The following is a 144,179-nucleotide window of genomic DNA, read 5'->3' as shown; positions in this document are numbered from 1 at the left end:
AATGAAATGGGGCATTTAAATTTCTTTTTATCCTTTTCTATCCCCACAGGAAACCCAGCAAGTTTCCTCATAATCAGAAAAGATGCTTAGCTCTTAAAAAAAGCAGTCACATTTCAAATATACTGGCTGAAAATCACAGTAAATAAGTTAGAAATCAAGAGTTGCAAAATGAAACAAAAGAAATCAAAAGGTAATCACCTTAGATCATTAACTAAAAAGAAGAAAAAGTAATCTTATAAAATAGTATACAGTATCATTATATTTGGGCTAAAAACATACAACAAAGTATTCCATATTACAATAACTAGGGGATTTATCTCCAAGTAATAGGACTATGTTTTTATCTTAATTGTGTACCCCAAAAATGAAATATTAAAATCCTGACACATAGTACCCCAGATGTGACCTTATTTGGAAATAGGGTTGCTGTAGACCTAATCAGATAACATGAAGTCATACTGGAAGGGAATGGGCCTTAATTTAATGACTACTGACCTTATAAGAGGAGCAGGACATGGAGGGGAGATGGACATGAGAATACAGATGCACAGATGGCCATATGATGACACAGCAGAGACTGGAGTGGTGTCACTGTAAACCAAGAAACCTCAAGGATTGGTGAAAGCCCCATGAAAAGATATAAGGCAGAAAGGATTGTTCCCCTACAAGTTCAAGAGAGAAAACATGATGTCATCTTGATTTGGGACTTTGGGCCCTCAGACTGTGTGAAAATAAATATTTGTTGGTTTAAGCTACTGACTTCATGATACTTTGTCACAGCAACCCTAGGAAACTAATACAATAATATTTTTCAATCTGTTTAACTTTTTACTTTTAACAATGCATATATACTAATAGTATACATACTATATCTTAATATAATATATGTACTAATTTTGTGATTTTGAAAAGGTTGTTTTAATAAAAAACAAAGAAGGAGGGAAGGAAGAAAGGGAGGATGGAAGGAAGGCTGAAAGGAAGGAAGCAAGCAAGGAAGAAAGGAAGGAAAGGGAGAAGGAAGGAGAAGAAGGAGGGAGGGAGAGAGGGAAAGAGGAAGGGAATGGGAAGAAGGGAGGGGAAGAAAAGTTGATGAGACTGATTTTTTTTATTGTTACCCACTTTGGATGATACCATAGGGAATATTTAATAAAAAGAGTTCTAAATATCATAGCTGATAGCAGCACTGAAATGCCAGCAACACAGTTTTCGGGACGCGGGCGGTGGGGGGGGTCTCCCTATATAGCTGTTGGGAAGTCCATTCACTGATAGATAACTATGTTTGACCCTATGTTAATTTCCTTTAACTACTAGCGAAGGGTCTCCTGACTTTCTGCTCTCTATGCTCTCCTTCCATTAGCAACCTTTATCAATTCTCAGTCCCATTGCCCCAAAACCTTCTCTCAGTGTGACATCCGTTTATTTACCTTTTCATTAGTCACTTCCTGGGCACAACTGTGGGCTAGGTAATAGGCTGGTAATGTGAAAATAATTACGGACAGTTCTTGCCCACACAGGTTCACAGTGGAGCAGAAAAATGTGAAACAGAAACTTCATTAGAGTGTAGGAAGGGACTCCATAGGAATAGTCTTGCAGGGGCTGGGGCAGAGTGTACTATGAGAGCATGGAGCAAAATTCCTCTGTCAGACTTGAAGAGGTAGGGGATATGGAAGAAACCAAATTTTGAAACCCATGTAAGTGCAAGTCCAACCAAACCAGAGAAGGAATTTGCAAATAAAGGAAGAAGCAACATTTTGCAAATCCAGAAATGCAAGAGACCCATGGTAAATTTGGAGGAAACTTGAAATGCTACTTGAAATAATGAATGAAGCTACTGGAATAGGACCAGGACCCCACACCCATGGAGCGATGGAGAAGGGTCAGAGATGGTAGGATAAGAGCTCTGAACTTGACTCTCAGGGAGGGAAAGTATTAGATGATCAAAGTCATATTGCACAAAGATTACCCAGGGACCAGTGGGTGAGACTATCTGGAAATTCAAAGAATGAAGGCTGGTATCTCTGGAAAGCCAGGGAAGAGTGAGGCAGGCTGTACAACAATGGCAATGGAGAGGAGAGGATGGGTTGGAGCAGTTGCACACAGCAGAGGGTTGAGGAAGGGAATTCTCTCACATCCCAGATATGAATCCTAATTCTGCCATTTACTTTTTGGACAAAATTACTTACCTTTTTGCATCTCAGTTTTCTGTCTTCTAGAGAATAATTATAGGATTTATCTCATTAGGTTGGATGAAGATTAAATGAACTAATATGTGTCAAGTGCTCTGAAATAATCATGTGTATTATATATTTAAGGAAATTATTATGTATTATTATCATAATTTATACATACATATACACATTTATAGGTATATAAATCATCAGGCATTTATGAAGGGATCTGGAGAATAAGGGAAAGAGAAATACTAATGTAATTCTAAATTTTATCTGACCATTGGTTAACTACTTTCTCTATTTCTTTTTCTGTAGCTAACCTCTTGCAGTTTCTTCTTCAAAATCACTTCCTTTAAGAAGTTCCCCTTATCATTCAAGTTTAGGTTAATTAATTGCCCCATCATCATGCACTGCCCCATCACTGACCTCATGACCCTGTAATGATTCTTTCCCTATCCAAACCAAACTTGCCACTGGACTGCCAATCCCATGAAGACAGGACCAAGTCACTGTGATCACCATACTCCCAGTGCCTAGCTTGGTACTAATATTTAATATATTTGTGATAAATGCAAGAATGGGTGAATAATTTAATCAATTGATCCAGATGAAGGGAGAAAGATGGTCAGGTCAGGTTTGAACATATTCAGACTGACGTATCTGTAGAGTATTTAATTGTAATTACCTCATAGACAATCAATGACAGGTTTATGGAGCTGAAGAGAATATTTGGACTAGAAATAGTCGGCATTAGCACCCTCTACAAAGTAACAGAACAGTGAGAAAACCTAGGAAGAAGAAGTAGAAATACCAGAAGAAATTAAGCGAGAGACAGCAGGTTGGTCTGTTATCTTTGTCTTCTGAGCTGTGGTTGTAGCTGGAACTCTTGAAGCCCTCAAAAAACATCATATGGACAGCCATAGCTGTGCATATTTTAGTCAGTTTGGGTTGCTGTAACACCACCATAAACTGGGTAGCACTTATAAACAAAGAAATTCATTTCTCATAGTTCTAGAGGCTGGAAGTCCCAAAGCAAGGGAGTCAGCATGGTCAGTTTCTGGTGTGACCCTTCTTCCAGGTTTCAGACTTCATCTTATTGATGTATCCTCACATGGAAAAAAGAGGGCAAGAGAGCTCCCTCGGGTCTCTTTCATAGAGGCACTAATTCTATTTTTGAGGGTTCCACCCTCATGACCTAATTACTTTCCAAAGCCCCATCTCCTAATGCCATCACATTGAAGATTAGGATTTCAACATGTGAATGTGGTGGGGAGATAGGCACAAGCATTCTGTCCATACAGTTACCTCTCTGTAATAACTGATACTGATTGAGTGCCTACTACGCACCAGGTTCTATTCCAACTGCTTTACATTTATCATTTCACTTAATCCTCAAACAATATCGTGAGGCAGGTCTTACCATGATCCCAATTTCACAGATATAGAAATCAAGGCCCTGAGACACAGTTTATTGTGATTTCCTCTTAAACCCTATGATACCTCTCTAGATACATGAGAAAACAGAATTGTTCAGTTGCTAAAGCCAACCAGCCAGAGGGGATGGGGAAAACTCATCCAAGATGATGAGTTCCATGTGGTTTATCAGCAAGGTTTTGGGGGCTGCTATTCTTTAAGAGCAAAACCCCATTCCCCTTTAATAGAAATGCTCTTCTTGACTGTTCCCTGGCAATGATTCCCTGGCACCTATTCCTGGCAGCTGATTGAACACATTAAATCAGCCCACAGGAATAAGTCAAACTCTATTAGTCACTCTGTAAAAATGCTGTCTATTTATTTATTACGAGTTATTCATAAACACTGAGACCAGACTCTATAATTTAGTACCACCTGCAACGATTCCTGAAAGTGGCAATATTTTACCACTATGATCTGATTAATTGACCTGTTCAAACAGAGCTCCAAATCAAGCATAACTTCCCTTTGACAGAAGTGTATTCATCTTCAGCTCAAAGCTAGCTTTATCCACTCATCAGGGGAGAACAAAACAGCTCCTCTAAGGGAGTCAATTAAAATTGTCTGAAGTAATGTGGACATTCCACTAAAGAAATGCTGATAAGCCCTTAATTGTTCCTTTAAAAAAAAAAAACTAAACAAAGTAGTACAGGCTTTGCAATTTCAGTTAAATTTGTTCAAAAAACACTAAATATAATCCATAGTTTCAGAAGTCAGAACAATGGTTTTCCTTGATGGCAGAGGCTGAGGCACTCACTACCTGGGAAGGGGAAGGGGCAGGGCCTCTAAGGGACTGAACATGTTCTACGTACTGGTGTCATGGCTGTGTTTGTTTGGTGCAAATTCAACACATGCACTCTTTTCTTTACATATACTATACTTCAGTAAAAGTTTTACAAAAAAATAAGTGTAAAATAAAAAGGAATAATTCCTACTTGGGAAGTAACATCATTCAGTTTTAACTGAAAATGATGCTATCTCAACCCTTCTACTTCCTACATTCATTAGAATGCACAAGTTATGGTAAGTGAGCCTCAGGTTGCTCACTTATACAGAATAATATTTATCTCATGAACAGATTAAATATGTCTATATTAAAAAATATGTATAGATGGGTATCATGGTACATACCTGTAATCCCAGCACTTAGGGGATGGAGGAAGCAGTTTGCAAGTTCAAAACCAGCCTGGGCTACATAGTGAGACTCTGGTTCAAAAAAAGAAAGTGTGTGTGTGTGTGTGTGTGTGTGTGTGTGTTTACCACATATGTTCATATATAAATATATATCTATGCATATATGTGCAGATAAGTATATATACATATACTTCATGTCTTACTTAACAACAGGAATATTTTCTGAGAAATGTACTGTTAAGCAATTTCATTGTACAAACATAGAGTGTACTTATACAAATTTAGCTATGACAATCCTAGGCAATATAATCTTATGGGACCACCATCATATATGCAGCCCATCATTGACACATATCCACATCCCCATGATGTGCACATATTAGATAAATATGTTACATTTATTTATGTCTGTATATATATACATGCATGCTTGCATTCTGTCAGTTTATAACTTTCTATACAAGTTAAGAATTGTATAACTATTATTATAACAATTCCCATATAATTCTCACTTCCAACATTGGTACATACCACTCTTCTTGACAGAGACTGAACATAGAAGTTAAAATGTTGATTTAAAAGAATCCTGGAGGGGAGGATAAAAAAGAAGGGGGTGAATTCAAGCATGATATATTTGACATATTGTAAGAACTTTTATAAATGACACAATGTACGCCCACCCAGCACAATAAAAAATTTAATTAAAAAATTCCTATTCTAATCCATAATAGTCCATAATAATAAATAAGCTACACTAACTAGCGATCACAATTTTGCCATTCTCTATGAGTCTCAAAATTCCATTCTTCATGGAATTCTCAGGCAGGACCAGCCTCCTCCCACCCCTGCCTCATACTGGGCATCAAACCTAGGACCTCATGCCTAGTACATAAGCACCCTACCAAGCTACATGCCTATCCCCAAGGCCAGCCTTTTACTTGGATGAATTAACAGCCCTTTGTACAGGACTTATCTGAACCTTTTCCTCAAGCTCTGACCTAAAACTCAAACTTTTCTTTCATTGAGGATACAGAATGATACCATACACAATTTGGAAGACATAACTCAATAAACATTAACACATTTTCTAAAACTACTGAATCATCCAGTCATTCACCAGCAAAGTAGGATCCTGGGTAAAGGGAAATAAAAATGGAGGTTTATATCTTCAGAATATCAAATGCTCCTTCAATAATTTACTGGACATATGGGGCTGACATCTTGTTGTCCTTTAGTTCCTAAATCATTTCTACACTCAACTATGGGCGATCTATTATTAAGTCAAATAGTTTACATTCAGCAACCTTCATTTCACAATGATTATGAATATTTATCAGGTGCTGAAGGTACTGTTGAGGAAAACCAGGAAGCTGCCTGCTCTCACTGGATGTCCAGGTAAGAGGAGGCTGTGAAAGGGTGAGTGTGCAGATGGGGATGGCAAGCACTGTATACCAGGTCCTTTTAAAAGAAGTCACAGTACTTATTAGAGGTGAATGAACACTATCCTCTTTTCTCATCATTTCCTAATCTCATTGACTACTTTTATCATGTCACACCTGTTCACCAGTTAATTCTGACTCCCTGAGAAGTAGTGACACAGATTAAAACAGCTTCAAGTTCTCAGCTTCTCCAGGGAAGCAGCACAGGTTTTGACATCTTGGCCATGGAGGCCACACAGACACTCTAGGGTCAGAGACCCTCAAGGTCAAAGATAAGGAATAGAATAGAATAAAGAATAGTGCAGAAGAGAATATGGACAGAAGAAAGGAAGGAAGAAAGGATGAATAGAATAGAATAGAATAGAATAGAATAGAATAGAATAGAATAGAATAGAATAGAATAGAATAGAATAGAATAGAGTAGAATAGAATCAAAATAGATTTCCAAGAATTCAGGAGGAAAGAGAGTAGTAAAGCAGAATTGTCAGAAAGACTGAAGTAGAGGAATTGAGGCTTGCTCTGGAAAACTTGACTCTGTTTTCTGACAGTTTGCTCTCAAGCATGAAGTCTGGCTTCTGTTCTACTAAAACCTCTAATGTAGACAAACTGGGAACACAGTGGCTCCTCAAGGACATGCCCACCTCAGCCACCTGCACTGCAGCCTGGCCATGTCTTCCACTCAGGCTTGCTTAGAATGAATCAGAAACCTCAAGGAGGAGACCTTACAAAGGAGGAGGGTGTGTACAAACAAATGTCCCCTTTCTCCTGATTTCACCTAAAGTGGACCTAGTGGCAATGAAGGAGCCACTACAGTACTGAATTCCAAGAGCTATATCATTCCCACCACACTTCACATGCAGAAGATCATCTTGTCATCTTGGGCACCCAAGTATCCTGACAAGTCTCCTAAAAGATAAGAGCTATTCATTCACTGGGAAGTGGTATTTTCTTACTTGATAGCAATTCTAAGATCTCTCATTAATCTACCTAAGAGTTAACTATCTACCCAGTGTTCATGTAACTGGTTTGCAACCTACACGTGAAATCAACTCAATGAGTCTCAACTGCCATTTTCCTCTAAATGAGACAGAATGGAATGGGATGGATTAGAAAACATCAGAGGAGCAGATAAAAGAATAATTATTTTATGAAACATTTATTTATGCTTTCATATCTATTCATCTACATGTATAAACATATATATGCACACAGGATTATAATGACTTGAGCACATCACCAACTATTCAAAAATAAAAGCATACCTCATTTCTACACTTAAAAATAGCACATTCCTGCCTATGACTTGTTTAAAGATGTATTTTCAGTAACTCGCCATTGTCTTAAACAAAACAGCAATATTGACTTTTGCTGAGATCTATGCCAGACAGATAGGAAGCCTGAGGCAAAACCTGAAGGTGTTTAATTTTTGGCCTTGTAAATTTCCTCACTAAATATGACAGAAGGGAATATAACTGGAAACATTGTAAAGTCTTATTAAAGAAAGTATCTCTTAAATAGTTACTGCTTACAAAATAAACCATACAATCCCATTTTCTCCTTTATGATCTAATTTTCTTGTTGGCTGAGCTTAGATTCTTTTTTTCTTGAGAGGAAATAAAATTATTTCTGCCACAATGGTGACCTTACCCCCAACCAATGAGAACTGTTATAAATAATAACATAATCCTAAAGATTTCTAATTGCCTTTAAATTGTATAGCTTTGATTTGAGTCAGGGAAAATGTAACATTTTCAATTAAGCTGCCTACTGGCAAAAGTTGCCAAAGAAGAAGAGAAGAATGGGTAAAGGTTCATTTTTATTTCTTCTTCTTCTTCTTTAAATAATTTACAAAAAAATGTGCAAGGAACTTCAAGCTTACTTAAGTTGAACTCTAAACTGACAAAAAAAATTAAGCTCATGTTTCCAAAGATAAATTCTCTAAAACAATAACTGGCACATAGGAAAATGTGTGCTGACAGGTGTTTCAAAGATAAGAAATTTTATTTTATTTTATTTTGTTTTCCCCCCAAGGCAAATTTGTGAGCCATAATATTTCTTGAAAGATTTCTCTCTCCTGAGGTGTTCCACATATATACCATAATAATAAAATGGAACAAATGCAACTCAAAATGCACATAAGGGAGGATGAAGACAGAATAAGTTTGATTAAGATCCAAAGGTACTGGATTGAGTGATGGGAAGATTTTCCCCTAAGTGGCCAAGTCCATTGAGTTTATGTAATGACCAGAAGAAAAATTCTGCCCACCTCAGTGCCCATCCTCACTCTGGTTAGTGGGCAAACTGAGCAACTGGATTAATTAAAATGCCAGAATGACTTTGCATAAGTCTCTTTTTAGGCCCACACATAGCTCCAATAAAAGCAGCTTTTAACCAACATTTGTCATTCAAATATTTGCTTTTAATTTGGTCATTTGTTGCTAGATTCTCATTTTTCCATTAAAAAAAAAACAGTGTGTACCACTCATAACAATGGTAACAATAATAACAGCTAATATCTATGAAGTACTTTCCTGTGCCAGTCATGTTTTCTTATTGCTTCTCATGTTTTAACTCATTTGATTTCACAATAGGTGCATAAAGTACATTAAGGTAGTTCCAAGTTCCAAGCAGACAAAAACTTTTGTTTGTGGTTTAGAGGAAAGAGCCAGGGATAGTGGGAAAGGAGAGGTGATGGAGGGTGAATATGATCAAAGTATATCATATACATGTATGGAACTATCACAATGAAATCCCTTTGTGAAATTAATATATGCTAAAAAAATTTTGTTTTTCTTCCTGACTATATTTCCACCACTTAAGATAGTTTCTGGAGCCAGGCACAGGTTACTCACACCTGTAATCCTAGCTACGTGGGAGGCTGAGATCAAGGAGGATCACATTTTGCCTTGGCAAAAGGTTAGCAAAACCCCATCTCAACCAATAGCTGGGTACAGTGGCATCCACCTGTCATCCCAAGCTATGGTGGAAAGCTTAAAATAGGAATATTTGAGTCCAAGTTGGCCTGGACAAAAAGCAAGACCTTATTTCCATAAATAACCAGAGCAAAATGGACTAGAGGGTGTGGTGCAAGCTGTAGAGCACCTGCCTCACAAGTGTGAATTCAAACCCCAGTACTGACAAAAAAAAAGTGTTTACCCCATAATAGCCATTCAGTAAATGTCTACTGTTGAAATCTCTATTATACAAGGAGAAAGTTGAGGCATAGAAAGATCTCTTGTCTAAGGTCAAACAGATGGAAGATGATATAAGTCTACAAACCAGATCTAATGCCTTGTAGTGTTACTCAGTGGAGACTTGCTATGAGTTATTTCTAAATGCTATGATCTTCAGAACATTCATTTTAATTATATTTTTGGAGTTTCTAATTTTAAAATTCTCATAGAAAAATTTGAAGATTCAGGAAATAAGAAACTACCCTTCATCCCACTATTAAAAGATAATCACAATTAACATTTTAGAGTGTTTCAACATCTCTGATAAACCTTTATAAGTTTAGTTATTGAGTTAAAGAATATGCTCTCAAAAATATGCATTGTGAACTTGGAATCTATGTGATACCAGAGCATTCTGTCCACACTGAAAAGCAGGACTACCTCTTGGTTTTAACTTGAATTTCCCTGGTGGCTAATGAAATTCAGTGTTTTTTTCATAAATTTGTTACCCACAGAATTTCTTCTTATGAGGATTATCTATTCATATCCTTTGCCTATCTGTTAATTGGACATTTGGTTTTTGTTTGTTGTTGCTGTTACTGAGTTTTTTAGTTCCTTATACATCTTGGATACTAATCCTAGGTCAGATGAATGGCTTGAAAAAAAAAAAAACAACTTTTCCCATCCTCCAAATTTTCTCTTCACTCTGTGGATTATTTGCTTTACTGTTTGATATAAACCCATTTGTCTATTTTTGCCTTCATTCTTGTGCTTTAGAGATTTTAGCCAAAAAGTTCTTGCCTTTACCAGTATCTTCAAGTGTTTCTCTTATGTTTTCTTCTAGCATAGTTTCAGGTCTTACCTTTGGGAATGGAGGGAAATTGGAAAGTTAGTAAGAGGTATCCAAGGACAGATAGAAGTAGTAAGTTCAAGTGTCTACAAAAAAGTGAGCTGCCTATAGTCTACAAAAACCTATAGTATATTTTCTGCGTAACTAAAAGGGGAGCTTAAAAGACTCCAAATACAAAGTAATGATAAAGAGATGGAAAAGATAACTATTTGGATTTGTCAGTACATATCACATACATTTATGGGCGTATTACACTGTACCCCATAAATATGTACAAAGAGATGGAAGTATATATCTCTTTATATATGTATAAAGAGATGGAAATGTTAACTATTCTGATTTGGTTTTTAAATACTGTATAAATGTATTGCATCACCATATTATACTCCATAAATTTATATAATTAAAATAAAAATTAATTTTTAAAAGCAGGAAAAGTCTTGATTGGTGATAGTGAAGAAGGTGGACAGCTGCCAAAGCTTTGCTAAATGCTGACTTGCAAAAGCAAAGCTTCCTTTTATCAGTTTCGTCCTGTCATCAATTTAGTCTCTCTATTCATGTATAGGAGTCATTTTCAAATAGCTATTATTATTTATAATTTGTCTTTATTAACAAATTTAAATAATGTGGAATGCTTTTAAAGCCTAAAATGAGAACTAGGAAGACCACATATAACAAATAGATGCCCTAATGGATGAACTGATGCTAGAATACACTTTCCTGACTCCAGGTCCATGTCCTTCCTACTGTGTTGCTTCACACAAGTGCAGGGTTATTAGTGTACAGCACTAAAGGAATGGGGCCAGTGTGCATTTTGACAGGTATCAAAAAGTCAAAAATAAGTTCTAGAGCTTTGAGAAGTTTACTGGATGGCCCAATACATGGGTGAAGGCTTACGAAAAGCTAAAGTAAAGAGGAGAGAAGGAAGGAGTAGGAGAAATAATTTGCCCTGTTTCTAAATGCTGGGAAATGTTTGCATGCAAAACACCATTTTCCCCAGAACTATTTTTTTTAATATTTGTATGTTTTTCTTTATTGCTGTTTCTTTTCTCCACCCATCTCCCACCTTATTTTTAAGTTTTTGGTGGGTTTCATTGTGCCATCCTCATACATTGATGATGTACTTTAAATATTATTCATTCTCCATCATCATTCTCTTCCCCAAACAGTCCCACATTTGCACTCTTACAATGTGAGATCTTACATATGTGAGAAAACTTGTGATATTTGTTTCTACACAGATGTGATGTATTTCAACATTATTCATTCTCTGTCATGCTTTTCTTCTTTTTTCTCCTATTGCTTTGCTATTGTGAATAATGCAGCAATAAATATAGGTGTGCAAGAGTCTTTATTGTATTCTGACTTATATTCCTTCTGATAAATGCAAAGGAGTGCTATTGCTGGATCATATGGTAGATCTATATCTAGTTTCTTAAGGAGCCATCATACTGTCTTCCATGATGGTTGTACTAATTTACATTCCCACCAGCAGTGTATGAAGGTTCCTTTTTCCCCCACATTCTCTTCAACATTTGTTGTTGTTTGTGTTCAACATGATAGCCATTCTAACAAGAGTGATGCAGGATTTAATGTGGGTTTGATTTGCATTTCCTTTATGGCCAGGGATATGGAACATTTCTTCATGTGTTTTTTGGCCATTTGGACTTCTTCCTTTGAAAAATTCCTGTTCAGTTCATTTGCCCCATTTCTTCATTGGGTCATTGATTAACAACAAATTCTTGTTGTTAATCTCTTGTCAGATGTAAAGCTGGTTATTAACCCCTTGTCATATATATACCTGAGAAAGATTTTCTCCCATTCTTTGGGCTGCCTCTTCAATCTGGTGACCATTTCCTTTGCTCTGAAGAAGCTTTTTAGTTTGATGCAGTCCTATTTGTCCATCTTTTGTCTTAATTGTTGAGCCATTGGAGTTCTATTTAGGAAGTTATTGCCTATGCCCATATGTTCCAGTGTATTCTCTATACTTTCCTGAAGTAGTTTCAAAGTTTCAGGCCTTATATTAAGGTCTTGATCCACTCTGAGTTGATATTTACACAGGGTGGAAGACAGGATTTCACTTCAGTCTTCTAAATGCAGATGTCTAGTTTTCCCAACAACATTTGTTGAAGAGGCTGTCTTTTGTTCATCTTAAGTTTTGGGTATCTTTGTCAAAGATTAGGTGGCTGTACCTGTGTGAATTTATGGCCAGAATTATATTTTAATATGGAAGGAAAACAAGGGATGAATCCACGTTATGCAAAAAATAATGTAAATCCCCTAAAAAGACTCTTCCAAAGGAGAAGACAATAAAAAGTGAGAATGATATCCCATTGGTCAAAGTAACATATTTCAAGATATGGAAATTTTAAGATTATCAAATGCCCCAAAGTAATCATGAAACTTGACAATATCTGATTTGTTCTCTTCAAAGAGTAATGCTTGACTTGAAAGCATCACATTCCCTTTGCTCCCGATAACTTTCAAATTATATTTTTGTATGCTTCTTATATAATGCTAGAACATCCTATAATCAGAATCATTTTTCAGAAGAAACTGACAGCTATACAAGTATGTTAAGACTTTAAGATTCAAATGCTGAACTATTCATTCTGAATTCATTAATTTTCCTACTATAATCAGCTGTATTTTAGTTATAATGTTTAATACATTTGTATTTAAATGAAAGAAGTGTTAATATTCCTTCCCATACACCCATGGGAATACATTCCCATCCTTGAATACATTCACCCTCCTATTAGAAACCACTGATAAAATAACTGTCTGTTTTTCTTGTTTTGTTTTGTTTGCAGTGCTAGAGTTTGAACTCAGGCCTTTGTATTTGCTAGGCAGGTCCTCTACCAGTTGTGCCACACCTCTATCCCTTTTTGCTCTGGTTATTTTGAAAGTAAGTCTTACTTTTTGTCTACACTGGCCTTGACTGTGGTCTTCCTATTTTTGGCTTCCTGCCATAATTTGGGATTACAGATGGATACCACTGAGCTCAGCTATTGATTGGAATGGGGTCATGCTAACTTTTTGCCAAGGGTGGCCTCACACATGATCTTTCCCTTCTCATTACAGGCATGAGCCACCGGTGCTTGGCTGAAGTCTGTATTTGTGATTTCTGTGCCTGCTTCTTAATTCATACCATCTCTTGTCTTAAGTAGCCTTGGCTTTTTTGAGTGGGGAGTGGGTCTAAAGATTTGAACTCAGGAGTTTCGCACTGGGAAAGCAGGTGCTCTACCACATTTTTTTTTCTATTTACAATCTTGCCAATCTATATTTTTATCACACAAATGTCAATAAAAGAACAATAAAGCCCAACATACTGTGCTGGGTCATGGATCAGTCTCTCATGTCATTCCCTAAAGCCAGGAGAGACTAAGAACTCTCTTCAGTATTTCTTCTGTTACAAATCAAATGAATAAGTAATTAGCTGCTGGAATAAATAAGCAATTCAGGAGAGAGTGACAGTCAATCAGATCATGAAAAAAATAGCCCAAACAGTCTTGAAAAAGAGCAAAGTTGGAGGTCTCATACTTCTGAATTTCAAAACTTACTTTGAAGCTACAGTAATCAAGACAGTATGGCACTGGCATAAAATTGATGTAATATATGTATACATATGTGTGTGGGGTGGTGGTGGGGAGGTGTGTGTATGGAGTAGGAGCAAATGTCCAGAAGCAAACCTATACATTTATGATGAATTAATTGTTGACAAAGATGCTAAAACAACGCAATCAGGAAAGAACAACTTTTTCAAAACGTAGTCCTGAAACTAGTGTTCACATTCTGGAGAACAAAGTAGGACTGTCACTCATATCACATATGGAAAGTAACAAGCTTAGTTTGAAAGAAAAGGAACTCAGGTTTTTTTCTGTGGTGTACTGGGGTTTGAACTCAGGGCTCTACCACTTGAGTCACTCTACCAGCCCATGAAAAGGAACACTTACACACTTTTAATGGTCACATAAATTGATTTCTTCTAAAAGTACTTTGGCAACATGAATCAATGTTGGAATCTACATATATTTTGACTTAATAATTCCACTTGTAGAAATTTACCCTTTAAAAATATTGATAAAATGTATAGTTTTATATGCAAAGATACCCAACTAAATATTTCAAAGAAGAGTGGAAATTAGAAGTAAAATAACTCCATCAGTTAAGGTTTGGCTAAAACAGATATAGGATGGAATAATAATTAGATATTAAAATGCATATCAATATATTTTGTTGGCATAAAAAATCATTAAGTATTTGTTAATAAGTGAATAAACAGTAAAATTGTGTATTTAGTGTTGTGTCATTTTATTAAAAAGGCAAAAATCTATCTCAAAATGTTAAAAATGCTCATCTCTGAATGTCATAATAGAAGAGAATCTAGATTCTCTTCGTGTCCATATCTGAATTTTTTGCTTTATTCAATGAGCTTATATTGACTTTATTTAATATACACATATATATGGATGACATTTCAAAAATGAAATGTTTTCATTAATAGTTAGGTATAAAGTCCTACTAATTCTCATGTAGTTGGCCTCATTTCCAATTCTAAGAAGAGACTCCCACAACTCTACCCTTCCTATAACTAAGACTAGAATTTTTTTAACAAGACAAGACCCTTGAGTAAGATCTGACAATAAAATTCACTTTCCTATGAGAAGTACCATATAAGTCTTATTCCTAACAATCTCTCTTAGTCCTTTCCCTCCTACCTTCATCCACATCCCAAAACCAGTATATTTATTAATTAAGTATCTTTTTAAGGAATTAGCAAGCTCAGTTTAATATCTATAATCAGACAATTTTCTAAGAATATATTTTAGTAGGAAGATATGGACAGAGCATAAGGACACTGTTTTTCTAACACAAGGAAGAGAAGATACACAAAAGAATATGAAGCATTCATTACAATCAATAAATATATATATTACTGATATGAAAAGGTATCCTGAAATTTTAAGATAAAAAACCTAGAAACCCTTGCCCCAGATGTAGAATACAGGAAAGGAAAATTAACATTCAGTGGAAACATCTACCATACTCAAGTTGAACTTTGTCTCCCTCTCTCCTTTTTTGTACACTTACTCTAATATGCTACAGTTCAATTTCTCTCTCAGAAATATTTCCAAGAAATACATCAAGTATTCCAATCAACTTCCTGGCTGGAAACAATCCAAACATTGAGAACAACATTTACAGGCTAATGCAATAACTTCAGATTGACTGGTAGAGGTTGAAGAGCCTGGATGCCTCATTAGACAGCTTCTTCTTATTACTCTAGCCCGTGGCAAGAGGTTCTAATTTGTAGATAATTGGGATTGATGACCCTGAGTTATTGGATAATCCCAATGACTCTAAGTCCTTCAATGTAAAAGAAATAACAGCCAATATTCTCAGCCAACTGGTAGTAATCTTCTGTAGTATAAAACATGATCCTAAGAAATCCTTCCTTGTTCACTCTTATTTAGAACCTTCTGGAGAAAGGACCTTTCTCACTCAGAAAAGAGATGTATTTATTTCTCCAAACAAGTTCCCTGGGGACAAACATCTGTCAATATTACTAAAGCCTAACCTACCCCAAATGGAGCAAAAATCGATACCTTTGCTTCCTTTCTCCTTCATGAGAGTGCCTACAGCATTAAAACAGCCCATAAAAGATTAGAGATCAAATGTTTTATTATGTGTTGGCTGCTTGAGCTACATTTCATAATTATTTTGGTCACACTTCCAATAGTCACATAAAAAGGTTCCTAGACGTACTACATTATATCAGTGTCCAAGAAATCAGGCAGCTTGTAAAGCCTAAGAGTAAAAAAAGTATCATGGACCCAGTCGACTCTTTCAAATCTCCCCTTCCCTTCCTAGTCTCAGGCTAAAGTACACACTCATCAACTATCCATGTTACCCAGTCACAAACAGACTGTCATTCCAGAAAATCCATTGGGTATATATTTTAGTTTAGTTCTCAAATGCTCAATTAAATGTGTCTGCAAATTCTTAAAATTATTTTTTTAAATCTTAAGTAAAATGAATATTCCCAACAAGTTTTATGGATCCAAGTATCAGCTGTTCCCCAAGGTGGAAGATGGAGACAGCATCTCATATAATTCATATCATTCCAAACATCACCAATAAGAAAGGTTGAACTTTCCATTCTGTCCTGTGCGTGAGAAATCTGATGTTCCTGGGCCATTGCTATGCTAGCTCAATTATCTTCAAAGATTTACTGCATGATATTTTATCTTCTTCTATATTCTGCCCTTTCAAGTTCTTTTTGTCACCAGCTCTATTTTTGAAACCCTATGGGATGTAAGGTATGGATTTTTTAAAAAGAAGCTCTACTTAGCTGTCACAAGTAGGAAAGGGAGATATTTAATAGTATTGCAATGAAAGCACTTAAGTTCCCATATTCTCTCTAACAGTGTATCCATTTTCATCCCTAACTCTAATCAGAACGTTACTTTTTCCTGTTAACAGTGGAACTGGAGGTTACATTAAGGAAAGTACAAGAGCAGATAGCCAAAGCCTTGAGGACAAGTAGTATAGAGGATGAAAGATCTATAGGAACAAACAGCTAGTATCCTGATCTATTTATGCTAATAATTTTTCAGAGCCTGATAGAGGTAATAACTTCATTGGAATATGTATAAATACTGCAGGTAAAAGAATATCTGGGAGCTGAAGGTGTGGCTCAAATGATAGAATACCTGTCTACCAACCACAAAACCCTGAATTCAAACACAATACCCCAAAAGAAAAAAATAAACAAAATTTTGTTTCTTTATGAAAACAAAAAACAGTATTTTCTGCCAACTGGGGCCATGAGAGAAGAAAGTGAAATCTCTAGATAGAACAGTATAGGGTAGGAAAAAACATAAGAAATTCTTCATGGGATAGCCATACTATGTGTATATGTATATATATATATATTGTCAAAACTGGACAAGAATAGGGTTCCTCTTTACTTTCACTAATCATTTTGCTAGTGAGAAACAATTATAAGTTTCTTCAGAATCCTACTTTATCACCGTTAATTTGCTGTGCATAGAAAACCTGTGTAACTTTTATCCCAAAGTATGAATTCAGTTACTCTGAACTAATACATCTTCACAAATTTCTGAATTAAAAGTTGTGTCCAGGTAGCATGGAAGGGAGACATCAGAATATGATGGACCCAAAGACTATTGCAAAAGACTATTGCAATCAGGATTTTAGAGTCTAGAGGGGAAGCACCAACTGCATGACAAATATTACTCTAGAATGTCAGCCACCTCCTAATAGGCTGTCTTGGCAGGTTTTTACCTGTACAGGAGGACTCTGCTTTTAATTCAGTATTTACATGAGAAAGATGTGATCCTTGTTCTTCTTTCTAAGAAAAACCTTGAAAAGAATGCCTATGTTTTGAAGATCCTTATCTACTTATGTGAACAAACAAGTTTCCAGCAGAGCTGAGTTCTGTATACTGACCTAAGAAGTGACTCAGCTCACAAGCAGAGCCAGCTTCTGAGGATAACGACAGGCTGAGATGTATAGTCAAAGCTCTTTCAATGGAGTAACCATAGTTTTTCCCTCCCCCGCTCCTCTCCTCTCCATCTCCTTCTCTTCCTCCACTTCCTCTTGTTTCTTTAGTGCTTCCAGTGTTCACCATTATTAATATTCAAATATAGCTACCCTTTCTCAGCCAAATACTAATGTTTATTATCTGATACTTTAGATAATCCATGTTACTACTGTATTTGAGAAAAGAGATAAGAGGTCAGTGTCTCACCAGCTTTTTTAGGCTGTTTTGCTCAGATATCAATTTCCTGCATCTTTCTAAAAGTATCAATAATATATGATAGATTTCTCAATTACCAAATAAGGTCATGTAAAATACTATTAGGTGTTCATGACTGGGCACATGAAAATGAGAAAAACAAAGTCCCAGCCTGCCACAAAAATTTGGGGAAACAATCAAAAGCACAGTTTGTGCTAAAGAAAGAAAGAAATATAAGTAACCTAATGGAGTTCTGAACAAAAGTCATAAGACTCCAGAGAAGATGATGATCAGAAAAGCTCTTCCAATGTGGTTGACCAGATCTAGATAATACTTTGAGACCCAAGAAATATTTCTGTGCTGTAGCTCAGTGTTCTACAGGAATGTATCCACTTTCCCTAGTATGGCTTTATTACCAGAAAGGATTTTGTAGGCTCAATTCAAGCATAACACCACCATTATTATTCATCAGGCTGAAGGGTCATTTTTCAGAAATTCATCTTTGGGCATCTCTTCTGTTAATTCAATCTCTGTGAAGTCTTCAGTTTCATAGGAATGAGAAACAATAGACTTTTGTGTACATATATGTAGAGTTTTTGTATATATGTAATATGTAAGTGAATAGAAAGAAGTGGTTCCAGACTGCAGACATAGAAAAATTAGGATGAAATTAGAAAAAGATATGAGGAGGGTGGTCAAGATTATAAATTCAGAAATGTATTGATAATATGCCCACAACTATCTATCTGTGCAATTGGCTCTCAATCTATGTATTATATGCCATCTTAAAAATTGGACCACGAATCAACATTTGAGTTAAATTCTATTTCAAATGTACCCCAAGGCAATTTAAAGAAATAATTTAGAAATTTCCCTGTAAAGCAAGATTCTTTTGTAATGTGAATAATCACTTTATCATTTTAAGTCTCCTAAGTTGGGAGTTTTATCATGTTTGCTTAATGAAAGGCAAACTGCACCTTATAGTTCATGTTTAAAAAAATAAGTAGTATCAAGGAAACAGCAATATGCTGGCACCTTTTATATGCAGTTTAGTCATTGAGTTCAAGAGATCAGTACTTCTAGTTTTTAGTAACTTGTACCAGGTAAACTAGTACCACAGAAAATAGCCAGACTAGGAAAGGGCAAACTCTGCTCTAGAAAAGCCTAGTTTAAAAAATATGTATGCCACCTAAAGGAGCACTTCTCAAACTTTAGTGCATATATGAGTCACATGGATTTTGTTTAAATGCAAATTCTGGTTCAGGTGGTCTGATGTGAGGCACTGAGTTCTACATTTCAAGCAATTTCCTGGGTGATGATGCCAAAGCTCTGATCCATGGACCATATGTAATTTAGAATGTATCTAAGGTAAGTTGTTGAAATGGATGGTTAAAACCATGTGCTGTCCTGTACAGAATTTATCAGCAAGTTGAATGCCCAGGCAAAATATCTTTAAGGTTTCCAAACCTTATCAGTAAGGGGAAAGGACAGAGAAAAGGGGTTCTCACTGAGACAGTATCTGTTATTTTTCATGTTTTTTCTTATCACACACCCACACCCCCTCTCACTTTGCAGGGAAGGCTCTGTTTGGAGCAGGAAGTCAGCTTCCATACCATTTCTAGCAGAGTCTTCATATTTCATAACATCAATGAAAAATAGGGCATAAGGGAAATGGTCAAAGGTTTTTTGTTTTGATCTCATGCAATATCATTCCACTGAGCCACCTATGCTCACTCTCTCAACAAAATTAATGCAGTGCTCTGGCTCACTCCCTCTCTTGAGATGTCTCTGGAACAATTGTGAGGTGCTGGATATGTAAAATTTTCCTTTGAACTGAGGCAAAGGGAGTACATAAACCTCAGAATACCTTTGGGCTTTAAGCATTGTATCAACTTTGAAACTATAAGATATAGTTTTATATTTTTAGAAATACATGTTTTCTGTAAAACTATAGCTATGCTACTGCACCAATTTGACAATTAAAATCATAGCCCAAATAAAAGCACAAAATGAATTTCCCTTTATCTGGGCTTCGGTATAATTTCTATACCTTGGTTTTGTTTTCTCTATAGTCAAGGTGTAATCCATAATAAGTTGTACCACACAGAGGCACTATCAGGCTTCCACTTCCACAATCACAAATCAGCCATAACATTCACCAGGATCCAGCTTCTGATCAATAGAAATCAATCAGCAAAAAGGACAGTCAAAATCAAAATATTGCCAATTAGAAATTGCAGATAGCTATTCTCCCAGCTGGGGAAAAAAAAAACTTGAAGTGGAAAAAAATCAGCATATTGGAATTCTTATTGCAAAGATATATCAGATAAAAATAATACATGAGAACAAAAATGTTTACAGATTAATCCTATATTTGTTTCCTCTTAAAAATTTCTGTTTGTATGATAGATGTTTTATGTTTCAAAGGAAGACCAGGCTATACAAAACAATTTCTACTACTAAAAATATCCTTTCTGAATCCATAGAGCCACTTCAAGGGACAGTGTAAGTAGAACCCCTATAAGAACACATCAATTTGCCTAGGATAGATATCAGTATTGCATATATTAATATACTCTCAATGGCTTTAAATAATAAAGGTACACAGACAAAGACAACGGGATATAATTTTTCACTTATGTTTTTGCTAACATGGTCTTCTTTAGGTAAAACATAACCTACATATATTCTAACAGACATGACATATCTGCCCTCTGGTGGAAGGATGGGATTAGCATTTCAGGCTTGCTATTCTGCTTCCTCCTATAAAAATTTGCCTCCAACTAAAAGGGACATCTTCATTGAACTAGCAAGAATATGAGTTCATCCTGACTTGATGTTATGTTCTTGTTTGAAAAAGACACATCTTTTAGGCTTGTTAGGCAGGCTATCCAGAGATTAGAGATATGAGAGACAGGTGGAATAGAAGACCCTAGGGTTAGAGGTTACCCTACAGGAAGTCATTAGACCCATATACTTCGTCTCATGACAGTGTCCTAGAATTCAGTGGAAGGGATAATTTTGAGGACTGCAGACTCCATTCACTCAGACTATTCTCTGGCTCAAGGTCTAGTCTTAGGATCTTACAAAGCTGAGAGCTGCTTGTCTAAATGTTTTCATACAGGGCAATAGCTGCAGGGCTGTGTGCAGTTGGAACAGTGAAATTTAAGGGTGAAGAACAAATATTGGTCCAACAGCACCTCAGCCAACAATGGCACCAGAACCAACAGCAGCAAGGTGCCACCACAAGTCCCTGGCAGAATATGTCACACTGTGTTGTGAAAGAGAAGGAAAATGAGGATGCCTTGTAGAGGCTGACATGACTGCACATGACCAACCTGAGATTCTAAGAGCCCAACAAATAGCAGCTGTTGAAGGTCCTGAAATTGTACGATAAGAAAGAGCCAGGAAGAGTGATACTATTTTTGTAAGCAAGTTGGTGAGGACTGATAAAGGAAGTTACCTCAGTCGTGCCCATAATCTGGAACCTCTTCGTGACTCACCAAAATTCAACATCAATATTCTCACAGACAAAACAGCAATAGTTCTGAACTATGGAACTTCTGAATGAACAGAGATCAAAGAATAAAGGAAACAAAAGGAAGAAAGAAGTGAAATAGTTTGGTTAAGACTGGAACAAACTAAGCTCCATAGAGAATAAACCCAAGAGGATCTTCAATGGTCTAAACCTCAAACATACAGGGAACCTATGAGCATCACCAAAGCATTTACTTATTCCTGTCATGAGAACTCTAGTTTTGTGAATACATTTCATTTGGGCTTTTCATTCAGGCATCTGATCAGTCCCTTCTGTAAACTCCTATCATCATTCATGTGAAACTTGTCCCTCAGGTAACCTAGTGAATTTTTCCATACAAACTTTTCAAATGCAATTTTAGTTACAATATCTTGTGCAGAGCAAGGGGCCAGTAAGTTTTAAATAGGCATTTTTTTATGAGTGAAAATTTTTCCCAAACAGTTCATTTTTTAAATTCAAATAGAGAGAGGATTCCAATATGGCGGCTAGAGGGAGGAAGCAGAAAGTGAACCTCCTATAGTGAAATCTTGGAGAGACGCTGGAGACACACTTTGCAGGCATAATCACTGAGAAGAGGCATAACTTTGAACCCTCCACACCTCCAGCTGGTGCAGAGAATCTCCACTTCATGTTAAACAGAGAAACCAGGAGGGCCCCCGGGCTGCCAGTCGCCCACACCCACATGGCTTGGGAAGACGTGGACCAGGTGAGCTTCGCGGTACTGCAGTACTCCCACAGACAAGCCTGGGCCAGAGCAGCATAGCCCCCTGGACAGACTGACCTCCACCTGGGGAAAAAAGAGAAACTGACTAATAAGCAATAAGAACAATAAAGACACACGGGAAAGAGGGTGGGGTGCACTGAGCGCCAAAGTTTGGGGGAAGGGAATCCTTCCTGGGACTGTAAATAAACAAGCGGGGTGGCCAGAGAGGCTCTGGCGGGAGCGGGGGCACCCGCCCAGCAACCAGGAGCAGGAAAACTTGTGAGAGTGGCTGAGGAAGGAAAACTCCACAGGAGAGGAGGGAAGACCCACTTCTCACGTGAACTGTAAACAAACATGGTGGCTGGCAGGAGCAACAGCACCACCCAGAAATCAAGAGCAGGAAACCTTATGAAAGTGGCGGTGAGAGGAAAACTCCACAGGAGAGGGGGGACGACCCACCTCCCACATGAACTGTAAATAAACATGCAGGCCTGAGAAAGCAGGTGCAGTGTCACCTTTCCCAGTGTGCTTGGAAAGGGGAAAGCTTGTACCAAAGGCTCCTGCACAGGAGAACTCTGAGCAAACTAAGCCTGCGGGGCCAGGTGAGTGCTAAGCTCACCCCAGAGATCTGCATAAATAACACCGCCAGCAACAACAGGCTGACAGCAGTGGACAGACAAGCCACAGCCACAGATACCATTCTCAGAACTGTCTCCAGACTCTTTTTTTTTCTTTTTCTCCCTACCTTTGATGAGAGAACAACTGAATTACACCTGCATGCTGAAAAACTTACTGAAACTGTATTGCATTTGAACTTGGGACACTTGGTGGGGTTTGTGTGTGTGTGTGTGTGTGTATGTGTAGTTTTGTTCTACTTTATGCATCCCCTTTGATGAGACAACTACAGAACAACATCTGAGGCATCATCTCCAGGATTGGAGACTGAGACAGACACCCAAATTTTTAAGACTGAAACTTCATTGCATTTGAACTTGGAGGTTTTTTGGTTTTTTGGTTTTTTGGTTCTTTTTTTTTAATTTTCTATTTTTCATTTTATTTTAATTCATTTTTATATATAGATATTTCTTTCATTTACTTATTTTTTATTTTTATTCTTATCTTTTTTTTATTATTTTTGATTTTCAGTCCTCTCTCTGTCTCTCTAATGTCTGTTCAGCTTACTGTCGATTAGTACACTAATACTCTCTGTTTATACCTTTGAAACTTTCTTGTCTGATACCTTGTTCTGTTTTCTCTTTCTTGTCTGTGTATTTGTTTTTCCCTTTTCTTTAACTTCTTGCTTTCTATCTCAGCTCACCCTTCCATTCTAAATATTACCATTGTTATTATTACAAGCTAGAAAATATTTAATTGCACACAGTACAGGGACAGTAACAACACCAAAGACAATGATGGGAAGACAGAAAAAACAGGAAAACCAGTTTCCCCACAGCAAAAAATTAGTACAGGAACCAGAGGGGAATGAAGAAAACAGAAACTCAGATCCAGACTCCAACAAAAATGGAGATAAACTATGCCAAAGGACCCAATGAAGCCCACAAGAATAATTTAAAAGAAGACATACTACAGGTACTCAATGAGAATTTTATAGAGATGATACTGGATAGGGTCAACCAAGATGTATAGGAGAAACTCAAGAAATTCCCAGACAACAAAAATAGAGAATTTGAAAGAGCAAAAGAAGAAATAAAGGCAACCATAGAAGCACTGTATAAACACCAAAGTGAAACAGAGAACATGATGAATAAACAGATAAATGAACTCAGGACAAAAATAGACAACATTAAAGAGGAAACCACCCAGGATATGGAAAACCTCAGAAAAAGGAATGAAACAGAAGTGCAAAACAAAACAGAAGGCCAATCCAGCAGAATAGAACAAACAGAAGACAGAATCTCAGAACTTAAAGATGAAATGGTAATTAAAGGAAAAACCCAAGAACTATTAATTAAACAACTCAAGACCTGTGAAAAGAAAATGCAAGAACTCACCGACTCCATCAAAAGACCAAACTTGAGAATCATGGGCATCCAAGAAGGAGAAGAGGTACAAGTGAAGGGAATGCGTAATCTATTCAACAAAATAAGAATGGAAAATTTCCCAAATCTAGAGAAAGATATTCCCATACAGATGCAAGAGGCCTCCAGGACACCAAACAGACCAGATCAAAATAGAACTACCCCACGACATATCATCATTAAAACAACAAGTTCAGAAACTAAGGAAAGAATATTGAAGGCTGTAAGAGAGAAAAAAACAAGTAACATACAAAGGTAAACCCATCAAAATCATAGCAGACTTCTCAACAGAAACATTAAAAGCAAGAAGAGTGTGGGGTGAGATCTTCCGGGCATTGAATGAAAATAAATTCAACCCCAGGATATTCTACCCAGCAAAACTATCATTCAAAATAGGTGGAGCAATAAAAGTCTTCCATGATAAGCAGAAACCAAAACAATATGTGACCACAAAGCCACCACTACAAAATATTCTGCAATGGATTCTGCACACAGAAAGTGAAACACAACATAACCATGAAAAGACAGGCAGCACCAAACCACAGGGAAAAAAAAAAAGCAAGACAGTAGAGAGTAACCTCAACTTAGGTACACACTATCAAACCTTCAAACAACTAAGACAACTAAATGACAGGAATCACCACATACCTATCATTACTAACACTTAACATTAATGTACTTAATTCACCCATCAAAAGGCACCGCTTGACGAAATGGATTAAAAACGAAGATCCAACAATTTGTTGCTCAGCAAATATAAGAAAATAGAAATTATGCCATGCATACTATCTGATCACAATGCAGTAAAAGTAGAACTCAACAACAAAAGTAAAGACAAAAAACATGCAAACAGCTGGAAACTAAATAACTCATTACTTAATGAAGAATGGATCATCAATGAAATAAAAGAGGAAATTAAAAAGTTCCTGGAAGTCAATGAAAATGAAAACACAACCTCCTGGAACACAACTAAGGCAGTCCTGAGAGGAAAGCTTATAGCCATGAGTGCATATATTAAAAAGACTGAAAGATCCCAAATCAATGACCTAATGTTACAACTCAAACTCCTAGAAAAAAAAGAACAAGCAAATCCCAAAACAAATAGAAGGAGAAATATAATAAAAATAAGAGCTGAAATCAATGAAATAGAAACCAAAAAACCATACAAAGAATTAATGAAACAAAAAGTTAGTTCTTTGAAAAAATAAAGAAGATTGACAGACCCCTGGCAAACCTAACTAAAATGAGGAGAGTAGAATCAGGTATGCAAAAGGGGAGATAACAAACACCATGGAAGTCCAGGAAATCATCAGAGACTACTTCAAGAACCTATATTCAAAAATCTTAAAGAAATGGACACATTTCTAGATACATATGCTCATCCAAAACTGAACCAAGAGGATATTAATCACCTGAATAGATCTATAGCACAAATTGAAATTGAAGCAGCAATCAAGAGTCTCCCCAAAAAGAAAAGTCCAGGACCTGATGGATTCTCTGCTGAATTCTATCAGACCTTTAAAGAAGAACTCAAAGCCACCCTCCTTAAACTGTTCCACAAAATAGAAAGGGAAGGAAAACTGCTGAACACATTTTATGAAGCCAGTATTACTCTTATCCCAAAACCAGGCAAAGACACCTCCAAAAAGGAGAACTATAGGCCAATCTCCTTAATGAACATTGATGCAAAAATCCTCAACAAAATAATGGCAAACCGAATTCAACAACACATCAAAAAGATTATTCACCACAACCTAGTAGGCTTCATCCCAGGGATGCAGGGGTGGTTCAACATACGAAAATCAATAAATGTAATAAACCACATTAACCAAAGCAAAGACAAAAACCACTTGATCATCTCAATAGATGCAGAAAAAGCCTTTGATAAGATCCAACATCATTTCATGATAAAAGATCTAAGAAAACTAGGAATAGAAGGAAAGTACCTCAACATTATAAAAGCTATATATGACAAACCTACAGCCAGCATTATACCTAACGGAGAAAAACTGAAACCATTCCCTCTAAAATCAGGAAACAGACAAGGATGCCCACTAGTTCCACTCCTATTCAACATTGTACTGGAATTCTTAGCCAGAGCAATTAGGCAAGGAGAAAGAATAAAAGGAATACAAATAGGTAAAGAAACTGTCAAAATACCCCTATTTGCAGATGACATGATCCTATACCTTAAAGACCCAAAAAACTCTACTCAGAAGCTTCTAGACATCATCAATAGCTATAGCAAGGTAGCAGGATATAAAATCAACATAGAAAAATCATTAGCATTTCTATATACTAACAATGAGCAAACTGAAAAAGAATGTATGAAAACAATTCCATTTACAATAGCCTCAAAAAAAAATCAAATACCTAAGTGTAAACCTAACAAAACATGTGAAAGACCTCTACAAGGAAAACTATACACTTCTGAAGAAAGAGATTGAGGAAGACTATAGAAAGTGGAGAGATCTCCCATGCTCATGGATTGGTAGAATCAACATAGTAAAATGTCAATACTCCCAAAAGTAATCTACATGTTTAATGCAATTCCCATCAAAATTCCAATGACATTCATTAAAGAGATCAAAAAATCTACCATGAAATTTATATGGAAACACAAGAGGCCACGAATAGCCAAGGCAATACTCAGTCAAAAGAACAATGCAGGAGGTATCACAATACCTGACTTCAAACTATATTACAAAGCAATAACAATAAAAACAGCATGGTACTGGCACAAAAACAGACATGAAGTCCAGTGGAACAGAATAGAGGACCCAGATATGAAGCCACACAACTATAACCAACTTGTCTTTGACAAAGGAGCTAAAAATATACGATGGAGAAATAGCAGCCTCTTCAACAAAAACTGCTGGGAAAACTGGTTAGCAGTCTGCAAAAAACTGAAACTAGATCCATGTATATCAACCTATACCAATATTAACTCAAAATGGATCAAGGATCTTAATATCAGACCATAAACTCTAAAGTTGGTACAGGAAAGAGTAGGAAATACTCTGGAGTTAGTAGGTATAGGTAAGAACTTTCTCAATGAAACCCCAGCAGCACAGCAACTAAGAGATAGCATAGATAAATGGGACCTCATAAAGCTAAAAAGCTTCTGTTCATAAAAAGAAATGGTCTCTAAATTGAAGAGAACACCCACAGAGCGGGAGAAAATATTTGCCAGCTACACATCAGACAAAGGACTGATAACCAGAATATAAAGGGAACTGAAAAACCTAAATTCTCCCAAAACTAATGAACCAATAAAGAAATGGGCAAGTGAACTAACAGAACTTTCTCAAAAGAAGAAATTCAAATGGCCAAAAAACACATGAAAAAATGCTCATCATCTCTAGCAATAAAGGAAATGCAAATTAAAACCACACTAAGATTCCACCTCACCCCTGTTAGAATAGCCAACATCAGCAACACCACCAACAACAGGTGTTGGCGAGGATACGGGGAAAAAGGAACCCTCTTACACTGCTGGTGGGAATGTAAACTAGTACAACCACTCGGGAAAAAAATTTGGAGGCTACTTAAAAACTAGACATTGATCTACCATTTCATCCAGCAATACCACTCTTGGGGATATACCCAAAAGACTGTGACACAGGTTACTCCAGAGGCACCTGCACACCCATGTTTATTGCAGCACTATTCACAATAGCCAAGTTATGGAAACAGCCAAGATGCCCTACCACTGACGAATGGATTAAGAAAATGTGGTATCTATACACAATGGAATTTTATGCAGCCATGAAGAAGAACAAAATGTTATCATTCGCTGGTTAATGGATGGAATTGGAGAACATCATTCTGAGTGAGGTTAGCCTGGCCCAAAAGACCAAAAATCATATGTTCTCCCTCATATGTGGACATTAGATCAAGGGCAAACAGAACAATGGAATTGGAATTTGAGCACATGATAAAAGCGAGAGCACACAAGGGACAGGTGAGGATAGGTAAGACACCTAAAAAATTAGCTAGCATTTGTTGCCCTTCATGCAGAGAAACTAAAGCAGATACCTTACAAGCAACTGAGGCCAATAGGAAAAGGGGAACAGGAACTAGAGAAAAGGTGAGATCAAAAAGAATTAACCTAGAAGGTAACACACACGTACAGGAAATCAATGTGAGTCAATGCCCTGTATAGCTATCCTTATCTCAACCAGCAAAAACCCTTGTTCCTTCCTATTATGGCTTATACTCTCTCTACAACAAAATTAGAGATAAGGGCAAAATAGTTTCTGCTGGGTATTGAGGGGGTGGGGGGGAGGGAGGGGGCAGAGTGGATGGTAAGGGAGGGGGTGAGGGCAGGGGGACGAAATGACCCAAGCCTTGTATGCACATATGAATAATTAAATAAATAAATAAATAAATAAATTCAAATAGAAATCAAGCTTCATTTAATTCTCATTTTTATATCTGAGCCTTCAAAATCAATAAGACATCAGAAATATCCCAGTAACAAAATATATCAAATCATCAGATGCTAAAATTCTCATCTGTAATTCCTAGTTTTTAAAAATACTTATGCTTTACTTTTAACATCAAAAATCAAAAAATTTAAAAATGTGTATCCTCCCTGCTTAGTTTTTCTCACACCATTTCCACCTACATTTTTATTCTTTGTTCATAGCAGAGCCGCACCCTCCCAGTCACCCAGTGTCAAAACCTCGTACTTCTTTGTATTCTCCCTCTCTCTGTTGCTCACCTCCCACATGCAATCTCCAGATTTTGTCTAGTTTTTTCCCTTTTACAAAGTCTCTTACACCCTTCACCCCTTGCTCATCACCATCTTCTGTGAACCAAACCAGTCAATCTTTGCCCTCCAAACAAACTGTCTGATCTCCTACCATGGTATTTATGCCACTTCCTTTCCCACACTTCCATGTTCTCTCTCACCAAGAAAATCATCCTCTTCCTTCCATGCCTGAATCAAGTCAGAGTCTCTTTCTATGAACCTCCAACTTCATAGTGATTACTTTCTCAACATTTATAGTCCACATTACACCTTTGGCAATCTTCCTTAGTGGGACCATATGTCCCATTGTGGCATAATTCTGGTTTACACTTGGATGCCTAGTGAAATACTTAACAGCCCTTTCATACTCAAAAATGTCTCTGTTCAGATAGTGAAATGAGAAAATGAGATTATCTTACTGCATCAAATCCACCTCTACAAAAATCTCACCTCCTAGCTGGCTAGTAAGTGGCTGAATGAAAAGACTGAATCTCATTCTTCCACACTCCTTTGTACACAGTACCTTATTCTTTGCCCAGAGAGTTGATCAAACAGCACTTAAAAGTCAACTAGTCTACTATCTATGCTTGACTATGGGGCGTGTTCATTTTGCTTAAAATGGATAATTCTATCTGGGAAACTACCTACCTACTCCCCACCATCTTTTCACAAACACAAACATACAGCCTGATCACAGGAGTCCAAATTCCCGCAGATGCCATCTTATCCTGCTCCTCACCCCTGCTGAGCAGGACAGGGCGTGGGACTCCTTTGCACCTTGGAAAGCACAGAATTACACTTCCTGTTTCCAAAGTCCTTACTTGGAAGCAAAACTGTAACAAATAGTTAGTCATCAATGGTGCTCATTTCCTCTCTTGGCTGAGAGAGACAAACAATCAGTGTGCACACAATACATGCTGTTGACAAATATATCATAAGCTAAGAACACCAAGGACAAAGCACCTAATTTCCCTTTTGTGTGTGTGTGTGTGTGTGAGTGTGCATATGTGTGTGTGTGTGTAGTACTGGGGATTGAACACAAGGCCTCATATTCCTAGTCCCCTAATTTTGATTGGTCTACCTGATCAAGTTAGAGAACATTTCACAGAAGTGACATTCAACTCAGTGACTAAATAAAGAATTAGGAAGAAAAGGTACAGCAAACAAAATGGAAAAAAAAAAAAGTCCTGGAAACATCAGCTAATTGAACATGTCAGGCATATGAGCTAGAGAAGGGAGGTGTGGGGAATGGATAGTAAATATGGTCAGAAAGGCAGAATGGAGACAGGCAAAGTCTTGAGTAACATATAAGGGGTTTGGGCTTTCGATTATAGACAAAAAGAAAAAGGAAGACAGTAAAGATTTGTTAAGTTTGGGTAGTGTGAATAAATTTATGCTTTAGTTATCTTGCCCTTACAGAGAACTTCAAAATTCATATACAAATAGTTAAGGGCTGCTTTTCTGTAATGAGAGGTTCGCTAGGGAAGCTATGTTTGCAGAAAAAGTATACCATTACACATAGAGTGTATGGGAGTCTGGAAGGGAGTGGTGGTTTAATGGAGAAGATACTAAGTGATAGAGTAATAATGTCACCGTTTTGTGAATTGGCAGCAAAATGGCAGCCCTGCCTCTTAACAGAAATTCCTGCTTTCTAAGACAGCCCCACCCCTACCAAAGACTACCTCTAACTTCCTTAACCTCCCCCTTTTATAAAAGCCATGCATGGCCCAGAGTCTGTGCTGCGCCAACTTTCCCCAGCCAGTCTGGCGATTCGAGCCTGCCATTAAACTTTTCTCTTGGATGTGAGACTTTTCTCATGAGCTTTCTTTGTGAGCGGCATTTTTCCTAACATTTTGGTGCCGTGACTCGGATTAGGTGCACTCCCAGCACTGACCTTGCTCTCCCGGTCTCCCCCATTCCATCCTGCTTTTTCTCTCTCTCAACTCCCATTCCCTTCCTCTGGGATCTGAGCTGCTTTGCCAAAACCCCTGATCCTAGAAAGCGCCGCTCCCTCACTTGCTCACAGGGAATTTCCTCTGCCCCAGCATGCCTCCATTTGCCATCTACCACCGGCAAATCTTCCCTCAAGGTCCTCTCTTGGTGAGCCCTTCTTGCATGCAGAGCTGTGATCTCTCTCATTTCTTCGAAATCCTAGTGCTAGGTCTCAGTTCACTCCTGTCCCTGGGAACCGGGTTCCCCACTAGGGACTGTGGACCCCTGTAAGGAAGACATTCTTCCTGGGTGCTCCACAGCTACTCTCTCTCTCTCCTGAGGACCTGATATTTTGGGGATGCCTGCCATATCTCTCCTCAGGTAAGTCCTCACCATTCCTTCAGACTCCCCATTGGGATGTCTCCTGGCCAACCTTGTGCCCCTCCACCTAATGCCTGATCTTAAGCCATGAAAGCTCATTTTTTCTCTGTAATCAGGCATGGCCCCAATACCCATCAGACAATGTCTCCAAATGGCCCTTTCAATCCCAATATTTTAAGGGATTCATACAATTTCTGTGAGAGTGCTGGTAAATGGAAGGAACTTCCCTACATCCAATCCTTTTCCTATCTCTGCATCAAACCATCCCTCTGTGCTTCCTGTTCCCCTGTGCAGGTTCTATTAGCCTCTAAACCAGCTTCTAAATGAATCAAATCCTCTCCTGAACCTCCTCCTTCCCCATGTAAGCAGACTTTTTGCGCTGCTCACGCTGCTTGTCTCTTCCTATCTTCCTGAGGGACTTTCCTGTCATGGTGTCAAGCCACTCCTTGCCAACTCTGACTTCAGGGCAATTCCAGCTCTGGGAGAGCTCATGCTCCCTCCCTGTGGGCTGAGACCAAGCCTGGAGTTTATTCAGGTACACCTCATGCTACATTGGAGGAGTCCTGTTTGATTATGGCATCTGACAACTGCTTCTCTTTCCCACCCCCCACCCCCTGTCTAATGCCCCTTTTTTCTGAGACAGCAACCAGAGTGTGGCGGTTTTGTGTTGCTGAAAGTGTTCCAGTACCAGTCAATTGGAGCAACCTAGAGGCACAGATGATCACTAATCCCATAGGCGTGTGTCATGCCTCCAGCCTCTGCCTTCCCCTCCCTTACCTAAGATGTCAGGACACCTTTTCTGCTTCCTCCATGGTCTCACCACATGTCCTTTGTCTCTGTCTGCCTTCCCCTCAGACAGAGGGGACCCTGCCTCCCATGAAAAACTTGATATATACAAAATGAGCTAAAATTTTCTTTTATCCAAAGGTGTTACATTTAACCTAATGTAGGTGTGGCCTTAAAGGGACAGATTCACTCCCTGAGTCATGAGTGCATCAACTTAATCTTCCGTTTCCCTCTCCTCCATACCATAAGGCAGCTTAGAGCTTTCTTGTGAGTTACAGGATTTTGCAAAATCTGTATCCCTAGATATGCAGTCCTTTAGCAGACACCTTTTATGCTCCTTCTAATAAACTTGCCTCCAACAGACCCTGCTCTTCTGGCTGACTATCTACCTTATCATAACCTTCTCAGGGAACTTCTCAGAGAGCATGCAGACCAGATCCTACCCCACCTTGTAACAATTTCTGTTAAACAAAGGCATCTTGTTCTCCTAAAGGATCTTCTACCCTCTCCATTGGGACTTCAGTGGACCAGCCTTCATCTGGTCATTCTCACAACACCCACTGCTGTCAAGCTCAATGTGATCCCCCAGTGGTGACACCTCTCAAGAAACAGAAAAACAGAGAACGGAAGTGGAGGACTCTTGGAATCCTGTAGGGAACAGCATTTCACAGTGGTTCTCCTGGCCAACACCCATCCTAATGCCTATGTTCTTGCTCTCCTATTCTTAAGCTTCCTCCCTTGTATCATACTGCATGTCTGCTATTGCTAATCAAAAGTTTAACCAGTTGTACCTCCAGGGACACCAACCTCTCCAAAACCGTCCAGAGGACTGCTATGAGGCCCCCACCAGGACACAGGAGCCTGAGGATCCTGCCCCATACAATGCCCCCTGACAGCAGGAAGCAGCTAAAGAGACTGATGCTTTGCCCCAATTCCTGATCCTCAGCCCCTACCCTCATCATTATTAAAGAAAAAATGGGGGAATGATAGAGTAATAATGTTGTCATTTTGTGAATCAGTGGCAAAATGGCAGCCCCGTCCCTTAACAGAAATTCCCACACTCTAAGACAGCCCCACCCCTACCAGAGACTACCATGCATGCACTAACTTCCTTAACCTCCCCTTTCTATAAAAGCCACACCTGGCCCAGAGTCTGTGCTGCACCATCTTTCCCCAGCCAGCCTGGCGGTTTGAGCCTGCCATTAAACTTTGGTCTTGGATGTGACACTTTTCTCGTGATCTTTCTTTGTGAGTGGTGTTTTTCCTAACACTAAGCCTTCTCCACCAAGTAATTATCCACTTTGTTCATTTGACACCTATCATAAATGTCCCAGTATAGGTTAGATTTTGAGGGTAAAGAAGCAATGGTGATGGTACAAAAGAGGGAATGATTGAAAGAAAGGAAGAGAAACTTCTCACTATCATCAATGGACAATGCCATTGATAAAGTTGGAGAAAATAGGAGTCCCAGACTTAGGGTGCCTGATGATAAGCTTGGTTTTGGACATGCTAGGATAGACTTTTTTTTGTAGGAATTCCAGATGGAAAACCCAACTTATAGCACTATAAGTGTGTTAGAGATCAAGAGGAAGGTTTATCCTGGAGTTGGTAGTACTAATCAGACTGTGGAAAGGGATGATGTCTTCCAGGAAAAGGCTGAATATCAAAATGGAATCAATGAGAGTATGAGAAGTATAATGGAAATGAGGAATTACCCATCATGTCAACTTCAATCAATTGTTTTTGTCTGCTTGGAGCTCCCCAAGCAAGATTCCAGAACCATGATTCAGGATGCCAGGATGGAGTCACAAGGTTGCTAATAATGGAGGAGAAGGCTGGAAGTGATAAAATTTCAGATTTAGGAGGCTGACCAAGGACATGAGGCAGTGAGAGGAAACAATGCAAAAAATGACAAGAAAGTTCATCACAAAGACATGTTCTACAGGAGGCAATGCCTCAGGGAGATTATACAGGATTACAGACTGGAAAGATGATGATGGAATTGGGACATTTGTGATTTAATGAAGAGCTGTCTCAGTGACAGAGGGGGACATTACTGTGGGGGAGAGGGGGAAGTTGTTAAACAGTAAACAAAGAGGAGAAGTTGAAATGACCCCTATTAGGGGAAATAATACCCTCAAGATATTCCTGAGGATGCTCTCAAGAAATTCCTGAGGTCATATTTGCAAGGTTGAGGCAGAAGGATTGTGAGTTCAAGGACAGCCTGTCTCAAAAAAATTAAAAAAGAAAAAGTATAAACACCTTTAAGAAGAAAAAAAAGAAAGAAATTCCTGAGATGTGTCATGGCTCAAGGAACTCAACAGAATTCCCCATCCCTGCCTACTATTTTAGTATATCCTGTGGTTTTTTATCCTTCTTTCTCACAACCCCACACCATCCCTACCATGCCTAAAAAGTAAGTATTCTCTGATAACATAATGAAAGAATTTAGGAATTTTCAAATTTAAAAGACAAAGGCCAAAAGGGCATAATATTTACAAAAGGGTACATTCCCTCCCTCTCTCCCAAACCAAGGGCTTTTTCACTAAAAGAATTGAGGGTGCGGGGCAGTTAAAGAGAGGTGAAATGACAGCAGGCCTCTTCCTTCCCTAGGGTGAAGCTTTGAAAAGATAGTGGGAGGAGGCAACCTTCAAGATTCAAACAGAAAAGGTGAAAAGCGTCATATTTGAAAACAGCACTACCAGTCCTAAATTTCAAATTAGAGCTGCCTTTGATTGCAAATGTTTAAACTTATATTAAAGGAAAATGGCCATCAAGGGATTGCTTCTGAAGCCAGGCTCAGCATGAAGTAATAGGATGGCTCCCTCATTAGAATGAAATAGGGACAAAGCTGTGATTGAAACCTTAACGATCCAACTCCAGGCTGAGCATTGGCCATTCTTTACACTGCACTGACCCCTAGAGGTTCACACTTTCATTCACGATGTGCTATGCACTTGGCCCAGAGGAAGATAAATAAATAAAATAACTGATAATGTTGCTTCGCTTTCTTACAATCAAAAGGGGTATAAAGAGTAGGGAAATACGTTTTCACTGTCAAGTGCAACCAATTAAAGCAAACTTTGTGAATGTCTTATGTCCCAAGCACCAGCAGTTGTGCTTGCCACAATATTAGTCAGACAGATTGGAAACAAGTGCTTGCATTCTAAATGTGCATCTTAGATTTTCCTGCCCCATGTGAGACCCTAGACCAGCTGCCAATGCACCCTAAGCCCCTCTCAATGCAGGGAAGGCAGTGGGGAGTTGTGGGCCTTTCTGAAACCAGGTGGCCTAGATTGCCTCATCACCTGTCACCTTGCTTAATTTCTCACTCAGAGGAGAAGGTACAGTCAGTCCATAAAGTGCCTATGTGTCACATTAAGTTGAAACACAACACTGTGTGGAAAAGCAAGCAGTGTCCTTACTATAGACTGAGAGAAGAAAGTGTGTCATGTCAAGTTCTCACAAGAATCTTAATTGCACACTTGGACAATGAAAAGCTTGATTTTTAACTCACAGGCCACCCAGAAATGTGTCCCCATATAGACAAAGGAGGAAAACAGGCACAGGAAACAATTGGGGAGCTTGAATTCACAGTCTGCAAGTGAAACTTGGAGGCAGTTTTGAGGGCACATGTGTAGGGTTGCTGTAAGCATGAGGCTGCTTAGGGACAGACAGCCCAAAGCAATAGGTGGTCCTGGGATATATGCTATAAAATGCAAATCATTTCCATTTTTGGTCAGAGAATCTACTGTGTCCCTCATAGAAATGAAGGGAAAGTTTAAGGGCCATTGGAAAGAAAATACAGCTCATAAACAATAGCTCTGCTGCTCTCTGAAAATGATATATACACTTTTTTTTTTTTAATCTTTGAAGCAGTTTGAGCAGCCCTGCCCTTTCCAGGACATTATCTACAATTTTATGGGGGTTGTGTTTGCATCTGGCCCTGGGCTCGGGACTACCTAGCTGGAATTGGATGGACAGTGCTCCTAGAAAGGAGACCAAGTGCCTTGAAGAGTTCACTGGGATCAATGGGAGAAGCCACTGGGTGTCTGGACCCCTCATTCCTAGATTGTCTTTGTCTGAACATGCAAGCGCTCCATTGAGATCCCTAATCAATTTCCCTGTGGGTAGGTAGTAATGGTCTCCCCTGCAAGACAGCTACTCTAAAGCTCTTTCCTCAGCAGTGGTAATCGTTAGCATCTCAAACAAGGCCGGCCTCTGCAGAGCACGCACCGAGGAAGAGACTGAACTTATTGGAAATTGGTGAGCCTGAAAAATATAATCTCAGGTAAATCTCTTTATCCCTATGAACTCTGGAAGAACTGCTTTTAAGCCTGTAATACATGGGTGAATATTCTTCTTTTAAAAACAAATACCTACAAGGAGAAGGAGTTATATATAATGTAGCCATTTGATTTGACACCAAAAAAATAAAAACATGGAATATAATTAAACGACTCATGTCCTGTGACTGAGCCAGTTTCCTGTTTCATAAAATTTACAGTTGTGCCTTCACACTGGCCCAAGCACTATTTACTGGAATTTCAGGCCATCTTTACCACTGATGCCCTAGTCATTGATTGGTAAGTGATCTGATTTAATGGATGAGTTAGCTGAAATAATTGGAATGACAATTTCCATAGATGAGAAGTTCACTCATACACCATCTTTTGCCCATTAGGATGTCATGCACTACTCCAGTAGATTCAAAGAGCATCATAATTATTCACAAAATATTCCAATTCTAACTGCAGTTGTCACTCAGAAAATATGCCAAGGAGCTAAGCAAAGGAAATTCATAAATATGTAAGGCCTTATCAAATGATCCACCTCACTGTTGGCAACCTTCACTCTGAAGAGCTCCCATTTTCATTGACTTAAGGAATCCTAATATAGTTCCTAGGCTACAGCACTAGTTATTCCTTAAATTCAATATATATTCCTTAAATTCAATATATATTCTCCATATATATGTGTGTGTGTGTGTGTGTGTGTGTGTGTGTGTATACACACACATATACATACATGTGTACATATGTATATGTCTTTATATGTATATATAAGTACATGTGTGTATACATGTATATCTATATTGAGTTGCAAAAAAGAATTAGAACAAACACTGGTTGCAAAAGTATCATGCTTCATAGCTCCATCTATAATTTCTAAAAAAAAAAAAAGGTGGAAAATACAAATCTTTCAAAATTACAGAAGTATACTACTTATACTGACTTTTCATTGTGTTTTATTAGTTAAGCATCTTTTTCCCAAGGGAGTAATGAACCTCTTGTTCTCTCTGGTGTTGGAAGGTAAAAGTAAATACAGAGAAGACAACCAGGAAAGCAAGTGATGACTGGCTAAACCTTGTCCTCACCCCAGCCCATGGCAAGTGGAACTGTTCCTTTAGTCTTTTGACTTAGAAATGACAGAATGTTCTATTTAAAGAAGCTTAATGGCAATATAGTCATCCCTCATTCTCCCAGGAAAATAGACTCTAGGACTCCTGCAGATACCAAAGTCCAAGGATCCTCAGATCTCTTTTATAAAATGGCGTAGTATTTGCATATAGTCTCTGCACCTCCTCCCGTATTCTTAAATCATTTCAGTATCACTTATAAAATCTAGTACAATGTAAATGATTGTAACTATTTGTATGCTATATTGTTTAGGAAATAGTGACAAGAAACAAGTGTTTAGATCAGAGATAACTTTTTTCTGCATATTTTCAATCCAGGGTTGATTGAGTCCACAGAGGCAAAACCACAAATACAGAGAGACAACTGTTCTTCCAAAGCCTAGGGTAAAATAAAATTGTGTTGTGAATTTTTTTTATTCCCTTCATAATATTGGGTCAACATAAAATGGTTATGACATTGTAGAAAGCCTGATAAAGATTGTTATTTGTATTGTAAAAGTGATTAAAATTATTATTCAATTTAAAAGCAATTATCATTGTCCATATATTCCAGCCAAACAGAAGGGTTTAACTTACAAAAGGTTTTAGTGTAGAAACACACAAAATTATTGACTGAAAGGAGATAGAGGATGCTAAAATTCAGAGCAAAGGTGTCATGCATACACTTCAAAGGTTTTTATATGGCTTTTGAATATCTTCTCAATGTAAGTTTGGAAAGAAATATAAGTTATATCAACAACTGTGAACATCACTTATTCTATGGGTACACATAGCACATCTTGGGATTCTCATGTGTAAGATGAGAAAGGAGAACCTATAGAGGGTAATGGTTTATGCTCTAAACTAGACTAGTCAGATGTAAACCCACCATTTGCTAACTCTTAAGTAAGGTACTTAACCTTTGTGTGCCTCAGTTTCTGGATCTGTAAAAAGATCCTCATTGTGTCACTGTAATGATTAAATGAGTTTATATTTATGAAGCACTTAAAATAATGTATGTTCCATTGGAAACGTACATTACATATACATATGTGTGTTGAATACAGAGACAAACATTGGAGTGATTTTTTTATGGGAAGGGCATCATGAAGTGAACAAAAACAAAACCCTTTACATTAGTATAGAAATCCATTTTCTGTTATCATAATAAACTACCTTAGGCTGGGTACTTGTTCAAAAAGAGATTTACTTAGTTTGCAGTAGTGAAGGCTGAAAATCCAAGCAGCATGGCACTGGTGCAAGGACCCTGTGGTTGCTTCCCATCACAGGTGATGGTATCATGGCAGATGCATAAAGCCACCAATATTCAATCATCAGAGGGCTCTACCCTGATGGCCTTATGTAATGTGAATCACCTCCCAAAGATTCCATGTGTAAACACCATAGTTGGATTAAGTTCTCTTCTTAATACCTCACAATGGGAACTAAACTCCAACTGAGTTTCTGAAGGGACAAACCATATTGAAAACATAACAATCAGACATTGGATCCTACTCATTTTCGGCACTGCAAACCCTTTAAGACCGTAGTGGGAAAAGTGCTCATAATAAACAGTTTCAGTTGTTTACGGGTCCCAAGTGGCACCTGGGTGCTAACTTGACTGGATGTTGTGGTGCACACCTGTAATCAAAGCTACTCATGAGGCAGAGGCAGGGGGATCATGAGTTTGAAGCCAGCCCAGGCAAAATTAGTGAGACCCTATCTCAAGGACACAATAAAAATAAAAGGGCTGAGGGCATTGGTCAAGTGGTAGAACAAGGGTGTGAGGTCGTGGGTTCAATCCAGTCACACACACACACACAGTGTTAGAATCATGAAATCATGTGCACAGTGAAAATATGCTGACACAATGAAAGTTCATAAAAATTCTAATAAATGTCAGCATCTAAGATGTGGTGTCAATATTTAGGATGTTAAGAGTAGGATTGTGGTTCCTGAAAACTTTCATATGTTGATGAACATAAAGAAAATCTTTTACATTAGTATATTAGTTAATTTTCTGAAACAATAACAAAATTCCACATAAAAGTAATTACGGAAGTATTCAGAAGGTGATTATCTTTAGAGATAAGATCTTTAAAGAGGTAATTAAGTATCAATTGGGTCATTAGGATGGCTCTAATCTAATATGACTAGTGTCCTTAGAAGAGAAGATGAGGACACAGACAGGTACAGAGGAAGGGCCATGGGACAGCTCAAGGAGGAGGTCCCCATAAGCCATGACTTGCTGACACCTTGACCTTGCAATTCAAGTCTTCCAAACTGTGAATAAGTAAATTTCTGTTATTTAAGCCATCCTGTTGTACTTCCTGATGGCAGCTGAAGCCAACTAATACATAGTTTAAGAGAAACTGTGGGAGCAACAAAGTATACTACACCAAAGGGTTGACAGGGTGGCCAAAAAGAAGATGAATACTTTTTACATTTGTTACACTTTGATGTATAGCTAATGAAGAAAAAAAAAAGATGAAGTCAATGACTTCTACTGAAATTGCAACTATGAATTCTACTTGGGACCTTGTTTAAAATACTACATCCTTTGAAATTCTTAAAATATTACAATGTGATACTTATGAGATGTGGGGAGCAGATTATGAGAATCCCATGAGAACTTGACATAAACACAGCCATGTCAAATAATCTCCAGGCTGTTTGGCATGGCCTCAGCCACAGAAAGGGGCAAATGCAAAATGCAGTAAAGCTGCTTTTCCTAAGTTGTTTACATTCAGCGAGAGGGCAGGTTTCTCTTATTACAATGTCACACCCCTCCGGGGAACTGTTGCTCTACCTCCTTGTACACCACTGTATATAAAAGACCCGCTGAAGGAGGATGCAAGGGATTAGATTGATGGATTGTTGATTGATTGGTTGGCTGCTTGTGAGGGGTGGAAGCTACTGCTGGGGCAGTTTGTGAGGTGGGCTGCTTGAGAGAATGACACTGCTGTTGATGCTGGCTGTTTGTGTGTCTGCGAGTCTAAGGACCAAGACTTTAAGAGAGAACATGGGACAGTGTAAATCTGAAGGCCAAGAATTTAAGAGAGATTAAAGAAAACATGGGACAGTGAGAGTCTAAGGAAAGAGACTTTAAAGAATAGAAAAGAAACAAGGTTCTAAAGAATAGAAAAGAAGAAAGACTTTAGAAGTAAGGTTTTAAAGAATAGAGAAAAGAAGCAAAGCAAAAGAAGAGTTACTAGAGAAAAGAAGTAAGGAGGATTTTGTGCGTCTCCATCTGAGCACCCAGCACACCTGGCCCCAACTTTATGCAGCTTTGTCTTCTATCCTTTGTCCTTTCTGCATCTCCCATCACCCCCAGCTAGGTTGGTGGGAACAGAGCTCAAGTAGGCTCACAACAATGAGAGTGTCCAATGAGCCAGTAATAAATACAAAGCCTTTCATAGCCAGATAAATTCAACTATGATAGGAGGGAAAGATTGTGTAGGCAAGTTCTCATAAATGTGAAGGATATAGATGTAGGTACTGATGCTTGGGGGAGACTGTGGCTGTCCTTTGTCAAAACTACTAGCTGGGTTTGGCCAGAAAGCAGCAATTGTATTTCCCTGTACAATGTTTATGTTATCACTGTACATAATTGGAGGTAATGGTAGGGCTGTGCCTTTAGCCAGATAGGACATGAATGTTAACATCACATGTTGTTGGTTCAAGGAAAATAATAGCCAATTCTGCTGTGCTGATGGATGAGAGAGAAGAAAGAGGAGAAAAGGAAAGGAGAAGGAAAAAAGGAAGAGTCTTATCATGTAAGTAATGCCCTTTGTTCCAGCCTGGGAAATAACACATACCAGCTCTGGAAAAGAATCCAGACAAGCTGTCTAAAGTGTCTGAAGATTTAAACAGATCCTCAAAAGAGTTATTTTAGAAACTCAGTGGTGACTTTTTAATGCCTGCTTCAAGAAGCACATTTCATTTTGAAGCATTTCATGGACATTGATGAATGAACTTGCCAATGCTTATCTTGAATTTCCTTGAATAAAAACAATACAGAAACTAGCTTGCATGGGTTTTTTAAATTATTTTTTAGAAAAAATGCAGCATTCAGAGAAGATATTAAATTGATGACTTTTTCCAAGAGTAGAGAAAGTTTTCCATTTACCCTGCCTGGGTCATTACCTCAGCTTGGCCCATCTGAACCTGTGCTATGGGACAGTAAGTAAAAAAGTGAAGGTAATGAATGCTGCCTCTCTGACCAAAGGCTAGAAAAAGTGAAGAATTAAGACATAAAGTAGGCCTTTTAAATGAAGATGCAAAATGCAGAAAAGCAATATTTTCTAAATTACCTGCCTATGACTTCTTCTACTGTGGGACTATTATCCCAAACTTCTTTCAAACTTTGACACAAGTTTTTTGTTTACATTTTATCATTTCTGATTTTGTTTTGTTTTGTTTTTGTTTTAAATCATATTGCCTCAAGTCACATTTTCTTACCTTTCTCATTCTTTATTTCTAGTTGTCCTCCTCCTCTCAAACTCTTCATTTTCCATTATTTAGAGGTTATATTCTTTCTCTTTGTGGTTTTTACAAAAATACTGTCAAAGAGGTTAATCTCTCATTTAAACACAACCCACTCCTCTCTAGCACTGTGGTTGTTCCCCCATGTGATTATTTCCCTAAATATCCTAATCCAACCCATGCTAAGAGAACAGAGAGGTGACAATGGGTCCTGCCACCAGGATGAATGGGTTGAAGCCCTCGCTGTGGCCACCAGCTGAGGGGCTCTGGTGAAGATGCTGTAGAATTCAGTGTCCTTGTTTCAAAATGAGGCCAGTAGTGTCTCTTGCAGAGTTATTTTGAGTCTAAATTGAGATCATGTATCTGGATTGTTATTATAATATGAGCCAGCCTCCCCGGAAGTTCTCCAGCTCAGTAGGAACTGATAGCCTTCATTATGGAAACAAACATGAATTGGAGCACGAAACAGGAAAGAGCCTCATGTCCACCCTGAATTTGTTTGATCTATGTCACTTCCCAGGAAGGAAGACTCCATTACTGCAGGAATCTCCTCCCTTTTCCAGTGTGGTACCTTAATGTGATCACAAAAGTGACCCTGAGCTCAAACCTCTTTCTCCCTTCTCATTTGTACTTACATACAAAAATTCTAAAATTACTTGCATCTTTTGAAAATACACCGCTGGGTCAAATTGAGAGTTTGCTAGTCCAGCCTGCCTATTTTCCATTATTTAGGATCACCATAGAGAAAGCAATCAAATTTCAACTTCTTTTTTTTTTCAAGAATTTACCAAAAACTGTCCCCAAAGCCCAAAGACAACCAGGTAAACAAAGAAATGAGTTTGCCATCAAAGAAGAACAAAAATTAAAACTGAAATTTCTGTAGTAGAGAAGATGTTCTTATAACTTACAAGTTCTATATTTGAATACCATGAGCAAGATTCATCTAGAAATTCACCCTAAAGATGCCTTTCTCAACTTACTCTGAGAGGACCAGTTCCACCACATCTATCCAATTTACCAGATCTTACAGCAGAAAGCCCTTCTGTCCACATTGCTAAATACTAAAATAGCCAAAGAAATTCTGATTGCAGTTGATAGTCAACAAGATAAGAAAAGGGTCACTGAAAAATACCTAATAAGGAAATGTGAAAATGAACACCACGATGAATTTATAGCTCCATAGGATTATTATTAAGATTATATTAAATTGTTCATTTTTTTTCCTCTTTAGCCCTACAAAGATTCTGATTTCTAAGCAAACAGCATTCTCACATTATGTTGGATTAGGCTAGAGCACAAGTATGATATGACTCTAACACAAATTTCTTTTAATTTTTGAAATTATGATAAAATATATCTAATACGAAATTCAGTTTTTAATCATTTGAAGTGTATATATATATATATGTATGTGTGTGTGTTCTTAAAATGTTACTGAAGTAGAAATATAGATGATAATAGATAGATGGATAGATAGAAATATATTTTAATTGCATTACATATATTCACAATGTTACACAACTATGTTGAGATAAAGCAACTTACAAAGAAGAAATGCTTGCATGTATGGAAATAATCACAATGAAACTCCTTTGCACAATTAATATATACTAATTTAATATGTGGAATATAGATCCAATACAAATATAAGCAATATTATGAAAAGCAAGTCATGCTAAAGAGAGATCACTAATGGGAGAGGGAGGGTAATAAAAGGCGGTTAAAAAGGTGAATATGGTTCATATACTTCCTATACAAAAAGGAATATAGACGTTTTAAACCTGTTGAAATCACCATAAGAAGAGAACTAAGGTAGAAAGGAGAAAAATAAAGGGGGTGAACCAATTCGGGTAATAGTACACATATACATGGACATGTCATCCTGTATAACTACCCTAAAAAAACAAAAATGTCTTTTTTGCAAAAACAGAGAATAGGAAGGTAAATCAGGTCCTATCAGGGACTGGCACCAGTGGGAGGGGAGAGAATATAAGGAAAGGGTGTAGGAGGACAAATATAGTGGAAATATGTACTCATGTATGTAAATGGAAAAATGAGACCTGTTGAAAAATGGGAGAAGTGGGATTAAAGGAGAATGATAGAGGAGGTGAATTCAACTATGATATATTGTAAGAACTTTTATAAATGTCACAATATACCCCCAGTACAACAATTACATAATTTTTAAAATAATATATGCTAATTTTAAAGAAGAAAGGTTTATTTTGGCTTGGGGTTTCAAGATTTCAGTTCATAGTCACTCATCTATATTGCTTTTGAGTTTGTGTCAAAGCAATGCATCATTATGGGGATGCATGGTGAGGGAAGTAAGTCACTTCATGGCAACTGGGAAGCAAGAGAGAGAGAGGAAGGGGCTGGGTCCCACTATTCCCTTTGAAAGCATGCCGTCAGTGATCTACGACCCCCCAGCAGACCCCACACCTTAAATTTCCACCACCTCCCTATAGCACCCAGGTGGAGACTAAGCCTTTGCACATGGGCCTTGGGGAGAGAAATCGTATCTAAAGTATAGCAGCATCTATAACAAAGACTCATCTCCACAATTTTTCATCTTCCCAAACTGAAACTTTGTAATCATTGAACACTTACTTTCTATTCCCCCTTGGTCCCTGGCAATGAATATTCTATTTTCTGTGTCTTTGAAATTGACTATCTCAAAAGAAGTGGCTTCCTAGTGTGGCTAGTTTCTGGATTGCCACTGGATGTTTAACCAGTGTTTGATTTGAACGCTGTGTGCAAATAGTCCCTTCACTTAGTCCCTTCACGGAGTAACTTTTAGTTAATCCCATTGAAAACAACATCAATTTCCTACTGGGCCCTGGCTGGAATGCTGGGGTATGTGCTGCATATGGAGAGTTTTTTCTATTTTCAGAATCCTTACATAAAGGTGAATAAATGCAACTCTGTAAAGCAAATGTAGAATGGTTAAATTTCTCATATGTGTATTTGACTTTCATTGAATTTGGAGCTTCAAAATGTACAGAATATAAGGTCATTCTTTTGTTTGATCCTCTTTACAATAAACAAATCTTATAAGATGTGTTAAGGTTATTGAGTTTTGATAGTAAAACTGAATACAGCAATGTCCCCTTTCTCTAATAGGTGAATGAATAACAATGTATAAACAAGTATCTATAGCAATAAAGAATGACCTTCTGATACATGAATGATTCTCAATGAACTATGCTAAGTGAAAGAAGCTAAGCACATGGGCTAACCACACTGCATGATTCCATTTATATGGCATTCCAGAAAATGTAAAATTATAGGGACAGAGCACAGGTCAGTAGTTGACAACAGATCAGGGTAGGAAATGGGTTGACTGCAAAAGAGTAGCACAAGAAACTTTTGGAGGATGATAGGACAGTGATGGTATAATTATGGTAGTAGATATACAACTATTCCTTTTCAACACTCAGAACTGCACATCAAAAAGACTATTTCAGTGTACATATTTTTTAAATATATGTGTAAATATTTTTAAAAATCAGAATGATATGTTGCCCTTCAGGCATGCAAGAGCACTTCAGAACTCTCTACTCACCCACCCCCATTCACCTCTAAAGACTGACATTTACAGAGACAAAATAAAATGCTCAGACATCTCCATATAGTCTTTAAAAATACTTTTTCTTTAGAATAGGGTTTTATCAATATTGACATTTGCGAGAACTGTCCTATCAATTGTAAGGTTTTTAGCAGCATCTCTGGCCTTTTCCCACTTAATGTGAGTAGCAACTCCACAACTATGACAACCATAAATGTTTCGATATTGCCATACGTCTCCTGAGAAGGAGGGACAAACTGCCCTAGAATTAAGAATCACTACTTTACACTAATATTTAAAATCACTTTATAGAGTTATATATGCATAGATATATATATAGTGTGCTTTGTAGGAGGTTTAGAGAATTTTCTGAGGTAATGAGAACCAGATAGATTTTTTTTCACTTTTATGCTGACTTTGAAACCACAGGATTCCTCAGATATGATTCCATTGTAGAAATAATACATGTCAACACTTGTTCTCCTGTCTGATAGTCCCACATAGTTGGCTTATCCCTTTCATGAGTCATAAGATTAGAACAAAGAAAATTCTAATACAATATAGGAAATGGATGGATTAAAATGTGCAAAAAGTATTAAAGGTAGGAAAGACCTAAGGCTTTAATTGCTACAATAGTTAACTACTATTGCTGAGATTTGATGGAGATCATCTCTTTGTCCTACCAGGAGGTAAAATGTTTGCAAGATTACTCAGTCTATGTCTTTATTGCTTATTCTTAAACCATTTATTTTCTCTGGATTAAGAAAAAAGAAAGCAATTATGTCTTAATTATCTTATATAGTTTGTGAAGAAAGAGCAAGAGAAGTTCTAATGCTTATTTTATGTAATGACTACAAGGAAGTATTCCTGTATAGTGAGAACAGAGATGAGAAAGAAAACTTTGGTAGAAACCTAACTGCTCTTTAAATATGATTATTCTATGATATCTAAATATTACTTGATTATCAACAGAATTTTTCTGAAGATCATAGTAATAGTCAAGTGAGCATCTCCCACTGAAATATTTGTCACAAAATATGCATTGAAGAATTTGGCCTTTGGACTAGGCATGTACCCCAGTCATAGAGCTCCTGCCTAGCATGCACAAGATACTGGGTTCAGTCCCCAGTGTCAAATAATAATAACAATGATAGTAAAAATCACTTGGCCTCACCCCAAAAAAGAACTTTTCTTTGCCCTTGGGTTATAGTGAGTATTCTATAGCAATAAAACCTTGTTTTATATATATATATATATATATATATATATATATATATATATATATATATATAATATAACATTGTTCATTTTTAAAGTGGGATCTGGTCTTGATGAATTTTAGACTGGAGCCACCCAAACCTGACAGTAGCTAGGCACTATAGAAGGACCCCACTACCTGGGGGTTTTGGGTTTCATGATATCAGTCAACCTGGAGATGAAGTTTAACCACATGTGCAGTCAATTAATCAATCATGCCTGCATTGTGAAGCCACAGTTGAAAAAAAAATACCCTCTGAACACCAAAGCTCAGATGATCTCTACTAGCCCACAAGACCCATGCATAGCACACTGACCCTGGGAAAGCAGTATATTCTCACTCAACAGAGAGCACAGCAGAGACTTCAGGAACTCCTCAAGTCTCTTCCCTGTGTGTCTTTTTGGTGATGCTCATCTATACTCCTTCCCTGCAATAAACTGTAACAATAGATGTTATAGTTGTTAGTGAATTCTTTGAGTCCTTGTAGCAAATTCTTGGTTGGGAAGATGGTAAGGGGAATTCTCTAAACTTGAAATTGTCAAAGTGAGTGGTTTTGTGAATAACTGTGCACTCAAGTTTTTCTAATGCCAGGTACTAAATTGAACTCATCTCCAAAGCCATTCTTGTAAAAAGTCATTGTTCGTGTCCTAGAGAAACTTATAACCTCATTCAGAAGGGAAACACTTGAGGAGAAGGCAATCTGTAGTCATGTACAATGTGTCAGACAGACTCATGCTATTAAGGAGGCATAGAAGGAAAGCTGTCTTTAACAAGCCTTTAGGAAAGAAATTTGGTGATCTTAGAATTGAGTTTGGACTGATTGTGGGAAAAAGAAGTTAATTCTACAAAAAAAAATTGAAGTGCAAAGGTGGGGAAAGCACAGCTTAAGAGAACAGTTAGCAGCTTGAGATACGAGATCGAAGCAGGTGTTGTGGTTGACACCCCATCCGCCACATCACTCCCATGATTATTTTAAGCCTTCAGGGTAATTCCAACTCCCATTTTCAGTGACTGGTTTAGGAATGGGTATGTTACCCATTTGTAGTCAATAGGCACAAGGGAAAGTGTTTGGGAGCAAGTAGGGTATATAGAACAAAGGCCAGAACATCATTTGAGGAATTCTAATCTGGTACAAAAGGATAAACGCCCACTTTAAACTTGGCCCAGAACATCAGATAATCTAATGGGTATTTGAGAAAGTTTTGCTAGCAATATTCAAAATAGAATGGAGGCTAAAACAACAAGAGGCAGGAAGAACAGATGGAATCACTATAATAATCCAGGCAGAGGTTAACAAAAGCCTGCAACCACAACAATGAAAAAAAACCATTTAAACAGGCCTTCCAGTGACTAATTGACTGTGAGTATTAAAAGATAAGTCTAAAGTGTAAGTATGAGCCAGTTAGCACATACTCAAGCACATTTTAAATCTTTAAAAAAAAAAAAAGGACATCCATTCATGTACTATTTACTTAACAGTCAGCAGAGAAATTTTATTAGGATTAGTCCAAGAACTTCAAAAGGAAAGTTGTTGAGCCCTTGGCTTTTGCTGGTAGCTTTCCAATCCTCTGGCCTTGTGGTATTGGCTTTTCATCCTCATGTTTTCTTTCAGGGTCACATGATAGCTGCTAGAGATCTAAACATCAGTTCTAACTGGGAGCATAAAGGTGGCACTAGTGCATCTGTGAATGACTGTTGGGTCAACCTACTTCCTATGTCTACCACACTTAGATGACTAAAGAAAGAAATGGAAAAGATGAGAAGATTTTTTTTTTGAAGATATGAGCTAGGTTTAGTTTTGGACATTTAAATTAACAAGAGAGTTCTAAGTAGGTATTTTGTGGGAATATAAATCCTGTCATTACATGTGTTTCTTCAGGGAGAAACTTCCCCAAGTAGTTTGAATTATCTTCTTTCTTTAACTCTTGCCCATATTTCCTTTTGCCTGTCTACTGACTTTTAAGACTATGGCAATAAATCATAAGGACTTTCATTCAAAAAATCAGAAGAACAAAGATTGTGACTGCTATAATTTGGATAAGTGGTCCCTAGAGGTCCATGTGTTAAAGACTTGGTCACTAGCCAGCCCATGGCTGGTGGAAGGTGATGGAACCATTGGAAGGTGAGACCTAGTGAAAGAAAATTAAGTCACTGGGGGCATTGCTCTTGAAGGAGATATTGAGACTCTTGCCCTTTCCTATCTCTGTTTCTAGGTCACCATGAGGTAAGTAGCCTCTTCTACCACCTGGTCTCACCATAATGTGTTGCCTCACTAGAAGCAAATGGGCCAACCTACCATGGACTGAAACTTCAAAAACGGTGAGCCCAAGTAAACTTCTCCTGCTTATAAATTGATTATCTCAGCAATTTTGTCACAATGATAGAAATCTAACACAGTGACAACTCATTGATAAATGTGAGGTTCAAGGAAAGTTGAGTTTATTTTTTAGCTCACTGAGTAATGTGTTCCCCTCAGCATAAAGTATCTTCAGTGTTAGGTGACTAATTCATGCCCTTCTCACAGCAGCTGCTGATAACCCAAAAGCTTGTTTGCTTCAAAATAGTTTTAAAAAAATAAGTCATAGCTGTAACATTGTGGTTTCCTTACTTATGACCATTACACTATGTGACTCATAGACTAAGTGACTGTGTTCTCAGGAGATAGAAGGGTTTTGAAGAAGACATTCATTCCCATCGCTATTATTCTACCACGTTTCTATTTGTGGGTTTCCCCTAAAGTTTCCAAATGTTTCTGTTTTCACACAACTAGCTACTGTTTGGGTCTAGGTTTTTGTATAAATCATGCTGTGTTCAACAAGGCACTTTGTTTGTGATGTTCAGGATCAAACTCAGGGCCTTGTACATGTTAGGCAAGTGCTCTATCACTGAGCTATTTCCCCAGCTCCCCCAAAACACAATTTGACAGATTCCTATCAGCTCCCCAACATATATTCACGACTCCCTACTTTGGTTCTCAGTCCTAAGAATATCTACCCAGTCAGCAAAAATCAAGGCAAGTCCCCCAAGGCACAGTCCACCCACTCTCCACCGCCAAATAGCAGGATTAGTTGTCGTTTTGTATTTTTTGTATTTATTTGCACAGTCATTATATGCTTTGCTAGCATTAATTCATTAAATCAAAATGGAAAATCAAGCCACAGATGAGCTTAATTTGTATGAGCAGGCCTATACCAGCATGTTCATGTATAGAATAAAATCACTGTACCAGCCCTTGGTGGCTCATTCTTCATTTCTGTTGAGAATTTTACAAAAGCCATGGCAAAGGCAACATGCATGTAATGGAATGAGGTTGGCAGCCCCCTTAACTCCTGGGGTATAAGTACCCCAGATAAGAATCCTATATGAAAGGGAGCAGTAGTCTCAAAATTCTTTTAGTAATACACCCTTTCAAAAACAAAAGCATGTGTCCCAAACATACGGATTTATTTACAAATAATATATAGTACTCTCTTAATGTTTGATGCATAATAAAAACAAAATTAAAATGACTAAAGGCTGAAATGAAAATAAATGTTAGGTCAAATATTTTCCTACTCCCAATGAATGGTTTTGCACATCCTCTACATGTGTGCAATCCTACTTTGAATACCTTCTCCAGGGCCTATGGTCCAGTCACATCTTGCTGCCAGACTTCTGGGAGCATCAGATGCACAAGACAAAAACTGCAAGTACTAAGGCAGAAAGAATATGCTGATTGCACCACTTTTTTTTTTAATTGCAACATGCATGCATGTATGTTTAATACTAGAAAAGTCATAGGGCTCCAGAATTCTCTACATTTCAAGCTGGCAGTTCTTTTCCTTTCAAAACAGAAGATCTAATTCCATGTTTCTGATGTTCCTTATTGCTGGCAACCCATTCTTATCTCTATTTGGTAAAATAAAAATAAGCTCCTTTATACTTTTACTTTTTTTTCTTTTACTGTGGCTGCTTGCAAAGTTCTTTTGTTTGTTTATCCCACCTTTTATATAAGCGAAAACATCCTTGTAAAGAATGTCTCAGCAGAAAAGTTCACTGAAAAGCTTTGACTATTCACACACAAAAGGACTGGATTTTTTCTGAAGAATCACTCTGCCCTATTTCAGCTCTCAGGGTCCAGTCACACTGTATTTGAACACCCAAACTGTACTGCTCTATCACAGAAAGGTAGCTTAAGGCCTGAGTGGGGAAGGGTTGGAAGTTCCATGGTGTTCTAGAAACAGAAGACCTTTGCATTCAAATTCCCCTCACTGCAGCTAACTAGCTTGGGAAAGTGTCCTTTCACTTGTCTTAACTCTTAAATTAGAAGAAAAATATGCATATATTGCATAGTTAAAAATTCAAAGATGACATTAATAGTGGTCAAATTGTCCTGTAAATTATAAAATGCTACATAAATAGCAGGAAAGGAGAAAAAAACTTTGGTACTCTTCTCATAAAAACAAAGCTAACTGAAAAGCTATTATTACAAAGATGCATGTTGCCTTTGTAGAGAAAGTATTTAAAAGTTAAAATTTTAAAGTCTATCTTATACCCTTTGAGACATGTACATTGCCAACATTCCAAGTGTCAATCCCACAGCTATTCCTAGAGAATCCTGATGTAACTGATATTCTCTGTAGACCCTGTAGAGGCAACTCAAGGGTATTTGGCATAGGGATCACATATGCATCCCCAAAGTGGAGATGGGCAGGAAGACAGAACTATAACAGTTCTGTTGGAGGTTTGGAGGAAGGGGTCTCACAGAGTCAGGGCACCTCCCTCTGATCTGCAATCTTTTCTGTTCCCTCGGCCAGTCAAATGACTGAGCAACAGTCTCAGTAGTGATCAAAGCAGTGTCCATGGATAGTCTCTGAAAGCTTTGGGGCCTTGCACCCAGACTGAAGTCCCTCCTATGCAGGAAACACATGCCAGAAATGTCCTTCATGTTTTAAGTCATTGAAGATGACTTACACAAACATTTTTAAAGCTCCAAAATTTATTGCTGTACATTTTCTCATAGCATTTACTATGGAAATATTAATAGTGCAAATACTTATTTTGGACTTTATAGCATTTGAGAGATCACAAAGCTTTTGATATCTTTTGCAATCATTTATGAAGACCTATATTACTCAACTTATATTATTTTTAAGATTTAAACAAGTAATCTTATATTCAAAGTGATTACATAATGCTCTCTAGGTCTCTCCTCTCTAGAGAAACAAAGCAAAACAAAACAAAAAACAAATCTGGAAGCCACCAGGGCACTCTTTCTTTATAATACATATATCTTCCAACAGTTTTCCAACTGTATAACTCGTTGTTCAGTCACAAGTTCATTCAACAAATACTTATTGACAAACGCTTATGTGCCAGGTGCTGTGCAAGGCCCTGGGGATGTTCAGATGAAAAGACGCAATCTTTGCTTTCATGGTGCTTACAGTATCACAGTAGAAACAGACATGCAAAAAAAATTTACAGTACAATGAAGTGCTTCCACAGAGGTATTTACAAAGTGCAATGGGAACATGGATCAGGGAAAAAGAACCTCTGCCTGGAGAAGTCAGGGATATCACAGAGGAGGTAGCCATTGAGCTGAGACTTGATCAATGATCCAAAACTCATCATGTACACAGGCAGGCAAAGAGAATGACAGGTGCAAAGACATAGAGGCCCAAGGGGAACTTCAAAGAAATAAGCAATGTGGTTTTTCTTGAAGCAAAAGTACAATGGGGACAGTAGCAGGATGAGGCTAGACAGATAGGTAGTTATAAGAGCATGAAGAGGTTTTTGGCTGTTCTTATATTTTTCCTAGCTTACTGAGCACTAGCTGTACTGGGTCCTAGGCTAAGTGCTGGAGCTTATAACAGGGAACAAAGCAGACACATCCTTGCTCTCATGGAGCGTACATTCTACTAGAGAAATAGATAAAAATTCAACAAATAAAATACAGATTTAGGAAATTCTACAAAGGAAATAAACAGGAAACTGAAAATAAAGTGGTTCAAGGGTCAGGGATCAATAAATGACTTTTGGAATTAACCTACAACTGATACCTGCAGGGATAACCATGACAGCAGTCCCTAACATGCACACCCACTACATGCCAGGCACTGTGCTAAAGACTCCATAAATAATATGTCGTCGACTCCTCTCTACAGCTCTATGAGGTAGGTAGTATTATTCCTATTTCATTGAGGAGGAACAGGCTCAAGAAGGTTAAGTAGCCTGACAAGTCACACAAACGCCAAAAATCTGCATTCAGACACAAGTTCTAATTTCAAAGTGTTCGCTCTTAAAAATTAAACTGCATTCAGGCAAGTAAGGAATTCTGATCAGGGAAGGATCACATTTGTCTGTTTTGAGGATCATTCTGATGACTATATGGAAGAGATGAAAAAGGAATTGAGAGAGGGAGAAGGGACAGTAGACAGATGAAATAAGAGGAAACTATTAAAAGTTCAGAGGGGGAAAGTTTTCATGAAGTTAGTGGTTGTGGGATTTAGGAGGATGCACATGTTAGAGGTATGGTTAATATAGTATTCTAACAAAATCAACAGATATTACAAGGGAAAGAGCAAATCTGGAGCCACTCCTGGATTTTTGCCCGGGACAAGAGAGAAAATCTTTTGCTTGTACCTGGGTTGAGTAATGAGTTGATTGTAAGTTTGTAGGGATAAGATAATGAATTTAATTTTTGACATGTTCTGTGGGTATACTGGGAACTTCTTGGCTTCTGGGATGGTCCCCCAATAAACCATATAATGGCTTTCATACCTTTTTCTCTACCTAAGCAAAGTATACAAGAAAAATAGTAAAAGTTTTGTTACATGTATATTGTGGGTTTACTTGTTTATAAAAGTACATATAATTTGGTTGGACTATATTGTAAAAAGAATGTATGACAACCAAGAAGAAAACACCCCAAGTTTGACTGTAAATGAAGAGTCAGGGCTTGGAAAAGAAGCAGAATAAACCTTTGGCTAGTCATACTGGCTCTTTAAGAAGAATTCAATATTAACTGCCCACCCTCATCCCACTTGGTACCCACAAGCAGGGACCCTTTATCAAAAGTCTTCCCACAGGAATTCCACAAAGTATTCATAACAGTTTGGCAATAAAGGTCCAGAAACACAGCAGCCGCTCCTAGCCAATCTTGTGATTGCCCCCTCCTCTTTCTCTTCCTTCTAATTAAAGGGAGCTGGAACTAGTGGTAATAAAATGTACTGGTCACATCCACATCATTTGGGGTCTAATTGTTTTTATTTTACTTCTTATTTTTTGGGGGGGTGCTGGGATTCAAACCCAGGGCCTTACACATACTAGGCAAGTGTTCTATCAGATTTTACTTTAAATATACTCAAGAATAAAGTACATAAACTGTTCCTATAAAGTGATATTTTTTTTGCTCCATTTCTCACAATTTGCTTGAACTTGCTTGCAACCACTTCTTCCCTTCCTATCAGATTTAAGTAGGTTTTGATCTTAAAACTCATTAAATAATGTAATGCCAATTTTAATAATTAGATTATCAAGAAATTTAAATGGTAATAAAGTTAGGCTTTATGAGAGCTTCGACAGAAAAAAATGTTAGTTTTTTGGAGACTGGATACTGATTAGTAAAATATTGCAATCTGGTTCACTAAGCAATCTGGTTCACTAACTCTGCCTCTTACCTTGAAGAGTCTGACCTGCACCTATTAACTTAGAAAACTAGTGGAGGTTAGAAAGTGCAAAACATTCTACCAAAACCACAAGCATGGACTTCAAGTAAAAACTAAAGGGTACCTGTGCACATACCTCATACACAGGGAAAAAAAGCCTTATTTTCATAGAACTATCAAAAGTACTAGTCACAGGTGATAAAATAAGTTATACATGATAATGACAACGCAAAACTTCTGCTGAAAGCACAATTCTGATAATGTCCAGAGGCATACTACAAATGCATGAACTATTTTCTATCACTGCTGCTTCAAACCTAAGGTCCAGGAAGGCATCAAAGATGAATGTGTATCAGGAATGCTAACAAGGGGTACTTGTGCGTACTCTTTAACAGAAAGAATTCCAATCAGTCTGTGAATATAATCATTTATTTGTCTTTACAGTGATGATGGAAGAATGTACAGTTGTCCTCTTTCAATAAAGTATAAAAATCTGTTTATATACAGTGAAGTCACAATAATCTTTAATTGGGAAATTTATTTGGTATTCCTGATCTGTTTATATTAAAACTGTGGGGGAAACAAACATTTCATGTAAGTGCTACATTTCCAGTAGATTGCACCTGGCATCAAAAGCTCTGCTTCATCTTAAGGGTCCTGCTTGATATTACAAAAGACTAATTTTAAGTCCTAGGACTCAAAATAAACATTTTTGAATAATAGATATATACATCAAAAATACATCTAAAAAGGCATTGGTTAGTGCTATTAAAAAGCTCTATGTGCTCGGGTACATGTTTTCTTACAGGAAAAACCCAGTGGAAATATTTTCACTCAATTTCTAGGAATTTTCTTGTGGGGAAAGTCAGTTGAAGGTTACCTGTAAGGAAAAACAAACAAACTTAAGTAATTCCATGATTTCTCAGGTGTGAGTTCAGCAAAACATGAAAGTAATCAGAAGCTAAATTTCACTTAGAACCATGTTTTTGTAAAGTCTTGATTCAGCATTCAGTTGTAGCACTTTATAAGTAAAACTATTTAACATCTTCATATATGAAAAAGTGCTCAACATATCCCCTCATTGTTCAAATGTTTTATTTTGATAATGTTTAATACCCATTTCATTTTCAAAGAAGTTGTATGCATCCCTTTATATTTTTATGCAAATATTTTCTATCTACAATTAACTAAATCAGCATAAAAAGGGAACTCAAAGGGCATACAAATGAAAAGTCATAATAAATAACAGCCAAACCTAACATATTTTGAGAAAATTTCTACTTAATGATTTATTTTACTTCACAGTGATTGGCTTCACCTTGAACATTTACAGATGATAGCGATATCCTGGGTGAAAGAGCACTGCTGTGCAATTGCAAACTGAATAATTTGTTTGTCATGTATTTCATTCACAGCTAAATATTTTAACAGCTTTGTTTTTTAATTATCTACTTCTTGCAATCATTCCTAAAATGTTTGATAACCTAGATTTTTCTATGACTCTAAAATTTAAGATACACAGTTAATCTTGACCAACTAGCTAAATAAACAAATACACAAATGCAGATCCACCTTGCTAATAAGGAACATTAGAAAGAACTGTGTCATGACAAGACCTGAAGGGAACTACAGATTAGAAGACTTGGGATCTGTCTCTTACGAGTCACATGAAGTTGGGTATGTCACACTCTTTATCAAGCTAAGTGGTCCCTATTCTACATCCTGTTACAAGCATCTGCTTATAAGTTATGTAGCCATGCTCCAGCTTAAGGATTTTAGGTGCATATGGGGCTAACGGAGTTAGGTAAATGTAATTTTTATAACTAAGAACTATTTCTAACTCTTCTACAACCTACAAGTCTAATGGCCTGGTCTAATAACATCATGCTCAAGTTTAGAATATGACATACAGGAAGTCTCTCCCCACCTAACATGATGCCAGCATTTGTTTGCGTAAAGTGCCTAGAACGTACTTCCCAACAGGAGTTATATGAATGCTAGCTAACTTGATGACAACCCACAACGTAATCTTCTGAGGAAGCAGAGGTCCAGCTAAACCTCAACTGGATGGCCCCTGATTATCCCAAATTGAACTCAAAAGAAAAGTCTGAGAAGAACCCAAAAGCTGACAGAAGAGAAGGGTCTTCCCACTCCATTCTGACACAATGGCACAAAATATGGCATAGGCACAGCGACATGGACTCCCTTAAAGGCTCCAGAGGCAGCATGGCTGGATCCCCAGGCAAAAGAAACAAGCTTCAAACTTCTGACAGATTTCACATACACTAAGTAAACTCATCAAAGCTCATGCAGCACATCCTTGCCAGCTTGGAAAACAAAGATCAACATGTCAACACAGTGACTTCCTATTCTCAGCAAGGAAATTAAAAAAAGACCTAACATAGAACTGAACTACATTCAAAGGGTTCTACATGATCAGTAAACTATGTGAAGGAATGGCATTGCTGTCACTGGACATGTAAATGTAACACATTATATTTACTACTTGGTTTTGGTATCTTTGTAGCCTGAGTCACTCCTAAATTAAGGAATTCATGAAAAGGGGAGGTGGTGTCAACAATTAAATTCATCCTCGCTGCACTCACTATATTTGTTCTATTCTTCTACCAAACAGGACTCCTCCCTTCCTGCCAGCCAGTCTCCAGTGGAAACCTGATCTATACCTACCACTCTATCAAGCTCATGTCCAATCATTCACCAAGTCAAGTTGACCATACCTTTGAATACATCTCAGACCTCCCCTTTCCTCTTCTCCCCACCCACTAACACCACTTCCATGAAACTACAATCCTGTCTTACTAGACCACCACAACCACAACCCAACTGGGGTCCGTACTTCTAAGCTTTCCCCATTCCAATCCTTTTTTTCTTACAGCAAATCTGGCCACGCCACTGACCCTTCAGTGGCTTCCCGCTGGTTTTAATGTTCAAGCTCAAAGTGCTTAGCCATGGTCCACTAGCCCCACATATTCCACATTATTCTGCAGACAAACAAACTACATTCTAATCACACTGACCTTTGCTTTGTTCTGAAAGAAACCAAGCTTTTCATGCCGCCTTCTACTGGAGCCACTTTTTACCTGAACATCACCTGATTCATTTCTACACATTCTTTCAGGCCCAAAGTAAATGTTATTTCTTCATAGAGGCTTTGTTGGCCCATCACTTCATGTTAGCTAACCCCTGTCACTCCCTCTCAGTTTTCGCTTCAAAGGGAACCAATAATTGGTTGATGGGCGGCAGAAAGTAAGACAAAACCTGCCAATACACAGAATGCAAGGTGAATAGCAAGATGCTGTGGAACTCTTAATGTAATCATCTGAAGAGAATATATACCCAAAGAAATAGCACCCATAAACCTCATATGTGTTTTTAAAGTAAGATAAAAATTTGTATCTTTAAGATACATTATGTATTATACTTGTCAATGCAGTGCAAAGAATCTAGAAAAAGGGAAGGATTTTGCCTAAAATGACAGTGTAATTCTAAAGAGGGTACAATGTACCTCAGAAGGTAATGGCATCCAATGACAATTACTTTCCTCTCCTGCAGCCATTCCTCCAACCTGATAGAGTCCTTTCCTTGTTCCTCTGTTTTTCTGTAATGAAACCTTAAACATTTTCCACCTGGTTTTAATAAAGGAAGCTAACAGATCCCTTGTAGGTATCTGCAGGGGTACAGATATCTTCACAGAGGACCTTAAATACAGCGAGAGGAGACAAACAGCAGCGTACGTGCAACCTAAGCAGAGGCGCAGCTTTTTTATTCACCTCTGGGGAGGCTACAAAGGGAAAATAACAAGAAAACAGGCATTCTAAATTCCAGGTGCCTTGGCATCTGGCTTACCTGATCACATTCTAGGCTTCTTCTCCACCATCCATTTCAATTTCCATCTCTTCTGTATCAGCAGCCCGGGACAGGATGTCTGCCATCAGCGCTTCTTCCAATTTCTTACGTACTTGTTGTACTCGCTCTTCCTGTTTCCTTTTCAAAAACAGAAGAAGGTGACACTGAAAATTTGGCAAGTAACAAAAATAAAAAAACTGCTACAAAAGTTCATCCTTACTTAGAAATCATTAAATTCCTAAGAAAAACTTTCTTCTTCCTACACTTTGCAAAGGTTGCTTCTACATTTCACAAACCAAATACACTGCTGAGCCTTGCCAAAAAAAAAATGTTCACAAGCTTTTATCTCTTGTATCACAGAGGATTCTGGAAAGATTTGCTTCAGTACACTCTCAACTTCAACAATTTCAAGTATGTGAAGGTTTTGGCTTATTCTTATAGAGAATGATCAGAAATAATTTGGAAGCAAGGGAGTGACCTGGAAAACAAAGGAAAGTGACTTCTTCACTAAAGTACTAAGGAAGCAGAGGCACAGCAGGCTGGGATGTGGTCTGGCATTCTATAGCCATGTTAGGAGAAAGCACTCCTAGGCTCCCAGGTTTGCATGCAACAGGTTCACACAGAAAAGCAAGGACTACATAAGCCTTGGACCAAGGACAGAGACTGAATGTGTGCTGAGTAGGACAAGAACATGCCATGAGAATGGACACAGTGGCTCAAGCCAGTAATCCTACATTTTTGGGAGGTGGAGATGGGAAGGATCACAGTTCAAGGCCAGCCAAGACAAAAAGTTTATGAGACCCCATTTCAACCAATGGCTGGGTGTGGTGGCACATGCTTGTTATCCCCAGCTATGATGGGCAAATACAAATAAGAGGACAGTGATCCAGGCTGGCCTGGGAATAAAGTAAGACCCTATTTCAAAAATAACCAAAGTAGCTGAGGGTTGGTGGCTCATGCCTATAATTCTAGCTACTCAGGAGGCAGAGATCAGGAAGATCATGGTTTAAGGCCAGCTGGACAAATAGTTCCAGAGACCCTATCTCAAAAAAAGCCCATCACAAAAAAGGGCTGCCGGAGTGGCTCAAGTAGGCTCTGAGTTCAATCCCCAGCCGCCTCCCCCCATACACACACACAAAAAAAGCAAAAGGGGCTGACAGAGTGAATCAAGTGATGGAGTGCCTGCCTAGCAAGTGCAAGGCCCTGAATTCAACCCCCCAGCTCTGCCAAAAACAGAACATGCCATGAGTTTCTCCGTCTTGGTGAATATAGGGGAACCTTAAAAGTGAAAATTCATAGCTCCAAGTCCTTTTCAAAAAAGTCTCTGAACCATTACATGGAGAGAGCCCAAGAGAAAGAGTTGTTAGTTTATACTTCATCTTTAAAAAGCAGAGAAAAAATTGAGAGTAGCTCCCTGAGAAGGCAAGAGAAAAATTTACATCCAGAACCAAATAGAGGGCTGGCGGAGTGGCTCAAATGGTAGAGCGCCTGCCTGGCAAGTGTGATGTACTAAGTTCAAATGCTAGCAGTGCCAAAAAAAATAAATAAACAGAACCAAATACAGAGGCAAAAGTTGAAGAAATAACAGAGGAGGGAAGACTAATAGGTAAAGATCCTGGGTGAAATAAGAAATGAGGGCCCGTGTCATGGTGGCTCATATTTATAATCACAGTTCGAAGCTAGACCGAGCAAAAAAAAGTTAATGAGACCCAATTTCAAAAAGCAAGCCAGGTGTAGTGGCTCATAACTGTAATCCCAGCTAGTCCATAGGTTAATATAGGAGAATCAGAGTCTGAGGTCAACCCTTGGCAAAAGTGTAAGACCCTGAAAAACAAAGCAAAAAGAAAAACAAAGAAAGGGCTAGGGATATGGTTCAAGTGGTATAGCATTTGCCTAGCAAGTGCAAACTCCAGTACGGAAAAAAAAAAAAGGAAGAAAATAAGAATGAAGAGAGGTGAAAGCAGAGGCAGAAGTGAGTGGGACAGTTAGCCTCAAAAACATAACAGGTCAAGCCCTCCCCTGAGAGCAGAAGAAAGATGGTGAGGATGGATGCAGACTGGGAGCAGCACAGTAACAGGGAAAAATGAGGGCTCTGTACCAGAAACTGAGGAGGGCAGACTGCAACCCTGCCCAGACCTGGGACAGCACAAAAGGCAGGGAAGCTCTACTGTTCAGGGTTCCACTAAGATCCGGGGGCTCAGCGAGCTGAACGGTTACACTTGTCCTTCTGCATCAGTGTTCAAGGTAGTGAAGACAACATACAATGTAGCCACAAAAATAGACAGCTTTATTAAAAGAAACAGTACAGCTACTTTTTTTTTTGGTGGTACTGGGGTTAGAAGTCAGGGTTTTGCACTTGCTACCCAGGTGCTCTACCAGTTAAGCCAGGCCTTCAGCCCTTTTTCCCTCTGGGCCACCGTCCTCCTAGTTACACTTCCTACCATAACTGGAATGATAGACTCACACCATGGCACCCAACTACTGATTGAGATGAGGGTCTCGTAAAATTTTTGCCCAGTCTGGCCTTGAACCACAATCCTCCTGATCTCAGCTTCCCAAGTAGCTACGATTACAGGTGTGAGCCAATACACACAGCCAACATCCACTCTTTAAGTCAATTTTCAAAACAGGGCCAGGCAGCTGCGGGGCGGGAGATAGTTACTGGATCTGAGCTAAACAGCCTCTGTCATATCAAAGAATTAGCTCAACAGATGTTTGTGTAATGGATCAGGGTCAAGAAGAACATATTTGTTTATTTCTTACAGAGTTAGTCTCCCCTCTAGCCCAGTGAGTCAAAGTTTATGGCAACTGGCACATCAGTCTTACTCTCCTAATAACAGGGAACAAGCATATGCACAGCTTCCCAGGAGTAATCCCACTAGGAAGAAAAGAGAAAGGAGCAAAAGTTGCCTTGGGATGAGAAAATGGATCTCTAGCATTACCATTGATTTTCTTTTACTTTGAACATTACTTCCCACCTTTATGAATGCTGAAACTGCCACTGTGGCAGGCAGCATTTTAAGATGTTCCCCAAAAGTACCCCCATACCTCCATACATACTCTTTGTGAGTGAAACTGGTAGATATGATGGGCTATCACTCTATGATTAGGTTACTTAATCAAATGAACTTGAATTAATCAAAAGACAGATTAATATACTAACCTGACCTAATAAAAAGAGCCCTTAGGGATGTAGGGTGAATATAATCAAAGGACATCATATATAGATGTGCAAATAGCATAATGACATCCACTAAAAACTGTTTAAAAAAAGGGGTGGAGGACATAGGAAGAATAATATTAGAAATGAATTTGATCAAAGTACATTACATGCATGTATGGAAATATCACAATGAAATCCCTTTGTAAAATTAATTTACAAGTTAAAAAAAAGCAAGAATAAGATCTTTAGTCAGAGTTTTAATATAACCAAAATATTGGCTACACAATTACAGGAAGAGTAAGAATCTGACCTTCAGTCATTTTTTTTTTAATTTGTACTAATTCAAAAAGGAATGTTTGCATAATAATTTGTTACAACAATTAAACCAAATGAGAAATTTGTTAGACAAATTTACCCAAAAACGAAATTGTCCAGATCTGCTTTGAGATAGCTTCCTCTAAAAAGATCTGGTGTTGAAGCCACTGGCATTCCCATATCACTCAGAACCTCAGCCAACACCCATAACAACCTGAGGAATTCCTGTTCACAAACTCTGTGCTCATTCCATGTCAGAAAAGAACTGGTTTCCCATGTAATTTTCTTCCTCAAGGTCAAGAATAATCCAAAGAGCAAGTTGATTCCTTGCCTTATAGTTTGTCATTTTTTTCAAAACTAAAGTTGATCATAAGTTTCATGCAATCAAGGTATATGAATACAACTTTGAAATGCTGTATATCTTTGCAAAAGGAATTACTTTAAAACTCAAGAGGGGCTTTCCAATTATAAATCTAGATAGACATGCATTTAGAAACACTTTATACTAAGTTTTTATATAATTATTTAAAAAATAAAATACACTTTTATTTTTAAATTATATGATTCAAAAGTGCCATCTGCTGGTTTTGTCCAGGAATAGTACTCTAGTAAAACTGACTTACATTCAGAAGATAGAAATAATGAAGTATACACACTGTCATATTTTTAAAGACAATATAACATATTACAGTATCATTATAAAGCAGAATAAAGTTCATAAATCCTACACAAAAATTTCTTTGTGGTCTTACTATCCAGAATAGTTTTATTTCTGAGCAACGGTTTGCTTCTATTTTCAGGGATCTATCAATCTGAGCTGAATATTCCTTTTATTATTTGATGCTAAAAAACATAATTTGTAGACTGGCGAAATGGCTCTAGTGGTAGAGTGCCTGCCTAGTAAGCTTGAGACCCTGAGTTCAAACCCCAAAAAAACAAAAAAAATAATAAATATTTAAAAACTTAGTTTGTGTCCCAGCCTCAGAAAGAGTAAAAGACGTTAACAGATGCAGCTATGTCCTCTCTCATTCCTGACTCTTGCTTTACTCTTTGCTCTATCTTCCTCATTTGCTTCTCATCTTGCTGTATCCTCTCTCTCTCTCTCTCTCTCTCTCTCTCTCTCTCTCTCTCTCTCTGTGTGTGTGTGTGTGTGTGTGTGTGTGTGTGTGTGTGTGTGTGTGTCTTTTTGGAACCATTTTAAATCTTGACTTGCAACAAAGTGAAGTAGAAATAAATAATTGAGTTTAAATGAGGCAAACATAATCAAGATAACTAAATTGAACTCTGAAAACACAGCTGAGCTTGAAGCGCCATGGCTATCATCTACTTTAAAGAGAGGTTGGTTTGAAGACAAACTAACGCAGGAAGCCAATCATAAAAGTCATGATGAATGTGCTAGCGGATGGCTCAGTAGCAGAGTGCTTGCCTAGTATATGGGAGACCTGCAGTTCAATCCCCAGCACTGGGGGGAAAAAAACTGAAACAAAAAAGAAATACATAAAAGACATGATGAGTGAAAAGGGCTCATTAAAGAAGAAATTCAAAAGTCCAAATTGCCACTGCAAAAACGACAGCTAGAGAATATAACTGATCTAATAAGACATGCTTGTGATGATCCCTCTGGTATGCCACCCTTCTACCTTTTTCAAAGAAATATGTGTTACAAAGGACTTTTATCACTTCTCATTAGTTTCATAAAAGCTTTGTAAAACACATATAAACATTTTAGTAGATTTGGCACTTACATATTGAGAGTCCTCTATCTAAAAGGCATGGGAAGAAAAGGATTTCAAATTCTGTTGGATTTTGGAGGATCTACATATGCATAATGAGGTATCCTGGGGATGCGACTTAAGCCTACACACAAAATTCCCTTAAGTTTCCTAAATGCCTTATACAACAGCTTAAAGGTAATTTTATGTAATTTAAAAAAATAATTTAGTACATGAAACAAAGTTTTATGGCATGGGATTTTTCACTTGTATTATCATGCTGGAGATGAAAAGTTTCAGATTTTGAAGCATTTTACATTTTAGGTTTTCAGAGTAGAGATGCTCAACCTGTACTATCTCTGGCATTGAGCTTACTGGGTAGTATAAAACTTATCCATAGGCAAAAAACACGTTTTTCAAGTTACAATAAACTGCCTTACCTAATGTCTTCATCTGTGACAATGAAAGCTTTGCAGAGGGGTTGAGATGTGTTTAGCCAAACAGCAGGGTTCTTTTCCACAGCAGCGGAGACTTGTCCTGTGATTGGTGCAGAGCTTGTGTGCAAAGCGCTGGCAACAGCAGATAAAAGGGTCTCATCATTACTACCTGGACCAACTCCTGCAATCAGAAAGAAGCACCATTGACAGGAAAATTCTCAATGTGCTGAGCATACCATATGTGACCTAAAACAACCAATACTGTGTGTTCACTTGGGATCATATATTTAACTTAACATAAGCCAAAGCAGCAAAGGATAATACATATCCACTTAATAGCTGTTATACACCAAAGAATTAACATTAAAGTAATTGTAACAACAGAGCTAAGTGTTTTCAATCAAACTAACTTTAAATTACATTTCCTCAGGTAAGATCAATTATTTTAATAATCTAAGTCTCTTATACAGTGTTATATTGTACTCAAGTATTCCTGTTAATGTATCCTGGAATAGTTTCTCCTTGTAGCTTTTAACATTAATTTCCAGCAATACCTCGGTGTTTATCTTCTTCATTTCACAACTTCAAAGGAAAAATCAATACAAACATGCTATACACGTGCAGCTTTATGAGCTCTTTCAAATGCCTAACAAAATATCCAGATTCACAGACTCAGTAACTGTACACTTTGACTATGAGACTGCCATCACAGGAAAATTTAAATGAATCGCTTAAAGTTCTAAACTTATTTAGTTAGTTAAAGCAATAAGTTTTAAGAACATAAAGGGATGAGACAATAGTCCAACTGTGAAATATGAGGCTTTTGAGTAAGACACACATACTGATTTAGAAGCTGAAGTTCTAATACTTGAAAACAATGCCTCCCTAGAACCTGGAGTTACCATGTGATTTGACAGGTAGACTGGCAACTTGAGTTCTCTCCCCAGACCCTATTAGCTGCTGTTATGGACCAAAGTGCATGTTCCCACTGCTACTTACAGCATCAGTTTCTGGAGGGAAGGGCAGAAAGAGAGCTGTTTAGTTGCTTTGGTAAAAGGATGAAAGAAAGAGGAAATGTTGGAACCAGATGCTGTTGTAAGCAAGAAGCTTGGGAAACCTTTTTGTTCATCTGCATTCAATGCTAAAAGCAGCACATGGGTTAAAGTAGATGATGAACCTAATCTAGATCCAAAAGTTTTACACAGAAAAAAAAAAATCCAAGGTAATATACTACATGGAAGTAATCTCCTGCAACATACAAGTTTTTCCTATACATCTTCCCTGGGTTTACTACTCAAGAAATATGCCATCCAGCAAGGCACATGATCCCCTAAGGGAAAGACTTGCTGTCAGTCAGTTCTGAATCCACAGTATCTAATATAGTGCCTGGCACACAGTAGGTACTTAATAAATATCTGCTCAACTAAACTTAGATAATACCTTGAAGACCTTTAGGTAGTTCCATGGTTTTTATAATTTGTTCTGTTACATCTGATGCACTAAGTCCTTGTAGCCTCTTCTCCCAGAAAAGCTGTAAAGCAAAATATCACTGTTAATAGATACATTCTCGAGACAAGAAAGTAGCGCATCGATGCTGTTGAATAATGAAATTTAAATCATTTCAGTAGTTTCCTACAATTTTTTTGTCACTTTTTCCTTACAAGTTAAATGATGCTCCAAACATGAATTATTTCAACACATAATAACTCTTTCAGATGACATTACTCAAAAAATGTTTTGCTATTTTATGCAACATATTCATTTGTTACTGAATTATAGACTGTTATATGCTATATACTTGTGTAGTTTTTATAAGGTATCATCCAAAAACTGAAATTTGAATTTTTAAAAACTCACTTGGCATGAAATTTTAATGTTAAAATTTATCACGGAAAAGAAAATAATAAAATTATGTATTAGTTCCTTTATCCAGTATCATTAGCGAAAGAGCTACTCTATATGTAGAGTTGTGATTTTTTACAACAGTGATGTTTTAGATACTGTAAGGGGAAAAAGCCCCATTTTTATGAAGACTTTACTAAAAATGTCTTCCTTTCTTCCTGTTACACAGGGCCTGAGCCACCTTAGTCACTCAATGGCCCAAGTAATCATTCTGGGTTTCAGTGAGCACAAGGAAAGGCTCTTCATTCCTTAGGGGGCTACTGAGGTATGCCACTGCTTATTCAAACACTATCTGGCCCCAGACAGTTATGTTTTTTTTATTTTACATCCTTTGTATACTTTAAGTCTTTCTTCGAATTAGCTATTACTTCTCACTAATGTCACTCAGCATATATTTATTGAGCTCCTACTATGTGCTATGCTTGTCCTGTGGATGCAAAAGTCAGTAAGGTTGACATTCTCCTTGTCCTCAAGGTTTATTTCTTTTTTTAGTTTGCTTCATTTTTACTGCAGACAAGGCGGGGGTGGGGATGGAGAATTCTAGAGGACTCTATCTGATATCATTAATCCTGAGTACCAGAGCCTGTGACATAGTTGGTACTGAAAAAAAAATTTGTGTAGACTCAAAATGGAAGCAACTGGACTCAGTCTGAGGATGTGAAGAACATACAAAGCCAGCTTGAAGTCTCAGATCATATAGTTAGATTCCTTCATACAGTAGACCTAAGGTTTATTATACTTAGTTTTAGCAAACTTTGTTCACTTTCAGGAGTTTGGGGCCTTATATTATAACTTTGGTGTATGTGAAGAGTATCAGATAATTGCTCTCCAGTTGAATGAGAAGATATTTATTGCAGAATAGTAATATGTTATAATAGCCTCAATGCTACCACCAGGAGTAACCTGCAACAGAATGCTTTATGAATAATGACATCTCCTATTTTTTTCCCTGTAAATCACATCATCAGCAAGAAGACAGAAGTACATTAACTATCATGAATGTCAGGAGTTAGAGGAAGGTCATAATTGATGAATGTGATAAATGTCCAGGAAGCTCTGTCTGCTATTTCATTTTTGGTTAAAAAAAAAAAAGTCATCTTTGTTTTGAATACCATAGTTACAGAAAAAAAGGAAGGAAAACAAAACCCAGTTACATTTCTAATTAGTATAGGCAGAACCCACAGAGAGACAGATAATAGATAGATAGATATGTTATCAGTCCTTTGTATCTGTGGGCTCTGCACACACTGTTTAAACCAAATACAGATAAAAAGTAAGCAGAAAAAATTGCACCTGTACTGAACATGCAAAACTTTTCCCTTTTGCCATTATCCCCTAAACAATACAGCATAACAACAGCTTAAACAGCATTCACACTGTATGAGGTATTATAAAGAACTTAGATATGAGGTAAAGTATATGGGAGGGTGTACCTAGATTATATGCTAATGTTATACCATCTTATACAGGAGACTTGAGCATCTGTGGATTTTGTTATTGACAGAGGGTCCTAGAACAAATCCCCTGAGGATACAAAAGGAACGATTCTGTAATATAATTTAATTTGCAAAAATAAATCAATAGTACTTAAAAATAAAAACATGAGAACATGGGCAGCTATGATTGCTAATATTTTACATTTGGAAATTCTATTTCCAGATATTAAGAGGTAATTTTTGAATCTAACACTTTTTATTCTTTTAAATTTTTCAAGAAGGAAAAAAAAATTAGGAAGAAAATTTTAAACTAAATCCTGGATTGAAACTGGTATATGGCTCTGGATGTTATCAAGTTCCAGCACCACCATATCATCTGACAGCCCTCAGACAGCTAAGTCAGAATCTGATACACATCGACAAAATTTGCACATGTTCTTTAGATGATAAAAGTGACATCTCCAGAGTTCAGGAGCAGAAAGTATGAAATGTTCATGCCATGGAAATGGATGTATGTGTACCCACGGAAGTGAGGGAGGGAGTGGGGAAAGGTTAGTATGAGAAAAGAAAACATTAAGAGCTTAAGGTCACTTCCTCCCTAGCCTTTCAACCACTTACTCAAAGCTGATAAGCCCACTCATTTCTGAAAACTGAGAGTCCTCATTCAATAAATGCCTGCTTATATCCAAGTCATCTTTTCTCTACAGCCATCTTTTCAGACTCTTCCCTGTTCTATTGTTCTTAGGGTGTTGGGGAAGCTCTTTGGTTTTAAAAATACATTTTCTTTTTAAATTATTGTTGTACTGGGGATGCACTGTGAAATTTACCAAAGTTCTTACAATATATAATAGTTGAATTCATTCCCCTCCATCATTTTCCTTTATTCCTCCCCTCTCCCTCCATTCCTAAAATAGTTTCAACAGGTCTCATATTTCTGTTTTCATACCTGAGTATGTAATAGTTCCACCATATTCGTCCCCCACATACTACTGATAACCCCCATACAAGACCTGTTTTACCTTCCTGTTCTCCGTTTTTAAAAAAAGACATAAAAATGCATTTTAAGTGTATACACAGCAGGCAGTATACTGAAAGAAACTTGTCTTTTCAATACTGTGTGATTCAACTGATAGGACATCCTGAAAAGACAAAACTTTAGGGACCACTGACAGAGTGAGGTGGAAGGAGGGTTCAGTGGAATGAGGGTTCAGTGCAAGGCACTTCTTTGGGGTATTGGAACTACAGTCTCTGACTTATCTGGTTAAGACAATGACTACTGTTTTTTTTCCCCTAGGCCCATTCCCAAGAAATGGCCAATACACATATCATGCTTCTTCCAAGCCCACTTCACTTTAATACTTTATCACCCTTTATATACAAATTTCATTAAATTTACCCTGTAAGCCAGTCTTCTCCCCAAACTCTATGATATTTTTTCATTATCCTCACTGCTTTGCAGGGAAGACAGGAAGGGGAAGGTCTTCCTCTGTTTAAGTTAAAAATTTCCTAACCTACTCACTTATGAACTCTAAATGTTTTGTAGGTGATTGTGTTCACCTGGAGTTCTCCCCAATCATCCCAAGTCCAAAGACAATAATATTTAAAACACAAGTCTCCTCTAATTTGGATGGAGTCCCCCTTTACCTAGTCTCTCCCAAAACACTTCATAAAGACTACGGTTGTCATCAATCCTAACCTGAAAATCTGATTTCACTAGCCAATACAATGATTTTCTCAATTTTATCTTGCTGACTGATGTGACACCAAATAATAACTATAAAGGAACAGAGATTTGATAATTGGATAAAATCCCTAAATGAATGTGCTATCATCTTCACAGCTATTGCGTAACCTCTCTAATCCAGTATCAGAAAACTGGACCACCTCCCAAATGCCCATAACCTCCCACTGCCAACGGTCTGGGAAATGCCCTATTTAATAAACCAGCTGATTGAGAGGAAGTATCTAAAACCCAAAAGTGCCTAAAATGTCGATGAAAGGACAATACACCTTTGGAGAAAATATCTTAGTAATCAGTAATCAGTAGAGAAAGCTATAGCTTTCTCCTCATGGTTCCCTTTACTCAGTAAGTACATGTGGAAGGCCAGCTGCATGTGCTTTATCTTATCTGACTTAGCCTCCCTGAGGACAAACAGGATGTCATGTCACAAAAGCAGCTGCTTTAGTGACATGAACCAGCAAACAAGCTTATTGGAAGTAAAATTAACACAGAGTACAACAGTAGCATTTTTGCCTTTGAATTGCTGAGGATCTAACTACGCCTTTGGGGGATTTTGTAACTTGCCTTATGAAGAATATCCGAAAAGAGGAGGAGAAAGAAATAGGGACTATTAAAAAAAAACTTCACAACACACAAACAAAATATTCCTGATCTGGGAACCAAGCTGGCAGTGTTTATCATTATTAACCTCCTTACCTTGAGCTAATTATTAATATGTACTCCAAACACATTTGTGCTCTCTTTGACTACCCATTATATGCAAAGTATTGTGCTGGCTCTGGGGATGATTGTAGGTATAATTGGTAACGGCTGCCCACTATGAGCTTTGTTTGGTGAAAAATAAGCAAAACTCTACAAGGTAGACTGCAGTAACTGCAATAGCCTTAATCTGGGAGAATCTAGGAGAGCTTTTAGAAAGAGGTACCTCTAGAATGTGTAAGAATATTCTATAGGCATACAAAAGAGGAAAGACGATCTTAGTCAAGGAAATAGCTTAAGAAAAGGTCGATGTTTCTAAGTGATTTTATATAGAACAATAACCAACGTGGCTTATTTTCAGTGTATGTTCTGACATGAAGCCTCACCCTCAGAAATGCTATAATAAAGGTCCGAGGTTAAGTAAAATTGATCTATTGACTAATTCACTGATTTACAAGCACCTTAGGTGATTCTGATGCAGGTATGAAGTTGTTTGATTGAGAAAGACTGGTTTGGTTTGGGATGAGAGAATGGTACTGTACATAGACAGGTGGTGTACAGTGATCAATAAGAGCTCCAAGTTTTAATCGTAAGTATACCATAAGATAAAAAATATAAATTATTTTATCCTCTTCATTGCAGAAAACTGAAGGATGATATTGGCCTCCTATTACTTCAGTGCAGGAGGACAGGTGTTGAAGTTTATTTAAAAGTCAACCTAATTCACTGAGTGGCTCACACTTGCAATCCTAGCTACTTAGGAGGCTGAGATAGGGAGGATGGGAAGAGGATCACAGTTCCAGGCTAGCCCAGGAAAAAAAAGTTTGTGAGACCCCCATCTCAATAGAAAAAAGCAGGATGTGGTGGTGCACACCTGTTACTCCAGCTACAGTGAGAAGTGTAAAATAAGAGCTCAAGATCCAGGCTAGCCTGAGTAAAACGTGGATGTTTCCAAAATAAGCATAGCAAAAAGGGCCGGAGGCATGGCTTAAGCAGTAGAGTACTTGCCATAGCAAGCACAAACCCTTAAGTTCAAACCCCAGGTACAAGAAAAGAAAAGAAAGTCTATGTAATTGTTTAGGTATAAAGAAAAGGCTTATCCAGAGTTTTGTTTGGCCAGTGAGACTAATTAAGCTCAGTTACAATGACTCAATGGAATACGAGGAGAAAGAGCAGTCACGTGACTACCACTGTGCTAAGTGCTCCATGTACAGCAATTCAGTTACTCTTTCTTACAGCATTTTGGAGAAGATATTATTACTCTTGTTTATTCGTTAAGTAACTTACCAAAGGTTACACAACTAGTCAGTGGTGCAGCTGGAAAAAAAAAATCAGATCAGGGTGATTAAATAGTCCTACTCTTAATAGTAAGAACTCTGAAAGAGCATTTATGTGTTTGACTCTGTGTTCAATCATATAGTACAGGCCTCAGACTCTTCTATTCATGACCATCAAAGATTAATGATAGATCAATAAATGTTATCAAAACTGTCAAGTTATTCGCAATCCATTTAAGGATAAGAATCCATTTAAGGAAAATACATTCAAATCCTTGTTTGTAACTAAGCAATAAACATTGAGTAAGTCATCAACTATAGACAACTTATATCTGATGACTACCTCCTCCTTACAAAGAATTAAGAAGGTCAGGCTTGTGATATATCTAGCTAAAGCTAGCACAGAGTTTTAAGGAGGTATCATACTATAATTTAGGGTAGCTCATATCATACCAAAAAAATGGTAAGGTGTGGTGGCTCACATCTGTAATTCTACCTACTCCTTGGGAGGCAGAGATGGGGAGGATTGAAGTTTGAGGCTAGCTTGGACAAAAAAATTCATCTTAGCCAATAAAAGATGGGGCATGGTGACATGTGCCCATCATCCCATTCTGTAAGAAACATAAATAGGAGAATTGTGGTCCAGGTCAAACCAGGCATAAACATAAGACCCTATTCAAAAGATAACTAACATAAAAAGGGCTCCTCTGAGAATGCTTCCAAAACAGTGACACTAACAATGTATGTATTTTATAAAATGAAGGGGAACAAAATGAATTTTGTTCTAAAAGAACACTGTTGTAGATCAATTATACTAACAGCTACTTGCCATGTTCGCATTGAAAAGCAGCTACATCAAATATATCAGCATGGTTTTCATCTACCACTATATTCAATTTGAAAAGCATTGATGTGTCTATATAGTATGAAAAAACTCATGATACAGAAAGACACTGACGTTCCATGTTTACTTATGACCTCAACTTGACCGTCAACTTGGAGGACAGGAGTATCTAACTTCTGAGCAGCAGAAGTTTCCCACTCTATGGAATTGGATAATAAAAACTACCTTAAATGATGAGAGAAACTAAATAAGGAGATTTTATAAACACTCAAACATGCCCAGTATATACAACTATCAGTTTAATATTTTGTTTCACCTATGGCTTGTAGCACACTGTGGATTACAAGCTAGCACTTTATAAATAGCTGGTCATTTTAGTAAAACTAGTAAGTATATTAGCAAGTGAAGAGTCTGAGCACATGCATGTGAATCTGCCCTTCCCTCCCAGATTTTCAGCTGGAGCTTTCTTACTACTATAAATATCTTAAAACTCTTCCTCTTCTCTCTTGCATCCAAGCAAACTGCCTCTCCACTAGGCACAAGGAATGGTTGAGAATACTTTGGTAAGTAGTACCAGCTACCTAATTTTCAAGAACAGTAAACAATAAAAACAAGAGCCTCCCTTATTCAAAAAAGTATTAAAAATTTTTAAGGGATAAAGGCATTAAACTAGGCATCGGTTCTTCCTTTTACTGAGAGGTTCTTCCAAGCATCAGGCTCTCTGCAAATTTACAGGCCACATGTCTGTACATAGTGGTATAGGATGACAGTGGAAAGAAAGAGAGAGGTCCCTATGCTATGCAGCAGTACTTTGAGGAATATCTCAATCTGTGAAGTTCTTAGAAGAAGGAGGACAACAGAAAATAGTACTGGATGGATCTATGTATGACAAAGGAACCTTCCCCTAATGCCTTGTTAAAATAACATAAGAAGTTTTCCTCCCTGCCATTCCTCACTGGAAGGATCACTGCCAGGGCTCTGCACACTTGAGCAGGAAGGAGGGAATCCCAGAGGAAGGGAAAAACTGCTGTGGTGAAGAATGGACTGAAACCTAGAGAAGATCAGAATTATGTTCTATTTCTAGTCCTGGGATTATATGGACAGCTTTTAATTAAGATTTCTTCAAACTGTAATTTTCTTTCTATTTTTAGTCTATCTATTCCCAAATTGTGATGATAGTAAAGACCTTAGAAAAACCTCAAAAGGGCTTTGAGCTAATTTCAAGAATAGAAGGTAGGAAAGAATCAGGAAACAGAGACTATGTTTCTATGCTACAGGAAATAAAGAAGGAAATAAAGCCCTAACCAGCCCCAATGGTCTAAACCACGGTTTCTCAATCTTGGCATTACAAACATTTGAAGTAGATCTAAGAATGCTTGGTTCACATCCATTAGAAGTCAATAGCACCATTCCAACTAAAAAATGTTTCTGGGCATTGTCAAATATCCCTGGGTGTCATAGGGAAGAGGGAGAGGTAAAACTGGGTCTGACTGAGAACTGTAGTTGAGGGCAGGGGGTAAAGAGAGGGGAAGAGGGAGCGGATAGGAAGGTGACTTCAAGATATGAAAGGCTATGAAATAAATAAAAGGTTAGGAAGGTGAGACATTTACAATTAAAGAGGCCCATATCTCAGAGCAGAAGCAGAAAGGAAAGCACTATATAGTTAGTTGTTCTCTCAACTTTGAAGACAGCCCCTAACCCAGCTTCTCCTTTCTGAGCTTTGTGAAAGCCACTGATGTAGCCTGAGCTTCATGTCTGTTCTTCCACTGCCAGACAACTACGCAGTGGGGGAGAGACCTAGTCAACCAGTGAGTAAGACAAAACATAATTGGAGAAACATTTCTTACCTTAGAAATTAATATTCAGTGTAATAATTCCTGATAAAAGCATGGCTATAAACAGTCATTGTTTTTTGAGACCCACTTCAGATTAAATGGTCTTTATGGGCTATCCTGAGATGCTAGAACCATTATAATATTGTTTCTGTTAGATGTAGAGTTCCAAATATTGAAATATGAAATTCTGTATCACAGTCCATAAGTTAGAAAGTGAATACATGTACAGTCTTAGAAGCAGATCTTGGACTGGCAGAGTGGCTCAAGTAGTAGAGCACCTGCCTAGCAAGTGTGAGGCCCTCAATTCAAACTGCAACACTGCCGCCAATTAAAAAAAAAAAAAAAAGCAGCAGCTCCCTGGTACTTACCACAGGATCAGGGATCAAGAATGAGTTCCAATCTGTTGCAGACTACTGAGAAAGGTGTATCTTCAATTAAGGTGACTAAGTTTTCAAGTATAGGTACAGCAATAAAGTAGAATAGACAAGTTGATCTAGAACATGTTAGTTTCCATAAATACTTAGTATGCAACTATTAGACCTGGTTACTTCAAAACTAAAAGCCCAGAGAAAAAGCATCTCATCAAACTGTGCTACACAAAAAAGTAAAACTTTTTCCTTTTGAAAATATACTCTCCATTGAAACAAAAATAAACTGGTCATATGAAAACATGCTGAAGTTCAATAATGAAACGAGGTATAATTCAAAACTCCAAATCCCTGTTTCTTTTTGTTAGTTTTAAACACCATAAGCTGAATATTATCCCTAAGCCACGGAGCCTGTAATAATTGATTCTGCAGCTAACTAGAAATGCCAGCCCTAAATTCAAAGGTCCTGAACCTCTACAAATGACCTCCCTCTACCTCAGGTATCCACCTATCCAGAGAAACAGATATCCTGCTACCTTGTTGACTGTCCCCACACTAGGGCTCTTGATCTCTCCTGCCTTCTCCTGAGCTTGCCCAACTTCTCTTCCTCACATTTTCAGTCTTCCCCCTTCTTCTCCTTGGGTTTCTTCTCTAGAATAAGAAAGTGTATTTGAACACAACAATCTAAAATATGTCCTTAATTCATGCTGCTTCTCCCTCTTACCACTAGGGGAGAAACTCAGATAACTTCCTCACCTTCCATTCATTCTTTTCCTTCTATATAATAGTGACCTTGCTCAAGGTTTTAGTAACTTTCTAATTACTAAATCCAAAAACTGACCCAAGTCTCCACTATCCTACATCACTGTCACAGTCACCTGCTGCCTTTTGTGGTGGTTCTCAGTATTTCCTACTACTGGTTAAGCAACAAATTAAAAAATCTAAGTAATTACCAAAGAAATAATACTGTAAGCATTTTTCTTTTTAAATAAAATTACTTAAAATGAAGTCAGTGCCATATAATATCTGAGTTGTCTAGTTATAGTCAGCAAAAACAACTTAAATATCATAGCTTGCGAACACTACATGACAGACATGAGGAACCCCTGATTTTGTTATGGTGTCCTAGGAAGAAAGGGCTAGATAATGACAAGAAAATTATGATGTAAACCAAAGCAAAGTTTGATTCATGTAGCTGTGCAAACTACAATCTGATCTCTTGTTAAGGTAAAAAATAATACTTTGGGCTAAAGAGGATGAAAGAATGAAGCAAAAGGCAAAACTCAGGGTCAATAAAGATAAAGGAACAGTAATTGGCTGCTGTAGTTGTGTTTCAATTTTGCCATAAACTCTAACTTCACAGTATCATATAATAGTTGGCAAATGTCTGAAAAGGTACAATCATCTTAAGGTGACTGCAGAACAAGACTATCATTCACGTGCTTAAATTTGTTATGTGCTACTCCCATAAAGTTAAGATACATAGTGCGTACAGGGACTCAAGTGTGCTCCTTCTCTACTTTTCTTATATTTGTCACTTGTCAGCATATTTGAAATTATTTGAATAGTGTTTGCTTTCCTTATTAGATTGAAAGTTTTGTGAGGAAATGGTACAGGACTAATTTTTTGTTTATGAAGCTTCTATAATATAATCAGGAATATATGCTGTTGAATAAATGAACCAGTTATTTTAAATTCCACTCAACTGTAGGAAATTTGATCTTTAATAGACAAAGACCTTTCATTAGTAACTTATCAGAAGAGATACCTTTCAGAAAAGATTCTTGAAACTGATACTAATAGTGTAAACCAAGTCCTAATTTTTCATAATGGGACACTAATGGATACTATTTCTTTCTAATACCAAAATCAAGAAATAAAAATACATATGCACTATTTAAAGTATGACATTAAACAACTACCAGAATTAAAACCAGGTTTAAAAATCTTCAAATTTAACAGAAATATGAATTTAAATAGAAAACTCAGGCCACAGGAAAAAAGCAGAAATACCTGGAAATGTCAACAAAATATTAAAAACAGTATGTAATTACAGTGAAAGAATAAAGACTAAACACGTCAATAATATAAATACTAAATGTAGTAGTAAACTCACCAATGAAAGAAAAAAAGACTCTTAGATGACAAAACAAAGTTCAATTGTGTTTTTTTATGCAAGAAATACATCTAAACTAGACTCAGAAAGCTAAAAATAAAAAGAAATAGTAGAGAAACAGTAACCATAAGACCTTTATGGAGGAACATATGTTATTTATGGATTATTAATATAAGGATTAATATTGCACAAATATCAACTCTCCTAATATAGTTCACTGAGCAGTATCCCCACTGCACAGGTTGAAGGCTCAATATTGGATATTAGAATTAAATTAATTCAGTCATTCAATTAATTAAAGAAATGTACATGGAGGACTGACATATGGAAAGACTGTAGATAAAGCAATGGATAACTATAATATAGTTATAATCAGAAAAAAAAATCCTAGAATTAGGATCTCTAAATCCAGATTTGATGAATCAGAGGTTTTCTGAACAGAGGCAGTGACATTTAAGCTCAGACTTCAGAAATGAGTGGAAAGCAGCCAGTAGGAGAGGGAACAGCATGAAATATAATCCGGGTACGCAAAGAGCAAGGGGGATAAATAGCATATTCAAAAGGTTGAAAACAAAGTTCCACATGATTTGAGTGCAGAACAAGTGAAGAAAATGAGGCCAGAATAGTAAACAAAAAACAAATCAAGAAAGGTTTTGTCAATCACACTACAATGTTCTGACTTTACCCTAAAAACTAACAGCAAGTTGGGTGTAGTGGTGTACACTGTAATCGTGGCACTCAGGGGGCTGAGGCAGGAGAATAAAGAGTTCAAGGCTAGCCTGGGTTACACAGCAAGACATTACTCAAAAAAATTAATTAATTTAAAAAAATGAATGGCAAGCAAGCATCAAGAGTTTTCAGAAGATTATCAATTCTTCTTGTCAGAAGAGCTTCTGGCTAGAGTTTGAAGAATGGATTGAAGGGAGTGAGACAAGACGCAGCAAGATGAGATAGAATAATAGTACCTTGGGTATGGATGGAACAAGACATTCAGGAGGTAGGATCAAAAGGATTGTTGGCTAGCTAGATGTTTAGGGTGAAAGATGGGAAGAGTCAAGGATCACATTCAGGTTTCTGGATTAGGCCACAACAAAAAATGAACTGCGATGCTTTTACTGAAATAAAGCACAAAGAAGAAAGAACAGGCTTGACAGAATGCTGAGGGAGTTTTGCAAGATGAATTAGAGGTGCTAAATGGGGATACAGAGTTAAGTGAATATTTTAAGATGGGGATGGACGATTTGAATAGCTTTAAATGCTTTGCAGAAGAAGCCAGTTTACAGACAGGTTGAAGATAAAAGTTAGCTTACTTAATCCATCTGGTAGGTCACTTAGGAGATAAAAGGAGTTTCATCTGGGAAGTATGGATGTCGAAATCAGCTTTGGGCCACAAGAAGATAAATTTAAACTCAGTTTAGAGGGGTAATATGAAAACGCTATGCCCTAGGTCAAAGTACTCTGAACATTTCTCATTTGCAAAATTAAACACAAACATCTTGGTCTACTCAGCTTCACAAGTATTCAAATAAATACAAATTTAAAAAGAAATACTTTTACAAACTACTGAATTACAAAAAAAATAAATATACAATGCTAGAAAAGGTAAGCTGAAACTGGAATGCATATAACTTGTTGATAGTATTTTATTTTGTACAACGCTTTAGAAATCAATTTGATAGTACGTATCAAAAAATCATACATATTCACACTAATTATATTTCTGTGAATTTAGCCCAAAAATGCATTGTAAAACATAGGAAGAAACTTATATGCATAAAGAAACTAACTCACTGGATAGCCAAGTATGGTGGTGCAAACCTGTAATCCCAGCACTTAGGAGAGGCTGATGCAGGAGGATCATGAGTTTAAGGCTAGTATGGCTACATAGTGAGTTCAAGGCCAGCCTGGGTTATATAGGGAAACTCTGTCTTAAAATAAACAAATAATTTTTTAAATGCACTGAAAATACCAAAAGAATATATTTTAAAGAGTCAAAGGAAATTCTGTGGTTCTATTAGAAAAAGGAAAAATGAGTAATTTTTTATTTTGTGTAGGCCAAATTTTGTTTTCTTATCAAGAAATCAAATGAGCCAGGCGCAGTGGCTCAGGCTGTTATCCTACCTACCTGGGAGGCAGAGATTGGGAGGATCATGGTTCAAGACCAGCCCTCAAAAAAGGTTCATGAAACCCTATCTCAACCAATAAAAGCAGGGCATGGCAGTGCATACCTATCATCCCACCTACACAGGGAAGCACAGATAAGAGGATCACAGCCCAGGCCAGCCCAGGCATAAGTGCAAGACCCTATTCAAAAAAATAACTAAAGCAAAAAGGGCTGAGGGCATGGCTTAAGTGGTATAGCACCTGCCTCACAACTGCAAGGCCCTGTGTTCAAATCCCAGTACCACCAAAAAATGAAAATCTAATAGAGCAAATGACAACATTTTAAAAACTTCTAAAAATTGTCAGTTAAAGAAACCCTGGTAATCATGAACCATTCTCAGCCCTCACTATTTTCCATAAAAACATTAATTTTTAACCAACTTGTCTCCTCATTCTTTGCCTCTTCCCAAAAATAGTTTTGTGAAATCTACTCTCCCGAACATGAATGTCTCTCACTTCCATTAGGTTTTCTAACTCCTACTCAGTCTTCAAAGTCCAGCATAGATCTTTTATCTTTTCTAAAGCATACCCCAAACATCCCAGGCATGGTAATCTCACCCTTCTTAAACATCAATAGCATTGTCTGTACTACTTATTTGGTACTTTGTCTTTGAACAAGGCATCTTCCAAACATTACCCAGAGTCATGCTTTTAAGTAGTACAGGACATGTCATCTATTTTCTCTGCCTAAGCAGCCAATTTTTTTGTCTAGAGAAAAGAAATATAATATCCTCCATGGGAGTCTGTGCTAGAACTGATCTATATCCCAATCATAAAAACAATATGAGACTATACCAGAAATTGCTGTCACAAGTTAGAAAGAAGTAAATGTTGCTAGAATACCTGGAATGAATACTAATTTTCTGAGTTACAAAAACTGAATACTGAAATACTTTACAAACTTTTCATAGACAATGTCTTCAAAGTGTACATGATTATAGAATTCATCTTTCATCTAGAAAATCTCTTCTAATACATTTTAAACCATTCATTCTTAAAAAACAACAACAACAAAAAAAGGCTAACTCCTGGGAGGGAGTAACAAAAACTCTCATATCCTTTGAAGAAGGACTAGCAAAACAAAATAAAAGGAAAAAATTTAAGATCAAGTAGAAGATTCAAATACACTTCTTCACTGACTTTACATACTTACTCCTACAAAAGACAGTGAGTATTTTATAAGAAATATAATCAGTATTCATGGATTATTGACAACATTAAATAACTTAAAAGAATATGTCAAAGATGAAATTATTTGATTTGAGGATAAAAGAAAAAAAAGCATACAAGACCAGAAAGCATCAAAATATAAAAAAAAATCAGAAATGTGAGTTTTTCAAGTATTAAAAGAAGTAACCTAGGAAAGTCGTCCTTAACAACAAAATCACAATTCAACTAGATTTAAAAAAAAAAAAATACGGGTATTTTATGCATCCTGCTAAATAAGGACTTTTCAATGATCTTCCTGTATAAAATAATGATCTGAGAGTTGGCAGAGTTCTCTACACCTCACCCCAGGGTTCTTTTTAATCTAATGAGAATATAATATCAAATATGCTGATACTATATATAAAAATGACTGGCTACCTATCCTACCATAACCAAGTTTTACATAAATTCCTTTTTAACTTTATAATTTGAATTTTAGGCAGAAATCATTACTGAATTCACTACTGAATTCTGTTTAACATACTTTCTTTTACATATGTTAATTTGCACTTTTAAAGTTAAGAGATTTTTAGTGTGAACACATCAGAAATTCATGATTTATATATTTTAAAAAATTCACACTAGACTTGTCATATAATGACCTGGACACAGAACTATTAAGTTTTATGATCTAAATTAATCACTCCAACCTATTCAAAGTAAAGTCTAAATTAAGATTCAGAAAACTAATCCTAGTTCTGGGCTTCAAATTCAATTCTTTTAGGAATTAAAATACCACTAGCTTGAATATCTTAGTAAAAGAATATGATAGGTTTAAGAAATAAAAATATCTGTTAGCTATAAGAACCTCAAAACTGAAACCTTTCTGTCTAATTCATTCACTGTACAACAAAAAAACTACTTTGTCAAATACAATTAATAGGCAATTTATACTACCATCTAGTTTAATAAATCTACTTAAGATAGAAAAATTGAACAAATTGTTTCCTATGTATATTTTGCCAACAATCAACACAATAATGATCAAGTAGCAGTCACCTGCCATATGTATGTCAAAATATAATTAAGTTAAAACCAACATCTTTCCTTTACTAACAAACCTGAATCTAAAATGGAAGATAACAACTTGTGATTTTAAAAACATTACAAAAACTGCCTGTTTGCTTCTTTCCTATCAGCTATCCTAATACACATTTCTGTATTTTAGAATCCTATTGGTGACACAGAAGTCAAATACTACCTCAATTCTTAAGCTGAAGACAATGAAAGGGGAAAGACAACGCCTTCATATAATTAAAAGCATCCAGAAAATATTGTCAGGTTACATAAGGTAAAGTAAAACACAGCCCAAGCTTTTTATAGAAGTAACCTGTTAAATAATTTTAACACTTCCTATCTATGCAAACTAAAAGGAAGATTAAGCCCTCAAAAGAGCTGGGGTAAAATGACATTAAATTTTGGGAGGAGAGGGAGAATGGACTTAGCTTTTGTGACGCATTCTTTTCATTTGAAAATAATTTTATAAGCCACAATAAAAGAAGGAAAACTCAAAACTATTCAACATAACAAAGAATAAAGAGCAGCCAGTCTAGATACTTAAGCTTTAAAATTCTAAGTTAACAACTTCTCTGTAGACAGTTACACATCCAGTAATCAGTAGTTTTAAAAATCTGTGACTGAATTTAGATACAGAAAATTAAATTACTATTAAAATGACCAAAATTTGCTAATCCACTGGTCTTTAAATGTGTGGATTGGTAGACTACATTGAGAATGACCTGGCAAAGAAAAGATGAGGATAAAATCCATTAAATACTATCAGTTCTCAGAAAGACAACTCAAATTTCCAATGTGGAACAGTGTTATTAAAGATTATATTCTATCTTTGTCTTTGGATTTTTGAAGCAAACTATTTTACCCAATTAGATACTTTCAAACTTTTCAATTAATAAAAATCTATGAGCAAATAACTTTAAATCACCAAAAAGTCAAAGGACAAGATGCTCAAGACTGTAGACAGTATCTGAGAAGAATACAACCAGGGAACAGCTTTATCAAGGCAGGCAGAGTTCAGAATGGTAGATTTCCTTCCTTGTTGTAATGAATATACTACAACTACCAGCAGTTTGATGACTGTCCTGGGTGCAGGAGTAAAATAGAAAGGAAAAGCCTCACACAAAAAGCTGAATGGCCCAAAGAAATACCTAAGTGTTGACAAGAGCCTAAAGGCACATGCAGGTACGCATCTTTTATATTGGATGTGATACACTTACATGGCCCCTGTTGAATCTCTTGGGGACCAACAGTAAAGGAAGTTTAGAACTTCAAATCTTGAGACATCTATAGCAAGATGCTGATCCAATGTGGCTCCAAATATCTTCTGTTTTTCCTGGCTCACCTGAAGAGGAAAAAACACTACAGAGGATGTGGGAACTGAATTTCTTTATGTAGCTTCTTCTAGAGCAACTGTCTGAAAGTTTTGGCCCAGTCCTTTATTAAGTCTGGAGATGAGACACTTGAAGGACTAGTGAAAAACAAAATTCAAATGAAAAGGTGGAGTGAGATATCTAAAAGGGGAATACAAGAGCAAAAGATAATTGTTGCAGATAAATCAGAGTTTTGTGGGAGGAGGCAGAAAAAGGGAGAGGAAAAAATGCAGATGCTTCTCCCTCCCCTCCCTCACCCCAGTTATTACTGATACTTCAAGTACCTAAGCTTTTGACCACAATTAGAGAGTGAATAGGCAACATTACATGGAAGGTTTAGCATTTTATCAAGTCTCCCTCCCCTGGCTATATAGCATTATTAAGCAGAGGGGAGGCTTTCAGAAAATACCTTTTCTAACAAAAGATTCTGGTGGAATATAGCTTGAAGCAGTAAAGAAAGAGAAAAATGCACTGAACTTATACAAAAAATGGAACTCACAAGACAACATACCTTATTGACAAATTTTATCTAATTCTGCTTTTCAAAGGGGTATAATAGATTTCATGAAATAAGAAGTTAGAACAAAAAACAAGTAGTTTCTAAATAATTAGAAAATATTTTTAAACTAAGCAACACAAACTGCATGCTTCATTCCTTTATGAAATACTATCCCGAGAAAGATAATCTTTACACACTGATTAGCAAAACCAAGTATGAGGTATATTACAACACAAAAAGTATAAAAATGTAGTCTGTAATCTTAATTAGATTCATTTTTAATTGACTTTTATTTTTTTCCTAAAACATTTAGCCTAAATTTTATACTATACTTCATGGCACTCATGTAAAACCTAGTACATAAAACAATTTTCTTTTCAAATCCATTTCATTTAGCCATAATATACTTGAACTATGCAGACAAGTTCTGGTAAAAATACCAGAATTTTCTGAAAAATAAAATTGAAAGATAAATTCCACCCTTACCTGTCGTGGCTGTTCATTCATTCGTTGTGGGTCTGATTTCACTTTATTACTAGGATGGTTTGTGACTTTGGTTACTGGTTGTTTGAAAATTGATGCTGTTTGTCTAATTGGCAATGTTGTATTCAAGTCTGGTTTACCCTGTGGATATAAGTGTTTTCATTAACAAGTATTATATATAAATATTAATTAGATGAGTTCTAATTTAAAATGTACTACTCTAATTCAGTACATTCTAAAATTCTCAGTCTATCTCAGCATTTTAAGTACTCTTAAAGTACATTTTAAGCACTTTATTATATGAAATATACATGAAGTTTTCTCATAATAAATGAAGATTTTTGTATACTTTTAAGAAAATTCTCTGCATAAGATTGGCAATGAATTTGACTAGTAAGGTACTAAAGACTTTTAAGTAAGTACGTTTGAATCATATAAGAGGAAGGAGAACATTAAAGATAGCAACACCATTTCTGCATTCTGAAAACAGATTAAAATACTAAGCAGCCTGATCAGCAGTAAGAGAGACCAGGCTCAGATAAAAACTTCATGAATTAACCTCCCTTTTTATATGAAATAATTGCTAATTCCAGCAACTAGAGGCTCAAGTTAGAAGAATGTGGTAAAATAAGGAGGTATAGGCTTAACATGCCTACTCTGAAAATTCAAAATTTTTTGAGCACCAATGACACCACAAATGGAAAATTCACAATGAAAGTGCAGGTTCACTAAAAAAAAAATTGTATAAAATTACCTTCAGACTATGTGTATAAGGTGTATCTGAAACATAAATAAATTTCATGTGTAGAATTGGGTCCCATCTTCAATTGAGATAGCTCATTACATATCTGTAACATATTCCAAAATCCAAAAACAAAATCTAAAACACTTCTGGGCTCAAGCATTTTATATAAGGGAAAAATCAATCTGTATTTATCACATTTAATGCTTTCACAGAGATTTAAATTGAAGCTTCAGAAAGCCATGTAACATATTTATCAAGTTATAATTAACCAGTAAATAAAATGTAAGATTTGTTCTAATGAGGGCAAAATGTAGCATAGAGCTGTTATTAAACTCTTTTACAATACCCTAACAACAAAAAGAAAAGGAACAGGGAGAATACCCAACTTAAATACTGTATTTTGATTCTAAAAAAAATAAAAAGATCATACATATCTATAAATAGCATGTACCTGATATATTTTGACAGAAATATACTTGATAAGGTATAGAATATTTGACAAGCTTTTATCTTTACTATTATCTCTAGAAAAGAATTTGTAATATCAACTTCCATACTCCCAAACAGGTCCCCATACCTAAGCATGCATCGGAATCACCCAGGCTTATTAAAACACTGATGACTAGGCTTCAGCACCAGAGATTCTGATCCAGTAGGGTTGAAGTGGACCTGGGAACTGGCATTAGTAAGTCTCCAATAATGCTGATGCTACTGGTGTAGGGACCATACTCAAAGAAGCATTACTCTAGAACAAACATTACCCACTGGTGGCTAGTAGACCATCACCTATAAATGTATGTTGTTCACTTTTTAGTACCTTTATTAAATTAAGTCAACATCTATAAACACCTAGAGTTTTCACATAAAGTCTAGAATTCTAACTTCTCTCAAACATTCAAAGATGTAGAAATGATGAACTGTACTTGATTTGGCAACAACAGGCTATGGCTAACTTGTCATGGCGGCCCAATGCAGATGTTAGGTTCTCCTTTTGTAACATTTCTCACAACTCACATTTGCATTACCTGTTTGGGCCCTATAGGCATGGAGTTTGTGACCACATCTTAAAGAATATTAGCATGCCTGGAAAGGTAAGTATCACAATAAATTAATGTGGCAATTATTACAACTATAGTGTTGTTTCGCTCCACTATTATACATGTCCTCACCACTCTCCTCTCTGCTCACAACAGACATCCTATGTATACTGGGCATTCCTATTATTCCTTTAATTTTCTCCCAATGTATGTGCTTACCTTTAAGAGATCTATTTACCTCTAATGATTCTAACAGTATTATTCCTCTGGTATTTAGCTTCATGGATTTTCAGTTAATTCGTAAATGTGCTAATTAGACTGACAGGCTGCAAAAAAAAAAACACCTAAGGATGCTACATCTAAAAAGTTTGAGGTTGTCAATGTCACAAGGAAACTCCATGTGTAGCTATCTTAAACAAACAAAAATGTCACTATTCTTTTACAAAATGGAAGAACAGTAGGGAGGAACTGGTCCTGTCTTACGGGGGGAGGGTTGGTACCAGTAGGTGGGGGAAAAAGGTAGGGAAATGATGGAGGATGAGTATCATGCAAATACTGTGTACACATGTTTGAAAATGATACCTGCTGAAAGTATTCCAGGAATGGAGGGAGAGGGGATAAAAGAGAATGGTGGAGGGAGTGAATTCAAATATATTTGATATATTGTAAGAACTTTTGTAAATGCCACAATGTACCCCTACTGAGCACAATAAAAATTTTTAAAAACTAGAAAGTATGAAGTCTAAGAATATGTATGAAATCTTAAAACCTTTTCTTGTAAGTCTATGCTGTACAGGTTTACACAGATCTGATTTTTGACATGTAGAACATTTTGAGGCCCTAAACAAAATCATCCAATCTATGAACTACATTCAACCCTAAAGAAGCTTAACACATAAATGCCCATAGAAAACTTTTTTGTCACCCATAGGTATAATCATATAATTATTTATCAGTAAATACCTTGCTTGGTTTTTTAATATTTTCATTCTTTAATAAGAAACAATGGTTTGCTGATACTGGAACAAAAGCGGCATCAGCAGACACAGAAGTATATTGCAACTGTTTGTATGAGCAAACATACTAAATCCTGAGATTGTTATTGTTACAAAGGATAACCAGAGGCAGCAGGGACTATTCTAAGCCATGAATTCCATATCCAAAGATTACAAGGGAGGAGGCACATATAAAATTACTGGTGTTACAAAGGCTAAGGTTGACGTTTTTGTAGTAATTTACGTTTCGGATGCAATAAAGAAAAATGGGGAAAACTGGCTAAGATATCCAAATTACACAATTAATTTCCATTGTCCAAATGACACGGTTTTTTCACCAGAGACACAGAGTAAGGGACATTATTCCAGTGTGCTGCATCAATCTGCTCTTAATCTTATGCAGGTTTTTAGTAATTTTTTTTCTAGTCAACAAGTTTGGAATTTGAATTTTATTAGTCTGTATTCCAAAACAGTATCATGCAATGTTAAGTAATCTGTTAAGCTGGACTAGTAGGTTTTCCCAGAAACTGTCACAAAACCAGTAAATTTTATTACCACTCTTCTCCAAAATTGCCAATGAGTCACTGTTAATTCAGGCCCGGTTGCTGTCAGAGTTTTTCTAAACTACCATACACTTAGGAGTTTAAAACCAAACACTCTTGCATGGGACAATGTTACAACTATTCATGTACCTGAAATCTTGGAAGATGTTCTTTATATTCAAAATTAAACTGCCAAATATACTGTAATATTAGAACTAAAAGTTTCAAAACTTTGACAAACAGTAAACAGACTGGTTTTCAAATCAAAATTTAATGAATTTTATAATATATATATTAGGCTAAAAACTTTTTTTGAGTGTCTAACCTATTCCTATAGTCGCTTAGAAGAATTTAAAAATAAATTCTTATTCTTAAAAATGTTTCTTCTCTTCCTAATAAGTTTGTGATGTGGCTCTCTGTACACTTACAAAGGAAAAATTAAAAAATTAAAAATTAATACATAAAATTAAGGACAAGGAAAAAACAAATTTCCTTCTGAAAAGATTAATAGTGACACTAGGCACTGCACAAACATAGATATGAATTTTAGAGATGCTTGGGAGAAAAGAGAAACAATGAATTACGCAGGTATCAACAAGAACAAGCAAAACCCATATCAAGCAGAAGGAAAGAAATAATAAAAATAAGGGCCGAAATTAATGAACTAGAGAACATAAAAACCATATTAACCACCTAAGCAGATCTACAACACGAAATGAAATTGTGTTGTACTCAATTGAAAATTGAGTACAATACTCTCCCAAAAAAGAAAAGTCCAGGACCTGATGGTTTCTCTGCTGAATTCTACCAGACCTTTAAAGAATAACTAATACCAACTCTCCTTAAACTATTCCATGAAATAGAAAAGGAACGCTGCCTAACTCGTTCTATGAAGCCAGTATGATACTCATCCCAAAACCAGACAAAGACACATCCAAAAACGAGAATTATACACCAATCTCCTTAATGAACATCGATGCAAAAATTGTCAATAAAATAATAGCAAACCAAATCCAACAACGTATCAAAAAGATCATTCACCATGACCAAGTTGGCTTCAACCCAGGGATGCAGGGGTGGTTCAACATACACAAATCTATAAATATAATATAGCACATTAATAGAAGCAAAGACAAAAACCACTTGATCATCTCAATAGATGCAGAAAAAGCCTTTGATAAGATGCAACACGACTTCATGATAAAAGCTCTAAGAAAACTAGGAATAGAAGGAATGTACCTCAAATTGTAAAGGCTACATATGACAAACTTATAGCCTACATCACACTTAATGGAGAAAAACTGAACATTTCTCCTAAAATCGGAATGAGATAAGGGTGCCCACTCTCCCCACTCCTATTCAACATAGTACTGGAATTCCTAGCCAGAGCAATAAGGCAAGAAGAAGAAATAAAAGGAATACAAATAGGTAAGGAAACTGTCAAAATATCCTTATTTGCAGACTACATGATCCTATACATCAAAGACCCAAAAAAATCCACCCAAAAACTTCTAGACACCATAAACAGCTTCAGCAATGTGGCAGGATACAAAATCAACTTACAAAAATCATTAGCTTTCCTATACACGAATAATGAACAAACTGAGAAAGAATATATGGAAACAATTCCATTTACAATAGACTCAAAAAAAATCAAATACCTAGGAGTACACTTAACAAAAGATGTGAGTGACCTCTACAAGAGGAACTACAAACCTCTGAAGAAGGAGATTAAGGAAGACTACAGAAGGTAGAAAGATCTCCGGATTGGTAAAATCAACATAGTAAAAATGGCTATACTACCAAAAGCAATCTACATATTCAATGCAATTCCCATCAAAATCCCAATGACATTCATCACAGAGATTGAAAAATCTACCCTAAAGTTCATCTGGAAGCATAAGAGACCTCAAATAGCCAAGGCAATATTTAGTAAAAAGAGCAATGCTGGGGGTATCACAATACCTGACTTCAAACTATATTACAAAGCAATAGCAATAAAAACAGCATGGTACTGGCACAAAAACAGATATGAAGACCAGTGGAACAGAATAGAGGACCCACATATGAATCCACACAGCTATGCCCACCTTATTTTTGGCAAAGTTGCCAAAAACATATGATAGAGAATAGACAGTGGGCAGCTGAACTAATCAGAACTTTTTCAAAGGGAGAAATCCAAATGGCCAAAAAACATATGAAAAAATGCTCACCATCCCTGGCCATAAAGGAAATGCAAATCAAAACCACACTAAGATTCCACCTCACTCCTATTACAATAGCTATCATCAAAAACACCACCAACAACAAATGTTGGTGAGGATGTGGAGGGAAAAAGGAGTCCTTATACACTGCTGGTGGGAAAGTAAGCTAGAGGCTTCTTAAAAAACTAAACAAATATCTGCCATATGATCCAGCAATCCCACTCCTAGGGATATACCCAAAGGAATGCAACTCAGATTATTCCAGAAGCACCTGCACACCCATGTTTATTGCAGCACTATTCACAATAGCCAAGTTATGGAAACAGTCAAGATGCCCCACTACTGATGAATGGATTAAGAAAATGTGGTATTTATATACAATGGAATTTTACTCAGCCACAAAGAAGAATGAAATTTTGTCATACGCAAGTAAATGAATGGAACTGGAGAACATCATCTTAAGTCAAGTTAGCCAGGTTCAGAAGGCCAAAAATCCTATGTTCTTCTTCATATGCAGACTTCTGACCTAAAACAAATGCAGTAATATTATTGGGCATGGGTTACACGCTAAGGGGAGAACATGTACAGGAGGAATAGAGAAAGGTAGGAAACCCAAAACTTGAAAGTGTTTGATGTGCCCACTGTAGAGGAGCAAATAAAGTGATCTTAAACTGACAGAGGCCACTATGGGAAGATGACTGGGAAGTAGTGAAGAGGTCTGGTAGAGATGAACCAATTCAGGTTGTAATTCACATGTACATGGAAGCAATGCTAGGAATCTCTCTGTATAGCTAGCTTTATCTTGAACTAGCAAAAATGCTATGTCTCACTATCACTCATGTCTTCTCTTCAACGAAATTGTAGAAGAGGGCAGAACAGGTGCTGTCTGGAAGCGGGGGGTGGGGTGGGGGGGCAGATGGCTCAAACAATGTATGCACATATGAATAAATGAAAAACATTGGGCCAAAAAAAGAGAAACAATGAATTATACAGCTATCATGGTCAAAAAGGAGGAAGCTTATCAATTAATAAGGAAAACAAAAATGTCCTCATATCAAATCTAGAAAAAAAATTGCACAACACCAAAACTATTAAGCAGATTTCAAAGGCATTCTTTTTCTTTTTTCAGTGACCTTCCATAGAATATTAAGATGTAGAGGACAATTCAGTGAAGGTGATTCTGAAAAGGACTAAACCAGTGGGGTCTCGCTATTGCATAACCAACTCTTCAGTGATATTAACCTGGTTACAGAATAAAATTTGGATGAAAAGCATGTGACATAAATAAGTAGTTGTCAAAATATTTTTTATATCCACTAGGAGAATTTTGAAAATATATATAACTTATCTGCATTTTAAAGTTGAGACAAGGATTATTTCTTATTTTATTTAATGTAAGTAGTTACAAAGGGTATGCTTACCAGAAGTATTTTAAGTACTTTAATAATAAACTGTCTTATCACTTTAAAATCTAACAAAATTTAAACATACCCACTTATACATGTGCAAATTCACATTTAAACTTTATTTATTCCTTTTTCTCTTTGAATTAAGAATTCCATTTCCAATTATTCCTATTTTAAATTTCAAAATTTTTGTTCATATTCATATTTTTAAGATCCTATAATCATAAAGCTTTCTGTGATAAAGGAAATTTTTGCTCTTTTTTATAATTAACCATCCAGAATGATATATTACAAATTTTAATGATTACTAAATATAAATGATAAAAAATTATATAAATGTAACAAATGAAAAAAAATTTTTTCCGCTTCATATTAGATCTTGGTGTTTCCCAGACTGGTCTTGCCTGGTTTCAAGCTATCCTCCTGGCATTAGGCTCCCAAGTACCTGGGATTGCATACCTGTAAGTACCTGGGATTCAGGGACCTAGCCTGAAAAGATGTTTAGAAAACAGCTTTATATTTTTAGATGAGTATTACTAATTGCTGGAATGGGACAAGATTTAGCATCTATTCTTATTGCTCATTTTTTATAGATATGGCACTGAAAAACCTTGTTCACATAAATGAGCAGAATGAGTCTTATTCCATGTCACTCAAATTTCTGAACTCCTTTTGAGTTATGTTAAAATATTACATAGTGAACAATCAAATAGCCATTACTATCTATATCACTCAAAATCTCTGAATTCTTTTTGAGTTGTAGGTTCCAATATTGCAGTCAACCATCAAAATATTTTAATAATGTTTTAAATTTATAATTTAAAAAATTTTGTTGAGAGCTGGTGGATGTAGATCCTACGTAGTTAGGCTAATTCTTCAGGATCTATAAAATTTAGTGAAAACACATCTTGATCAACAGAAATCTGAGTTCCAACCTCATCAAAGCCATAACATAAGCAACCATATTCCAAATCTACCTTCATTATTGCATGGTAGCCAAGTCCAAGCCCTCAAAAGATTGTATTACAAGGTGGTAGAGTGGCTCAAGTGGTAGACGCCTGCCTGACAAGCACAAGGCCCTGAGTTCAACCCCGCAGTAAAGGGGTTGAACTTTCTAAATGTAAACAAGCAAATATAAAGCCATAATTCTATGATAAACCTAGTATCATACTGAAATTAGTCTTATGAGCAAGCATACTTGCCAACATAGCTAAAATTCTGTTCATTTTCTGCTTGCTAGCAATCTTTATTCAACCACTATGTAAATATGTGGCTCAAATTAGCCAAAAAGATGGAACAGTGATATTAGCTAATGACCTGCTATCTTCACTTGTTTTATTTTTATAAATTTGTTAAGGATACTGTTGTACATAACAGGAAATCAGAAGTTCTGTAGACAAGAGAATACTAATTAACTTGTTTCCTTTGCTACAATTTACTCTTTCTTCCTTTATCCATTAAACAAACATTGTCCAAGTCACATCATCCCTGCCTGGAAATACAATAACCTCCTGCCTCTCCTCCCCACTCCATCTTCCATTTCTGCACCTGTACAAAACATTCTCCACATACAGTCACTGTAGTCACATTGCCCCCTCCATAAAGTCCTCAGCATTCTGCTCCATTCCTTCTGTAGGCTGTGAAATTCTGCCATTAGGCTTATCTAGTTCTTTAGCCTCCCCTAGTACTACTTTCCCACTCACTGAACTCCAGCACTGTGGCCTTTTTTTCTGTTTTATATACTGATTATGTCCTGCCTTAGGGATTTTGCACTGGCTATTCCCTCTGCACAGAATGCTTTCCCTTGGCTATTTGCATAGCTGACTCCTTGTCATTCAGAACCCAGCCTAACAATTTACCCTCAGAGAAAACTTTTCTAATCAGTCAACCTAAAATAGTCACTCACTTTCATATCACTAATTCACTGCATAGCATTTAATGTTTTAAATTATGTATTAATTCATCATTCCCCTCAAGCATCATTTCCACAAACCCAGAATTTAAAATCACACCTGAGCACACAGAATGTGCTTTAAAAATTCTGTAAAATAAGCAGGTGTATAAAGTCCTGACACGTTAGGTCCTGTGCAGTCCTATCCTTGAGTAGTCTTGTTTTCGGTCTTAAACTTGCAGGTTCTAAGTAAGTGGAAAATATAATTAAATGTAGTCTATAAGATCCATGATAATAGACTAGGGGTGTGTCTAAAGAGGTAGAGTAACTGCCTAGCAAGAATAAAGTCCTGAGTTCAAACCCCAGTACCACACACACATACACCATGCCAGAATTATTAAGCCAAGAAATAGTTACCTGTATTATCTGCCTCCAGCAGATCTACAACTAACATCAATAATTAACATCGTTATGCTTATAGATATTCCCAGTCAGCATCTCCCTCTGAGTCACATAGCAAGCAGTATACAAGCATCCCATGAAAAAAATAATCCAGAATACAGGTGGTGTTTTTGGCAAAGTCACAGTCAAACCATCATGTTGTTGTATTATAAAATAACAATAAATAAATAGTGCAAATAATTTAAATCTCACCTGATTGCAAACATTAGATTAAGACATCAAGACAAGCTATGTACATTGGCAAGAGACAAATCACATTGCTCTTAAAGAGCTAATGTTCAGGAAAAGATGCACAATTATGAAATCTGAAAATGTACATCATCTCACTCTAAGTAACATGCCATAGTAATTTTTTGTCAGTACTTTTAGGATAGAAAACCCAAAGTCTACCACAGTGAGAGGAGACTGGTATGGGATTAATACCTCAGGGCAAAGTACAAAATATAAGGTCAACTGATAGGATGTCCATGGGTAAGTAAGTTATTAGCCCTTAGATGAGGTGTACAAAAAGGTTAATTGATAAGGATAGTATTAATTTAGAGGTAAACAGAACTAGTCAACCTGATACTAATAAAACTTAAGGACAATCAAACTTGCTCCAAATGGTCAACTATTCTCCTGTGCACGTTAGCAAAGGAATCCATAGGCTGTTGAGCAGTCCTGTTACAGACCACCATGTAAGCCAAGAATTAACGCAGTTTTTGTGAGGCTCACACAGGCCCTAGTTGCATTAAAGGTTTGTATACATAACTCTACCAGAACTAATCACATCCCACTGCTTACCCCTGGTTACCCAGGTTAATGACCAAACAGCCTGGTCTCCAGATCATACATTAATATCCACCACTCATCCTTATATCTTGTATACCCACTTCAAATTTTTTACCTCAACTAAAAGTGTATTTTACATGATTACTCAATAAACACATTGATAAGTCTCCTAAAGCAAACTTACTCTCAAAGTGATGCACAATGAGCATTTCCATCCTGTATTTTAAAATTTTTAGTTGTGAGCCATTACACTGACTTAATGGTCAGAAGTTTGAAAACCAATCCTGTAACCTTACCCAATTCCATCCCCAATCGAAATACTATATATACTTTAATAACCTATTAGCAGGCACTCATAACCTCAGTATTTTCTCAAATTACCTCCAATGGCTGGTCTTACTGAAACCTGTCCCTTGAAAATACTACCTACCCTAAATTTCTCCCAGTGTGTGTGTGTTGTTCGTCCAGCACTCAAACACTGAGGCTACACCCCCAGGTCCCTCCTTTCTCTCTAGATCCTTTACAGCCAAGTATCTAAAGCCCAGGAAATAAAAGCATTTTTTTTCTCCCCATTATTACTTTCAATGCATTTCTCCATTTTTGCTCCTTCAAAAACACCAGCTCCTTTAATACCATGTGGCTATAATCATCCTTAACCCCTCCTCCCTGATTTCTCTTTCATTCATAAGGCTTAGGGCTGTATTTCAGATTTTCTCTTCAAACCAGCTTTTTTTTTTTTTCTCATTCTTAGAGACTTCAATATTCATGCGGATAATTCTAACATTGTAAGTCCTGTGAACCACTCCTCTACCCAACTTCACTTACCTAATACCATGGCCAAAGAAAGGCTTGTTAATATTAGCAATCACACCATCTCCAGTATTTCAATGAATCATCCAACTCTCCCACTTCCACTTCCTGTCTTTGCAGTTCACTTACTCAGGACTGCCTTTTGCCTTTTTTGATCCCATAAAGACCTATCAACGGACTGACCTGTTTCCCTTGTCCCTACTCCTTTCACATTCTTCCCTAAACAGTATAGTTCCATGGTCCTATTGCAATCTACACTGTAAACGGGCTTGACTTTTCTTGACTTTCATGATTTTTCCACTCAGGATCCATTATTTTTTAACTGTTCCAATCCTTAAAATGGGACAAAGATTAATCAAAGCAACATCTCTTTCATCTACCATCTAGTGATTCTCTTTCATCCCACAAAATTTATTAGAAACAAATTGCTTGCACTTACCAATTTTCTCTTTCATTTACTTCATAATCCAATCCAATCTGGCTTCTGTTCCCACCAAAACTTATACTCAAGGTAATGAACTCTATGTTGCTGTTATCAATGGGAATTTCAGTCTTCCTCCAGTCAACTTTTCAACGGCAACTACCCTACTTTATGAAACCTGTCTTTGCTTCCTGACTAGTCATATTTTTCTTCCTCAATCCACTTTGCTGATTCCTTCTACTTTAATTATTAGATTTTCTCAGGGCTTGGTTCTAAATCCTTTCCTTTATCTGGTCCACTCCCATTACTTGAAATACTACCTATGTGCTAATGACTTCCAGCTCAGGCCTCTCAATTCTAGCCCAGTATATTCAACTGCACGTATGTCATCTCTTATTTGGATGTCTACTAGGCACCTCAAAGTTGCACATTCAAAACTGGCATCTGTCTCTACATTCCCTCCTTTTGGTGATTTCAGTTAATGGCAGCCCAATCCACCTACTCAATCTAAAACCCAAGGACTCACCACTAAGTTATCTGTCATGTTCCACACCCAATTCATTGGCAAATCCTACTAAATCTATTTTCAAAAGAGGTCTAGAATCTGACCACTTCTATCTCCAAAAGTAACACTGTATGTAGGCCATCATTTCTCACTGGATAAAGCTACTTCTTCCTCACTCCCACTTTTGTCCATTTCATAGCAAATTAACAGAAACTTGTAAAACATGACCCACATCTAACAGGAATGCCAATAATCCTTTGGAAAGTCTCTTAAGTCCTACAAATACTAGATTACCTACACATAATTTACAATCCATCCCTAACTATCTCCTGTAGAGACCAAAAGACACTCCACTTAGGAAGACGTTAATACACTGACAAAGAAAGTACCAGTACATTTGGGGAAGATTCCATTTACTTTCTCATTCACCAGGAATGTTAGTGGAAGAAATGAAGCCTCTGTATTCAGTTTGGAAGATGCCTAAGAAGGGAAAAGCCAACAGGTAGTTCTTACCTTATGTCCTACCTGGAAATGGAAATCAGAATGTTCCTAGCACAAGGCTCTTTACCTACCTAGTGACCCCTAACAGACATGTCAGCCCACTGAAGTATTACTTCAATAACTGAAAACTCCAGAGTCAAACAAATGCTTCAGTTAACTACAGCAAGTGACCTGGCCCTCATCTATCCCCTCACATCTTCTGTCAAGGCCTTCTCCATCTCCTGCTTCAAAAACACAAAAGTGGAAATATTTTATATAGATCCCTTTGAGAACTTAATGAAGATAAACTCTCTTAGAAAAATGCATGCAGAAATACTGCCCACAATTCAAGGGTTGCTAGAAGTCTTCTGCAGTATAAACTGTCAGATTAGAAACTTCTCCTCCCCACTCCTCAATCTCTCTATGGTTTCCTTCCAAGATGGTCTTTCAATCTTTTAAGGAAATTAAAAATATATATATATTTTTTATATATTCCCCATTCAAGCTTCCTAAAAGTAGTCTAACCATTTTTTTATTAAAAACATATATGCTTAATATGTTTGTAATCACAAAGAAGCTGTAAAAGAACATAAAGAAAAACGAATTTATAGTTTCCCTAGGGATTTCAAAAACTAGAAGATTTGTGTCTCAGGAACCAAGGGACAGGACACATTACTTCACTAAATAACAACCAAAATCTTGTAACATTTAAGGGCCAGGTACATTTAAATTCTAATTTCTCATTAGAAACTTATTTCCCACAGAAACTTACGGCAGTTAAAATATGATTTCTGGTCCTTTTCATCTCTGAAAACTGGTTATGTAAATGTCACCAGGTGTCTTCTAATTTTGCAATCACAGTGATATATGAAATCTTTATCCTCCTTGCTTTCTCCATGGCATTAAACAAAAATCTCCAGGCATTTGTAATACCACATTATCTTGATTCTCTTATTACCTTTCTGGAAGGTGCTTCTCAACTCTGTGCAAGATAATTCATTTAGTCTGTATTCCTACAATGTGACAACTTTTTTGTCCCTACATTAGACAATGCTAATGGCAAATCACTAGACGTGAATTTTCAGTTTGACTTGGGAATCCATGGGCGTCCACAAGATCCTTTTGAGAGACCAAGAATCAATTATTTTAACTCAATCTTCCTCACCCCATCCCCAAACTTGATCTTCTCTCCTTACCCCTATCCAACCCTCAAGTGACTTAGTCAATTGTATGTTGCTAAACAAAATACCCTAGATTAAGTAACCTATAAAGAGGTTTTCTTGCTTCACAATTCTGATGGCTGGAGGGCTTAAACAGTATGGTGCCAGTGTTCTGGTAAGGGCCATCTAGCTATGGCATAATCTTGCCAAAAAGCCATGCAAGGCAGAAGGGAAATGTGTGTAAGCTAAAACCATGAGACCAGAGAGAAACCAAGTTTTGTTTTTAATAACATGCTATTTTGGGAACTGTTGCAAAATCTAAACCATCCCACTTGTCCAGTATTAATGCATTCATGAAAGTGAAGCCCTATGACCTAACTACCTTCCACTAGGCCTCATTTCTTACAGGTTCTATCAACATCACCTTACTAGGGACCAAGTTCCTAGCACATGAACCTCTAAAAGACAAACCATTCCCAAACCACAGCAGTGAGTAAAGCTAGAATTACAGCAGGCATCAACAATACCCTCTCTGTAATCATCCAGGTACTTAAATCTACTAAAGTCTCTTGATTGGTCTCACCTTTCTATAACCCCCATCACAGCATTAATTCAGGCCATCATTACTTTTCTAAATTATAACAACCCAACTAGTCTCCCTACTTCCAGTTTCACTCCTTTCCAAATCCAGTCTCCATTCTATATCCAATACCCAAATCTGATTCTCTCCGTTACCACCCACTCAATTAAAGAGTTTCTCACACTTTGCAGGTATTGCCAAGATGTATGAGCTCTTGTAAAACTTTATTTTTATCATTTTATGAGGATAATTACAAGTATATTCTACATATGGTTGAAAACCTAAGATACAGTCATATAGAATTCAAGTCTGTGTTTATAAGCACAGTAACATACTACCCACCTTAAACCAAGATAATTCATGAAAAATGAATAATGGCAAACTTAATACACAACTGGTCCCATTCAAAAGAGTATGATGCTCTTTATTTCCAAATGTATTAAATTTGGGCAAATAGTCATGAAAGAACAGTGTCTTTCTAAGGTATTAAGGTATGTTGGAAATAACTTTTTCTATACTTATTCTACATTTACAGAATAAATCATAGGTCACACTAATGCTATGGAATTTGAATTTTACTAGTCTTGCAGTTTTAATTTATAGAATTTTTATATTAAGAGCTTGAAACACAAGAATTCAATTTAATGTTTACATATATGAAACATTAAAAAGAATTCTAACAAAAGTAAGGTATTTGAAGTTCCCTGAACATATTTTGCATTCAGAACCACTGTATTCTTTTTTATCCAATCTTAGAATGTTTTCCATTAATTTTTTTAGAAATTATGTTTCCAATGTTTCCTTCCTGAAATGTCAAGAGTAATGACTCTGAAACATCACTGTTTGAAAAATCAACAGCTACATAAATGCACAAATATTTAGCTTTTGAAGCAAAACTTTTGTTGTTTTATTCACATTGAGAGATATAGGTCCAGAACTACCACCCAATATGGTAGCCACCAGGCACATGTGACTATTTAAATTAAATAAAAGTAAACATTTAAGTATTCAGTCTTACTAGTCATATTTCAAATATTCAATTGCCACACGTGGCTATGGCTCAAAGAATTCCACCATCACAGACATCTCCATTAGATATGTTGCTCTGTAACATCTTCATTGCAGTAATCACTGAGAAAGCTGCTTATGACTTCAAGTATCAATTTGATGACTTTCAAATCTTCCTGGTTTTTTTCTTTTTCCCATTAAACTAATGTTAAGATATTCAGTAACTTATGTGATATTTCAACTCTACTTTGTCAACTGGAGAGACAGGGGTTGGCTGGAAATAATTACAGCAATGGCAAGAAAACAAATAAAACATAATATAATCAAGTTTGGAACTGATTTTCTGGGTATGGTTAAGATTGAGTTTCACACAAGTAGAAACGGGTACTGAAAAATACCCATCCTAAAATAATTAAGAAACACTTTACAAAGATCTTCAAGGTATCTTTTCAATCACACTTGAAAATATTATTCATTACCAGTGAATTTCTTTGATAAAAGACACATTAAAATCATAGCTTATAATTAATCAACATATGCTACAATTTTAGCCTGTTTCAAAGTTTATTTTGATGACTACATCTCTTGATTCTTTTAAAAGCTTAAAACCAAAAACTCAAAAAAAAAAAAAGTACTTTGGCCAGGGAAACACTACGTTGGATTTCTGTTAATCACTTTAAATCTCCCACTTTTTTTTTTCCATTGTACTATCATTCAAAAAATATATATAACTCAGCTAATTATACCACAGATATATTTTCTGCTTTATAAAGATATTTAATGTTAGTCTTATTCCAAAACATGGCTTATTTTAGAAAATGCAAAACTCCACCTTGTGACTATTCAACTAAAATACAATCAGATGCAAAAATAAGACCAGATCCCCAAAATAATGTATGGCATATTAATTTATTAAATAAACATTTATCACAACTATAAACATTTAGAATGAGGTGGACAGTAAATCAAATAAACACCAAGAACATTTATTAATGTACCTACCATGAGCTAGGCATTGGACTGCATATACAAAACAAAACAAACAGGATCCCTGCCCTCATGGAGCTCACAGTCTAGCTGAAGGAGAGTAACAAATACAATGGCAAAGCACTAGGGAGCATTATGGAAGAAGGGGACTGGTTCTGCCTGGAAAATGCAGGACAGGCTTCCCAGAAATGGAGACAGTAGAGCTGGGCCTTGGATGAGGAGGAGGTCGCCAAATGGAGGGGAAGGGGCAAGCGCATTCCAAGCAGAGGAAACAGCATATAAGCAAGCAGAATCTTGAAAGTGCATGCCATGGTGCAGGATGAGTGGTCCAGAGCAGCTAGAGCAGAAAGGAGCACACAAACTAAAGAGGCAAATTAGTTTTTGGTTTTTAATGAACCGTAATTGTCAGGTAATAAATCTTCAAATTACACTAAATGTAGTTAAACTTTGATTCGCTAACAATATGGTAATCTGAAAGCATTCTCTTCATTTCATAAATATATGAGAACTTCTATGGATACCCAGTACTGGGGTCAGAGCTTATAAAAGGCAGTTTTACAAATACAAATCTTAATTTCTCTCTGCGTATGCATGTGCACGCACACACACACAAACACATTTGCGTTTTGTTTTGCAGTATCTAGGTTTGAACTCAGAGCCTACAGTTTGCTAGGTAGGCACTGTAACACTTGAACCATATCCCTAGCCCTTTTGCTTTTAGTTTGCTTTTCAGATAGACTCTTATGTTAACACTGCCCTGTTGGCTTCAGACAGTGATCCTCCTGCCTCTAACCCCCAAGTAGCTAGGATTACAGACATCTACCATGAAGCTAGCTTCCTCCACATATTTAAGAGGCATAAAAGCTTCCTTAACCTGAAATCACAGCTTACAGGTGAAATCATCTACCCACATAGATAGTCCCAACTTTTCATTAACTTGGACTTGCTCTATTTCTACCAGTATTTCTTATCCTTAACACTTGCATAACTATCAGCCTGAACCAACCCCGAAGTTAAGCACTTTAACCTTCCCCTACCATTCTGCCTCCTAAACAATGCCCCTATGGAAACCAGTGAAAGATAATATATGAGAAGACAGTGCATTTTGACCTCCTTATTAATTTGTATAAATTATTACAAAACAAACTATCAATCCAAATTCTGAATAAAAACAGACAGAAGTAGAGAACCCCCCACCCCACTGCTGCTGCCATATCCTTCAGGAAAAGTAAAAAGACAAGAAGAAAAAGAGCTTCTTGGGTCACACAGTTTCCTACGGTGAACACCAAGCTAACCAAGATAACTTAATGCTCAGGAAGGTGACAACTTAGGGAAGGGGAAATGGGGAAAGGAAAGAAATTAACATGGGTCAATACTTTGCTAGATGTTTTTATATAAATTCCCATTTACTTGTCACAATAGCACTAAAGAAAAAATTTTATTACCTTGATTTTACAAATAAGAAGCCTAAGTCTCTCAGAGACTTTACTCAAGAGACTTTAGCTGCCTATGACTGCATTATCTAATAAGCAACAGAGCGAGTTCACCAAAATATGCCTGCCTGGGTCCAAAGCCCTTTCTGTTTTACTCTACTGCCTCTGGGCTCATAAAATAACTACTGCACTCCCAAGGGTCAAGCACCATTCCATTCATCAAATCCTAGTAAAGAAAGGCCCTACTTTTCCCTCTATTATTTTCATACCAGTAGTGTGAGATAATGATAGGGACAACACACACACAAATCTCTGAAAGTTATGTAATAAAAAAAAATGGAACAACTGGTAGTCGAATTATTAAAATGGATGATTTAGACATCTGCAGTGATGATTTCAACCTCGACTCTGGCTCAATCCTGAGGAAAATAAAGTGCTTAGTTATCTCGCAAGGACTGAGCAAGTCAATGATTCACTTGTAGGTAATATATGTTTAGTTGTCCTTGCAGGAAATGTTTTCTTTGAAAACATACTGGGTGCTTTGATACAATTAAATTAGCATCATAATTCAAATATAACTTGTTTAAATTGCTATATATGAAACTCTCAGTCAAGCAGCTCAATAAAATAAGTGCTAATGGAAAAATCTCCAATCACAATAGTAGGATGAATATATCATACTTAAGAATCAATATCCTCAATGTTATCAAAACTAAACTGCCGTTTCTCAAATTCTGAACCTGAAAATTACTGATTATATACAATTATAATTATTTATAATTATACAGACTGTGGTAAGGAGAATTGCCACATTAAAATTTTTCCATTTTTGAAGCAGCAGGAACTATTTTAAGAGGAAAAAAAGAAAGTAGACAACTAATACTAAAAAGAAATCTTATGTAAATGCTCCCAATAGGTCAAAATGTGTGATGTATTATGGCCCAGAGAGATACTGAAATGTTGTTTTCTACTATGCAAAATTCACTTACACGTTCTCTGCTCAGATTCTATCAAATACCAGAAAATAAATTAGATTTATAAGTTAAAAAGCTTGATGGGGAGGAGGGGGGAAACATGCAGACAACCAAACTTCTCAGTGACATGTTACAATCTAAGATATTTTTCGAACAGCTTTTAAAATAGTTTATATATGCTATACATAAATTAAACCAACCTTATTTTGATTGAGAGGATCATTCCGCAGTCTCTGTTTATTCTTCTGTAATTTACTAGGCATCATCTTTCCAGTTCTGAAGTCAAAACTGCTGAGGTCAACAGTATTTCCCAGGTACCTTGCCAACTGAGGTTTGCTTCTGAACTTCTTACCACTTGGACTAGAAGAAAGATAAAAGTTAGTTGTACAAAATGCAGTAATAATACCCTATATCTCTATGTACGCCTTTTCTTCATGCCGTTCTTTCTGCCTCCAACTGTTGTCTCATTATAATTTTGCATGTTTATTCTTTAATTCATATTGCGAGTTTTAAAGAAACTTTAGTGTTTCATCTAATGTAACACTCCTAGGTACAACACTGGAGCACATAACAGATGTTGCTACAGATTATCCTAGTCACTCACTCAGCAACTAAAAAGAACCAGAACACAGACAGCATGCATGCATAGTACAGCCTGGTCATTGCAAATGTCTTCAATCTTACAAACTTTCTTTCCAAACTAACTTTTGAAAATGCTGGTTTTGCTGGGCCCTCATGGCTCACCCCTATAATCTAGCTAAGGAGGCAAAGATCAGGAGGATCGCAGTTCAAAGCTAGCCCTGGGCAAATAGTTCTCAAGACCCTATCTCGAAAATACCCAATACAAAACAGGACTGGCAGAGTGACTCAAGTGGTAAAGCGCCTACCTAGCAAGCACTGGAGACCTGAGTTCAAGCCCCAATACCGCAAAAAAAAAAAAAAAATAAAGAAAATGATGGTTTCTTTTTCTATAAATATTACATATATACAATTCCAACAAGAATCAGAAAGAACTTCAGAAAAATTCTCAAGGCAATTAACCCTTATTTAAAACACATAAACAAACCCTTGGAGTCAAACTCAAAATATTTATAATAGAAAAAAAAAATCCTGAATTTTGACATTTAAATACCCCCTACTACAACTACTATATTGAAATAAAAAAAAACTACGGCAGACATCTGTCAACCTGTTTATACAGTTCATACATGTTTTTATCTTTTTAATTTTTTGTTGTTGTCAAATACCGGGATTTGAACTCAGGGCCTCACACTTGCTAAGCAGGAGCCTTACCACTTGAGCGCCACTCCACCAGCCCTCTTTGTTAACAAACCTTCTACCTTGAAGTCTATCAAGAATACCTTTTTTTTTTTCTGATAGTACTGGGGCTTGAACTCAGGGTCTTCGCCTTGAGCCACTCCACCAGCCTTTTTTTTTGAAGGGTTTTTTCTAGATAGGGTCTCGAGAACTATTTGCCCCAGCTGGCTTCGAACCATGATCCTCCTGATCTCTGCCGCCTGAGTCGCTAGGATTACAGGCGTGAGCCACCAGCACCCAGCAAGAATATTCTTATAAGAAATATTGCCAAAGCTGAAAAATCATAGAAGTCTCAGAATTATACAGAAGACCGAAGTACCCTAAAAAATTTTTTTTCCTGTATGGCAGCTTAAGCTATAAGAATTTTTCTTTCAACCAAAAAAAAAATTCCATCAACTGCCCCCAGACATGCCATTCCTGAACCAATTTGTGATCGCACCTTTAATTTCTCCTACTCGCTATTTAAATACCCTGAAGAAAAGGACTAGAGAAAAATCAAAACATGAGGTGTATTTTTCCAGTTCATATAAGAACATTTCACCACTTGAACTTTGCCTCCTTTCATTACTGTTAAACTGTATAAAGCAATTCTTAAACCTAATTCCATCTTAGAGATTTTTTATGACAAATTATCAAAAAGAAAGAAATTTTATCTGGCATCAGACTTTCAAATCTTAAAAAAATGTAACTGAGATAATAGAACAGTTAAACTAAAGTCACCCTAAGTTAGTGGTATCACAAACTCTAAAGTTGATACAGGAAAGAGTAGGAAATACTCTGGAGTTAGTAGGCATAGGTAAGAACTTTCTCAACGAAACCCCAGCAGCACAGCAACTAAGAGATAGCATAGATAAATGGGACCTCATAAAACTGAAAAGCTTCTGTTCATCAAAAGAAATGGTCTCTAAACTGAAGAAACACCCACAGAGCGGGAGAAAATATTTGCCAGCTACACATCAGACAAAGGACTGATAACCAGAATATACAGGGAACTTAAAAAACTAAATTCTCCCAAAACTAAGGAACCAAAAAAGAAATGGGCAAGTGAACTAAACAGAACTTTCTCAAAAGAAGAAATTCAAATGGCCAAAAAACACATGAAAAAATGCTCACCATCTCTAGCAATAAAGGAAATGCAAATTAAAACCACACTAAGATTCCACCTCACCCCTGTTAGAATAGCCATCATTAGCAACACCACCACCAACAGGTGTTGGCGAGGATGCGGGGGAAAAAGGAACCCTCTTACACTGTTGGTGGGAATGTAAACTAGTACAACCACTCGGGAAAAAAATTTGGAGGCTACTCAAAAAGCTAAACATTGATCTACCATTTGATCCAGCAATACCACTCTTGGGATATACCCAAAAGACTGTGACACAGGTTACTCCAGAAGCACCTGCACACCCATGTTTATTGCGGCACTATTCACAATAGCCAAGTTATGGAAACAGCCAAGATGTCCCACCACTGACGAATGGATTAAGAAAATGTGGTATCTATACACAATGGAATTTTATGCAGCCATGAAGAACGAAATGTTATCATTCACTGGTAAATGGATGGAATTGGAGAACATCATTCTGAGTGAGGTTAGCCTGGCCTAAAAGACCAAAAATCGTATGTTCTCCTTCATATGTGGACATTAGATCAAGGGCAAACACAACAATGGGATTGGACTTTTGAGCACATGATAAAAGCGAGAGCACACAAGGGAGGGGCGAGAACAGGTAAGACACCTAAAAAATTAGCTAGCATTTGTTGCCCTTAATGCAGAGAAACTAAAGCAGATACCTTACAAGCAACTGAGGCCAATAGGAAAAGGGGAACAGGAACTAGAGAAAAGGTGAGATCAAAAAGAATTAACCTAGAAGGTAACACACAGGCACAGGAAATTAATGTGAGTCAACTCCCTGTATAGCTATCCTTATCTCAACCAGCAAAAACCCTTGTTCCTTCCTATTATTGCTTATACTCTCTCTACAAAAAAATTAGAAATAAGGGCAAAATAGTTTCTGCTGGGTATTGAGGGGGTGGGTAGGAGAGGGAGGGGGCAGAGTGGGTGGTAAGGGAGGGGGTGGGGGCAGGGGAGAGAAATGACCCAAGCCTTGTATGTACATATGAATAATAAAATAATAAATAAATAAATAAAATACATGAAACACACACACACAAAAAAAGTTAGTGGTATCACATTTTTTGCTGTGCTATGATGATGATCACCTGTAATCATCATTGCCCAGTCTACAGTACAAAAACTGTATCTTCAGAAGACCACCTTCATGCATGTGAAACTACACTCTGCAATCACCTAATTCAGAACATTTTTCTTCTTTTATTTTGATAACATGAATAATCACGGTGGTTAGTCAAACAGTTATGAAGACCAAACAGAAGTGTTTCTTCAAATCAGTTTCTGACAGCATTAAGTATGGGCGGGGGTGGTGGTCACTAGAGTGGAGTAAGATGAAGTGGCCTGTAAGGGACAAGTGGAACCAAAGATGGTAGATGGCTAGCTATATGGCTAAAGAGCATGTTCAACACATCACTCCCCATCAGTACTGGGAAATACTTTGTAGGAATTTATAAAAATCTTTACCCTAAGAATTCTGTAAGCTACAGCACTGGAAGAGTTGAAGACTAAAGAAACATCAGCTTTCTGTTTTGTTAAAATTCCTTTATGTGTTAAAGCTTACTTGTCACTATCAGAGTAAGTACTCGAAGGAAAAGATTTCCCCAACTTTAAATAATTATTCTCCAAAGATATCAAATTTTAACTGAGACTTAAAATATGAAATTAGAAATTATGTTTATACAGATAAAACCTGTATCAGAAAACCAATAAAATAATGTAAACCACTACTTCCACACACACACACACACACACACACACACACGAAAAAACTTCCTAAGAGGTCCCCATACCACCTCCTTAAACACCTTTCCTCTCAATCTATAAATGTAGACCTTTCCTAAAATAGACCATCCTAAAGCCCTCTCTATAGCTCATTCCTACTCCCATGTCTGATCAGTTACTAAATAATCACTTTTGAACCCATTCTTCCTTTCCTGGGTCATTGCAGGAACCAAGTCTTTATCAACCCAGGTCTAAATTGCCATGACAAACTGATTTGCTGTTTACTGTCTCTACATTCTAAGCTACCCACATGGCTTTTTCTAAAACACCACTTTGACTGTAGTGCCTCTTTAAAAACCTTCGATGTAAATTTAATTTTAAAAATATTTAAGTATGTACGATTTTTACATTTTATGTACAAGTTAAAACAACAAGTTTAAAAATAAAAATAAAAACTTTCCATGGACTTTACCCAATTATCAAAAGGGAGCCAAACATCTTAGCTCTGCAGTTGAGGTCCTTTTTCATCTGGCCTGCTTTTCATCTTTCAACTCTTAACCTTTCCACTCCTCCTACCAAGTGACCTTTGCTCCAGCCATATTGGTTTAGTCACTATCCTCAACAGGTTGAATGGCTGGCAAGATCCATGTCTTTTACCTGGTCCATAATGCATGACTATATTCCAATCTCCAAGATCACAGAAATACCAATCCATCTAATATCCTACCTCTTACATAAAGCCTCCACAGAACCCAGTAATAGGAATGTTTTCTTCCTATATAGCAAGTACTGCCTATAGCAGGCAGATCATCATCTGCCTACTGGCTTCTCTTCTAGTTTTGCAATGTGTGGTTATAAAATTTCTGCAAGTTTAAATCTTCAGGTTTTTTTTTTTTTTTCCTGGCACTACTGGGAGTTTAATCTTAGGGCCTGGCACTTGGCTAGGTAGGCTCTCTACCACTTGAACCAGGTCCCCAGCCCTTTTTTTAGTTATTTTCATCTAATAGGGTCTCACATTTATGAGACCCTATCGTCCTAGGCTGCTTGGACAAAATCCTCCAACTTTGGCTTCCTATGAAGCTGGGATGACAGGTACATGCCAGCAGAGCCAACATTTGATTGGTTGAGATGGGGGGGGTCTCACAAACATTTGTGTAGCCTCTAACTTGAATCCTCGAGATCTCTGCCTCTGAAGTGGCTAGATTACAGGAGTAAGCCACCACACCCAGCCTACACATTTAAATCTTCTTTTTACAAATAGCCTGCTGAAGTATCCATTTATGAATGAAATTATATGATGTCAAATTTCCTCAAAAAAAGAAGGTTGGCCCAAGGTATTGGATTGGGATAGGTGTGCAATTAAGATTAACCATTTTTTATTGACATGCCTCATATGGGGTAGTCTTTTTTTAATATAATTCTACCTCCCAATGTATTTTTGAAAATGTCTACAATGTTTAAAATGTAAACGTTTTACCTTAAAGTATTAAAGTATGAATATTTACCCTGAAAATAGGAAAACGGTTTTTTAAAATATCAAAACTTTGGACAGATTTTTAAGGATTTGGTGACTCAAATCCTTAAAGAATTTCCCTGGCATGGGGAAAGGGCCAGGATGGAGTGCTATTTTTAAACTATAAATAAGGAAAAGATTTCTTTACTATCTGGCTAAGGTGTCAGCATTGCTCTTTGCCTACAACATCAATGTTTAAGGAACTACCACATAATTTTATGTGGTTAAAAAAGACATCAAAAGTATAAAACAAATTCTTTATCAATATTTTCATTCCATAAACTAGTATTTATGTAACAAAAAATATAGACAGTATGTCATTATAACTAATTACATTATCTTTATTTATGGTTTGTTAGGAAAAAGTTTAAAAACCAGGATGGCCCACTAAAATGTAAAAAATGAATGAATATAGAACTACCCCCAATGTCTTCTCCCTGACTTAAGGCACCTGTTTTCTGAGAAAGGAAAAAAGAAAACCAGTGTAGCAGACACTATGCAGAAATGTCAGAAATTAAGTATGTTTGGAATTTGGGGATGGGAGTGAATATACATGAAATAAGATTGAAGTGAAAACTGTTAAAACTAAATGAGTACAGAAGGATTTGTTATACTTTTCTTTTATAAACATTCAAACTTTTCCACAATAAAAGGTGTAAGTATATCGTGTTACATACAATATACTCATATATGCTAAAAACAGACAGGAAATACTATGTTTAAAAACAGTGGTTCTTTGGAGGACTATAACAATGATTGTCATTTCCTTCTCTATACTCTTGAATGTTTTTGCAATTTTCCACATTGAGCATGGGTTACCTTTATAATTTTAAAAAACAAAAACAAAAACAAACCCTGTTGAATGCTGACAAACTAACATTTGTCCTCCCCACATTTCAACAAGCCACTGTAAAGATTCACATAATTATGAAGCATATACTGTTATTTATATTGGTCAATTAAATGAGAAGAAAGAAAATTTTTTCTGATCTGGCCATCTACTACATACCAAATGGCTTATGTGTATTCAGTTAGCCTCAACAGAGTTCCATTAGGTAGAGTTCTTACCCTTGAATTATACTTAAGGAACCATAGGCTTACATGAAAGTAAAAATCAGTCCAAGCAAAAGCAGTAAGACACTACTCAAGCCCAATTCTTCTAACTCAAAAGTACTCAGTCTTGGGCTGGTGGAGTGGCTCAAGTGATAGAGTGCCTGCCTAGCAAGTGTGAGGCCCTGAGTTCAAACCCCCATACCACGGGGGCGGGGGTAGGGGCGGGGGGGGGGGGGGGAGTCCTCAGTCTTTATTGTAAACCAGAACAATGGACAAATGTCTTTCAAATAAGTACACAAGTATAAACAAAGTGCTTAGAACTGCTGTGGTGCCAGGCGCCTGTGGCTCACGCCTGTAATGCTATCCAGGAGAGAGAGATCAGAAAGATTGGTTCAAAGACAGCCCTGGGCAAATAGTTCACAAAATCCTATCTTGAAAATACGAGACACAAAGAGGGCTGCCCAAAGTGGCTCAAGTGGTAGAGTGCCTATGGTAACTAGATGGCTGTAGAATCTAAATAATAAAAAGCAGCACCATGTACTTTGTATGTCCACCCTAACTTCATTTTTCTATTTTTTTATTATGGACTACTCTCTGAGATACTCTAACAGCTTCACAACTGCAGCAAAAGAAATGTTAAATTAGTTAAAATTAGGTTGAAACATATTATCCTCACAAGATAAGTAGTTTTGGTTTGCATTTGTTTTTGTTCGTGGTACTGGGCATCAAACCGAGGGCCATACTCATGCTAGGCAAACCCTATGAAAGCAATTTTTGATGGGAGCTTTTTTTAAAGCCAAGGACAAAAGGATTCTTTTTACTAGTAAAAAAGAAACAAAACTCCTACAAACTGCCCCCCTCAGGTCTAAAACTCTATATGTAATATATACACATAAACATGTAAGTTTAAAAAAAAAATAAGAACATTCATTTCAGCTACTCATATCCCTATCTCTGACTAAATTTAAGGCAGGATGTTGGATTGGGCAGAGGACACAGGCATCCTGAGTAGGGCAGTCAGGCTTATCTACAGCCAGCATTAACCAGGAATTTTAGACTTAATAAACATTTTAACCATTTGTTTCATTCAGCAAGGATTTGTTAAGAAGCTTCCAAGTCCCAGTATGATGACACACCCTGTAATCCCAGCTATTCAAGAGGCAAGATAGGAAGATTACAATGTGAGCCCCTTGCAAAAGTGAGAGATCTTATGTAAAAGTGAAACCCTATTTGAAAAATTAAAGCCAAATGGTCTGAAGGAAGGAATGACTATTTATCCAAGCAAATGTGATGAGTTAACAGAATTGTACTCAAAATGTCATAGGAATAGCCTATTTTTCATAGGGGTCCCTGGGAAAGGCTTTTTTAAAAGAGATATATGCCAGCTAAAAAAATTTTTAAGGATATTCGTCCTTGCTTTATCTAGATTCTTCTAGTAAGTACAAAGGAAAATACCACCAAGAAAAAGCATTCAAAAAAAAAATCTTTAAAAGTGGATGAGATTCTTTTTTTTCCATTTTTATTAGCATACATTCGCTCTACAGGGGGAGCTTGTTGTGTCAATTCTGAATACCCTCACACTGTACATCGGTTAGATCGCCCCATCTCCCCACGACCACCTCACCACCACTTAAAGCAATTACAAGAGATTTTATATTTCTATTTTATGTATATGAAATTAACAGAGAATGAGATTCTTCAGCCTCACATTTACAAATCACTCATAATACTTCCTGACAAATGCTAAGAACTCAATTTTAAAATCCAATTTTAAATTTTTTTATATTCACATGGAGCTTATATATTATCAAATTTCCAAACAAATAAGTTTACATTTGTGAGAAAGAAGACAAAGCAAAATTATGAGATCTACAGATATTACTCAAATTTCATTCTATTCCAATTGCTTACTCTCTTTTCTTAGAAAGTTTTAGTTTTTAGAAGTTCTGGTGAAATGCAGTAAAACTTCATTTTATAACATGACTAGCTATTTCTTAGTGGAAACACCAAAAAGCAATAAAAGACCAATAAGCCAGGGCACAAAGGAATTAATTTCAAAAGAAACAGAAAGTCCATAAGATTACAGAGTTGACAGTTTATTTCTGATTCAACATGCAGGTCTTGAGAAGATCTCAAATACGAGGTAAAAAGTATAGGTTTTCACTATTCCCACCATAAAATTTGTAAATCAAAAAAGCACAGCTTCTTTGCAAATCACCTGCTTCTGTCTCAATAATCAAAACCAAATTATAAAAAAAAATTATGAGTATCTCACAAATGAAAGCAATTTTTTAAAAAATCGTGTATAAACTTAGATCGGAGATTATTTTTAGCATGTACATTCATCAGTTCCCTTTGAACTATGTATTTCTTCTAATATGGGTATTCCAGGCGCTGTAGCAGGTGGAATGTTACCAATGTCAGGTTCTAAAAATCAGATGGCAATGCTGTATCTTAACAAAAATTCCTCTAGCAAATCACAAAAAGATTTGATGGTACAACTGAAGAAAAAGCATCAGAGCATGATTCCCACTGTACCTGCACATCTTTCATTTCTGGATGCTGACTTCAATCAAGCAACACCAAGAGGAAAGACTAAAAGTTTATTACACAAATCCATGCTTTGTATTTCTGTACAAAAATAAACTCTTGATAAAATTCTATATCTTTCCTTTGTCCAACTAAAGCACTCTTTAAAAAATTCGTCTTTAGGGTACATTTCAACTTTATCTCAACTCTGAAAGAAGAAAATGAATTTCTTCAGCAACCATACACCATTAAAGTCAAAAGCTACACGCGGCTTCCAAGTTTCAACTTGACTTCTTTGAATTTAAGTGAAAGGTTTTTAAATGGAAACCTCTAACTTGGCTCCTTAGGGAATCTGCTATCTTAATACCTGAGAAATAAGTGCTAATCTTTGGGTTGCACAAAGATCACAGAAAGGGAGGGAGGGGAGACAGGAAATTTCTGAACAAACCAATCACTTCTATTATCCAGAATAATACAGCTTTAATTACATTAACTTCTAGCAATTCTTCTATTCTTTTTCCTCCTCCAGTATGACATAAACCTAGAGGGCCGTCCTTTGGTACAATGGCTTTACTACCAAATATGATTTAAAATTTACTAACATCTTCAGGATACAAGTATAATAGTAAATTATTACTTTAGTGGCACAAGAAGTTTAATACAGTAGATTAGGCATGAGGTACGGCAGTATTTGGAGAATACAAGTAGGGCTCTCTACACTATGAAGCTCTCTACACTAAGGTGTTTAAGAATTCTGGAATTAAACCACTTGCTTCAGGATGCTAACTACCCTTGCCAGCAGTACCTCTAGCATATACTTGCCTTCCCTGTGCAAAATTTCTCATCTGTAAAATGGTGATTAACTGTACCTATGCCTCAGAGGAATTTGAAGATCCAATGTGATAAATCATAAAGTAATACTAATGTGAATTAACACTAACAGTTACCAAAACCTAGAGTCTGTCACATAGAACTCACATAGAATTAGGCCACAAAGACTCTGTATTATATCCTATACTGTACAGTCAATGAAATTTAAATGTTGATTTCTTACTTGCACCTGTGCATAAGGGGTATCCTATTTCCCACTTTCATTGTATGTCTATTTTATCCCAACACCACAGGTAATATAAATAAAGCAAAAGCAAAGTCACATAAATCTTGTTTTACAAAATTTCAAGTGTAATATCAGTATCAATAAAGAAACACAACTGTGTGTTCAGCCCTGTGCTGACACACTAGGTGACAGCTATGTGAAAAATCTGTTTCGTGCAATTAATATGAAAGCTATCCAGTGGACACCAGATTTAACTACATAGGAATAACCACAAAGAAAATACAGATTGGTGTCTTTTATCCAAAAAGCTGGAGACCAGAAGTGTTTCTGATTCAGATGCTTCCAAATTCTGGAATATGTGCACATACATAATGATGTATCTTGGGGATGGAACCCAAGTCTAAACATGAAATTCATTTATGTTTCATATATACTATATACACATAGCCTGAAGGTAATTTTACACAATAGTTTTATTACACCTGTGTTTTGACTATGATATGTCATATAAGACAAGTGTGGAATTTTCCACTTGTGACATCTTGTCTCAAAAATGTTTAAGATTTTGGAGCATTTCAAATTTTGGATTTCCAGATTAGACTGTAATATGGAAAAGGACATTTTAAAGTCAAGCTAACTTTAGCCAGGCACCACTGGCTCATACCTGTAATGCTGTAATGCTAGAGCTGATTAGGAGGACTGCAGTTTGAAGCCTGGAGCAAATAGTTCAGGAGACCCTATCTCAAAAAAAAAAAAAAAAGTCACCAAAAGAAAAGAGTTAAAGGGCTGGTGAGTGACTGAAGCAGTAGGACTGCCTGCCTAGCAAGTGTGACGCCCTGAGTTAAAATCCCAGTGCCACAGACACGGACACACACAAAATATCTGACAATGGTCAATCACATTCCCTCCCTGGGTCCATTCAACCACTTTTTTCCAAATACTACCAAAAGAGGTCTTTTTATTGTTCTGTTGTTTTGTTTTGTTTTTTATTTTAAGGCAAAAAAAGGTAGAACTGATAAATTATTAAGAATTCAAGCTGGGCACTGGTGGCTCACGCCTATAATCCTGACTACTCAGGAGGCAGAGATCAGGAGGATCCTGGTTCAAAGCCAGCCAGGGCAAATAGTTCATGAGACCCTATCTCGAAAAAACCTATCACAAAAATAGGACTGGTGGAGTGGCTCAAGGTGTAGGCCCTTAGTTCAAACCCCAGTACAGACAGAAAAAAAAAAAAAAAAAGAATTCAAAAGCCTCCAAAGCATTATAGAAACCTTTATAAACAAAGGGGTTATATCTATACAATTTTTAAACCTATTTATAAGTTCAATGCATACAGTAAGAGTTAGCCACTGAATTGTTTTTCTTAATTAGTCCTTAAATATATATAAAGCTTCAAGAACTCTATTTTAGTGCCCTGGAACTGAATCCTTGTAATAAGCACTATGAGGTACAGGTGATAACCAAACCCATCTAATGAATGGGGGAACCTGAACACTCTGAAGGTTGCAGGGCTACTAAGTGTAGGAGCTGAAGTACCAACTCCAGATCTCTCAACCACTTATGCCTTCCCTATAGAGTTCTATACTGTTTATTCACATCACTCATTATTTTAGACCTCAATTATATCTAAGTGAAATCTTTTTAGTTTCTCTTCATATGCCTTATCTCTGTAGTTAATTTTGATTCTCTGGTCCCACTGGACCCTTTTCTCAGAGAAGTGATCTGGTGCAAATGCATCATAATCATAATTTTGTTCAGAGTCAAAAATGTTTCCTATTACATTTCCAGTATTCAACCAGATAACATTCTATAGAAGCCACGGTAAGTAGTAACTTTACCATGATTCCCCAGTCTTTAGAGCCAGTTATAACCAAGAATCTAGAACCCTACAAATTTAAAGTTGATTTTTAAAAAAGGCAAGAGTTTCTGAGGAATCCTATGAAGAGGAAAATATTTCCAAAACATCAATCAGCAAGTATCACACAGCGAACCAAAGCCTAGAAATGATAGGATCAAGTAGACCAGTCCAAAAATTATTGTTTAAATGATGGGTTCAAAGGATAGCAAAAATGGACCCAATAAGTTAACAAACCACACCCTTTTTAAAAACACACTTTGGATGATAATGTATGAACTGCCAAAACACTATCAGTAATCCTGACAGAAGGCATAATTATATTGCTTAACTGGCAACCAGAGGCACACCTTTTTTCTAGAACTTGGCAGTATCAGGAAGCAGCCAATATTCTACCAAAATTTGAGGTTTCTCTATGAACTAAATTTCACTCTAATTAACAAGTGTCAGGCACACCCTACATTTATAGGCACAGATTACTTTAACCTCCCCAGGGGCCAGCTAATTCGGGGTTTAGTAGAATTAAAATCTGTGTGAACAACTGGGTGCAGGTGTTCACATTATCAACAAGAGCGGTCACTCTTAACCTACCTATTAACAGACATGGCAGGGGCTTTGTGAACTACTGGCTTTTTTAAGGGTGAGATATGCATGGGGAAACTAGTATGTAAAACAGTGACACTGCGGGTTGAAAAATAATTTTTCTTGTTTTACAAGTAGGTGATTGCCATCATTCATCACTGAACGCTAAAGCCACAAGTCAAAGTAACTACTGTATTCTAAGTATCACACCACGCTACATGTATCCTGGTGTTTCAGAATGTAACTCTCAGAGAAATCGAAACTGGGTATTAACCATTCTGCACAGCAAATAAAGCTTTACAGGCAGTCAATACGCTACACAACATTCTTTCTAGCCCTGAACTCAGCACATGCAGTACGAATGTGTTCAACGTGTTCTTTACATTTTGCATAAACAAGTAAAAGGCAAATCATGCTGCAGCATCTCAAACTTTCAGCTTAACAATAATTATCACAGCGATTTGTAATTTTCCCTAAGATGAATTTGCTCAGAAAGTTTGTTTTAAATTGATCATATCAGATTTTCCTACCATAAAATATTTATTGAGTTCTGCACAAAAACTTAACAATGAAAAGTTAATAACACATTCAAGAAAACACTGGCCACAAATATAAATGAGCACTACAACAATCTGACTTTTGTTTTTTCTTTTTTCTTGTGGTTCTGGAAAGCAACCCAGGGACTTTATGCATTCTAGAAAAGAACTCTTCCACTGAGCTATCTTCCCCCACCCAATGTTCCAGTCTTATTTTTTATATAAAAGACTCACTGTGTGGCCGAGGCTGGCCTTGAACTCCTGGACTCAAGCAATCAATCATCTGTGTCAGCCTCCTAAGTAGCTAGGACCAGACCTCACCTGGCTTGACTTTCTTGGTGGTTTGTTTTGTTTTGTTTTGTTTGTTGTTTGGCTTTTTAATTGTTTTTCTGTTTTATGTGACAGGGTCTACAGTTCAGGCTGGCCTCAAACTCACAATCCTCCCACTGGGATTACAGACATATGCCACCACACCCAAGAGGGCTTTACATTTTTAAATAAATTTTCATGCTACTTTTCCAGAGAGAGGGAAAAAAAGCTTTGCAATAAGCAAAAATTAGTCTGAGCAAATACATCATCCCCAAAACAAACAAATTATATCCCAAGAGAACTTCACAGTTCACAGAGAAATTCAAAGTTTAAGAAGTTCAACTGAGAAAAGATCCTTTCCTTAAGGAATTTAATCCCACAGGATATTCCTGTCAAATATAATTGCCTACAAGACATCAGCGCATCACTCACAAAAGGTTATGCAGACTGCCTACTTAGAAAGTGCTGTAAATGAAAAACACAGAAATGAATGATTGTGAAGAGCACTAAATAAAACAAATTAACTAGGGAGAAGCATCTATTTTTTAAAATCAAAATAATGTTCATTCACTAAAGCATTTCATAGCACTGAATTAAAATATTTGATGGAGAAAGACAAAACGAGAAAATAATCACCTTTATATTTTTAAAATAAATTTCTCATTTACCAGGAGATTTCAAGATGAACAATCTCAGAATAAGTGAAAAAATAAGCTTTAATACTACTTTCATTTCTTTTGTGTTGTTTTGTTTTACTTGAAAAGATGAAACAACTTTACCAAAACTACCACTCATCCACATATTTGAGCAGCCATCGGGGATGAGGCTATAGCTCAGTGGTAGAGCACTTGCCTACAGATGTGCAAGGCCTTAGGTTTGATTCCCCAGCATTGTGGAGGGAAGAAAAAAGAATATGTTCATATTTACATGCTATTAAAACAGTAGTAACTGCATTTTTGTGTGTATCTATGTTTATACGTTTGTGTACAATTTTTAACTTTTAAACCTATTTAAGAATAGTCTCAATTTATAAACAGTGCACTGTATGCAATGTGCATATGTATGTACACATTTTCCTGGGGAATGACAGAAGGGAAATCCTTCATAATATTATTCCAAGGCTGAATGACTGACAAAGGTTCCAACACTCAAATACATACCCTGCCTTTCAAACCACTGAATGTAACTTGTTTACACTCTCTTCTATAATGGAATGGTTTACAGGAAAATTTAGTAAATTTGTCTGTAATTCTACTGATACCAATAACCACAGACCATTTCCTGAGCTTACTGTCTTATACAACTAAGAACATGAACAGGATAACTAAGATTAAAGTGAAAAATTTCTAAGTATTTAAACCAGGTTTGTCAACTTTATCCCTACTGACATTTGAGGCCCAATAATTCTTTTTTTTTTTCTTTTCTTTTATTCATATGTGCACACAATGTTTGGGTCATTTCTCCCAATAATTCTTTATTGCAGGAGCTGTCCTACGAATTATATCACATAACAGCGTCTCTGACATCTACCCCTCCATCTATATATAGATACACCACTAGCACCTCACTCCCCAGGTGTGAGAACCAAAAATGACTCCAGACGTTGCCAGATGTTCCCTGGGGGGCAAAATGTTGGTCTAGGAGCGTTAACTTAGTAGTGTTTCCGTTGTCAAAAGAGTATGTTCTGCCGCACCAAGGAGTTCCAAAAAACTTCAGGCCTTTCAAATGGCCACTTTACATGAAACTTTCCAGGATCCCACAAAGTAACTGAAACTTTGTTTCCGTAGATAGCTAATTCTTCCACATGTGCATGATTAACCACTCTTGTGATGATGAATCTGGGACAGGCTGGGACAGGAGCCAATAGTGACTGGGTTTTATAGTTCTGATGAATTACACCTTCTTTTAACCCTTCAATGGACTACCCATCACTGCTAATAACCCTTTCTTTGCAAGCCATTTTCCCCAATGCCTTTCATATAAAATGCCCTGTCTCTCTCAATGCACTTAGGGTCAAATCTCACCCAAGGGTACCAGACACCGTCCAGTATCCAGGCCAGCTTGTCCTTCCTACATAAACCCGGGACCCCAGCTCTCATCTTGCTGTCCCCTGCCCAGGCCAGCCCTTGACCCCGACTTGACCCCACCACCCCCTCCTCGCCCCCAGGGAGGTACCTGAAGTAGTAGACATCGCTCTTGCCGGCACTGAGCCCAGATTTTCGGATCACTTCCTCCTTCTTCCATCCGGGGGGGAGGGCCGGGCAGTCCATCCTCTTCCCGCTCTCCGTGGCCCGGGGTCCCCTGGGCCCCTGCCCCGCGCTCCCCGACGGGAAAGGGACCGGCTCCCGCCGGGGGGCGCCGCCGCCACCGCTGCCGACGCCGCAGCCGCCGCTGCCGCCGTCGCCGCCAAGGCCGCTGCCGCCACTCGGGGGACGGCCGCGGCCCCGGCCCCGGCCACGGCCCCGGCCCCGGCCACGGCCCCGGCCCCGGCCACGGCCACAGACGCCGCCGCCCCGGCCCGCCTGCTTCCACCGCCCCCGGCCACGGCCGCCGCCCCGAGCGCCTTCCCTGCGCACGCCGCTCACCGGGGACGGGGCGAGCGCGCTGCCCTGACCCCCCTGCTCTATGGCGGAGTCGCCGCCAGCGCCGCTGCCGCCCGCCGCGCTCTCCCCCTCCTCCTGCTCCGGGCAGCAGCGGCCTCCCCCCGGGTGCGCGCGCATCCAGCCCCCTCCCCAGCCGGCGCTGCGCTTCTTCCGTAACCGAGCCCTTGGAATCCCGGAGACCCGCCCCGCCCGCAGCGCGGCGCGCGGGGGACGCGCGCAAGCATCATAGAGCGGGCGCGCACAGAGCGGCCCTCCCGCCCGGGGCGTGGCCCCGGTCACCGCCTCTTAGTCCTCCAAGCGCTCGGGGCGGCCATCTTGCCCCCGCCTCCTGGACGGTCCGCCCCCGGCCCCGCCCACGCCGACCCCGGCCGCGCCCTTCCGGTTCCCGCCCCCGGCGCGCTCACAGCCCGGAAGGCGGGCCGCCGGTGACGGGGCGCCGGCGACGGTGGTTGCTTCGTGTCAAGTGGGGTTAACCTTCCTGGTGGTTTGATGCCACCTATGTTTGCTTGCAATTAATGAACAATAAGCAAAACAGACCTGGTGTTTACTAACCCAGCTGTCATTTAACGGGGTTATATGCACCACCCCCGTTTCCCACCGCTCCACCAAGTCTCCCCTTTTCCTTCAGACTGAAGGAAAGAGGCAGGCAGTGTCCCTTTGGATGTCACCAGTGTCCTCCAGAGCCCGGCTTCAAGGCCACTGACGAATTCTAGGACTTTTTTAAGGCTATGGGAAGGGAAATGGTAATTTGGATTATTCTCTCCAATCTCAAAATGACTAGATTCCTGAATCCATCTAGAATTTGCTACATTTTATGGGATCTTTCTTGATTTAAACCTTCTTGTCAAACACAAAAACCAGTGGCCTTCTACTTGGTAAATATTGCTTTGTGTTGAAAGTTCAACTTAACCCACTGTGCCAAGCCTGTAAGAATCTCTGTGGAATTCATCTGGGCCAGCCAAATCATTATTCAGAAGTAATTTTAAAGAGTAATGGCAAATTACTTAAACTGATTTCAATTTTAGAGAGTTTTATTTTATTTTATAAAAGGTGAGTGGGTCTCACTATGTTCCCATGCTGGCCTTAAACTCCTGCCTCAGTCTCCCCAGTACTGGGGACCACAGTGGTATGCACCACCATGCCCAAGTTAGAGAAGAATTTTAGAATTTTATAAATGTTTAATATTCATAAACATTTTCAGTAGAAATGTACTGTTGAAATTTAAGATGATACATTATGACATATTTGAAGAGTGAAGCAGTTTTGTTATCAGATTGATGACAAACTCTCTAGGGTTTCTGAATGCATAGAACCTGTAAGTCAAGGACCAAGATTAATGTATAGAAAAAAATTAATGTAATATAATGGAAAGCTAATAATCAAACATTAACTTGTACAAACAAATTTGTCTCTGAACTCAAACTTAGAGAGATACTAAGTAATAGCATCCTATATGAAATCTATCTAGAAATATACCCAGCAAAGAGTTGGATTTTCAGAAGAAAATTTTCAGGTCAGTAGTAGAAATGTGTGAATTTCAGTCATTTGTGAAAGTGAGAATTGAAAGGAGACCCTCCAAATAAAAACATTCTTCAAGAAAGAGCTTGCAAATTTAAATAATAATGATAAAACAAGAAGAGTAGGATCAAGGATCAAGAACACAACTGAATCTGTAGCAATACCAACATTTAAAACTCAGGCAAAAGAATGAAAGAGAAAAATAAAATCAAAATGTAGATGACACTCTATAAAAGAGTGCTCTAATTTTTCACACCTAATTAAAACCATACAGTAGAGCTAGAGGTATAGCTCAGTGGTAGAGCACTTGCCTATCATGTAGGAGATTTTGGGTTTGATCCCCAACATTGCAATAAATAAAAACAAACTATAGGGTGAACATGAGCAAAATCATAGTAGAAACAGTAGCTGAGACACAGATGGAAAATGATATACTTTTGGTCAATTTCATCTTTCTATTTTGTGTCAAATGAGGCATGGTGGCTCAAGCTATTCAGGAGGCAGAGATCAGGAGGATTATAGTTCAAGGCCAGGTGGCACAAAAAGTTCTTGAGACCCCACCTCAATCAACAGCTGGGCATAGTGGTGTGCACCTGTCATCCCAGCTGGCAGAAAAACACAGATAGGAGGCAGGCTGACCGGGGCAAAAGTGAGACCCTCTCTCAAAAATAACCACCATCAAAGGGGTTGGTGATGTGGCTCAAGTAGTAGAGTGCCAAAAATAAATAAATTTCTAGTCATTATTTTGACTTCTACTACCAGATTCCATTTGCTAAATCCCAGTACATACACTTTAATGCTCCCTCTATTAAGAAAAATCTTATTTAGGCATTTCAAAAGCTTTTGGCCACCCTTGTTTGGTTTTTGGGGTGGGTTGTTTATTTGTTTGTTTTTTAGCAGTACTAGGGTTTCAACTCAGGGCCTCATGCTTGCTAGGCAGGTGCTCTACCACTCAAGCCACTCCATCAGCCCTGAATTTTTCTACTGCAGTACCATAGAGCAAAGTAAAAAAAAAAAAGAAAAAAAATTAAAGATACTTATTTAAATGTCTTCCACTAAAAGAAGAAAACATTCCAATTAAGGAAACAGAATAAATTCTCACAGAGAGTTGATTGCGAGCCTAAGAAGGTTAAGAATATATGCTAAATACCTAAGAGAGAAGTCCCTTTGTTTCCTTTCAAATATGGGGCAAATAATACAACTTTTATAATTCTAGGAAAATACATTTTGTATCATTCCTCAAAGAAGCATAGCAACATTGTAAAGTTGTGTCCAAAATTTTGTGATTTTTGTCTCTCTCACAATGGAAAATATCTTGCTGGCTTATTTTAGGGAAAAAGTGAAAGACAAAAACAAGGCAGGATCATGCATGAAATCTGGTCCTTTCATCAAACAATAGAGTTAACCACCTCTGATCACCACCTCCCTGGTGTAAAGCAGGTGCTAAAACACCAACTGTCACCCCTGAAAGACTACCCATTCTTTTTTTAAAAATAAAAACAGGTAAAGCTGAGGTCAAGGGATTGAAGAAAAAGTCGTTTGCAAGAAAAATAAGTGTTAATTGGAATAAATTCAGGGAATGGAGAACTGTGAGAAGGTAATGACTGGTTTTAAGATTTGTGCATTTTATTGACAAATATATAACTTACATTTGAATCTTTGAGTGTGATAAAATACTGAATAAAAGAAGGACTTAAATATTGGATAACCTTACATTTTCCAATGAGCATATTTGCATCAAGTGATACCAAGTACATGAGTTTCACTTTCTTACCAAGTCCAAATGGCAAGGTCAGAATTTATCAAGACATTTCATAGGAATTAGGGCACAACCAAAAAGACATTTTCCAGCTCTAATTAGCAAGTCTTATGATTCACTCAGTTGGCTCAACTACTGTTCACCTAATTCCCAACTATAATAAAATGTTGCTGGCACAGCATGGCAAGAGAACGAATGACACTTTTAAGTACATGCAGTATAAATAAAAGGGCTTTTTTATAACTTTCTACTTGGAATGACTACAGAGGAATCTTGCACTGTATAGTTCAAACTAAAAAGTGAGGAGTTAATTATCTAAAAAGCAAGCAAAAACAAGACGAGGTAGGTAAGTTTTGAACCAAGGGAAATAATTTAATAAGTAACTGTTTTTTTTTTTTTAATGTCTGCTTGTTGTAACAATAGCCATAAGTAAATGTTTGGGATTCAAAGGTGGAGAGATGTTTATTTGATTCAACTCCCTAAAAGTAAAAAAACTCAATGCTGTCAGTAGAAAGAAAGTGATCTTTAGGTTTTAGAGTGCTGAAGTACCACTTGACATGCTAAGCAGTGGTTATGAACCATAATCTTGGCTGCAAAACACCAGAATGCTGGGACATATGATCCATCAGAAATAAGGGCTAGCAAAGCAAAGTGGTGCATACCTGCAATCCCTGTAACTCCAGAGGCAAAGGCAGGATAATTGCTTGAGCACAGGAGTTCCAACTAGCCTGGGAAATACAGTGAAACCCTGTTTCAAACAACACCATCCTCACATTGTGGCCACCTAAGATGGGAAAAAGCTCCTCTGCTTCTACTATCCCCAATGTCAGTGCCTTTCGTCTGACTAATTCCTGCTTCTCCCCTCCAGCCACCTTAGCCATCATTTTGTTCAGGAAAACTTTCCTGACATTCTCAGCCCCGCTTGCTTGCTTGAATATCCCAGGCTGTATGCTCTATTCCATATTCATTTAGCATTTCCCCCATCCATCTATTATACTTAATTTAATTTTCTTTTCTCCCCTACCAGTGCACAACGCCCTTCTTTATTTTTACCACTGCATCCTTAGAGCCTCTTGCTGGATTTGCCTGGCATGTGGGAAGGGTTCATTAGATACCTGATGAATTTATATACCTTGTAAAAAGTGTGTGCTCTTCAAAATAATGAGCAAAGTAACATGGATTCTATTCAAATAAGAATACTGGTAGGTGCCAGTGGTTGCAAATGTCTTCCCAAGCTACATGGGATAAGAAAGATCACCATTCCAGCCCAGTCCAGGCAAGAAAGTTCCTGAGACCCCCATCTTAGTAGAAAAAAAGCTGGGTGTGGTGGTACATGCCTGTCATCCCAGCTATGGCTAGAAGTATAAAATAGGAGGATCACAGTCTTGGCCAGCCTGGGCAAAAAGCAAGACCCTATCTCCAAAATAACCACAGTAAAAAGGGCTGGGGTGTGCCTCAAGTGGTAGAATGCCTGCCTAGCAAGTGCAAAGCCTAAATTCAATTCCAGTACTGCCCATAAAAGAAAAAAGAAAAACACTAAATCACTTCTAGTCTCAGAAGATTTGGATACGTTTCTATGCTTCCAAGGACACTTCAAGACAAACTTGACTTAATTTAAAACTGGCCTTAAATTCAGTTTACAAACATTTCTGATTATAAGACAGTTATAGCACAAAGCCTAGAGTTCAAACCTCAGTCCCACCAAAAAAAATTTTTTAAAAAGAAATTTCAAGACAGTTACAATGTTTTTCTTTCAGTCCCTTTTATATTAACTTTAATTTGAACTGCTCATCAGTCTCTCAAAAATGGAGAATATGTATCATAAAAGATAGTCACAAAAGGAGATTCTACTTCTAAACAATCATCCCTGAATTTAAAAATCTGTATCTATGCTTCTGCTCATTGATTTCCAATAACTTGAGGCCTCCTAATACTCTCTAAAATTATATATATATATATATATATATATATATATATATATATATATATATTTCAATGACTTGTTTATTTTTGGAATCTATTACAAATTTCTTCTCAGAATATTTTCTTTTTGGCTGGCTAATTTGTAATTTACCCTTAATCTGTGGCATCTTTTAGAATAGTTTTAAAAAGTAGTATCTCATGTTTTGGCCCAATGGTCCTAGTCTAAAAACTTTTAGACTTTATGCCCATTTTTATCCCTTTGATCAATCTGAAGACCCCAGAACAAATTGATCACAATTGTGCATTTGTACACAATTCTACACAGTTGCTTATCTCCAGGCACCTGTTATTATTGTCACATACATATTCTTCTGCATAGCTTAAAAGTCTGTTTTCTGGGGTGGAAGATGGTAACAACAGTGATTCAGCAACTTTCTCTGTCACCATCTGTGGCAGACATATTGGTTGGCATATTCCAAAACCCACTACCAACCTGCATCTCCTTTGCCCTCCTCCATTATAGTGACTACAAAACACAAATACTGTTCCATACTAGCTTAGGTGAGAACAGAGTAGAGGTGAAGATGTTTATAGGAATGCATTTACTGCTTTAAAAAAAAAAAGACATGATGGCATTACTCTTTTCCTTTGTTCCTGATGGAACATGGATGTAATTTCTGAAAACTGTGCCAGTCATTTTGCAACTATGAAGCAAAGAACACAAAGCTAAAAGGCCAACACTCTAAGAATACAACAGAGCCAGATGAAGAGCCTGTGACATTATGGTGCAGCTGAACAGTCTTGTAACTATTTATCTCCAGACTTCTTGTTACGTGAGAAACCACATCATTTCAGAATTAAATTACTGCTGGGGTTTTGGATACCTGAAGCAGAATACGTTCTTTGCTAAGATAACAATTTCTACCCTCTCTGAGAATTCAGGCAGCTCCCAACTTGAGGTTCCTGTGTGAGAGATTGCAAAAAGTACAGGAGGGAGTCAGGGAGAAGTGAGACTAGAGAGAGCAAGCAAGAGTGGTTGGTAGGCTTTTCCCCTGGCAGTGGCAGACCAGGGGGAATTTCCCTTCACTCCCTTGATGCAAGAGAAAGAATTTCAAGAGATGACTTTTACTTGGGCTCTAACTGCCTTGACTGACACACTGAAAGCTCCAACTCCAGAGACTATGGTCCCATAAATCATCTCTGAACTCAATCATTGCACAGCAACTGTCCTCCGTATAACAGGTCTGGGGAAGGAGAGCTTCCATCACCATTTCTACTACTGAGATGTACTCAGTTTGCCAATTCTCTACCAAAAAAATATTGACATCAAGTTTTCATTTCAATAATAATGCATTAAAAAAGAAAGTCCTCACATAAACACATTGTGAACTGTCTGCATAATCATCTGATATCTGAGTCATGTCCTCTTATTTCACTACCCAAGTTTGATCTAGTCAGTAACAAACTGTGCTACTTTAAATGATAATTGTTACCAGAACTAGTGAGACTTCAAAAGGGAAGAGACCTCTACCTGACCCTTGGGCACCAAGTTTGTGATGTTGTCATTAAAAAAAAAAAAAGAAGAATTTTAGTATGCATCAAGGTAGAGACCAAGAAAGTTTATTAGTAAAGCAAAGCAGAAAAAGGATAATATATAACTCAGACATGGATATAGGGACATCTCATAATGGGTGCAATGAATGCTTAACATCAGGGATATTTATGGTGAAAAAGTAGGTTGGGGGTTGGTTCAAATTTTCCATAGGATGAGTGCTTCCCTTTGTGCTGAGCCCCTGGTATATTTAATCGTTCTTGCTGTTACACAGTTCTGTCAATGGAACCCAAAGATATCAAGATTGGTTTGCTTATTAAATTTGGATCATTATAACATAGATGGTTAAACATCTCTTTAAACAATGGATGGGCTTTGCCAGATGCTCCCTTCATGAAAGGTATCCATCTTTGAGATAAATATTTTCCTGTGAAAATACTTCCTATGCCCAAAGGAGTCATTTTCCCAGGTGTTTTTTTTCCCAGGATAAAGGGTTTTTCTTCAAGATATCCTTGCTCAGTTCTCAGAGCACCCTAATTTTCTGGGCAAGCAGGCAAGGTCAAAGGGAGAGAGCTGCCCTATTCTCCCCTTTTCTTTCTCTTTACTAAATATTGCAGCTTACTGAGGAAGTGTAAGACTTAAAGCAAAGTAGTGTCTGTGTGCTTTTAATCAAACTGTTCATTAATACAATGTTTATTTCTGAATTCCTGGCTGTTTCTCATGTCTCATTTTTCCCTGAGCTATACTGTCCCCATATTGACTAATGGTAAAGGAACAGATGTCCACATAATATGTGAATACTAAAGTTTACCATGTGAAAATCAAGTAACACCAAATGAAAGTTTTAAAGTTATTCAATCAGAGAAAAGTGATGGGAAAACTTAGTCTTTTGTAGAATGCAGTGGTGACTATGGACCAAAATCCATAGTGGCAGTTTGTACCATATAAAAACTTTGGGATCAATAATTTGGTTTCTGGGGGAAAAATCATCCATAACAGAAAACTGGCTTGATGTGATGACTTTGTTTGATAATTTTACTTGTACTAAACTTATAAATGTGTTCACTCCTTATAATTGGATAAGACCCCTAAGCATAATGAGGTTAGGCTAGTTTTATGTTTTCACATAACTAATTTAATACCAAAGTTGGGGGAAAGGGATCCTCAAAAGTTTTTTCTTATAAAAAGGAATATATATTTTTCCTCAAATTTGAGGAACAGTGCCCTCATTTTCACTCTGACAATCAAACCCTTCCTTTAGTTCTGAGAAATTAGTATTTGTCTCCGGTGACACAGTTTTGTTTTGTTTTCTTTTCCTTTCCCAAACTCACCAATCACTTTCTCTTCAGGGTTGGAACAAGTAACTAGTAATATGAAGAAGAAAAAGGAACTCTGGTTAAAAATAAGAGTAGACAAGACACATTCCCCTCCAACAGCATATCATTTGTGAGTGCTAAATTTGTTCCTTTTAATGTTACATTTCAAAATCATATATTAATGGATATTTTGGTGAGAAGTTCAGAAAATATTCAGATGAGTTAGTACTAACTCAGAAAAACCAGATTATAACATTTGAATAGTCCCATAAAAGAGAGGAACAAGATATTGCCATAATATTTCACTACATTGAAGAAAGTTTGAATATGTTTATTACAGGGTTTGGGAGAACATAACAAAAGTTAGTAATGCACCTCAAAAGAAATACAATTTTATTTGGGTCTAGTCTTTGCCTAACCTTGCTTTGTCATAAAACAGTTGAGATAAGGGAATAATCTCTTAACATATTTTGAAATGTGAACCTCTTGGGAGAATGTGGAAATTTTCATTGCTAAAGAAATATTGTTTTAGAATATATGCCATTTAATCTTTCTAAGATATACCAGAAAGGAGTTCTTAACTGGACACTAACCCCAAAGAACAATAGTCCCCATTGGAAGAAGAGTATAGAAGTCAAGGAGCACATCTCTAGGAAAAATTAAATAAAGAGGACTGACTACCTGTTCAGTTGACCGTGCAGAAAATTATGTTGAAAAGCAAAATTTGGGGAGAAGTCAGTGATAATTTCATAGAACACTAAGAAAAAAAATTTAAGAGGCTATCCTTAACTTCAGGAGAAAAGGAAACATAATAATCACAATGCTGTGATATTTTATAATATGTAGTAATATTTGAGGAATTTAACAAAAATTGGGAAGATGAAATTACATTAGAGTAAGCAGCTGAAAAAGAAGACATTTTTTGACCCTCTAATGAGACCAGGGAATAAAAAGAGGTGAGCCAGGTACAGCAAACTTTCTTTATACTTGGTATAGTATCAGTTAACTTTTAAACCATGTGCATCTATTATTCTAATAAAAGCATAATTTTGAAAAATTATAATGTTACTTGCCTTTTGTTACATTCACTCACAACTTCATGATAGTAAAGATAATTACCATTTCTTTTTCTGAGTGCCTACTATATGCCAGCCCTTGGGTTGGACACTCTCCATGCCTTACATCTAATCATCACAACGCCATACAAAGTGGATCTATCATTATCATCAGTTTACAGATAAGGCTACTAAGAATTGAGAGGATAAATTACCCATCAGGGTTTAGTCGACTTGTTGGTAGTAATAAAGCTGGCGTTGAGCCTAGGTCCATCTGGTTTTAAAACCTGAGTTTTTTCCATTACACAATGGAGTGAAATACAGCCTTCCTTTGCTTATATGTAATTTTTATTTTTACCCATGTAGGTTTTATGTATGCCTGGGTCTGTGCTATCTGCTGGGCTATCACTGCTTAAGTCAACATTTTCAGCATGTAACTGACCATCTTTCTCAGATGCCTAGCATATAATGGTAAAGGACTCTTGATGTTTTTTCTTTAGCTGATCTGAGTTTCAAATATTGTTCTTAGCCATAACTAAAGTTAAAGAAAGCTTTTCAGCTCTGAATAAAAGTTCTGAACAGTTCACAGTAATCACTGAAAAGTTTGATTGCTTCATGTGAGGAGAAGAAAAATACAAGTTGAAGTATAAGACTTGTGCTAAAAAGTCAGAGTTTATGTAGGCTCAGTGACTGAAGAGTCAAATATTACAGCTTCAACTGAGTGGGGGGGTGCGGAATGGAGGGTTAATCAATCCTCCATTGATTAACCAGAGTAATTGTTCCAATATGACTTTTATGGGGATAACAATGAATGAAAATACTAATGTCCAAAAAATTAAAGAGGAATAATTTTCTTTAAAAGACACATGTAACCAGAAATATTTACAAATATTTCTAAACATGAAAAATGTTCATAGTGATTATATGAAGTAAATACTTTTGAATTTAGTAACAATAAAAGGAAATTAGGATTAAAATTGATTTCTCTTTTTTTACTGGTACTCAGGTTTGAATTTGGGACTTCATGCTTGCTAAGCAGGTGCTATGCCACTTGAGCCATGCCACCAGCCCTTTTTTGCTTAGTTATTTTTCAGATAGGGCCCATGAGCTACCTAAAAACAGTGATCCACCTACCAAAACCTTCCACAAAGCTGGAACTACAAATGCAACCACCATACCATGTTTATTTATTAAGATGGGGTTTTCACTTTTCTTTTTAAACCAGAGTTGGCCTTGAACTTTGATCCTCCTGCTCTCCCTTCCAGAGCAGCTGGGATTACAGGGCATGTGCCATCATGCATCTAAACTTAGGTCAGAAAGAAATGGTGCATTTTTTTTCATGTTTACCTTAAATATTTATACATCTACAACAGATTTGTTTTAAGCCACTACAACAAATACAATACAATAATTAATCATTCTGGAATAATAAACACTTAAGGATGCATAAGGAAAAATCCCAAACTAATTTTAGAGAGAAATAGTTAATGGATACACAAAAATGTGAAAAGAGAAATTTTTATTTATTTTAGCAAATATCTTCTGGAACCTATTCAAAATCTATGAATATGAAAGTCATAATTTATCACTAAAGAAAAAAATTAAGTAATTAACAAATTGAAAAATGATACATTTTATAGCTTTTTAAATGAATGGAAATATTGTATGACTGCTCTATAGATAAGTTTTATTTAGAATAATCAGATATTTTGAGAAAGAGCAAAACAGAGTAATAATGAAAATCATTCAAATTACTTTTGGAGTTTCCCAAATATATATATTTTTTAACAGCCCAAGATTTATTTTTTTCTAACTTTTTCTTTTAAACAACTTCAAACTTCTAGAAAGATTGCAAGAACATATTTTCCCTCACCGTTTTAAAGTAATATTGTTAATTGATACCTCCAAATAGGTTATTTTTTTAATTCTTACAGACAAAAATGTTCTCCTCTATAATAACTTCAATACATTCATCAAAATCAAGAAACTAACATTGACATGTTAATTTTGGATTTTTGGAGCCATTCAAATTTTGCCAATGGACCCAACACCATCCTTTATAGCAAAAATATCTAGTCCAGAATCATATTGGGAATATGCTTCCTATGTCTTTTCAGTGTCCTTCAATTACAGAACAGATCTTAAGTTTTTCCCTGACTTTTATGACCAAAAGTTTTCAGAGATTTCAGGTCGATTATTTTTCAGAACACCCTTTAATTTGGGTTTGTCTCATGTTTCCTCATGTTTATTTCCAGGTTTTATGCTTCCTTGGCAGAAACAGCACAGAAGCAATACCATGTCCCTTTCATTACATACTATCAGATGACAAGAGGATTGCAATTTAACCCATTACTGGTGCCTTTATCTTTGATCTCTGGATCAAGGTGGTGTCTACCAAGTTCCTCTGTAAGTTACACATTTTTCACTTTTGAAATTTGTTAGTATTTAAGTATATAGTTTTTAAAAATTAAAAAGGATAATAAAATAGACTCCAAATTGTTTTTAAAAATCAACTTGGAAGCCATTTTATCTGCTGGTTTAACTTATTTTTGCAGTTTTGTAAGCAGTTTTCTATCTTCCTGAAGTTCTTAGTATATAATCTTAAGTGCATTGGTCTTCCTATTGTTCTTTTCTATAGTTGATGTGTATTTCAGGGATTGCTCTCAGCTTTAATTCTGATCTTGAGCAATGTTAATACTGAATGTTAGTCTCAAGGTCTTCAGAATATTCATCTGCCTGGGAATAAAGCATCTATATTAGTTTTCTACTGTTGGATAACAAATTGCCACAAACTTAGAACCTTAAAGCAACACACATTTATTATCACAAGATTTCTGAGAGTTAGGAAGATGGATTTAACTGGGTCATTTGCTGTTGGTCTCACCTCCGGGTCCTTTGTTCTTGGGTGTTTTCAAGGGGTTGACCATGGCTAGGGTCTTACCTGAGGCTCAGGATCCTCTTCCAAGGACATGTGATTGTCAAGCAGAATTCATTGCTGGCTGCTGTAGAACACTTGGTGATTTGTTTCTTTATTTTTGTATTACATTTTTTTCCTTTCAATTCTGTTTGAAGCTGATTTGTTTCTTTAAGACTGACAGGCAAGTCTCTGGCCTCTAGACCCTTGTTTAAAGGCTTTAACTGGTTAAGTCAGATCCACTAAGCATAACCTCCATTTTGGTTGACTTAAAGTCAACTGATCAAGGGTCTTAAGAAGATCTGCAAATTCCCTGCATCTTTGGTAGCTGATATAATCGCAGGAGTGATAGCTCATCAACTTGGCTGTACTTCATTGGCTAAACAGTAACTTAAAATGGCTGGGTGTAGCTCAGTGGTAGAGCATTTGCCCAACCTGTGCTGACACCCTAGGTTTTGATCCCCAGACTGCAAATAAAATATAAAAGCAGTTTTAAGGTTCTGTCCATACTCCAAAGAGAAGAGTGTACAGAGATCATATGAAGGTCACCTTAAAGATTCTGATTTTTCTGCCATCTGGATTAGTGTATTTGAAACTCTTGTGTTGCTTCACTGATTATTGGCTATGTTCTGACTCAGCTTTTTTTTTTCCCTTTCAATATTAACTTAGGTTTTTACATGTCTGAGCACACAAAACTGTATAAGGAAAAACACTGTTACAACATGTGTGCCACATTGTGAAATGTCAGGCAAAGCACTGGTGTATCTACTTTATGTCTGCAAATCAAACATTGTGCAATAACAAGTAATATACAGCGTACTGAGTAGGGGAGACTTTGTATTTCATTTTGACATGTGTAAATTGCTGTGCTTCCATAGGAAATAAAATTAGGTACCATTAGTGATTCAACTGAGAGGCAAATACTTGTGACCATTTTCTCAAGCTTCTGGATCAAACTCTTTGTTTGAAGAGTATACTTGCTTTTCCATGGACACTGATTTAAAAATAACACTTGAGGTTTGAGGGTGTAGCTCAGTGGTAAAGCAATTGGGTATGGGTGAGGGCCAGTTTCCATTTTCAGCACCCCAAAAGACAAACAAAACATTTGATACAGCTTCTCTGTGTGAATTCCTAAAGACTACACTCCAAAAAAGAAATAGAAATAGCTGCTGAAGCTTATATATCAACAATCATCCTTCACAAACCCTGTTTGACAAATCTTGTGACCAGTATTCTCTAGTTAGATTATTCTCTTTGATTATATGGAAAAAGGTACCAGTGGCTCACACCCGTAATCCTAGGTACCTAAGACGCAGAGATCAGGAGAATTATGGTTCAAAGCCAGCCTAGACAAATAGTTCACGAGACCCTATCTCCAAAAACCCTTCACAAAAAAGGGCTGGTGAAATGGCTCAAGGTGTAGACCCTGAGTTCAAGTCCCAGTACTGTAAAAAAAAAAGTAAACTGAAAAGATAAATGTGGTCATAAAATTCTGCTTCTGTCTACAGCAGAGGTGGTGACTGAGATGGGTACTTTGAGTAACATTTTGCTTGATTAAACAGTCTATTATTTATGAAAAAAAAGTCTGACAGCCATGAAAGAATTTGAATGATAGCATGGAGAAGCCTGGATCTGCAGTTAGTAGATAAGTCTAGTAAATACAGGAGTTTCATCAACTAGTTATTAAGTCTAATTCTTCCTTTGATGGAATTTATAGAGCTATTTTATAATTTTTTAAAAACTTTTAACAGGACTTTTCATCAGGTACTTTCATTGTTGTTACACCTTCAAACCAAACAAGATGCTTATCTTATTTTAAAGAGTACAGGTTGCCAATGAAAGAAAACTTTCATAGTCATTGTACATCAAGGCTAACAAACTGTCCTGTGTGAAAACTATACTTGGAAATCATATGAACAAAAGAAAAACAAAACAGTACTGTGTTTAAGGAAGGAGTAAAGTCCTCATGATGTACCATCTAAACGTGGATATTCATTCTTCTTGATGTTTCTTACATGTAAGGATTTCTTGCTTCTGCTCTTTCCACTAATTATCCTGTAGTTCTACCCAACAGTGCAGACTAAGGCGCAAAGTAATCCTTTTCTGAGGAGGTCTTAAGAAAATTGTGGACAAAGAGCAAACTTTTTGTATTAGAACAGGTTAACATATGCATAGCCTTTGATAATATACATGAAGCAATTTTTCTTGGACTAGTGACAGGAAAAGATGAACGTACTTCTTAACAATGTCAAAAAGTTTAAAGTTCGGTGTCCAAGCAATACAATACTTTTGTTACTGGGACTACAAAAAGGAAAATATTTTGGCTGATGCTGGCTTGCATGCTGGCCAGTTCACTCTTCTTGTTAATCAAACTGACATTTCCCTCCCTTTCATCTACATGCTGAAGAGCTCCGGGTTAACACCCTTTACTCTAATTAAAACAGGCAGTCTTCTACACCTTATCTCTCTCTGACCACCAGAGAAGTAAACCTGTCTTCCAAGAAATACTGCTTCAGAGATGCAGTGCCATGGCACCTGGAAAACCAAGGCCAGCAGCCATTCTGGACTGGCATTTTGTCAAGAACTCAAACTGAGAGTCTGAACTCCCCTTTAATAAAAAGTGGACATTTTCTCTCAGAAGTGGGATGACAGAGCTTTGAGATGTTGACTCTCCCTGTCCTCCTCATCATCTAATGAATATTAAACCTTATTTCTTTTTCTCATAGCTTTGAAAATTGAGAACAGTTCTATAGTATTAAACATTAGGTAACCATAGGGGTTGGGAACAATGATTTAAAATACTCAAGACAACTCTTCAGTGTTTAATACAATTCAGTTCTTAGTTAAGGGGACCAGACAACATTTAACAATAACAACAAATCTTCTTTGTGGGTCTAGAAATCCAATACAAATAGATGTAAATGCAATCTCTAAAACTTGTCTTTTAAAGTGAATGTTAGCCATGTACTCAAAGTTACACAAGAATTTGAAGGGTTAATGTTTTCTTGGATAAAAAGTCATTTCAAATAGTTTCATGTCTCAGATTAACAGAATAAGTGAGTAGCTCCATTTGGACAGCCAGACAGTAAAAACAAACAACAGCAGTCTCCTGCTGCCTGCTGTCCTCCTTGATTGCTTGTATGTATTGCATTAGTAGTGTTAGGAGCTGAGCAAGGCAGGTACAGTTAGGGGCACTCTCAATCTGTTTGTTTTTTTTCATCAAAAACTGTAGAAAAAATTGAACATACCCAGAAGCATTCCTGTCCATCACCCTTATGAAGCAAACTATGCATGCCCAAAAGTATTTCCATCTGACATTTTAACCGTCTGAAGATGTGCTCATAACCCTGAGCAAAAATGTGTCCCACCATCTTTGCTTCTTGAACTATAACCTGAGCATGCTCTTGAATGTGCCCACCCCTCCAGTGCCTTCCTGTATGAATATGTATAGGTTCCCCAAATAAGATCCCATATTTCCTATGTTCCAGGAATTAACTCCTGTACTCTCCTTACCTATTACTGGTAATAAACCCATTTCCACTCTTGTTATTTCTTGACCATGTTTGATTTTGACTTTGCACTCACCAAAATGTGAACGATTATATTCAGTTATAGAAGTAGCAAGATGAGGGCCAACTTTAATATCATTTGCATTTTTTTGTCATGGGTTTTTTTTCATAAATATCGTTTGCTGTGTTAATAAATGCCTCTTCTCCATTGGAAGCAGTCATCACAAAAGTACTCATGAAGATAAGTCCATGTTCTTGTGCAAAAGCTTTATGTTTTTTTGTTTTAAACTTCTCTTCTAGATTCTAAATCACTTTCATTTCCAGTAAGCATAATGACTATGTTGGAATTGGAAAGCAAGTGGGTATCTTCTAACCAGGTTGTCAAGTGACTGAACGTGTCTCTCCTTGAGTATCACACAATAGGAAAGCCTCATATACCACTGTAATATGTGCTACAGATAAAATGGAAGCACTCCTGCCCTGCCATACCCATATCTAAAGTTTTGTTTCCCATCAATTGTTAACACTCAAGCAGCAAATTCTACACCAATAGTGAGGCCATGCACCAACTGCAATCTTTTACTATAGCAGTAAGCATGATTTACCAATACCCAAGTCACCAATGAAGATGTATCTGAAGAGACAGCCAAACACCAGGTCCACAGTTGTTCAGGGTCAGGACTCATGGCTTGCCCTCCCTACTTTCCTCCTTCATTCCCCTCATTCTGGCACTGTTCAGTCTTGAAACCACTATTTTATAATTTACTCATGTTTTCAAGTCTGATAATAAGACTACTAATGTCACTTCTTTGAGTTAAGGATTTTTTATACCCTCCTAAAACCACATTCATGCTCTCACACAATGATATGTGATAACTCATCTGTATTGGGTTAAGCCACGTAGCTCAATAAACAACTCTTCTACCACCAAGATCTGACAATCTGTATTTATCTGACAGTATCAGTTGACAGCTATAGTTTTAGTTAACTGTAGGTTGTTTAAGGTTCACAATACAATTTTCTAAAGACAGATTCCTTGGTAAGTGATGAGGATTCTGCTCCTGAGAAAGGAGCAGGAAAGGATTTACATCTAAAGATTCTTAAGTATTTTTTTAAACATGTAAATAAATAAATTAAACCAGCTGAGTTCCAAGACTATAAAAACAGTTGCTTTTGTTTTTGTTTTTTTTTTTTCAGTAGTAGGGCTTGAATTCAGGGCTTGTGTTTGCTAGACAGGTGCTCTACCCCTTGAGCTACAATAGCAAAAAAAAAAAAACCAACAAAAAGATTCTTATGTGCTAGGTTTTTCAATGTCTTTTATTAAATTTTATTTTGAAATATATCAAATCATGCACATTTGATGACTTCAATTTTTTTACTCTGAACGTATGTACACACCATGATCAAAATGAACATTCGCTTCAGTTTCTTTTGCCCCCTGGTGAACTCCCCCTGTTTGTAATCCCTTCCCCAGAAAACCACTGATCTGCTTGGGTCACTACAGACTAATTAACATTTTCTGGGCTTCTATATAAATGGAATTATAGAGACTGTGTGCCCTACATTGTGGGGGGAGCTTTTTTTTCCACTCAGCTACTCATGCTACCATGAGTAGCTACCATGTTGCAGTAATGGTAAATAGCAATAGTTTGTTCCTTTTTTGTTTATGGATAATATTCTACTATATAGACATAGCACAATTTGTTTATTCATATATTGATAAGCAAGTCTTTATGCTGCCAATAATCTCTCATATCTCTTGGATATATTAGCATTTTTTGGTGTGGTACTGGAAATCAAACCCAGACCCTCACATATGCCAAACACACATTCTACCATTGAGCTATGCTCCCAAACCCTTACTTCTCTGGGCTAAGTACCTAGGTGTGGGGAGTGGATTATGAGAAGCCTATGAGACCTTGTCATAAGCACAACTGTGCTCAATGATCTACAGGCTGAGTTTGGCATGGCCCAGCCACAGAAGAGTGCAAAATGCAGCACAGCTGCTTTTCCTAAGTTGTTTACATTCAGAGAAGTAAGAATGCAGGTTTCTCTTGTTACAATGTCACACCCCTCCCAGAGAACTGTTGCTCTACCTCCTTGTTTACCACTGGATATAACAGACTTTCTGGAGGACAAGAGGTTTTGGATGAGGGTTTTTTAATGGGGGATTTTGATTGGCTGCCGCTGACACTGGCTGTTGTGTGTCTCCACCAGAGCAGCTTTCTTCACCAAGAACTTTATACATAGGCTTTATAAAAGCTAAGCTAAAGAAAAGCTAAAGAGAACATGGGACAGTGCAAGTCTAAGGACCAAGACTTTAAGAGTTATGCTAATGCAGTTTTTAAATGCGGCTGCTGTTGTTGGTCTGCAAGTCTGAGCACCGAGACTTTAAGACAGAGCATAGGACAGTGCAAGTCTGAGGGCCAAGACTTTAAGAAAGCTAAAGAGAAAACATGGGATAGTGCAAGTCTAAGGAAAGAGACTTTAAAAAATAGAAAAGAAACAAGGTTTTAAAGAATAGAGAAGAAAAGAAGCAATAAGGCTGCTGTGCATCTCCATCTAAGCGCCCAACACTCCTGGCCCCAACTTTCTGCATGTCTGTCTTCTATCCTTTGTCCTTTCTGCATCTCCAGTCACCCCCAGTTAGGTCAGTAGAACAAGAGCTTGTAAGAAAGCTTGCTATAAGTAGGTATACGTTGAACTCTTTAAAGAAACTGCCAAAGTGCCTTTCAAATACATTGCACCATTTTGCATTTCCACAAAGAGAGAATTCCTGTTGCTCTACCTGCTTATTTTCACTTGCCATGCTAAGTTTTTAAAAATGTTTGCCTTTTCTTAGGTAGGTTGTATATCTCATTGTGGTTTGAATTATACGCCCCAGATTGCCAATGATGTTAGGCATCTCTTTCATGTGCTTATTAGCCATTTGTGTACCTTTTGTGAAGTATCTATTCAAACTTTGCCCGTTTTCTTGCTGAGTTATTCAGTGTCTAGAAAGACTTAGTCTTCAAAAAAAAAAAAAAAACAACCCATTTCCTCATGTTAAAAAAATTGGGGGGGGGCAGTTCTGGGGTTTGAACTTGAGGCCTATACCTTGAGGCACTCCACCAGCCCTTTTATGTGATTTTTTTTTTTTTTGATATAGTGTCTCATGAACTATTTACCTGGTTTGGCTTCAAACTTCAGTCCTCCTGATCTCTGCCTCCTGAGTAACTACAAGCATTAGTCAATGGCACCTGGCCCTCCTGTTAAAAGTTTTGGCTAAGACAATAGTCAACCACTTTGATCTCTACCAAATCAAGGTGACTGTACAAGAATTGCTTCTGTGCTGTTGCTCTGACCACTGATTATCTTAAATTTCCTTGTGTTAGTCACCCTTCTGTCCCTGTGACAAAAATACCTCACATGAACAAGTTAAAAGACGAAATGTTTATTATTACTTCAGAGATTTCAGTCCATGTTTTCTTGACCCTGTTTCTTTGGGCTGGTGATGGCACAGGTGGTAAAATAGCTGCTCATCTCACAATGGCCAGGAAGTAAAGAGAGAAGAAGCTAAAGTTTCAATATCCCCTTCCAGGGCATGCCACCAGTGACCTAACTTCCTCCCACTCAGCCCCACTGCTAAAGGATCTACCACCTCCCAATAGGGCCACAAGCTGGTAAGTAAGTCTTTAACACATAAGCCTTTTGGGAACACTTCAAACCCCAAACTGTAACAATGCTTTACCTCCATACTTACATCTTCTCTCCCAGGGCATGTACTGATCAGTTATGACTTGAGGTTCTCTGTAGTGTTCTATATTGCATTATTGAACCCCTGTGGTAGATACTGTTATTAGAGATCTGAGGACTAGAACTGGCTCAGGAGCAACTGATAATCCCTGGTGGAACCAAAAAATGACTGATTTATTTTTTTTCTGTTTTAGCTTGATTTTATGATTTATCCTTTTAGGGAGACTATAGCAATTTAAATGGAGAACTTTTCCCTAAATGTATCAATCAATTGACAAGATATTGCTGGTAGGAATCTGAAGCAAACCTACTTACCTTTACACTCAGCATTATCTATTTAAGAGAGGTTAATTTAAAGGCACCTTTCTTGACCATTTTCAACATACATTCTTTGGACTTATTAGACAGTGACTGATAGCCCCTCACTCTAAATCTTGAAAAACTATCTTCTGGCTGAGTTGTAGCATAACTGGATAGTGAAATAAATAGTGTTTGATGGAACAAAATAGAAATAAAAAGATGGAGTCACATGCAAAATACTAGTGTCTATTTCTGTTTCCAGCTATTATAGGTATAGGGGAGGGGAAAGTTTTAAACTCTTGCTCTTTATCATCTTAATAACAAAGAGGAATTCTGCTCTGCCTCTCCCAGAGGCACTGCATTTGCTTTCTTCTCTCTGTCTCTCCATCTCCTCTCTGTTCTTCCTCAAGGCAAGAACAAGTATTTATTTAAACAGTGAGAGGAGTAGAGCCTGACAATCAAAAAGTGACCTAGGGTTAATGGTGCTAGGTTCCAGCCTTCAGAATCCTTCCTGCAAACCCTCCCTGGGGCATTGTAGGTGCACTGAGCTTCCAGGTTCTAATCAGTGAACTGGCAGATCTGTTCAGTCTCCCACAGGCCCCAACAGGCCTGTTTCCTCAGAACCAACTTCTTACCAGCTACTAAACTCAGTGGAAAAGTCAGGTTGACTGTTCACATAGGGCTATTTATATTCAATTCTCAGTGGATAGGGCTGTGAAGGAGGTGGGAGGGAAGAGGTCTCAAGTTAAAGCTTCTTTTCCTCTTCAAAATAACTTTGCAAATCAAGTTGAGAATCAAAACATCTTCTACCTCCTTGGTTCCATTTCTGAGTTAGTAGAATCTGGAGAGGGAATCAAGCCATGGACTTTGAGACTTAGTAAAAAAAAAAAAAAAAAAGCAGTGATTGCCTTATAAAAATATATGCCTACATTCTGTTCCCTTCATGGAAGCATTGTTCAGCTCAAAGGAAACATGACCATTGGAGAGCGCTGGTTTTTGCCCCACCCTCTCTGGAATGGGTGTTAGGCAAGCCTTTGCTGAGACTTGCAAGAAACAGGAAAGTATAAGTAAATGGAGTCGTAAATTTAAAGGCAGGAAGGGTTGGTTCAAAAACAGTAAGTAGAATTACAGACAGAATGCTAATGTGAGAACCAACCACAGCAATTTTTTCTGAATAATTGGTAAAGGTGACTCAGGAATAATTGGTAAAGGTAAATACCTACTGGAGCAGATATTTAATAGCAACAAATCTGGTTTGTTTCAAGAGCAAATGACTTCTAGTTTTATTTACTGAGTTAAAAACACAGAATACTTTTATGGCATGCACTTTGCTCCTAAGTATGGATATTTTCTGTGATCATGACCTTAATGATGTAGTCTTGCCAAACAAATTCTACTAAGGAATGTAACATCAACAATCCACGAAGGATTATTGTACTACTTAAATAGTTGGAGAAAAGTTGCTAAATAAGAAAATACAGATGTTCAGATTTAAAATCACGAGCTTTCAAATTTTGTTTAAAAATTTCCTCAGATATTTATAAACAGGTCCATTATAACCTAAAATTCACTTTATCCTCACATTTAAACTTACATGATTAGTTAGTCAGGGGCACAAACTAAGATAAGGCTATCTTGGAACTCGATTTTTAGTTTAATTATAAATGTATTACCGACAAATAAGCTATAAAACCATAGATCTGGTTACTCAAACCTTCTCTGAGGGCAGTAGATTAACTCTGGTTGTAGAAGTGGCAGAAAATTTGCAGGCCTGCCAAATTCTACCATCCTAAGACAATTGTACTTTATAGATTATAAGAGGCTTTTTCTCTCATTCAAACCCAGTAATGCTTTATCACATAAATTACTTGAATAAAAAGTTTGAATTAAGTAGATTGCCCAGAGAAAATCTGAGTATCAGAACAATTCAAACACCCTTTTAGATTTTTGAGTTCCCACTATCCTTGTCAACCTTTTTTACTCCACTATAAACCTGTTACACTGTTTTAACATTTTATGAATCTGTTGAAAAATGATAGGATTCTTGGTCATTTTTATTGGACATTTGTTGTCCTTGAAGTAGGGGCTAATCTGCAGACCTTTGATTTAGATCCTGGTTGTTGACCCTTTACAAAATCTGCACTTCAGTGGGGAAGAATGATTTTCTGACACCTTTCAAATAATGTCAAATATAATTCTAGGCCATCTATAATCTTGTGCATTTCTTTAAATTGTCTAGTTCTTTTTAACTGGTATAGTTATTTAAACTCTACACAGCTGGCTTTTGCGGTTGTGCCTTTTCACATCAAACCATGATGTGGGGAATTAAACTTGAGCAACCTGAGAAGTGGACTCTGTCTAGGAAGACAGATTGCTGAGACTAAAAATGCACTGGCCTAGGAACCCGGAAATCTGGCTCTGCCAAACAGTTCAGTGACTTTGAACAAGTTATTTAATCTTTCTGGGGTTTAGTTACCACATCTGTAAAATAACCCAGTTGGACTGGATAATCTCTAATCTCTGTGATCCCTTCCTCACTGTGGATACTTGAGTATCTACTGTTTCTAAATACTCTGACATTTCTTATAAAGCCCTTTCACAAATGCTTTAAAACTTATTTTTGAGATGGGATCTTTCTATTTGGCCAGGCTAGCTTCAAACTCACTATCTTTCTGCTTTAGCTTCTAGGGTTCTGGGGTTATATAGGTGTGTGCTAGCAGATATGGCTAACAAATGCTTTATGCTTTTATCTGCACAAGAATTCCTGGAATAGACAAGGCAGGGCTTTAAATAGGGGATCATTTTAGATGTGATTACTAAAGTGAGGAGAGATTAGGTGATTGGCAAAGAATACATCTGATACAAAGCAGAAGTGGAAGATAAACTCAGGTCTTCTGATCCCTGCAAATTCCTGTGTAGACTACAAAGAAGCACACAGAGGAAGTGTAATTGTTTGGAATGATTAGCCATATTCCATGCATTGTTGGTGCTAGTGGTACGTCTTTTTAATTACTCAAACCACACTAAATTCAAAGTAAAAGTAAATAGAAAAAGTAAAAGTAATAAAATGGACAGTGGTCTATTGTAATACTAGTAAAGGAGAAACTAAAGAGATTGAAAAATAACAACTGAGCTCTCTGGGGTAGGTTTGAGGCCATGATGGGGAGCAAAGTTATGATTCACTTATGGTCCCTGTTTACTAGAAATGAAGAGGTAAGGGGGTGGAGACTGGAGGAATAAAGTTATGAGGAAAGAAGAGGAATTGGGAAAAAAATCAAACAGAAAACCCACAGACTAAAAATAGTTGAAAAGCAATAGCATATGAAAAAAGTTATGACTAGGAAAAGATTTTAACTTGATTTTAAGATTGAGATTTAAAAAGTTTATGACTACCGAATTGCATGCCAAAAAAAGTGATAGAACTTCAAAAAACCTGTGGAAATATTAGTGGGTAAAGAACAAGATCACCAACCCCATTCCTACTAGTTAAGAAAAAATAAATAGTGTGTGTATGTGTGTGTGTGTATGTGTGTGTGTGTGTGTGAATTGATGAATCTGGAGAAAGAATATACAATTCCTGCAACTATTTTTGTAACTTTTCAGGAGTTCTAAATTATTTCAAAATTAAATATAAAAGAAACAAGGGTCATAGAAGCACAGCCATTAAACCAAGTCTGTTAATATAACTGAGCAAGATTTCAAAACATATTTTGCACACATTCTGAGAAAGTGAGACTTAAGACTTCAACATAGACATTTTGGGGAGAAGGAGAACAATTTAACTCATAACAGGAACAATGATTTATTTCGTGAATTTAAATAGAAAGCCTATTTTCTATAGAGCTATAAAGTCCATTTCTTGAAGGCTTTTCTTTAATCACCACTGCTTTTAGTGAAAGAACCTTCTCAGGGATAGAGTAAGTGCCTAGCAAGTAGGAAGCCCTGGGTTTGATCCAAGCACAAGAAAGAAGAGGGTGGAGAAGGAAGCTTCTTATTTTTTCAGTGCCAAGTACGTCTTATTTGTGCTGCTGAATCTATCTTAATGAAATGGAGAAGGGAAATAGATAAGCTTGTCCTTCACAATATTGCCAAGGGTGGGCAGTGAATACAAAGACCTACTATATGGAACTTTATGCATGCACAACTTGGTGTTTTACTCTTTCAATATACCTTTTTCCACAAGATCTTAAGGACCATAAGTTCTTAAGAGAAAACAGACTTTTCCACCTTGTACAAGACCCCTAAAAATTGGAATAGACATGGTTGTAGAATAGAATATAAACAGAAACCTCTGAAGAGGCTTGATTATCCTCCTTTAACTAGAATTAAAGGCAAAATCAAAAAGGAATGCATCTGTGATAGAACATTTATAAACACCAATCTCCAAATATTCTGTTTGGGATCACAGTCTGCAAGAAACACAGGCATGGAAAAAGCCTTTCTTTCTGTGGCTAAAATATCAAAGCATCTGAAAATTAGCTTATTTAGTTTAAAATACAAAACTAAATTTATTTGCTGTTTTAATAAAAAGCATTCAAACTAAAATGTTAACTGTAGGAGCCAGCCTTTTCCATTGTTCCCTGAGTGCACCCCCAAAGTTTGAAATATAATCTTCATTTTCATTTGTCATGTACTAACATGTACTGTACAGCACATCTTAATGCAGGCAATTACTGAAAATGTCTTTGATGCAGTAAGACAGGTTCTACCTAATTCTCTTCTGACTCCTCAAGGTTCAATAATAAACTCTAGAGACTTAAAATGAAAAAAGGAAAACTCAAAGCCTTTTTTATGAAGTCTTCTCTAAGTTTTTAATCAAGCAGTGACCAGTTTTAATTATTAGCTGCGGGCTTGCTTTGCTAGCAACAATTTCTAAGTGGCAACAAAAGCTTTGTAGGAAATTTTCAGTGAAGCAAATAGAATTACCTCCAAAATCATTTGTAAAAAAATTGAAAAATGCTTGTTGTTAGCTTCATGCCTGCAGCAGAGTGCAGGAGCAAAGCCTGAGAATGAAATTCTGTCAAATTATCTTTCATAGGAGCCTGATCCCTAGTCCATGCACTTGTTTATTTATGAATCCCATCCTCAGTCCAAGAGCTCAAAGTGTACTGACCAGACAAATCAACAGTACTTGGTGAAGACAGATACAGAGCCCCAGCTGAACTGAAATATTGGTACAAGGATCATGATGAGAAGAAAAAAATCTAGCATTTCCTGAATACTTTTTCAGTGATTTGGTCAATGTTGCTCCAACTTTCATGAGCTTGTGACTCATTCAGGGGTCATTTACCAAGCACATTCCAATTCACCAGGTCTGGGAAAAGCTCTGAGATTCTGCACCTTTAAAAAGTTTTCAGTGATTGCTAGCTGCTGATTTCAAGACCACACTTTGTGAGGAAAAAGCCTAGATCTCTCATATCTACTTCTTACAATAAATTTCAAAGCTAGGTATTATTATCATCTTTTGAAACAGATACTGAAGGACAGGTTAAATAATTTGTCAATGGGGAAAACTCATGACTGTCTAATAGCAAAGATCACCCTCTTTCCAGTGACTTAATAATACTTCACAGGATAACACATGCTTTATTTTGTCTTTAAAAATTAGAAATCAATGTGTCTCAAATATGCCTATGTGGCATTTGTCTAAAATTCAAAGTTTCAGGCTGAGGATGTAGCTGAATGGTAGAGTACTTGCCTACCATACATGAGGTTCCATCCCTAGCACTGCAATAAAATTAAAAGGCAATGTTAAATAAAATTCAGATGCCCAGTCCCTGCTGGGCAATCTGTTATGTCAGAATTTCTAGATGAGATGCCTATAAAAACACTTTTAACTGGTAACCTGGTGATTCTTACAATCAGGAACTTAAGTAGGTAATAATGGTTTGTGGAGTTTTGGGGGAGAGTTTTGAGAGAATGTTTCTGCTCACGAAAACTGGATCTCAGAACCACACACTTCAGCGTCGCCAAGAAGAGTTGCTGGAGCACACAGAACTTGTTGGTTTCATGATGTAAGGGATAGGTTTAAACCTGTATCTTATAACAGGGTGCTGAAGTATCTAATTATGTCACTTTTAATTGTAAGGTAAAAGCAACAATAACCACAAAATTTTCTTACACTCTTTATCAGGTAAATGATCTTTGTCTCCCAGTCCAATTATACAGTATCTGTATTGTGGAATAAAAGCACAACTGGAAAATATTTCTCGTATCCAAAGTCCATAATTAAAATTTTTATTAGGAACATTCAATGCAGTCAGAGTAAAGGTAATTATTTATCTCTGCTTTCAGCCAAGGAGATTAGCCATAAATTTTTCACTATAGTTCTGAGTGATAAATAAAGAGCCAAGGAAGTACACTTTTAAAAGTAAACATGAAGAATTACTTCTTTTACATCTTTGGTATTTTTTTTCTGGCTTTGAAAAAACATACTTACTGTACTGCAATAGTATACAATACTAAAAGGTCCTTAGGATCCTGGTAAGATAACGTATTGAAAGAATAGGTAACTTACTTGTTTAACATAGCTTGTAATTTATTAATAGAACCTAATAATTTAATTAATGACCAGATTGCATTTTCTTATGTATTTATATATTTTGAAGGAAATATAATTATATCAGACTTTCCTACTAGAACATCACATTTTATATTAAAATTAAGATTTTTTTCAAGTACATTAAAAGACTTATATGTTGAAATTTCTATGACACAATTCACTGAGGGTAGAATTTGTTGTGGCATAGGTGTACCATTGCGTATGTGTACAAATACACATTTAGAGACAATTTGAAACATATAATCAGTCCAGTTTCTTAATTTTTCTGAGCCTTCATTGCTCATCTGTTAGGAAATGGGATATTTGCCTTCTGGGTTATGGGTCAGACTAGAGATAGGACAAGCATGTGATACATTAAACAGGATATAATGCGGAACCACCCAAAGACCTCATTTAGTGATTGTCACTTTATTTCGTCCATTGGATAACAGTGCTAGTATGTCTACATTTGACTACTCAAATTCAG

General features: G+C 37.0%; 1 protein-coding gene and 1 pseudogene across 2 annotated transcripts; both read right to left on the bottom strand.

Moving 5' to 3' along the window:
- Window positions 1-54,908: 54,908 nt before the first annotated feature.
- On the bottom strand, window positions 54,909-117,843 carry Mbd2 (methyl-CpG binding domain protein 2). Of its 2 annotated transcripts, XM_020174112.2 has the most exons (7): window positions 117,143-117,794; window positions 101,560-101,719; window positions 82,952-83,089; window positions 65,430-65,520; window positions 63,993-64,170; window positions 58,363-58,500; window positions 54,909-55,375 (listed from the first exon to the last, which is right to left on the bottom strand). In XM_020174112.2, exons 1-6 carry the CDS (start codon window positions 117,685-117,687, stop codon window positions 58,374-58,376), a joined length of 1,239 nt encoding a protein of 412 aa, XP_020029701.2. In that variant the 5' UTR covers window positions 117,688-117,794; the 3' UTR covers window positions 54,909-55,375; window positions 58,363-58,373. The 2 variants fall into 2 exon arrangements, with proteins under 2 accessions (XP_020029701.2, XP_073925910.1); XM_074069809.1 differs by lacking the exons at window positions 54,909-55,375; window positions 58,363-58,500 and adding an exon at window positions 81,814-81,938 and having other exon boundaries at window positions 64,030-64,170; window positions 117,143-117,843.
- Window positions 117,844-133,251: 15,408 nt separating this feature from the next.
- Window positions 133,252-133,785, bottom strand: LOC109693067 (ras-related protein Rab-2A pseudogene; annotated as a pseudogene).
- Window positions 133,786-144,179: the final 10,394 nt, after the last annotated feature.

This window comes from Castor canadensis, chromosome 4, assembly GCF_047511655.1.
Source record: "Castor canadensis chromosome 4, mCasCan1.hap1v2, whole genome shotgun sequence".
NCBI lineage: Eukaryota > Metazoa > Chordata > Mammalia > Rodentia > Castoridae > Castor > Castor canadensis.
This window is presented reverse-complemented; position numbering and strand designations above follow the sequence as displayed.

Bases quoted from the DNA above. Each gene is read 5' to 3' on its own strand.
- Mbd2 (XM_020174112.2), bottom strand. From the start codon at position 117,687: ATGCGCGCGCACCCGGGGGGAGGCCGCTGCTGCCCGGAGCAGGAGGAG. The intron at 83,090-101,559 runs GTTGGTTTAATT...TTATATCCACAG, and splicing joins ATCCTCTCAATCAAAATAAG to GGTAAACCAGACTTGAATAC. The intron at 65,521-82,951 runs GTAAGGGTGGAA...TTTGCTTTACAG, and splicing joins TGAATGAACAGCCACGACAG to CTTTTCTGGGAGAAGAGGCT.